We start from the raw sequence: 144,179 nt of genomic DNA on the forward strand, positions 1-144,179 counted from the left end.
ATTAAGGCCACCTGCTTATGCTTGTGCAGAAGGTTGACTTCTGAACATACTGCAGGTTATTACATAAAGAAAATGAGAAGTAAAAAGTGTGACCGTGATCTGGCAGAGTTACTCAAGAATTGCATTTGGCGAAAGGCTCGGCACACGCATACTCAGGCTGACTGGCTCTCATTCAGGCAAATGTGAAATGAGTACACTCAGGCTATCCGGAAGGCTAAAGTTAGTTACTTTAAGAAGCAGTTCTGTCTCTGTGGGTCTAATGCGACTAGACCTGATGCTCCTCCCTCTTTTTCCCCTACCCTGCTACAAAGTTTCTCCCTGCAGGCGGTCACTGAGTCCGAGGTGCTAAAGGATCTCCTTAAACTTGACCCTCAAAAAACATCTGCGTCAGATGGTTTAGACCCTTTCTTCTTTAAGGTTGCTGCCCCTGTAATCGCCAAGCCTATCTCTGACCTTTTTAACATGTCTCTCCTCTCTGGGGAGGTTCCCTTTGCTTGGAAGACAGCCGCAGTCCATCCTTTATTTAAAGGGGGAGATCAAGCTGATCCTATCTGTTACAGGTCTAATTCTATTTTGCCCTGTTTATCCAAAGTGTTGGAAAAACTTGTCAATAATCAACTGACTGGCTTTCTTGATGTCTATATTTTTTCTCTCTGGTATGCAATCTGGTTTCCGCTCAGGTTATGGATGTGTCACTGCAACCTTAAAGTTCCTCAATGATATCACCATTGCCCTTGATTCTAAGCAATGTTGTACTGCTATTTTTATTGACTTGGCCAAAGCTTTTGATACGGTCGACCATTCCATTCTAAGGAGTATTGGTGTCTGAGGGGTCTTTGGCCTGGTTTCTCAAAGAGTGTGGTGAATGAAGTCAAACCATCTGCTGTCTCAGCCACTGCCTGTCACCAAGGGTGTACACCAAGGCTCGATCCTAGGTACCACGCTCTTCTCAATTTACATCAACAACATAGCTCAGGCAGTAGGAAGCTATCTCATCCATTTATATGCAGATGATACAAGTCTTATACTCAGCTAGCCCCTTCCTGGATTTTGTGTTAAATGCTCTACAACAAAGCTTTCTTAGTGTCCAACAAGCTTTCTCTGCCCTTAACCTTGTTCTGAACACCTCCAAAACAAAGATCATGTGGTTTGGTAAGAAGAATGCCTCTCTCCCCACAGGAGTGATTACTACCTCTGAGGGTTTAGAGCTTGAGGTAGTAACATCAGAAGTACTTGGGAGTATCAATAGATGGTACACTATCCTTCTCTCAGCACATATCAAAGATGCAGGCTAAGGTTAAATCTAGACTTGGTTTCCTCTATCGTAATAGCTCCTCTTTCACCCAAGCTGTCAAACTAACCCTGATTCAGATGACCATCCTACCCATGCGAGATTATGGTGACGTAATTTATAGATCGGCAGGTGAGGGTGCTTTCAAGTAGCTAGATGTTCTCTGCCATTCGGCCATGAGATTTTTCAATGCTCCTTATATAACGTTTCAGGTAAAACCCTAGTGCAGACTGTGTTGATGTAACAATGTTTATTGCAGCAACAGGCAAACGACAGGCAGGGGTCGATAATCCAGAGTAGTGGGTCATAGGTACAGGACGGCAGGCAGGCTCAGGTCAGGCAGAGGTCGGTAATCCAGAGTAGGGGCAGCGGTACAGGACGGCAGGTAGGCTCAGGCATAGTGGTCAGGCAGGCGGGCTCAGAGTCTGGACAGGGAAGGATCAAAACCAGGAGGGCGATAAAAAGAGCGACTGGGGGGGGGAGCTGAGAAAACCGCTGGTTGACTTAACAAACAAGACAAACTGGCAACATACAAACAGAGAACACAGGTATAAATACACAGGGGATAATGGGGAAGATGGGCAACACCTGGAGGGGGGTGGAGACAATCACGAAACAGATCAGGGCGTGACACCTTATAGGACACACCACAGCACTCTATACTCTTCTGTAAACTGGTCATCTCTGTATACCAGTCGCAAGACCCACTGGTTGATGCTTATTTATAAAACCCTCTTAGGCTTCACTCCCACCTATCTGAGATATCTCCTGCAGCCCCCATCCTCCACATACAACACCCGTTCTGCCAGTCAAGGTCCCCAAAGCACACACATCCCTGGGTCGCTCGTCTTTTCAGTTCGCTGCATCTAGCGACTGGAACAAGCTGCAACAAACACTCAAACTGGACAGTTTGATCTCAATCTCTTCATTCAAAGACTCAATCATGGACACTCTTACTGACAGTTGTGGCTGCTTTGCGTGATATATTGTTGTCTCTACCTTCTTGCCCTTTGTGCAGTTGTCTGTGCCAATATTTTTGTACCATGTTCTGTTGCTACCATGTTGTTGTCATGTTGTGTTGCTACCATGCTGTGTTGTCATGCGTTGCTGCCAGCTATATTGTTGTCTTAGGTCTCTCTTTATTTGTATTTTTAATCCCAGCCCCCGTCCCCATCGGAAGCCTTTTGCATTTTGGTAGGTCGTCATTGTAAGTAAGAATTTGTTCTTAACTGACTTGCCTAGTTAAATAAAGGTTAAATAAACGAAATAAAATATTACACATCCCAGGCACACACTCAAGTGTATACACACTCAAACACACATACCCATAAACATTCCTAGTGTGTACACACACACACACACACACACACACACACACACACACACACACACACACACACACACACACACACACACACACACACACACACACACACACACACACACACACACACACACACACACACACACACACACACACACACACACACACACACATAAACACACACACAGCTTTGCATTATACATTTTAGTTCTGTATTGTGGTTTCTAGGCGGTTGACCTATATTCAAACTGCTACTTTTTTTAATTGATATTTATTTGGTATGTGGTATTGATTTAGTACATGTGTATGCGTATGTGTACCACTTGATAAAAGCCAGGACAGGCCCGTTATCATGAGGAAGCAAAGGGTGAAGATGTTACCTTGGATTTTGAACACAAGCTGGCAGCCTTTCAGTACACAGGACAAAGTTTGACTGGATAAGCAGCAAAACAAGGTATTCATTTCTCACGACCACTCTTTGAACTGGCCACACGGCAAACAGAAGCCCCATGAAAAACAATTTGCTAATTCTAAACATCCAATTCAAATCAATAGTAAATTCCTAGAATTTTGGGAGAATTGCAATGAACCGTAAAGCAAAGTGGTGATGATGTGACGGGAGCCAAATCACAACCTGTTCAATATCAGTTCAATGGTAGGATTGATATGAACAAAGCCTGTAATCTGACCTGGATGCATAGGGTTGCCATTTTCAACCCACCAGCCTCCCATGTTACCCTACCTCGCAGGCCTAATCAATGATTCAGTAGGCCAGGGAAAGTGCTGGTCTCCAGTCCCCCACTGAGTCTGGGACAGCAGTAGCAAGATCGTCCAGGACCGGGATGATGCTAAGGAAGGTAGGGCCAGGAGTATGCAGGCAGCCAACCCTGCTGTTTTGGTGCCTGTATGTCTTCGTGGAGGAGCACACTGTGTATGGCCACAACAGAACTGTGGAAACCAGGGAGATGGAGAGGCCATTTTGTGAACAAGGTAGACACACTGTATGTCTCTGCATGCTTAGATAGACCTGAGAATAATTATGATCCTATTGTGAGGCTATTGTGTTTTAGCTGTGTGTGGCATGAGAGACAAAACCTGACTATGCCACCTTGTGACAGTGCATGAAAACCCTTGGTGGTACACTACCACTACCATTTTCGGATAAAACTCTATTTATTCAAACAGGATACTATTGTCCAGTGGGAAGTCCCACACCAGTGCCATGTCCGAAGGGTACATTTGGGCCGACGGTTGGTGCTAGTTCCATGGACAACTGTCTCAGCTGCCCAACCAACCACTACTGTCCGCGACCCGCTCTGACCTCAGGCATACCCTGTGGAGCCTGGGCACAGCAGCCCCTACCTGGCCAGGACAGATGTGTGTGTCTTGGAGAAGGGCAAACCTTCCAGGTGTGTGTATGTGTGTTTGTGTGTCTGTGTGTTTGTGTGTGTGTGTTTACGTATGTTCTTGTGTGTGTGTGTGTGTGTGTGTGTGTGTGTGTGTGTGTGTGTGTGTGTGTGTGTGTGTGTGTGTGTGTGTGTGCGTGCGTGCAAAGCCCTTCTTTTATGTTTTGTATTGTGTATCAATGACTCTGTCCTGTCCGTCTTCGGTAGTATCAGGCACACAGGTTGCATGCAAGAACAGTTAACACAATATAGAGTATATCCACTTGGTTCATGGGTTCAATCTGTAGCCCGCGGCTCAGAATGTTTCATATCAAGTTTCAACATAGCCGGAGTCTAATTTCCATCCGCGTCAGTCACCCAGTGACTGTTGAGCCTTCCACTCAGCAGCTCATGTTCAAAGGGGAAATGACTCTAGGTACTCTGAATGACTTCCAGGTATTGGGTGTTGATCTAAGCGTTTTAATGTCAAATCAAATCAAAATCCAATTGTATTTGTCACATGCGTCGTAAACAAGTCAGTGGGGAGAGTCCAGTGTGTGTGCTTTGAGTCAAACGAGTTTTGCAAAAGGTCTAATGTCTATTTGTGTGCATGTGTGTGTTTGTGTGTATGTGTTTGTGTGTGATGTGTGTGTGTGTGTGTGTGTGGGTGGGTGGGTGTGGGTGTGTGTGCACGTGCCAATGTAGGCCAGTGATGGGCTGTGCCCCTGTGCCCTAGGGTACCGCCTCATGGGCCAAGGGGACACTTGTTTGCACAGTGTCTATGATATTTGTAGAGATGGGAGAGCGAGGACACAACATGGAACCTGTCTGGACAGGCAGCAGTGGGCACAGCACTGTACCCAGCAGGTTAGGAGAAGATAACTCACCCATGCATGCACACACACACCCTGCACACTCGCACACGCACACGCACACACACACACACACACACACACACACACACACACACACACACACACACACACACACACACACACACACACACACACACACACACACACACACACACACACACACACACACAGAAACTCTACGTACTGCAGTTCATTGAACAAAGTACTGTGTGCAGTACAGGTGTGTTGATAGTACTTTTTTGATAACACAATTTGCTTTACCAAGACATGCATACAAAAACCGTGGAAACGGTTTCCATTGATACATTCTATTCTGTGTACAATCATAGACAATGTACAGATGGAACTGTGGCAACATGGGTGTCTACTCTGTACTAGTCCAACCAATCATTTACATATACAATAGATCTGTGGATCCCAAACTGGGGGCTCGCGGCCGCGGGTAAAAATATATATTTTTTAAAGAAATCAGTCCTTTCAACTTACTCTTGAAAGTTGTGACAGTAGAATGCACAAGATGCAATTTCGAAAATGTTGTAGTCCATAATCTGCTTTCCTTGTCAGTCATTGGATACTGTATCTTAGAGAGCTATTTATAACTTGTCAGAAATGTCAAGATCAACTAGCCATTGTAGGCTAACAATTTTTAGCTAGGTTTTTTTTATCCCATTGATTGTGTTGTAATGCGTGAGACACTCAAATATCACATGAATACACATTAGACATGGAAGAATGTATAGAATTGCTAGAAAATAAGCGTTTAAACCTGCAAAATGTTCTCTTCACCAACATGAGGGTGTGAACAGTGCTTGTGACCATAGAAATAAATGTGGCACGTGTACACGTGCGCAGTGGGGGGCGCGGGATGTTCCCCAATGTTAGAAGAGGGGCCTGAGAAAAAAGGTTTGGGAACCCCTGCACTACATGACTGACAGCGGGCACTGTTTTGAAGCCACTGCGCCTCTATCTTCGCACTCCCCCACCATTGTAAAAAATATTTTGGAAACCATCGAAATGCATTTATTAATGTCTACATTCATTTTTGGCACGTTCTTTCTATTATTCTATCATTGGCCCATATATAGCATCAGCAATCCAGGGTTTATATACATAATGGAGTCCAACGTAATGTGTAACCTTTTTCCCTTGACTGGCTGCCGCTCAGTCCCAGCCTTTTCCTAGGTAAACAGATCCCAAGTGTTACTCTCTTCCTCTCCCAGGTGTGTCTCTCTCCAGGGGACTACCAGGGCTTTGATGGAGCTCTGGGCCTGTGTCTGTGTAGGGAACCCCCAGAGAGAGCTGTGTGTGGGGGCTGGTGTAGGAGCAGGCCAAAGCTGGCACTGCATTTAGTGTGTGCTGCCGTAGACTTGCAGCTGGTATATAGCAACTCTGAAGGCCAGGTAAGCCATGATGACTTAAGCATGTGTAGGTGAAGAGTTGTATTGCAAACACATTATGCGCACATACTCACACAAGGCACTACACACACACACACACACACACACACACACACACACACACACACACACACACACACACACACACACACACACACACACGCAAGGCAGCATGCATGTATGCGACCAATAAAAATGTGGATTTGATACACACACACACAGGTACAATTATTTGTCTCTCTGAAGTAAAACCATCAAGCGATGTCTGTCATTGAACAATCCCATACCATGATTAGATAGTGAAAAAACACACTAATCTATTTTATAATTTCTTTAAACAATAAAATAAAATGTACCAACATTTCTTAACATGGATATATAGCATTTTGGAATGAAACTCTTCAATTACAAACACTTGATCCTGTCCCCTTATCTCCAACCAACATCCATAGGACCATTTTATTGAAAAATGTATGGGTATACAATACACTAGCTTGAGTTAAAACTTAGCTTGTACAATCACAGACAATGTACGGAAGATGAACTTAATAAACTTGGAAATCACATACTTGGATATCATATGCTTGGACATCATAGACAGCCACATAGAGTAACAACCTGACATAGTTATGAGTAAACGGTCCAGTGTTTTCTCTAACAGGTGAGCGTCTCCGGGAGTGTGTTGCTGGAGACCGTGTTCAAACGCTGGGACTCTCAGGGGACCTTGCAGTGTGACGGTCGCCACAATGTCTCCCTTCCTGTGTACACAGTGCAAACAAATGGTGAGCTCCTCAGATACAGTGTGGGCCCAGTTACAATAGGCCCTTAATACATGGTAGGACCAATAATAACAATGACTGTCTTTGTGTGTGTTTGCTTTTTTAAAGATGCAGGGTTCCTTGGTCTCCTCAATGACATCCCAGCGGAGATTCTGAAGTTATTTCCAGAGAAAAGCATGGGAATGCACATCTCTACAGGTTACCTATCATCAGAGAAAGATTTTTTAAAACTACAGTGCTGTGAAAAAGTATTTTCCCTACTTTTGCATATTTTTTTATAATGAATGTTTTCAGATCTGCAACCAAAACCTAATATTAGATAAAGGGAACCTGAGTGAACAAATAACACGACAATAAATACTTCTTGAATTTATTTAATAAAAGTTATGCAACACCCAATGCCCCGGTTTGAAAAAGTAATTGCCCCTTTACACTCAATAATTGGTTGTGTCACCTATAGCTGCAGTGACTCCAACCAAACGCTTCCTGTAGTTGTTGATCAGTCTCTCACATCGCTGTGGAGGAATTTTGGCACACTCCTCCAGGCAGAACTGTGGTAACTCAGTGACATTTGTGGGTTTTCAAGCACGAACTGCTCGTTTCAAGTCACAACATCTCAATTGAGATTAAGTCTGGACTTGGACTAGGCCATTCCAAAACTTCAAATTTGCTTCATTTTAGCCATTTTCATGTAGACTTGATTTTGTGTTTTGGGATCATTGTCTTGCTGCATGATCCAGCTACATTTCAGCTTCAGCTCACAGATGGATGGCCTAACATTCTCCTGTAGATTTATCTGGTGCAGAATTCATGGTTACTTCTATGAAAAGAAGTTGTGCAGGTCCTGAGGCAGCAAAGCGTCCCCAACCCATCACACTACGACCACCATGCTTGACCGTTGATATAAGGTTCTTACTATGGAATGCAGTGTTTGGTTTTTGCCTGGCATAGTTTTTGTTATTTGTAAAGTCAGGTTCCCTTTATCTAATATTCGGTTTTGGTTGAAGATCTGATAACATTCAGTATAAAAAAACATGTAAAATAAGAGAAAATCAGAAATGGGGCAAATACCTTTTCATGACACTGTGACACATATTATCCTAATTTTACTGTCCCAATACACTTACTGATCAAATATTATCTCTGTGATTAATTCATTAATCCACCCATCCATCTATCCATTCCTCCGTTTGTTTCTTTGTTCGTTTGTCAATTTTTTCATTCATTATTTCAACCATCCATCCCTCCATGACTATTTTCTACCAGGTGACTCTGGTGTCAGAGAGGAAGGAGGGGCTGGGTCTGATTGGTCCAGCAGAGCAACCATCTGGGGAGGAACCATGAACTCCAGCTCTGTGGGGATTCTGAACCCTACTGCATGTCTACACCTACGGGACACACTGCTCTTCACTGTCACCAGACAACATTACCCTCAGTATGATGTGTAAGTCAATCAAACTGTGCTCCTGACAGTGGATTTTCTACACTTTGCTCTCAGAAATTAGCTTTGTATTTGTATAGGACTTTAAGATTTGTTTTATAAAATGTCAAACCTCTTCATCTGGGACAGGGTGCTGTTGCAGATCCAACGCACTTCTGAAAGCATTACGGAAAAGCCACTATCTGCAACAATTATTTGGTATCTTTCTATGAACCATATTTTCTTTATCCTTTTTTTTCTACTGAGCTTCAAGCTTCCTGTCTTGTTGTCCAGAGAGAACCTGTACAATACCAACCGTGACTTTGACTGGGGTCCTCTGAGACGGCTGGCTGAGGACATGACACTGGCCAGGACACCACCGACACTCTTCTCATTGGTCTTCACTCAGCCTGGGGTGTACGCCTTCAAACTCAGCGATCATCAATACAAACACATGGTATTACCCTGTTTGCTCAAACGTGGCCTTAAAGGTTCTTACCCAATGAACAAAATGGGTGAAAGATACAATCGTTGTATAGTAATGCCCTGCTCCTCTTCATTTTTCTTTTATTGTGTTATGGAGTAACTTTGAACTGATAAAAGTGAAATCCATAAGCCTTCCCAGTATCTAAAGCCAATATGCTCACATGCTCCTCTGCTCCTCACAGTATGTGAGGGTAATGCCAGCAGGTGGACAGTGCTATGAGGCTGGACCATTCTTCCCCACTGTCCCCCATCATGTGACAAGAATGGGCATCGCCAAGAGACGACACCTGCTTCTACGCCCTGACTGGTTGGTGACAGGAGGACTGCTGCTTGGCGCTATGGTCATCCTCAGCCTGTGTGTGACGCTGCTGGTGAGAGCACTTCTTGGCGTTGACAGGCACACACACATGCGTCCTCACAGGCATGCCTTGATTGCAAGCGCACACACACGTCCATAAACATTACTGGCAAGTGTAATTGGGAAATTTGAGTTTAGAATATGCATATGTGTAACAGTTAAGAACGTAGTTGAGAGTGGGGTCAGTTGAGCCAAAGGGTTAGTTGAGTCACCCCTTCTTTCTAGGAAACTATACATAGAATGAATCATGTGACCAAATATTTAGGAATAAAAGAGAGAAAGAAAAGTGGTAAGCAAGTTCGGTTCAAAAAACAGATTTTCACAAAGTCAGATTGTGTTGTGTTTAGCTTTCAAAGCGGATCATTTTAATGCTGTTCTATACATCAGTTAGAGTCTCTATAAGCTTATACAGTATATGCAGTGTACAGTGTAGCTGTGTGGGTAGTATAGTCAAAATGGTTGCCGTGGTGCAGTGGTGGAAAGTACATACTGTAAGTAATACTTTAAAGTATTTTTTACTTAAGTCGTTTTTTGGGGGGGTATCTGTGCTTTTATATTTTTGAAAACTTTTACTTCACTACATTCCTAATGAAAATAATGTACTTTTTCTCAATACATTTTCCCTGACACCCAAAAATACATTTTGACTCTTTCGTAGGACAGTAAAATGGCCAAATTCACGCACTTATCAAGAGAACATCCTTAGTCATCCCCACTGCCTCTGATCTGGTGAACTCACTAAACGCAAATGCTTTGTTTGTAAATGATGTCTGTGTGTTGTAGTGTGCCCCTGGCTATCCATAATATAAAATAAAAACAAGAAACTTGTGCCGTCTGGTTTGCTTAATATAAGCAATTTGAAGTATTCTTTTAATGGATGACTTTCACTTTAACTTGAGTCATTTTCTGTTAAGGTATCTTTACTTTTACTCAGTTATGACATTTGGGAACCTTTTCCACCACTGTATTTTTCCTTTCTGTATTGCACATGATGTTCAGTGTTCTATTTGTGACACTCAAGGTGCGGGTTGATGGTCACTAGACCTGGATACTGGATGTTATGGATTATTTTCATATCTGTTGATTGCAGCCAGAATGGAGGTACAAGGACACTGAGTATTCACTGTTCTATTGTATTGATGACATTCTGTGAACACTATGATTCTCTAGCAGGTGACAAATTCATTTCCTGTTTTGTGTTTTGACTTCCGACAAGCCTCTCGGGCTGCTGTTGACTACCTTTAAGATTCTAGTGGAGCAAAGGTCACGCACATTGTGCACACAATTCTGTTTTTACACACAAGTCAGACAGATTTGTATTCCCATGTGTAGATCTTGTTTCGGGAGTATGGCTGGCCAGAGAAAGTGGTCACCAGAGCCCAGTACCGTACACTCCAGCTCCAGTACCCTATGGAAGACTACGCCTCAAAAGGTTCCAGGGTGACGACATTAAAGAAGTTCCACCGAAACCTCCAGGCCAGGATGACGGAGGCCTCTATGCAGCCCGGTACAGTACAATATATCCTCCTCATTCCCACTCACTCTTCACCCACCATAGCCCATAGGCAAGCAATCTACCCAACCACCGTTCTATAAAACATTCCCAGGGACCGGACCGTAGTATAACAGCTTACACCTGTACCCTTTACTACCTTACACAACCCTGTTTACACAATGGGGAGACTGACCCTTAGACACCCAAAAGCCACAACCAATCACACTGGTGTGGTGCTTGCAAAATACCACCATTCACGTGCATGCTCATGCAATATCAACAGCCACACATACTACAACTGAAACCATCTTGATCAAGTTGGACAATCAGCCCAAATATGCTTAGATTTGTTATATTTTGGCAATTTATATTTTTTCAATTTACATTTGCAATGAAATCACTGCAGTGGTGTAAGAACAAGACCAGTATACAGAAAAATATACTCAGTAGCTGATTCAGCATAATATAGAATGGAAAACTTGTTTTATGTGAACGAATGATATTGTAGACAGGACTATCAGTGCAAGACAGTACAATAGGGGCACAATGTTACAGTAATATCAGTAGCGTGGGTAGAATCACTGGGGAAGACAAGCCAGAAAAAAGCCATATTACAACCTATGTGTTGTGATATTCGCATTGTTTGCTGTATAACCTGTTAGTTCAATCAACCAATCAATCAAATGTCTTTATAAGGCCCTTCTTACATCAGCTGATGTCACAAAGTACTGTACAGAAACCCAGCCTAAAACCCCAAACAGCAAGCAATGCAGGTGTAGAAGCACAGTGGCTAGGAAAAACTCCCTAGAAAAGCCCAGAACCTAGGAAGAAACCTAGAGAGGAACGAGGCTATGAGGGGTGGCCAGTCCTCTTCTGGCTGTGCCGGGTGGAGATAACAGAACATGGGCAAGATGTTCAAATGTTCATAGATGACGAGCAGGGTCAAATAATAATAATCACAGTGGTTGTGGAGGGTGCAACAGGTTAGCACCTCAGGAGTAAATGTCAGTTGGCTTTTCATAGCTGATCATTCAGAGTATCTCTACCGCTCCTGCTGTCTCTAGAGAGTTGAAAACAGCAGGTCTGGGACAGGTAGCACATCCGGTGAACAGGTCAGGGTTACATAGCCGCAGGCAGAACAGTTGAAACTGGAGCAGCAGCACAACCAGGTGGACTGGGGACAGCAAGGAGTCATCAGGCCAGGTAGTCCTGAGGCATGGTCCTAGGGCTCAGGTCCTCAGAGAGAACGAGAGAAAGAAAGAGAGAATTAGAGAGAATTAGAGAGCATATTTAAATTCACACAGGACACCGGATAAGACAGGAGAAATACTCCAGATATAACAGACTGACCCTAGCCCCCCGACACAAACTATAGCAGCATAAATACTGGAGGCTGAGGCAGGAGGGGTCGGGAGACACTGTGGCCCCGTCCGACGATACCCCAGGACAGGGCCACACAGGCAGGATATAACCCCACCCACTTTGCCAAAGCACAGCACCCACACCACTAGAGGGATATTTCCAACCACCAACTTACCATCCTAAGACAAGGCCTAGTATAGCCCACAAAGATATCCCCTACGGCACAACCCAAAGGGGTCGCCAACCCGGACAGGAAGATCACGTCAGTGACTCAACCCACTCAAGTGACGCACCCCTCCTAGGGACGGCACCAGTAAGCCAGTGACTCAGCCCCTGTAATAGGGTTATAGGCAGAGAATCCCAGTGGAAAGAGGGGAACTGGCCAGGCAGAGACAGCAAGGGCAGTTTGTTGCTCCAGTGCCTTTCCGTTCACCTTCACAATCCTGGGCCAGACCACACTCAATCATAGGACCTACTGAAGAGATGTGTCTTCAATAAAGACTTAAAGGTTGAGAACGAGTCTACGTCTCTCACATGGATAGGCAGACCATTCCATAAAAATGGAGCTCTATAGGAGAAAGCCCTGCCTCCAGCTGTTTGCTTAGAAATTCTAGGGACAACAAGGCCTGCGTCTTGTGACCGTAGCGTACGTGTAGGTATGCACGGCAGGACTAAATCGGAAAGATAGGCAGGTAGTTCTTATGCCTTGCTACCTTGATATATGTGCCTTGCTACCGTGATATATAGGCCGAGACAATAAGAAGACACAGTGGCAGAATAAATTCAACCACAACTTTGTTTCATCACAAAACCAGATAGCAACCTCTGTCCACAAAGCATATGACATGTAACAAACAGTTACATTACCTACAGCATAGTCAGGCAAGTTAATGTTTCCGACATTTTCGGACTACTAAACAACTATTCATTTAGAACCACAGAGAGTTACCGCAAGTTGCAAGGAAACAGGAGCTGCTTCCACTATTCCAGCACAATTTCAACTTCAATATTTCAACATAATCAAATGACCTACACTTAGTCTAATACAGTGATACCAAAAACAATTTAGTCCAATCAACATAAGCTAAATATGATGTGGCTGTCCATGGTTCTGATTTCTTTGTGTATGCCTGCTTGCGTGCAAGTAGAAAAACATGTTGACTCACCCAGTTTGTAGAGAAACGCCAATGCCATTCTCCTCTCTTCCATGAGACAAAACCGTCTATAACTCGGTCATACATTACGCTTTTAGTTTTTGATGTCATAGGCTACCTGGCTAAAAAGCTTGCTAGCCTAACTTCCTTTCATGGGCAACGTTAGCTAGTTAACATTAGCCTACTACAACTAGCGACATATTGAACTTCGATCCTCTCAGGCCAGGGGCACAAAGTATGACTTTATGGTTGGATCAGAATCACCATTAAAATCAATGGCCAGTACGGAGAATTAAGTAAAACCCACAAGTCCAAATCCCTAAGTTATGAAAGGGACAGTTTTAGCTAGTTAGCTAGCCTCCAGAGGACAACAACACAATGAGATGGGGCTGAGGAGTATTTCTGTCTGTAATAAAGCCCTTTTGTGGGGGAAAACTCATTCCAATTGGCTGGGTCTGGCTCCCTAGTGGGTGAGCCTGGTTCCCAAGTGGGTGGGCCTATGCTTCTGCCCATAGTAACTAATGTATATAGGCCTAGGCTACAATATGCCCATATAAAGGAATGTATATATAATATTTGTAGCCATACGTGATTTAATGAAAAGCAGCAAACATAGGCATTTAATGAAAGACTCATGAACACAATCTTGCAATAGTCTATAGCTGGCTTCACACTCACAGCTTCCCCAGCGCTTCACAGCTTCCCGGGTAAACTCGACATATTGTAGCCTCACGGGAATGAACGAGCTGTAGCGGTGCTTCAGGTGAGCTTCATTCATCCTCTTGCGAATTGAAGGAAAAGTATGATACCCTAAAGCCTGGCTTCCTTTGACACTCATGAACACATGCCTCTGAATACAGATATCAGTTAGTCACAGTGGGCCACATCCTAACTGGAGATCTGTGCACGTAACTCTGACTTTCATGTATATCATTCATGGGTATCAATTTGAGACTAAATTTGAGTTAAGAGCATGGATCTCAAGTTAGGATTCGGCTTACTAGTATTAATAAGCTAATAAAACAAAATACCTATTCAGGATGACCTGTGTCTGTCAGCGTAGTGTCCAGAGCATGGAGGCGCTACCAGGAGACAGGCCAGTACATCAGGAGACGTGGAGGAGGCCGTAGGAGAGCAACAACCCAGCAGCAGGACCGCTACCTCCGCCTTTGTACAAGGAGGAGCAGGAGGAGCACTGCAGCAGGTCACAAATGTGCATGTGTCTGCTCAAATGGTCAGAAACAGACTCCATGAGGGTGGTATGAGGGCCCGACGTCCACAGGTGGGGGTTGTGCTTACAGCCAAACATCGTGCAGGACATTTGGCATTTGCCAGAGAACACCAAGATTGGCAAATTCGCCACTGGCGCCCTGTGCTCTTCACAGATGAAGCAGGTTCACACTGAGCACATGTGACAGACGTGACGGAGTCTGGAGACGCCGTGGAGAACGTTCTGCTGCCTGCAACATCCTCCAGCATGACCGGTTTGGCGGTGGGTCAGTCATGGTGTGGGGTGGCATTTCTTTGGGGGGCTGCACAGCCCTCCATGTGCTCTCCAGAGGTAACCTGACTGCCATTAGGTACCGAGATGAGATCCTCAGACCCCTTGTGAGACCATATGCTGGTGCGGTTGGCCCTGGGTTCCTCCTAATGCAAGACAATGCTAGACCTCATGTGGCTGGAGTGTGTCAGCAGTTCCTGCAAGAGGAAGGCATTGATGCTATGGACTGGCCCGCCCGTTCCCCAGACCTGAATCCAAGTAAGCACATCTGGGACATCATGTCTCGCTCCATCCACCAACGCCACGTTGCACCACAGACTGTCCAGGAGTTGGCGGATGCTTTAGTCCAGATCTGGGAGGAGATCCCTCAGGAGACCATCCGCCACCTCATCAGGAGCATGTCCAGGCGTTGTAGGGAGGTCATACAGGCACGTGGAGGCCACACACACTACTGAGCCTCATTTTGACTTGTTTTAAGGACATTACATCAAAGTTGGATCAGCCTGTAGTGTGGTTTTCCACTTTAATTTTGAGTGTCACTCCAAATCCAGACTTCTGTGGGTTGATACATTTGATTTCCATTGATCATTTTTGTGTGATTTTGTTGTCAGCACATTCAACTATGTCAAGAAAAAAGTATTTAATACAAATATTTCATTCATTCAGATCTAGGATGTGTTATTTTAGTGTTCCCTTTATTTTTTTGAGCAGTGTATATATATATGCTTATTCAACAAGGGAGGTTATCCTGAATAGGTATCTTGTTTTATTAGCTTATTAATACTAAATGGGAACACACTGGTTGAATTAACATTGTTTCCACATGAAACCAACTTGGAATAGACGTTGACTTGACGTCTGTTCCCAGTGGGATTTAGCAAATGCTTTTGTCCAAAGTGACTTACATATGGGTGGCGCCAGCGGGAATCAAATCCACAGCCCTTGGTTTGCAAGTGCATACGTCATGCTATACATTCTGTGTTCTATTTCATTCTGTGGTAGCCCTGCACTTGGAGGCAGATGAGTTCTGGGACTATGAGCATCAGGTGGACCTGGAGGCTTTCAGCACTAACACCTTCTACAGCATCCTACTAAAACACAGTGTGTCTGTCACCGCTAGACTGAGCCAGCTCAGAGGAGAGGTATAACCTTGCAGAAATGGAATAACAATAGTATTATAGAATTATAATGTAACTCTATAGGATTATATATTTTTTTTTGAGATTGAGCAACAATCTCACAAACTCACAGCTATTTGACATTTATAGACTGTATGTACATGTATTTCTATAGGTAAGACAAACCTCGCACCAAACCTCTCACTCTCTCACCTTCCCAAGCCTCAAATATCCCGAACGCAAAGTCCAAGTAAATCGAGACAATGTCATATTGTATAGTCTTCTCATATTGTATGACATATTGGAATGCTTGTGTTTATTTGGGTTACACCCGTTTTTCACCATATTCAGGGCCGGTCCTAGCCTTTTTGGGGCCCAAAGCACCTCATGGGCAAAACATTTTAGTGGCTCCACTTTTAAAAGCGGAGAGAAGAAAATTACATTTTAAAATGAGTTTGCTGCAATTCTACAGATTTTTGTCATGGGGTGGAGAGAAGATTTAGGAATTTTATAAAATATTTTATGCAATTCTACTCATTTTGTTATGGGGCACAGAGAAAAATGTGCAGTTTTATTGCTCATTTCCATCAATTATACACATTTTGCTATAGAGTTGAGATACATTTTTGTAGTTTAAAATAATTTTCTGCAATTCTACAAATTTTCCCATGAGTTATGCCTTGTCCTTTATTCCTCGGAGAGAGGGGTTACAGTCATTGTTCACCTTGTTGTCTCGGGTATTTGAACTAGTAACATTTGGAGGTAAGGAGCCCTGGCGCAAGTGCCCTGCATGCCTGGTTGGTCATTTGACCATGATTAGTACAAGTTTAGATAGTTGGCTAAACTAATTTACCAATCTAGAAATGTTTTGCTGACATGGGTCAATTGAGTGACTGTCAATGACTGAGAAAAACAGATGTATGCTTATGCACAACCAAATTGCACCTTGTGTATTCTGCTTTTATAACTCAACAGTAAGTTGAACATGGATTTTTGGGTCTGGGGCCCCTCAGTGCCATGGTGCCCTAAGCGGTCACTTAACTTGCTTATGCCTGGGGCCGGCCCTGACCGTATTAGCCTTTCCTGTTTGTGGTTAGAGTATCTTAGAATGGTTAGGATTATTACACTGCTCCGGGGAGCTGGGCCGATAACGATGTACAGTAATATGAGCAGAGTGGACCCTGCACGTCTTTGTGAACCCTGTTTCGGAGACAGAAACTTGCTATGCTCTACAGTGTTTGTTTGTGTGTGTCTGCAGGTGAAGGACCTGTATCAGGGGGTGATGGACAAGCTGAAGGGGCTCCAGCTGCAGCCGGGCTGGTCTGCAGTTGGGAAGACTAGGGAGGGCTATGAGAGGCTGCGGAGGCAGGTGTGTGTTGCCCTGACCTGAATCAAATACATGATACGCCGTACAAACACCAAAGGAGCTGATGAAATAGTCCCCGAAGTGCAAACATCAAGCTAAATCAAGTGCACCTTGTATTTGTCCCAGGTCTCATTGTTTCACGTGCATTGCATTCTATACTAACATTGTGGTAAGTAAAGTACTGCAATACCAGATGCTATCCCCCTGTTGACATAAGAGGGCATTGTCATGTGCCACTGTGATCCACTGTTGCCTCCATCTCTCCCACTAAACACCACCAGGTGGAGCAGGAGGTGATCCGACGTAGGTCCCTGGCCCAGCAGCTCAGGCATCTCTTGGACAGTCAGCTCGGGGTCCTGAGGACAGAGCTGATGGCCCAGCAGACGGTGCACAGGACCTTCGGGGCCCATCTCAGGGAGTGTGTGAGGCTACTGGGCCAAGCAGTGGACAACACTGACCACCCTCTCTGGGATGAACACCCACAACAGTAATGTCTGAATCTGTGTCCCTTGTCTCTTCCTGTCATGCCTGTGTGTTCTGGAAAGAGCTTTGAACTACAGCTGTGTTTAATTGGCCAGGGGTTTTAATGAGAATATTACAGTTTCTCAATCCCGTACAAGCATGTCTTTGACCAATGTTGTCATTTTACAAAACAAAGTCCACAGAACTCGGTGGCCTTTTGCAAAACTCAAAACATAAATACATTCATCAAAACTATATTATACTGTCAATTTTTTTTTCCTTTAATCTTTTCGCAGGCAGTCGTGGTCTTTTGATAAATTCATCAAAAGACCACGACTGCCTGCGAAAAGATTAACGCAACCATACTTCGAGTCAAAGCGAACAAAAGAGAAAGTTAGTCTGTCTTTTTAAAAATTCCAGAAGATCAACACATTTTCTTTGTAGTCACTAAATCATGATGGTCAATATTGGAAGAACAACTATCCAAAGGTGCATAATTATGGGTCATTACTCTCCTTTTATGCATATTTCACCAAACAATTTTAAACACATAAAATAAAATAAAAAAACAAGCACATTGAGGGCCTCCCGGGTGGCGCACTGGTCTAAGGCACTGCATCGCAGTGTACGCTGACCAGGTCGCTAGGTCGCTAGGTGTATGGTGTTTCCTCCGACACATTGGTGCGGTTGGCTTCAGGGTTGGATGAGCGCTGTGTTAAGAAGCAGTTCGGCTTGGTTGGGTTGTGTTTCGGAGGACGCATGGCTTTCGACCTTCGTCTCTCCCGAGACTGTAGGGGAATTGTAGCGATGAGACAAGACAGTAACTACTAGCAATTTAGTACCACGGAATTGGGGAGAAAAAGGGGGTAAAAAAATAAATAGAGCTTTAAAATGGAAGGTCACAATGTTGGAGATGATGACTTAGAAGTAACCCAACTTCATTCTATACATGTCTGCAATATTGTAAAAAAAGTCAAAAAAATGTGCCCCTATTGTCTAGATATTTCCTTATATTGTACATGGTATGACACTGATAACGTGATTTAGAATTTAGTAGTATAATGCAGTAGTATTTACTTATTGACAGAAAGAGTGAACACATTTCTCTTCCGATGAAAATATGTGTTCCTATTCGGTCAACAAAACACTTAGATGACATTTGTATTTAAAGTTCAGCAAAAGTTGGTCTAAGATATGTAAGTCAGGTCCAAAAGGCAAGAAAATAATGAGTTCTGTAAATATATTTTAAGAATTTGATCATTGCTGTTCTGTTATTGATACGTTTCAATACAGACGCAAAAATTGCTTGTACATGATTAAAAAAAAAACCTCACCTCTCATTGGTCTGTTAAGATCAGGGGTGTCAAGCTTGACTCCTGGAGGGCAGCACAGCAAATCAAATCTGGTAAAAGACCAAGTCCATTTTATGGAAAGAACAGCTCAAATAAGCGAAGAGAAACGACAGTCCATCATTACTTTAAGACATGAATGTCAGTCAATGCGGAAAATTTCAAGAACTTTGAACTGGTTCAAAAACCATCAATCACTATGATGGAACTGGCTCTCATGAGGACCGCCACAGGAATGGAGGACCCCGAGTTACCTCTGCTGCAGAGGAGAAGTTCATTAGACTTTACCAGCCTCAGAAATTGCAGCCCAAATAAATGCTTCAGAGTTCAAGTAACAGACACATCTCAACATCAACTATTCAGAGGAGACTGCATGAATCAGGCCTTCATGGTCGAATTGCTGCAAAGAAACCCCTACTAAAGGACACCAATATGAAGAAGAGACTTGCTTGGGCCAAGAAACACAAGTAATGGACATTAGACTGGTGGAAATTTGTCCTTTGGTCTGATGAGTCCAAATTTGAGATTTTTGGTTCCAACCACTGTGTCTTGGAAGACTTTGTAAGGGCTATTTGACCAAGAAGGAGAGTGATGGAATGCTGCATCAGATGACCTGGCCTCCACAATCACCCGACCTCAACCCAATTGAAATGTTTGGGATGAGTTGAACCGCAGAGTGAAGGAAAAGCAACCAACAAGTGCTCGTCGTATGTAGGGACTCCTTCAACACTGTTGGAAAAGCATTCCAGGTGAAGATGGATGAGAGAATGCCAAGAGTGTGCAAAGCTGTCATCAAGGCAAGGGGTGACTACTGAATCTCAAATATGAAATATATTTTGATTTGTTTTTGATTCCTTCCATATGTGTTAATTTCTAGTTTTGATGTATTCACTATTCTACAATGTAGAAAATAGTAAAAATATAAAGAAAAACCCTTGAATGAGTAGGTGTGTCCAAACTTTTGACTGGCACTGTATGTACACGTAGTACCAGTACCAGATCAATGAGCACCAGTATGAGGTATTTGAGGTACATATGCACATGAAGGCAGGGTAAAGTGACTAGGCATCTGAATGGATAGTATTTGTAAAATAAAGAACAGAGTATCAACAGCAAATGATGATTGTGAAAGTGTGTGTGTGGGAGTATGCGTGTGTGTGCTGTGTCGGTATGCGTGTATGTGTTGTGTGCGGCTGGCTTCCGGATTGGATGCGCGCTGTGTAGTGTTTGTGAATGTGTCAGGGGTTGTGTGTGAGTGAGTGAGCTTGTTTGTGTATATCATGTCTAGTGAGTGTGAGTAGGGTCAGTGCAGATCGTTTGTGTACCATTAATTGATCATTTAGCAGTCTGGCTTTTTAGTAGTCTTATGGCTTGTTTGCTGGATGGTAGCAGAGAGAACAGTTTATGGCTTGGGTGGCATTTTTTCAGGCCTTCCTCTGAAACCGCCCAATATAGAGGTCCTGGATGGTGAGGAGATCAGCCCCAGTGATGTACTGGGCTGTCCGCACCACTCTTTGTAGCGCTTTGCTGTCAAGGCTGGTGAAATTGCCATACCAAGCGGTGATACAGCCAGTCAAGATGCTCTCGATGGTGCATCTGTAGACATTTGAGGATTTGAGGGCCCATGCCAAATCTTTTCAGCCTACTGGGGGAAAGAGGAGCTGCCGTGTCCACTTCACGACTGTGTGGGTGTGTGTGGTCCATGTTAAAGTCCTTAATGACGTGGACGCCAAGGAACTTGAAGCTCTTGACTTGCTCCACAACAACCCCGTCGATGTGGATGGGGGCATGCTCTCCCCTCTTTCTCCTGTAGTCCACAATCAGCTCCTTGGTCTTACTGACGTTGAGGGAGAGGTTGTTGTCCTGGCACCACACTGCTAAGTCTCTGACCTCCTCCCTGTAGGCTGACTCATCGCCATCGGTGATCAGGCCTACCACCTCTGTGTCGTCAGCAAACCTGATGATGGTGTTTGAGTCATGCGAAGCCATGCAGTTGTGGGAGAACAGGGAGGACAGGAGGGGACTAAGTACACACCCGAGAAGCCCTTGTGTTGAGAGTCAGCGTGGAGGAAAAGTTGTTGCCTACCCTTACCACCAGGGCCTGGCCTGCCAGGAAGCACAGGATCCAGTTGCAGAGGGAGGGGCTCAGTCCCAGGGTCCATAGCTCGGTGATGACCTTGTTGATCCTTGCCTTCAACAGCAGTTATATTCTGATCAATTAACAACAATGGAGAAATGAAAAACATCAGGAATACAGCAGCCCTTTAGAACAGGAGCTCTCCAGCCAAGTTAGATAGACCTTGTTATGCTTTGTGATGAGAGCTTTGTGGTACACAGTTAGAACCTTGAGTTTTCCCAATGCCTGACAATGTTACCTGACCAGAAATAAACTCTGTGCCCTATGATTGTTAATACAGTGTTGTTCAGAGGGTGGCGTCACTGGCATCCGAGATGGCAGAGCAGGTGTCGGGGGAGTGCCAACGACAGGGGGCTTGGGCGACCCTGGGAGAGGGCACAGGGGCGAAACTTCTGTGTCCCGACACTGGCTCTGTCCTTAGCAAGGAGGACATCATAGGTGAGACCTCTTACCATACTGCACCAGGCTTGAAACCCGAATGCTTTTAATCATTAAATAACAGATACAGTATCTTACAGTACAGGCACACAACTGCAATAAACAGTCATTCTAGAATCTATTATCTGTCCCTGCTAAATTTGAGAAGTTCAGAGAAATACATATTTTATATGAATGAAGATTAAAAAAAAAATAGTAGTTACACACAGGAGTCACCCTGATTTGTGTTGCGTTCACTCCAAAGCTGTAGCAAGTGAAATGACACCACCTTGTGGTAGAAAGATGTTGTCAATGGGACAATATACGTATAATGTAAATCAGCCTATGTTCCAGTCAGATGATTTTGCTTCATAGACACATTGGCTGGGGTAAGAGACTAAAGTCAGATTTACTGAAATATTGTTATAAAGTTTGACATATTGCTTCCTATGATGTGGATCAAATTATTTTCCAATTTCATTTCTTACAGCCCCCGACGGGTCAGTGCGTGCCTGTGGAGCGGTCCAAACAGACTCTGTCACAGGTCTCATACTACCGAAACCCCACACCCACATGCTCCTGGCCAGCGGGCACAGTATGCCAGTGCCCACTGACTTCTTCCTCCACCCTCAGACTGGCAGACTGCTGCCCATAGCTGGCAACGTGGGCTATGACCCAGCCAGCTCTATCCTAGTCTTCACAACAGACTCATGTACAGGTGAGTCAAGAGTGCTGTGTGGTAACCACAACTAGAGATCGATAGTACATGCATTACGACTTTGTAATGCACTCTAACTTTGTAAGTTTATGTACAAAACACATACAAACAATTCACTTTCACTTTTTAAAGGAATAGTAGTGATTTAGATTCACTCAAATCCAAATGTATGATTTAGACAAGGTTATAGATACTTAATGTCCTGCTCCTTGTTATCAGGGGATATGAGAAAGTGGGAGTTTCCCCTCCTGCCGTTTGTGCCATACCCCCTCTCCCGCCATTCAGCCCAGCCTGTGACCACCCAACTGAGAGGCCTCCGCCCTGGACAAAGACTGCTGCTAGGGAGACCCATGTGTGACCCTGACACAGGTGTCCTGGTGCCCATTTTAGCTGTGACCATCCACCCTCAGACTGGGCTGGTGTACCCCCTGGGAGGTGTGCATGTGTGCCCCCTCACCCGACTGCCCCAGCCCATCCAGGTGGGCTCTCCCATGTTGGACCCCATGACAGGAAATGTGGTGCTGATTGCCGGAGTCAGTCTAGATCCAATAACAGGTCAGTACTGCCTGAGTGAACAAATTACCCCCATAAAATACTGTAGTATTACTATATTTATATACTATTCACTGTAGTGTTTTACAGGCTTTACTAAAGTGTTTTTGCGGTCACCTTATAGGCCTACTGTCATTAGCGTATGGATTGGTTGCGCATTGGTGTCTAGTTGTAGGTTAATTTTCTAGTGAAATTGTTGACTGGAGCAAATCGAGTCAAGACCAAGAGACAAGAAGGGGAACAAGGGGTCTGAGATAGAGTCAAGACCGCGACCAGAAAAATACGAGTCCAATTCAAGACCATGATTGTAATTTTGTCAAATCACCACCATAATAAGAGTTCAAAATGCCCAGTATGGATTTATAAAATAATGATTATAATAATATAAAAATTATTATAGTTATTCTCAATGATTTTCTGATTTAATCTTTTCAGTTTTTGTTGAAATCAGGATTTTTCTTTGCTGGTCTCTGGGGATATGAATCTAGCTAGCGAAGTCAGCCATTGGCTAGGCCATCAGAAGCTAGATAAAGGCATCTACCATTCAACTTTACAAAAACTTATAGAAACTTCTGCCTTCTTGAAGGCCAACAAGTCACTGTGCAGTAGCGAGCAGTAGTTTTCCTATGGTCCGGCTAGCTAGCTTTTGTTGCCGGCTAGTTTGCAGAGGCTGCAGCAGGTGTTATCAAAGTGGATGTTGTTGCTCATTTGTTAGCTTCTCCTTTTTCAAGAATAACTTTCAAAAATAAGTTAATTTGAAAATCATCATCATCTGATGAGTGGGACTGTGTTTGTTTATTGCAGCGTGCTTGCTGTTAGCCATCTCTATGAAAATAACTTGTGTGTGTGAAACATTGTTGCATTTAACGTAGAACTGACAGCATTTTAGCAACATGAAATTGTATTAAAATCTGTTCATATACACCCCCAGGAAGAATATGATACTAAAAAAAAACAAATCTGACAAGCGACCAATTTGGTCATTTTCACGTTTTCATAAATTCTTAGAATGTTTGGGAATTACGTATACTAAGGCATTTGTGAAAATGTTATAGCAATCAATATAGAGTGGGAAAGCAGCCATGGGTTTGGACAATTTATAGACACTGCAGTGGATAGTGATTTACATTTGTGGATTGGGGATTTACATTTGTGGATTGGGGATTTACATTTGTGGATTGGGGATTTACATTTGTGGATTGGGGATTTACATTTGTGGTTTGGGGATTTACATTTGTGATTTACATTTGTGGATTGGGGATTTACATTTGCGAATACATTTGGTATGATGTTGATCCCATATACCTCACTCTGACCATTTTTACTCGCCGGAGCAGAGCTGGTTAGGCTGTTTACATTTTATCTACAGCGTACTTGACTAACTTTTTTTGCCCTAATGTTTACGGACACTGGTCATATTCAGCAGTTGTTGCATGTTTGTAAATTCATCAGTTGTTCTGCGCTCTGGCACAGTCAGAAGAGAGTGCGAACGCAAGACATATGCTAACTGTATAACAGTTGTTCAAGTTATGGCAAGCTAACCAGATGATACCTGCATCTCTAGCTGTGTATAGCCACCGAAAAACAATATGATATTAGGGGAAAAAGTCAGTCACTCACCCACTCCTCCAATGGCAGGATATGACATCCTTCTAGCACAGGCCTGGGCAATTATTTTCCATGGAGGGCCACATTAGAATATATTTTTTTGCCATTGCAGGCCAGAATCGTATTACAAAATCAAATACAATTTTATTGGTCAAATACACATGGTTAGCAGATGTTAATGCGAGTGCAGCGAAAAGCTTGTGCTTCTAGTTCCGATCATGCAGTAATATCTACTAATCTAACCATTTCACAACAACTACCTTTTGCACACAAGTGTAAAGGAATGAATAAGAATATGTACATATAAATATATGGATGAGCGATGGCCGAACGGCATAGGCAAGATGCAGTAGATGATGTAGAGTACAGTATTACCATATGAGATAATTAATGTAGGGTATCATTATATAAAGTGGCAATGTTTAAAGTGACGAGTGATACATTTATTACATCCAATTTGTAATTATTAAAGTGGCTAGAGATTTGAGTCAGCATGTTGGCAACAGCCACTCAATGTTAGTGATGGCTGTTTAACAGTCTGATGGCCTTGAGATAGAAGCCGTTTTTCAGTCTCTCGGTCCCAGCTTTGATGCACCTGTACTGACCTCTCCTTCTGGATGATAGCGGGGTGAACAGGCAGTGTCTCGGGTGGTCGTTGTCCTTGATCATCCTTGATGATCTTCCTGTGACATTGGGTGGTGTAGGTGTCCTGGAGGGCAGGTAGTTTGCCCTGGTGATGCGTTGTGCAGACCTCACTACCCTCTGGAGAGCCTTCCGGTTGTGGGCGGAGCAGTTGTCGTCCCAGGCGGTGATACAGCCCGACAGGATGCTCACAATTGTGCATCTGTAAAAGTTTGAGTGTTTTTGGTGACAAGCTGAATTTCTTTAGCCTCCTGAGGTTGAAGAGACGCTGTTGCGCCTTCTTCACCACTGTCTGTGTGGGTGGACCATTTCAGTTTGTCTGTGATGTGTATGCCGAGGTACTTACAACTCCTCTCAATCTGCAGACAGTTCTGTACAGTATGCACGAAGCAAGGATTTTAAAGTTTAAAAAACATTTCAAAGCTCCCTGGCTCTGGGCATGGAACGCAGTAGACTTGTTTAACTTTAACCCGTTTGAGAACCTGAGCAAATAAATGGGAGGTAAAGTTAGACCCCAGATCTGACTGGATGATTTTTGGAATCCCAAATGTTGAAATAAATTAAGTTAACTCTTTAAATACTGATTTTGAAGTTATGGTAAGGAAAAAGCTGCCGAATATCTGGTTTCTTGACACGACAGTTAATAAGTAGCTATGACCTGACTTGGACCTTGGTAAAGGCCCAACACAATCGATAATAAGATGCTCAAAAGGTTGCCCTGCGGCTGGTATTGGATACAAAGGTGCTGGCTTTACAACCTGGTTTGGCTTGCTTGTGCGCTGACACGTATCACAAGTTTTAATAAACTGAGATACATCCCGCTTTAAACGTGGCCAGAAAAAAATAACGAAGTATGAGATCATGACTTTTACGAACACCCATATGACCTGCCACATCACCATGTGATGTTTGCAACACTTTATTTGGCAAAGTAGTAGGAACAACTATTTAAAGACTGGTTCTCCTAGACCCTGATCATAGTGTGGAACCCATTTCCTGTCCAACAGCCCAACAAGAAGAAAATAACACTGAGCACTATTCCTCACCACTGAATCAGGAACAACTTTATCAAACAGATCAGTTAAGTTAGTATCGGCCTTTTGCTCAGCCATCAATTAATCTCTAGAATTAGTCAACTGTTCTGTCTGGAGTTTGACTGGCAACTCAAGACTTTCTGGCTTACTCTTACTCTGAAACATTTGGGTTGCCATCTACCAGGGACACAACACCATCTGAAATAAAGGCCGAAAAATCAGTGGGAAGACTGAGAGTCAAACTCAACGAGTGGCTGAAAAAGCCTACCCTGGTGGTCAGAGGCTGCAACAGGACTTGCCATCACAGCAGGTTTAACTTGACCTGACTTTTTGGATTTAAGCAGAGGACAAGCTTTCTTCCAATGTCCTTCAACTAAACAGTAGCGACAGTTATTAGCATTAACCAGTGCTTTAATCCTCCAGACCCAAACTTCTGCTGAGGTCTTTGGAAAGAAGCCCCGGAAAAAGGTGACCTACTATTCCTAGGAGTAAAGTTATTTTTATGGTACATGTCACTGTTTGACTCAAAATGGCTTTTATGTGTTAGCCTGTACTCATCTGTAAGGATTGCTGTATCACTTGGAGATTTAACTTTACGTTCATTCATGTATGTAGCAACCTGGTCAGACACAGAATGAACTGTTGAACTGTTCTAACATAATCAAATTAGACAGACCTTCAAAAATACTGTGAGCGGACCAACTAATTGGGCGTCACTCTAAAGTGGGAAGGTGGAATAAACGAGTCAGGAGTAGGTTTTCTTGATTGAACATAGTTCTCTATTGAGGGCATTTAGTCAACAAACACTCCAACATAATCAATGAAAATCTCCCAAGGAAAAACATACATCTTCTCCAGATCAAACAGGAACACAATAGGATTATCTTTAAACTACAACAAAGGTCACGGGATTGTCACCGTCTTAATGGTTCTTCATGGATCGCTCCTCTGTCTCGGTGGCCATCTTCCAGAGACAAGTTCCCCCACCACCCCTCTCTGCTGGTTCCATACTCTCTCTTATAGGGGAAGGAGAATATGTCATTAGTACCGTCATCTGTGCTTAATTGCCTCTGGTTACCTTGTCTCCCATGCCTTGTTGGGCTACTATCCGTGAGCCCAGCCTGCCCTCTGGTGGTCCTTCCACAGTGCTAACTTCAGAAGCTGTACACCAACGATTAAATGCAGAAGTCAAATCACGAACAAACTCAGAATAGGTTTGTGAATCTATTCTGTAAAAGTCTCACGTTCTTTATCTGTAAATACACATTGCAAGTACACATTGCAACAACATAGTCATGTCCAAATCTGACCAAGCTCTAGCTTCCGCAATACGCTCAAATAAAGCAAAGTATGTGTCTGGATCTGACTCACCAAATTTAGGCAACAAACAAAGATTCTGTGAAACATCAAACTGTGGTAGTCCTTCTGGTCTATTAGCATCTCTCAATCGCTCTAGCTCCCTTTGCTGCTCAAAAGTTAATGAAGGGCTAGACTGAAAACCTGCACCCTCACTACTAGCAGACTGACCCCAAAAAACACCCATTTCTCTAAGACCCTGCTTTAATCTAGTTTTAACAGTCTTTTTTTTTTAGCAACAATCTCAATCTGATAATGTTCAGCAATTTCAATGAACTGCTCCTTAGTACATAACTCTAAGGCTACTTCTGAAGGAGCTTGAACAAAACTACCCAGAATGGAAGACATTTTCCTCAACCAATACAACTATTACAAATGCTCAAACAAAAACACAACTCACCTGCTGTCAGTCTGGGTTCAAGGACAGGAGCCACACCCCACTATCCTCCAAAAACTACTAACTAACTGGCCCTGGTCTTCGTCACATGTGGTGGGGTTTTATGCACACAAAACCAGTGGGGTGGAAAAGACAACCAGAAACTGGCGGCCCCCCCCATAACCACGGAGGTGCTCCGGAGCTGATGTAAGGGAAAAGGGAAAGGGATGCTCTACCCACGTTCACTGCCACCGAAAACAAAAACACCACGAGCCTCCTATTGACACTCACTGATAAGCCTGAACATGAGGACTCCCACCTGAACAAAACCCAGAAAAACCCAGAGTGAATTGCTAACCAAATTTAGCTACCAAGCTAACTGAACCAAAAGAACACATGGCTCTCAATGTTCTCTCCAATATTGGCCCAACCAAAACATCCCCTCCAACAAAAGATTTGGCAATCTGAACTAAACTAACCCAAGTTAACTACAAAACAATAAATCAAATAAGCCAGATTACAAATAAACAAACATATCAATAAGACAAAGACAATCTAGACAAAACCTTAACCAACTATAACAAAATGTTAAAGTAAGACTAGAATACAATTAACTTTAACTTACAGATGAGCCCCCACTTGTCACAGGCCGGCTCATTTTGTCAAAAATGAGGGGACGCGAACAGGTATAGGCCAATTAAAAAATTTTCTTTATTGTAAACAAAACTATTAACTTTAAACTAAGAAAAAGGAATGAGGTGTGGAAGTATCATAATGTAAGGTGTATGTAAAGTGCATGGATGCGTGAATCTGTGTGTGTGAATGACTGAGTGAAAACTATGCAAACTACAAAAGAACAAACAAATACCTGGAGAGAGAGAAAGGTGATTAGTGACAGTTTAAATACTCTGATCCCAGGTGACTCCAATCACTAACGGAGGAACCGCCCCTGCAATGCAGAGGAGCCGTGACACTGCCGTCCAGTCGATGTGGATAGGGGGGTGCTCTGTCTGCTGTTTCAAGAAGTCCACGATCATCTCCTTTGTTTGTTTTATTGACGATGAATGGGAGGTTATTTTCCTGACACTACACTCTGAGGGCCCTGACCTCCTCCCTGTAGGCTTTCTCGTCGTTATTGGTAATCAAGCCTACCACTGTAGTGTCGTCTGCAAAATTGATGATTGAGTTGGAGGCGTGCATGGCCACGCAGTCATGGGTGAACAGGGAGTACAGAAGAGGGCTGAGAACGCACCCATGTGAGGCCACAGTGTTGAGGATCAGCGGGGTGTAGATGTTGTTTCCTACCCTCACCACATGGGGGCGTCCCATCAGAAAGTCCTGGACCCAGTCCCACATGGCGGGGTCGAGACCCAGGGTCTCGAGCTTAATGATGAGTTTGGAGGGTACTATGGTGTTAAATGCTGAGCTGTAGTCGATGAACAGCATTCTTACATAGGTATTTCTCTTGTCCAGATGGGTTAGGGCAGTGTGCAGTGTGATTACGATTGTGTCGTCTGTGGACCTATTGGGGTGGTAAGCAAATTGGAGTGGGTCTAGGGTGTCAGGTAGGGTGGAGGTGATATGGTCCTTGACTCGTCTCTCAAAGCACTTCATGATGACGGAAGTGAGTGCTACAGCGCGATAGTCGTTTAGCTCAGTCATCAGATGTACAGTCCTTGTCAAAGCCTTCAAGGGAAAATTACTCCTCCTGACCCATCAAGTAGAAGCCAACATTCTCACCCACCTTGCGACACTACTAGTCTGTTCCCTATCATTTGACCAGCGGGAGAAGTATACATCGCTGCTGCGTGCTTTGAACGGTGAGTTTTCTTGTCGTTTTGAGGATTTCAAAGTGTAGGAAAATGACATGCTGTTGGTTTCCTCTCCTTTCACCTTCAATGTGGATAATGCTTCCAATGACCTGCACCTTGAGCTTATCGATCTTCAGTCTGAAGCAGTGATTGGAGAACTATTTAAACAATGTCACTGACAAGGTTTTATGCATCTTAAAACTACCACAAATATGATAAAATCATGATTTTCAAGTGTTTGGTGCATGAGTTTCTACATATTATCTGCAAAAGTTCTGTGTCACCCTCACTCTACAGTTATAATACAAGCCTACTGCTAAAGGATGGCATAACCCTTTGAATTATGTTGCAAGTGCGCAAAGCATGACAATCTCACATTAGTTGTGACCAACATCACAAGTTATTTTTTCAATCAAATATTGGACATTGTTTATGAAAACATTGCAACAAAAATAACACATACCTTTTCCAACAAGTTGTCTGTATGGAAAATTGCAATATATTTATGCACTCGGCACAGCCAGAAGAGGACTGGCCACCCCTCATAGCCTGGTTCCTCTCTAGGTTTCTTCCTAGGTTTTGGCCGTTCTAGGGAGTTTTTCCTAGCCACTGTGATCCTCCACCTGCATTGCATGCTGTTTGTGGCTTTAGGCTGGGTTTCTGTACAGCACTTTGATATATCAGCTGATGTAAGAAGGGCTATATAAATATATTTGATTTGTAATTTGTACTATTAACAATATATTCCATGGATTTACTGACCACAATCCATTTAATTAATATTATTAAGACGTTTTGGTTATTTGGCGTTAGGAGACCACAGTGCATGGAATGAAGCAGTGAGATATGTGACATAGCGTTGTTTCTGCAAAATGTTCACTGCTAACGTGGGAGGCCAAGAGTACGGGGCGCTTCATTTCGGTCGCGCAGAGACCCCCACTCCGAGTCAGGTCTGAGCCCCGGATGTTCTGAATGTCAAGTGACGTTCCCTGTTACTGTCCTTTCAGAATCACGAAACTGCCACACACTGAAGGCCCATAGCTTCTCCACTGCGCAAACTTGTCTATAATAGATAAAAGGCTGTTAAGATACCGTATTAATGTTTCAAGAAAGGAGTGTATATATTTGGCCTGGTTTTATGCACTGACTGAATGGAAGCTGATGATTATGAGATTTTTTTACTCCGCTGATCTCGGGGAGAAATTAAGTCCTCACTGGGGTGACCGAGTCAAGACCGAGTCAAGACCGAGTACAAATGTTTACCACACCGAGACAAGACCAAGACACTCAAAATGTGGTCTTGAGACCTGATTCCAGACCGGTCTGGAGTACTACAACACTAGTAAGCACTACATGATCAAGGGATACTACAGTGTGTAGTATAGTATTCTCCAGTATACTACACAATTCTAAGTAAGCCTTACATAATCGAGGGATACTACAGTGTCTAGTATTCTACAGTATACTACAACATTCTAAAGTAAGTATTACACATGGCCAAGGGATAGTACCGTGTGTAGTATAGTATAGTATAGTATAGTATACTACAAATGTCTATAGTAAGCACTACATTATCTAGGGATACTACAGTTTACTTCATAATTCTATAGAATTCTATAGTAAGTATTATAGTATTCTATAGTAAGCTTTAGTATATTTTTATGTGGGTACTACCCAACTTCCATGGACGTTTGATGCAGTCCCAATACGGGCACCATACTGGTGTTTTGAAACACTAAACAATGTTATACCAATTATTTTGGGTTTTAAGATCTTTAAGATAAGCAAAGTTAAAAGTAGCTCTGCAAAAAAGACAATAGCCTATTAACTGGTGACTTAACCATAATTAAGACCAGGAGTTTTCCCTGACCACTTGACCTGAACCAGGAAAAACTGTAACTAGGACACTACTAAGTTTCTCTGGGTTAGGTCAAATGGTAAGGACAAACTCCTGGCCCTACACATAATGTCATATCCCCCTCTCTAGGAGCGGTGCTTCCAGTAGGCGGCCTCCTCCTGGGTGAGTCCTTCATCGAGCCCCTGAGCAGCATGGTGGTCCGGGTGGGCGGCGGTAGCATCCGGGCTGGGAAGCTGGTGCCTCATGCCGGGGGGTTCCAGGCTCTACTGAACAGCCAGACTCTGGTTGCCCGTATCCGCCTGGTGGAGCTTCTGCGTGGTCTCAGAGAGGACTGGGGCTCTGGGGAGATGGGTTTGCTGGGTCTGCAGGCCCAGAGGAAGGAGACTGAGCTGGGACGGATCCAGGCTGCAGCCAAGGAGTTGGAGCAGGCCTGGGGGAAAGGGCTACACTGTCACCTGCAGCTGCTGAGCCGGCTGGAGACCCTGCTGGACTGGGCCTGGGGCGTTGTCCAAGATGGTGGCGTCCAAGGTAGGTTGTTTTCACACCTGCTTGTGTACTTTGCCAGTTATTTTTGTCCAGGATTCAATCAGATCAGCCTTAACCCACGGTAACCAACAACTGGATAACTTATCATTGCTTTTGTTTAGGTGTGTCGGAGGTGTAAATGCATTGAAACGATCAAATCCATAAGCGGCACCCAGCATTATACCTGTTGTGGACATTGCCATCGCATTAGTAGAAATCCCATGCAGTTTGAACACTGGGATTTGTGATGTAATTTACACCTCATTTAGGCTGACATAAATACTTATTATTTTGTTTTAATGATTTTCAATTTAAGAGTCATAATTTTCTGTATAGCCTACACTTTCTTGTTCTGAACTTCTCACGCGGGTGGGATATAAGGAGTCGGGATGGTTATGGTTTTGTGACAATGACCGCAAGGTTAGCTGCTGATGGATGTGACAGCTCCAATACAGTCTTAACAAGAGCAATAAAAAGCTATGCATTTGTCAGTTACAGCGGGTTAACGATGATCTGATTGAATCCTTACTGCTAATCCAGATGTTTAGAAATAGAGAGAATGGAAGGCCAAGTTTAGGCCCATTAGTCCGTTTTGTCCGTTAAAAAGTTCCACTGTCTTCTTGGCCGCCCCTCCCTTATTCCCACTGCTTTCGGGGTAAAAAGGGTTAAGAGTTATGGGGACCTGACATCTGTATCCTACTACCTTAGGAGAAATCCATCTCCCTGGTGCTGATCTGTCCCTGCCGGCACTGCCTGGGATGGAGTATCCTGATCCACATGGTTCTGGCCTAACGGTCCCCATCCTGGGGGCTCAAATGGACCCTGTGTCAGGACTCGCTGTCCCCCTGGCTGGAACCATGGAGGACCCAGATGGCAAAGGTGATTGGATGATGGATGGATGGACTGACTGATTGCCTGGTACAGAAGTACATTTAATATATTTGCCATACATTTATAGTATATCATATCAGTATTTCTGTGCTACTGTATGTTATTCGACAGGACTAGTTGCGATTCGTTTTGGGGCCCTGACAGTGGACCCTGTAACAGGGGTGCTGGCTCCTGTTGTGGGGGTTCGCCTGGATGTGTCCAGACAGACTGTTGTGCCTGTTACTGCTTCATACTGCCTGGCTCTGGGAGATAATACTGACAGTGTGCTGGTAAGAAAGATACATTACACTGGTTGTGTTTCTTTTCAACACGTTCAACTTGGCCATTGTCAATATACATGTTCCCAAAATGGCAGGTAAAGCACATAAGGTGGCTCCAACACATTGCGTTTGAGTGCTTTTCAGTCCCTTGTTCAAACAACTAACATAATCAACACATAGTGGTTGAGTTCCATAGGATAAATCACACATATCTCTTTTTGACTTGTTGTGGTTGCCAGGTGGAGGCCCTGCGGAAGGAGTGGTGTCTGAGGAACAGGTACTGGAAAGAGGAGAAACAGAAGGAGGAGGAGCTGCTAGGGGATCTGGATGCAGCTCTGCAGCACTGTGTCCTTGTGGCCACTCAGGAGGACTCTGAGCAGGTAAGCTGAACTAGGCTGGGCAGGCAGATGGATGGGGCTGCTCAGTCCGCAACAAACAGGAAATGATTTGTCTTATGCTGAATTGTTTGAACGCATACATGTCCTTTTGATTTATGTTCATCTCCCTAGTGGCATTACTGTATAATGGAGATCTTTATCCATTCTTTGTGTGTGTGTGTGTGTGTGTGTGTGTGTGTGTGTGTGTGTGTGTGTGTGTGTGTGTGTGTGTGTGTGTGTGTGTGTGTGTGTGTGTGTGTGTGTGTGTGTGTGTGTGTGTGTGTGTGTGTGTGTGTGTGCACTGAAGGCCCACTGGGTGGACAACGAGAGGCAGCTGAGGGAGGCTGCAGCGGAGCTTCATGAGGCTGGCCAGTCAGAAGCCCAGAGGAGAGCATCCCAGCTCTCAGACCTGTCTCTGCTCCTGCCTCCTCACGTTCTGCTCATCCTCACTCAAGGTATTGCAAGTCTGGCGTGACTTCAGTTAATTGTTAGAGAGTGGATTTGGATAGGCTTATCCATAGCTCAAAGCTATATTGTAATATGCTTTTGATGGCATATTAGGCTACCTTGTGATGTGTGTGTACATTTTATGGATTTGAACTTCATTTAGAATAAGGAATTCAGAGGAGGAGAGTAACAGTGGAAAAAGTGGTGGCTGGGATTGAGCCCCGGTCTCCTGTGGGGAATCATAAATGTGGCTTATACGGTGTTACCACAACTCAGCATGTGTCTGTGTGTGTGTCTTACTGTGTTTAGGTGATGATAAGGAGTGGGAGCAGCAGTGCTGCTGGCAGACAGAGCTGGTGGCTGGGCTGGACAGGGTAAACGTGTGCGTGGAGAAACTGCAGCAAGACCAGGAAAGATGGACAGCACAGAGAGGAGAGCAGACGCCATCAATCCATGTCATGGTCAGATCTAGCATAGTTCAATCCGATTATGCAAACATATAGATTAAGTAAACACTAGGGGCCGGTTTCCCGGACATAGACTAAGCTTAGTCCTAGACTAAAAAGCTTGCTCACTAGAAAAATAAAATCCTTTTACGGTGAAGATAAATTGTATAATTTATTAAGGGGAGATGGAACGTAATCTGCAGATGAATGCATGTTAATGTACAAGAAATGAATGTGTCACATTGACTCACAAATATGGACATGTGTTGTTTTGAGTCTCTCTTGTATGTCTCCCAGGATGGGAAACTGAGACAGAGAGAAATATGGGAGCAGCTAAACTCCAGGCAGGCAGAACTAGATGCTGCTCTTATAGCGCTGCGTTGTGTCCGAGAACTCTGCCAACTCCGTGCAGATACAGCGCAGGTAAGCACAGGCGGAAAGCAATACAATCACGGTCAGTTATGATACAGCCTGGATTAAAACCAGGGTGTCTGTAGTGATGCCTCAAGTACTGAGATGCAGTTCCTTAGACCACTGCGCCACTCGGGAACCCAATTGGGAAGGTGACCAATGTTTTGTTGTTTTGGCTTTGTAATCCAGAACTTTGGATTTGATACAATGACTATGAGGTTAAAGTGCAGACTGTCAACTTTATTTTCATCCATATCGGGTAAACCGTTTAGAAATTACAGTACCCCCCCCCCACCACCCATTTTAGGGGACCAAATGTATTGGGCATTTTGTGCCCAATAGAAATGAATGGTAAATAATGTATTATGTCATTTTGGAGTCACTTTTATAGTAAATAAGAATATAATATGTTTCTAAACACATCTATGTTAATATGGATGCTAACATGATTACGCACAATAATGAGTGAGAAAGTTACAGAAGCACAAATATCACCCCCCCCCCCCCCCCAAAAAAAAAAATGTTTGGTTAGCATGTCTTGGGGGCCTGATATTTGTACCTCTAACTTTCTCACTCATTGTTACTCATGATTCATTCAGGATTATCCTTAGTCTTGGTAGCATCCACATTAATGTAGAAGTGTTTAGAAACAAATTAAAGTGACTCCAAAGTGACACAATGATGCATTATTTACCATTCATTTCTATTGGGTACAAAAGCAATTGAAACACAACCAAAACAAACAGCAAATCCATCCGAACAATTTGAAGTCACAACCTTGATGTCGTCATTGCGTGCTGTGCATATTGGACCAAATACATAATATATTTTGATTTAACACTTTTTTGGTTACTACATGATTCCATATGTGGTATTTCATAGTTTGGATGTCTTCACTATTATTCTACAATTTTGAAAATAGAAAAAATAAAGAACGCTTGAATCTGTAGGTTTTCTAAAACTTTTGACCAGTAGTGTATACTGTAAGTTAAGTTCTAGCAATTCCTTTGGTCCCCTAAAATGGAGGGACTATGTACAAAAAGTGTTGTAATATCTATACGGTTCACCTGACATGGATGAACTTTATCTTTGACCTAATAGTCATTGTATAATTTCACAAACAATTGTTCAGGCTCCCAATATTTTTGGAGCTCACTGTATATTTGTTATTGAATGAACTATTTCTTTAATATAGTCAACTCGTGTTGCCATTGAGCGTATATTTCTATCCAGTCTGTGTTATCAGGTTCCTTCTGGTACAAGGAGTTTGGGCTGGCCAGGCTGATGGTCCCCAGTAACCCTTTGAAGGTGGTGTCGTTGACCCAGCAGAAAGCTGTGCCTCTCCTGGAGCGACTCATTCAGCTTCTGGAGGAGAACAAAGAGCCAAGTCTCTCTCCGAGCACCTACCGCCAGCGCATCTCTGGTACCTCAGCAAGCATTATGTTGCATTTTTCAGTCTTGTTTTTTTATGATAAGGATGTTTCCATAGCTTTTTTTGTCAAATGTGTGTTTGTAGGTTTGTCAACAAAACAGACGTTTGGATTGGAGACATGTTCTCGTGCATGGACAGAGTCCGTGCCTGTGGTTAAAGGTAGGCACAATAGACAGTGGCCCTAGTGGGTCAGATGGCTCGGTTGGTTGGAGCATGGTACTGGCAACACTAGTGTTGTGGGTTGTTACAGACTTAGACTCTGCTAAATGATCACACTGTTCTATGTGATAGAACCATTCTACTGCGGTTGCTCGTTGTTCATAAACACTGCCTTATCTATGTAAAAAGGGATCTATTTTTTGATGAGTTACTGTTGTTTAACAGTGAGAGAGATCTATGAAGGAATCTCCACCCAGTCTCTGAGAGACCCAATGAAGGCTCAGACTCAGGACCAGGATTCGAAGGGCCCCAGTGTCCCCCAGCCCAGTCCTACTCACTCACAGACAGCTCACAGAAAAACTGCCATGTCTGACATACACTCACAAGGTAAGATTTAATTGATGAATGATTTAATAAATTAATTACCTTTACTTCATCATAGGCTCTGCTGATCATATTTATGAAGAGTCCTAACGATATCCCATTCCTTCACAGAAGGCGAGCCTATGAAAGAATCTGTTCAGCAGTCACATGTCTGTGTCCCCACACTGTCAGGTAAAGAACAACATTGAAGTGCTGTTTATTACACAAAAAGACTTAACATGACTATTATTTTGTCTTCACTGTAACTGTGTGCAGAGAAATTGTAATCTCATCTCGTTTCAATTCTACTCAAGTGCTTTGAATATGTCTCTACCTTGTGGGCAACATATTGACTACGTATAGTGTTTGGACGAATTACAGAGGTTCTCAAACAAGATCACAAGGATGTTGTTGTAAAAAGTACCCCTGAGATAAGTTATGAGTGTTTCATAATGGCATGTAAATGTTTGTGTGACCTGCTATATGTGTACAGTATGTGTGCATAGTATAAGTCTGTGATGATGTTTCCCATACAGAGGGGGAGTGGGATAAACTGCTGGAGCTCTCCCCACTCTTCCAGCTTCTAAAGCGTGTGGAGAGGAAGCTGAGGGGCCCAGCGCAAGATGCAGGACTTCTGAGGGGGGAGCTCGATGGTGGGTTACACAATAGCCTGTAGAGTAAAACGCAGATTACAAACGTCCTGTGATGTGTTTGGGCCAAGAATTGTAGAGATTAAAGAGGACCCTCACACACATGATTGCTCCGCCACGTACCACAATATATGATAACCGAAACAACACACAATAACAAACAAAACAATGTTTCTTTTTATGTGTACTTCTCTTGTTGCAAACCTTTAGTCACCAAATAGTTTGTACCAAAAACAATAACCAAACCCCCCAAAGAGGAAGTCAAGGATGACACTGGCATGGAGAAAGATCTGACTAAGAACATACTGTACCACCTCTTTGAACAAAAGGCTTGGTGAGGGACACTTTTCAGCCAGCCCTTGTTCAACACAAATGTAATTTGACACGGTAGTAGTTCATATTTGAGACCAACTCTGGCGTTCAATAAGGAATCAGTAAGAAGACTATTTCAGAAACAGTTCAAGTCTAAACAGAGAAACGGGACAGGAAGGAAGACAGTTGTGAAGCTTCATCATGGGACTGATGGCAGGATGGGCAAGATGCTTTATTAATCGAGGTGAGATTAGGTATCATTTTTGTGTGGAGCACTTTGAAACAAACTGTCATGGTATGCACTATACAAATGTTTATTTCAACTAGTAATTTAACTACATTTTGCAGTAACTTGGTGGTATTTGAACTCATTTCAACTTAGTTAATTACTTTTTTTGCCATGTAGCGGTGTAGCTAACTACTGGAACTATATAATAATTCTCTTTCTTTTTCACCATCAGGCCTGCTAATTCTCACTTGAATCATTGTTTTTGTGATTAATAAGCTAAATTACACATTACAGTATGTTACCATATGACCCCAAAGTGATCTGTTCTTGGAATTTGTAGTCTGATTTACATATGATCATTTTTCACTAAGTACTGTAGTTTAGATTAAGTGAACGACTTTTTCAAAGTAACTTTAGTTAAGTAAAGTATACTTGTGTTAAGGGTAGCTTTAGTGTAGTTTAACTTCTTCCAGTGTGAAGTGATCGGTATCTTGGTATACTATATTTACAGAGTATCTTCCCTAACACTGACCATCCATCATAATAAAATCACCCGACCACCATGGGGAAAAAGCAGCTAAGGTGTCTGACATAGCAACAAAACACCACAGCTGCTTCTTCTCCTTCGATGTTTCACAACACCGGGAGTCATTATTCCTCTCCGTTTGACGGTCGTTGAAAACATTTACATTTGAGTCATTTAGCAGACTCTCTTATCCAGAGCGACTTCCAGTTGGTGCATTCATCTTAAGGTAGCTAGGTGAGACAAGGTGAGAAAACCGTAGAAAATACATAGTAATATGATTTGTTTCAGTCTGACTGTGAAATTAATCACAAAATTACACAACAAAAATGCAACCAAAAGGCCAAAACGGACCACTTGTTCAGGGAAAATCTCAACCAGCTGTGTTTGTGAAGGAACTAGAAAAAGATCTGAATCAAAGTGAAAACAAGCCAAGACAAAATAGCCATTGACAAAAAGACAATCCCCTGTCAACGACTGCTTTGGTGCTTTCATAATTATTACCAAATGTCCCACCCACAACACTCAGTACAACTTTACTTGACCTAAAAATGTATGCTTTCAATTGTGATAATACACAGCCCTTTGAGAGTTCCTAGACTACTTGTGCTACGTGAAGTGTGAATTGATAACCCAGCAAGGAGAAATGGACAACTGGATTTATGGATTCTCTCTGAATTTCAGGCAGAGCGAGCTCTTTTATTGACTATCTGGATGCACAGTGGGAGTGTGAAGGAGAGCTGCTCCTTCTTGACCCAGGTCGTCTTAATCCCAGAGAGTTCCTGGTCTACCACCATGGACTATTCCTACTGCAAACACTACACACTCTCGAACTGGTTAGTCACTCACTTTCTCTCCCACATACTGAAAGAGGTTAGTGAAGGGTCATCATTCAAAGCATTGTTTAACTCATCTTTCCTATCAAAAGGAGATGAATTAATCATATGTGGTCTTTACGGTCTGTCTAAACCTATTTGTCTTTGTCAATGTGAATGTTCTTAGCACCAATTGTTAATACTATTACTCCCATAGACTCCAGCAGTGTCACTCCAGATAGCAACTAGTCTTCCATCCAATAACTACAAATACAACGCCTTCCGGAATTCCTTCTTTTATCAGGTGATGTCCCAATTTCCACTGTATGTGCATGAGAGAGATTACATTTCTATTTTGGAATCAAATATGCATTGGGGGAACAGTGTGCATGTTGTACACGATAATCAACATCAATAAAAATCTATTTCCCTTCCCTGACAGCTCTGAATCTTGCAGTTTAGCTTCTGACGTTTGTGATGTTAACATCTGTGCCACATCTGTTTGCTACTAACTGATGTCGTGTGTTGGTAGGAGGCTGAGAAGACAGTGTTTGTGCGTCGCCAGAGACTGCAGTCTGTGGGAGGATTCTCTCTGCTCCTCTTGCACTGTCTGTCACATGTCGCTGTTGGGGACATGAGCGTCGACTCCAGTCCTACCTTCCAACGGGCTTTCTTCAAGGTGCTGCCAAACTCTGTCTGCGTCCCAGAAAGCAACCTGTTTCCAACATAGTGCACTACATATGACCAGAGTCGCATGGTCCCTGGTCAAAAAAGGGCATTATATTAGGGAATAGGGTGTCATTTTCTCCCCTAAAAAAAGTAATCCCACCACATACTGAGAACTGAATCCTCGCAGAATTTATGTGAATCTTTGTGTCAAAAGGATCTCTAGTTTCAGTGGAAACACTACAAATGTATTGCCCAATAGTATGTGGACACCCCTTCAAAATAGTGGATTCGGCTATTTCAGCCACATCTGTTGCTGACAGGTGTATAAAATTGGGCACAACGCCATGCAAGCGCCATAGACAAATATTGGCAGTAGAATGGCCATACTGAAGAGCTCAGTGACTTTAAACGTGGCACTGTCATAGGATGCCACCTTTCCAGTTCGTCAAATGTATGCCATGTTTGGGCTGCCCTGGTCAACTATAAGTGCTGTTATTGTGACGTGGAAACGTCTAGGAACAGCAACGGCACAGCCGCAAAGTGGTAGGCCACACAAGCTCACAGAACACGAATGAAGAGTGTAAAAATCGTCTGTCCTCGGTTGCAACACTCACTACCAAGTTCTAATCTGCCTCTGGAAGCAACGTCAGCACAATAACTGTTTGTTGGGAGCTTAATGAAAGGGGATTCCATGGCCGAGCAGCCGCACACAAGCTTAAGATCACCATGAGCCATACCAAGTGTCGGATGGAGTGGTGTAAATCTCTCCGCTATTGGAGCAGTTGAAAAGTGTTCTCTGGAGTATGGAATCACACTTCACCATCTGGCAGTCTGACAGGAATCTGGGTTTGGCGGATGCCCCAATGCATAGTGCCAACTGTAAAGTTTTAGTGGAGGAGGAACAATGGTCGGGAGCTGTTTTTCATGGTTCGGGCTAGGTCCCTTAGTTCCAGTGAAGGGTAATCTTAATGCTACAGCGTACAATGACATTCTAGACGATTATGTGCTTCCAACATGGTGGAAACAGTTTGGGGAAGGTCCTTTCCTGTTTCATCATGTTAATTCCCCCGTGCACAAAACGAGGTACATACAGAAATGGTTTGTCGAAATCGGTGTGGAAGAACTTGACTGGCCTGCACAGAGCCTTGACCTCAACCCCACCTGTAGGATGAATTGGCAAGCCGAATGTAAGCCAGGCCTTATCGTCCAAAATCAATACCCGACCTCACTAATGCTCTTGTGGCTGAATGGAAGCAAGTCCCCGCAGTAATGTTCCAATATTTAGGGGAAAGCCTTCCCAGAAGAGTGGTGGCTGTTATAGTGGCAAAGGGGGATCAACTCTCTATTAATGCCCATGATTTGGGATTTTGGTCATATAGTCTACCTTTGTGCGATTGTAGTCTGTCACCGTCTTCTGGTCAATGCCAATTGCAACAGTGGGATGCATGGTGCTGAGGACCATGCACCTCCCCTCTCTGTTTGTTCACTGTTCCGAGCAGGTCTTCTTTACAATCAACTTGGCTGCCAGGGAAATTGATGTAAAGAAGTTGTCCATAGACACATTTCTGTCTTTGTCCATGTAAGGCTCCACGAGTCTCAAAATCACAGTCTCAGACCGTCGCTCACTCGTTGGCCTGGTTTAATCTTTCCCCAGATATGGACAGCCATTGAGCAAATACTTGGTTTCGGCATAACCATAACTTAAATACACATTTGTCTGGTTTGTGGACATGCATTGGGAACAGTTGCTCATCAACAGCTATGTTCTCTCCTGGCTTGTAACAAGTAATGCAATTCTTGACAGAACTCGTCCAGATGTCTGAGAGCGGCGAACCTGTCTGTCTGCACACATATTGGTCTTGTCTCCTTGTCATCAAAACGAGAATAATCTCTCTAGTCCTGTTTATACCTGGGGCTAGCATGCATCCTTTGTTCTGATTATGTCCATATTCTGATTGTGCCCACATATAAACCGTTGCATCTACACATGGTATTAAAATGTCTCTTACCCATCCACCGTGTCGACACTGTGACCACATTTCCCTGTATGCAAATCATTTGAGAGGTATTGTTTTTCAAAATAATATTCAAATAACATTTTATTGGTCACGTACACAGGGTTAGCGGATGTTAATGTGATTGTGGCGAAATGCTTGTGCTTCTAGTTCCGACTATGCAGTCAAATCTAACAAGTTCACAATAACTACCTTACACACACGAATACACACATGTAAAGGGATGAATATGAATATGTACATATAAATATATGGATGAGCGATGGTATGCTAGATGCAGTAGATCGTAGAGAATACAGTATATACAGTTGGGCAGAAAAGTATTTACTCAGCCACCAATTGTTCTCCCACTTAAAAAGATGAGAGAGGCCTGTAATTTTCATCATAGGAACACTTCAACTATGACAGACAAAATTAGAGAAAACAAATTCAGAAAATCACATTGTAGGATTTTTTATGAATTTATCTGCAAATTATGGTGGAAAATAAGTATTTGGTCACCTACAAACAGGCAAGATATCTGGCTCTCACAGACCTGTAACTTCTTCTTTAAGAGGCTCCTCTGTCCTACACTCGTTACCTGTATTAATGGCACCTGTTTGAACTTGTTATCAGTATAAAAGACACCTGTCCACAACCTCAAACAGTCACACTCCAAACTCCACTATGGCCAAGACCAAAGAGCTGTCAAAAGACACCAGAAACAAAATTGTAGACCTGCACCAGGCTGGGAAGACTGAATCTGCAATAGGTAAGCAGCTTGGTTTGAAGAAATCAACTGTGGGAGCAATTATTAGGAAATGGAAGACATACAAGACCACTGATAATCTCCCTCGATCTGGGGCTCCACGCAAGATCTCACCCCGTGGGGTCAAAATGATCACAAGAACTGTGAGCAAAAATCCCAGAACCACACGGGGGGACCTAGTGAATGACCTGCAGAGATGTGGGACCAAAGTAACAAAGCCTACCATCAGTAACACACTACGCCTCCAGGGACTAAAATACTGCAGTGCCAGACGTGTCCCCCTGCTTAAATAAATGGACTTAATAAAGGTATCACTAGTCACTTTAAATAACGCCCCTTCAATAATGTTCACATATCCTACATTACTCATCTCATATGTACAGTGGGGGAAAAAAGTATTTAGTCAGCCACCAATTGTGCAAGTTCTCCCACTTAAAAAGATGAGAAAGGCCTGTAATTGTTGTCATAGGTACACTTCAACTATGACAGACCAAATGAGAAGAAAAAAATCCAGAAAATCACATTGTAGGATTTTTAATGAATTTATTTGCAAATTATGGTGGAAAATAAGTATTTGGTCAATAACAAAAGTTTATCTCAATACTTTGTTATATACCCTTTGTTGGCAATGACAGAGGTCAAATGTTTTCTGTAAGTCTTCACAAGGTTTTCACACACTGTTGCTGGTATTTTGGCCCATTCCTCCATGCAGATCTCCTCTAGAGCAGTGATTTTTTTGGGGCTGTTGCTGGGCAACTCCCTCCAAAGATTTTCTATGGGGTTGAGATCTGTAGACTGGCTAGACCACTCCAGGACCTTGAAATGCTTCTTACGAAGCCACTCCTTTGTTGGGATCATTGTCATGCTGAAAGACCCAGCCACGTTTCATCTTCAATGCCCTTGCTGATGGAAGGAGGTTTTCACTCAAAATCTCACGATACATGGCCCCATTCATTCTTTCCTTTACACGGATCAGTCGTCCTGGTCCCTTTGCAGAAAAACAGCCCCAAAGCATGATGTTTCCACCCCCATGCTTCACAGTAGGTATGGTGTTCTTTGGATGCAACTCAGCATTCTTTGTCCTCCAAACATGACGAGTTGAGATTTTACCAAAAAGTTATATTTTGGTTTCATCTGACCATATGACATTCTCCCAATCTTCTTCTGGATCATCCAAATGCTCTCTAGCAAACTTCAGACGTGCCTGGACATGTACTGGCTTAAGTGGCTAGAGATTTGAGTCTGTATGTTGGCAGCATCCTCTCTATGTTTGTGATGGCTCTTTAATAGTCTGATGGCCTTGAGATAGAAGCTGTTTTTCAGTTTCTCGGTCCCAGCTTTGATGCACCTGGCAGTGGCTTGGGTGGTTGTTGTCCTTGATCTTTATGGCCTTCCTCTGACATCGAATAGTATAGGTGTCTTGGAGGGGAGGTAGTTTGCCCCGGTGATGCGTTGTGCAGACCGCACTACCCTCTGGAGAGCCTTGCTGTTGAGGGTGGTGCAATTGCTGTAGCAGGCGGTGATACAGCCTGACAGGATGCTCTCGATTGTGCATCTGTAAATGTTTTTGAGTGTTTTAGATGACAAGCCAAATTTCTTCAGCCTCCTGAGTTTGAAGAGGCACTGTTGTGCCTTCTTCACCACGCTGTCTGTGTGGGTGGACCATTTCAGTTTGTTCGTGATGTGTACGCTGAGGAACTGAAAACGTTCCACCTTCTCCACTACTGTCCCGTCGATGTCTTTGGGGAGAGGGGGGTGGGGTGGTGCTCCCTCTATGTTTCATGAAGTCCACTATCATCTCCTTTTGTTTTGTTGACGTTGAGTGAGAGGATCAGTGGGGTGGAGATGTTGTTTCCTACTTTCACCACCTGGGGGCGGACCCAGTTGCACAGGGCGGGGTCAAGGCCCAGGGTCTCGAGCTTAATGACGAGTCTGGAGGGTACTATGGTGTTAAATGCCGAGCCGTAGTCAATAAACATCATTCTTATATAGGTATTCCTCTTGTCCAAATGTGATGGGGCAGTCTGCAGTGTGATGGCAATTGCATCGTCAGTGGACCTATTGGAGCGGTAAGCTAGTGTGTCTAGGGTGTCAGGTAAGGTGGAGATGATATGGAGGTGATATGATCCTTGACTAGTCTCTCAAAGCACTCTCAAAGCACTTCATGATGACAGAAGTGAGTGCAATGGGGCGATAGTCATTTAGTTCAGTTACCTTAGCTTTCTTGGGGACAGGAATAATAGTGGCCATCTTGAAGCATGTGGGGACAACAGACTGGGATAGGGATTGGTTGAATATGTCCGTCAACACACCAGCCACCTGGTCTGCTCAAGCTCTGAGGACGCGGCTTGGGATGTCGTCTGGGGCGGCAGCCTTGCGAGGGATAACACTTTGGTAGCGGGCCGTGTCAGTGGCACTGTATTGTCCTCAAAGTGAGCAAAAGTTGTTTAATTTCTCTGGGAGCCAGACATCAATGTCTGCGACGGGGCTGGTTTTCTTTTTGTAATCCAGAATTGATTGTAGACTCTGCAACATACGTCTCGTGTTTGAGCCGTTGTATTGCGACTGTACTTTGTCTCTATATTGACACTTTGCTTGTTTGATTGCCTTGTGGAGGGAATAGCTGCACTGCTTGTATTCGGTCATGTTTCTTTTCACCTGCCATAATTAAAAACGGTGGTTCATAATTTCATTTTTGTGCAAATGCTGCTATCAATTGACGGTTTCTGGTTAGGGAAGGTTTTAATATTCACAGAGGGTACAAGATCATCGATGCACTTGCTAATAAACTCGCTCACCGAGTCAGCGTATTCCTCAATGTTGTCTGAGGCTATTTGGAACATATCCCAGTCCACGTGATCGAAGCCATCTTGAAGCGTGGAATCCGATAGGTCAGACCAGCGTTGTATTGACCTGAGCACGGGTGTTTCTTGTTTTAGTTTCTGTCTATAGGCTGGGAGCAACAAAAGGACTCATGGTCAGACTTGCCCGAAGGCAGGGCGGGGGTGGGCTTTGTATGCGTCGCGGAAGTTCGAGTGGCAATGATCGTGTGCGCATTTGATACGCTGACAGAATTTAAGATGTATTGGTTCTTAGGTTAGCTTTGCTAAAATACCCAGCTACAATATATGCAGCCTCAGGATGGGAGGGGGATATACACGGCTGTGACTACAATCAAAGAGAATTCTCTCGGAAGATATTGTGGTCGGAATTTGATTGTAAGGAATTCTAGGTCAGGTGAACAAAAGGACTTAAGTTCCTGTATGTTGTTATGATTAACGACTCATGGTGTAATCACAAGGCATACACCCTGCCCTCCTTCTTACCAGAGAGATGTTTGTTTCTGTCGGCGCGATGCGTGAAGACATCGGGTGGCTGTACCGACTCTAACAACATGTCCCAAGTGAGCCATGTATCCGTGAAACAGAGAATGTTACAATCTCTGATGTCTCCCTGAAGGCAGCTTGTGCCCAAATTTCGTCCACCTTGTTATCTCGAGAACAGGACATTGGCAAGTAATATGCTCGGAAGCGGTGGATGGTGTGCTCGCCTTCTGAGTCTGACCAGTAGGCCGCGCCGTCTGCCTCTCCTGCGGCGACTGCGTTGTTTTGGGTCGACCTCTGGGATAAGATTGCATGTCCAGGGTGGAGGTCCGAACAAAGGATCCGCTTCGGGAAAGACGTATTCCTGGTCGTAATTATAGTAAGTTGTCATCGCTTTTATATCCAATAGTTCTTCCCGGCTGTATGTAATAACCCTTGAGATTTCTGGGCTAACAATGTTGGAAATAATACATGAAAAACAAACAATTGCATAGTTTTCTAAGGACCTAAAGCGAGGCAACCATCTCTGTCGGCGCCATTTTCCATGGGATGCATATTCATAAATGTATTTTAAGACAAATATTGATGCCATAGGTCAATGGTGCCATCTGTGATTTCATTTGGAGGGCAGGATAATTATGATTTACATGGTTTCACTGTCCAGATCCATCTACACTTGTAAGATATCCAGACACAATGCATCCCTGACTACCTCTATAGGTGGTCTGTAAGATCTGATCACAATCAGATCACAATATGTCTTTTAATCATCAACACCTGCCAAAAATTCTGGACACAATCAGAATGTGGACAAGATCAGGACAAAGGAAGCCGGTTAGGACCAGGTATAAACAGTTCTTCTGAAGCGGTTGCACACCTATCAGACCAAAATTACTCCACATCCCTGCTCTTTCCGCCGTATTCCCAATAGATATACAAGAGTGCAATAAAGGCATGTCCCACCCACTTACTGTTTACTTTCCTGTGTGCATGAGTGACAGTGCAATCTCTGATGTGCTACAACATCTGAATGTCACATAAGCAAAGAAAACTGTGGAGTGCACTGGCAATTTGTCTCTTTGCGTGAGGTGTCGAACCTACTCTCTCTGTGAGAATATCCTGGAAAACCTGCCTTCCTGTTGCGTTCTCGTCACTCTTTCTACCCAAACCGTGCCATCCCTCCCAGACTTCTGTTTTACCTTGACAGTTGGGATCACAATCTCAGTTGGCAAAAGTCGGGTACCTGAGACTTGAAGTCAATATCAGAATCAGGTGAAGACTCTCCATCAGCAATGCTGCTTTCAAGCTCAATATCCCATCCTCCATCCGACTCCAGCTCATCTAAATTCTTTGTCCATTTGTTTGTTTGGGATTGCCATTGGGAACTACACACGCTGTATGTTTTATTCAGCGTTGGGGGCGAAGTGAGAGTTCAGCTACTCTTCAAAGAGGTATGGTTTCAGACATCTTTGAAAGATGGGCTGGGATTCCGCTGTCCTGACTTTAGAGGGAAGCTTGTTTCACCATTGGGGTGCCAGGACACAGAAAATTGTCATACACAAATTGGCCTGAAACTAATCCAAGGCCACAATGACAATGACAATTACTGAGAAAGCAGACAGTTCAAACAGCAATGATTAACTAGGCTACCAGGGAAAAGACATCACTTAATTTCAATGGCCCTAACAACACCAACTGCTACTTAATGAATCAAAAAATAGACTTGCTGCTCTTGTAAGAGTTCATCACCTTTCAAACAATAGATGACGCACTAAGACTGGGGCCAAGTAAGGCTCCTTAAATAGTCAGGGAAGACAAGCATGGCCACTCTCTCTTAAAGCAATTACACAAATAGGCCGCAATGACAGTTACATTTCGAACAAACTTAGTTCTCTGTCTGTCGTGAAAGTAGGCCATTGCAAACATAAGCACAACATAGTGCCTATGGTGGTTGTCTAGCAATTTTATGTTTGTTTATCAGGAGGGGAGTTACATGCAGGTATATACATGCACAGCATATCAAACAAGCAAGACACAGACAGGCAATCAAGAACGATGTAATGTTTTTTTTTTCTTCATCATTGCAAACATTGGCTAAACAGGTGGCTATATCGCACCATAATCATCACACAAAACACAAATTGTTTTGCCCCAATGCAATGTGTAGACTTGCTTGTGCCTACGGCATTATCCGTTACCACGGACATGGTCGTAGCCTTCATATATATTTTTGGAATGTTCATTCAAATCGCAGCTGTTCAGAAATACGAGGCACAGACATGGGCTACATCATCATATTGATCAAATTGGTTGAGGGTTCAGAAGAGGGTGAGTAAAGAGACATTTGAATGCGTGTGTAAAATAACATGCGCAGAACGCGATTTGGATCCTTAGATTTTAGAAAGAAGTTTTCAGGCTGGGCGGGTTCTAGTGTTAATGCTGTGGGACATGATGTGTGCCAACTAAGGTTTTTCGGCATAAAGTTGTACAGCCACCTAAGGTGTAACGACGTTCTTCGTTTGTCGAAAGAGAGTCGGACCGAAAGGCAGCGTGTTGGTTACTCATGTTTTTAATGGAACAAATGACGATACACAAAATAACTTATAAATACAAAAAACAACAAACGGAACGTGAAAAACCTATACAGCCTGTCTGGTGAACACTAACACAGAGACAGGAACAATCACCCACGAACTACAAAGTGAAACCCAGGCTACCTAAATACGGTTCCCAATCAGAGACAACGAGAATCACCTGACTCTGATTGAGAACCGCCTCAGGCAGCCAAACCTATGCAACACACACTCCTAATCAGCCACAATCCCAATAACTAAAAAACCCCACTAAGAAATACAACAAACATAAACCCATGTCACACCCTGGCCTGACCAACTAATTAACTAAAACACAAAATACTAAGACCAAGGCGTGACAGAACCCCCCCCTAAGGTGCGGACTCCCGAACGCACCTCAAAACCATAGGGAGGGTCCGGGTGGGCGTCTGTCCATGGTGGCGGTTCCGGCTCGGGACGTGGACCCCACTCCATAACTGTCATAGGTCCTCCCCTTCGCGTCCTGGGATGATCCACCCTCGCAGCCGACCATGGCCGAATAGTCCTCACCCAGAACCCCACTGAACTGAGGAGCAGCTCGTGGCTGAGGGGCAGCTCGGGACTGAGGGGCAGCTCGGGACTGAGGGGCAGCTCGGGACTGAGGGGCAGCCCGGGACTGAGGGGCAGCCCGGGACTCAGGGGCAGCCCAGTACTGAGAGGAAGCCCAGTACTGAGAGGAAGCCCAGTACTGAGAGGAAGCCCAGTACTGAGATGAAGCCCAGCCAGGCAGTTGAATCCGGCAAATCCTGGCTGACTGGCGGATCTGGAAGAGTCTGGTTGACTGGCAGATATGGAAAAGTCTGGCTGAATGGCAGATCTGGAAGAGTCTGGCTGAATGGCAGATCTGGAAGAGTCTGGCTGACTGGCAGATCTGGAAGAGTCTGGCTGACTGGCAGATCTGGAAGAGTCTGGCTGACTGGCAGATCTGGAAGAGTCTGGCTGACTGGCATATCTGGAAGAATCTGGCTGACTGGCAGATCTGGAAGAGTCTGGCTGACTGGCAGATCTGGAAGAGTCTGGCTGACTGGCAGATCTGGAAGAGTCTGGCTGAATGGCAGATCTGGAAGAGTCTGGCTGTCTGGCAGATCTGGAAGAGTCTGGCTGTCTGGCAGATCTGGAAGAGTCTGGCTGACTGGCAGATCTGGAAGAGTCTGGCTGTCTGGCAGATCTGGAAGAGTCTGGCTGTCTGGCAGATCTGGAAGAGTCTGGCTGACTGGCAGATCTGGAAGAGTCTGGCTGACTGGCATATCCTGGCAGACTGACGCACTGGCAGATCCTGGCAGACTGACGGCTCTGGCTGCTTCATGCTGACTGACGGCTCTGGCTGCTCCATGCTGACTAGCGGCTCTGGCTGCTCCATGCAGATTGACAGCTCTGGCGGCTTCTTGCAGACTGACAGCTCTGGCGGCTTCTTGCAGACTGACAGCTCTGACTGTTCCATGCAGACTGGCAACTCCATGCAGACTGGCAACTCCATGCAGACTGGCAGCTCCTTGCAGACTGGCAGCTCCTTGCAGACTGGCAGCTCCTTGCAGACTGGCAGCTCTAGCTGCTCCATGCAGACTGGCAGCTCCTTGCAGACTGGCAGCTCTAGCTGCTCCATGCAGACTGGCAGCTCTAGCTGCTCCATGCAGACTGGCAGCTCTGGCTGCTCCATGCAGACTGGCAGCTCCTTGCAGACTGGCAGCTCTAGCTGCTCCATGCAGACTAGCAGCTCAGGCTGCTCCGAACAGGCAGGAGGCTCCGGCAGCGCTGGAGAGGAGAAAGGCTCCGACAGGGCTGGAGAGGCGAGGCGCACTGTAGGCCTGATGCGTGGTGCTGGCACTGGTGGTATTGGGCCGAGGACACGCACAGGAAGCCTATTGCGGGGAGCTGCTACCGGAGGGCTGGGGTGTGGAGGTGGTACTGGATAGACCGAACCGTGCAGGCGCACTGGAGCTTTTGAGCACCGAGCCTGCCCAACCTTACCTGGTTGAATACTCTCGGTTGCCCTGCCAGTGCTGCGAGGTGGAATAGCCCGCACTGGGCTATGTAGGCGAACCGGAGACACCGAGCGCAAGGCTGGTGTCATGTAAGCCGGCCCAAGGAGACGCACTGGGGACCAGATGCGTAGAGCCGGCTTCATGGCATTTGGCTCAACGCTCAATCTAGCCCGGCCGATACGCGGAGCTGAAATATACCGCACCGGGCTATGCACACCGTGCGCACCACTGCATAACATGGTGCCTGCCCGGTCTCTCTAGCCCCCCGGTAAGCACAGGGAGTTTGCGCAGGTCTCCTACCTGGCGTAGCCATACTCCCTGATAGCCCCCGCCCAAGAAATTTTTGGGTCTGATTCCCGGGTTTCGCTCTGCGCCGCCATGTCTTTCTTTTCGACTCCATTCTCCTATAGCCCTCTTCGCACTGCTCCAGCGAATCCCAGGCGGGCTACGGCACTCTCTCTGGGTCGGCCGCCCACCTGTCTATTTCTTCCCACGTCGTATACTCCAATACTCTGCTGTCCATAACGTCCTCCCTTCGCTGCTCCAGCTGCCTGTTAACACGCTGCTCGGTCCGTGTGTGGTGGGTGATTCTGTAACGACGTTCTTCGTTTGTCGAAAGAGAGTCGGACCGAAATGCAGCGTGTTGGTTACTCATGTTTTTAATGGAACAAATGACGATACACGAAATAACTTATAAATACAAAAAACAACAAACGGAACGTGAAAAACCTATACAGCCTGTCTGGTGAGCACTAACACAGAGACAGGAACAATCACCCACGAAATACAAAGTGAAACCCAGGCTACCTAAATACGGTTCCCAATCAGAGACAACGAGAATCACCTGACTCTGATTGAGAACCGCCTCAGGCAGCCAAACCTATGCAACACACACCTCTAATCAGCCACAATCCCAATAACTAAAAAACCCCACTAAGAAATACAACAAACATAAACCCATGTCACACCCTGGCCTGACCAACTAATTAACTAAAACACAAAATACTAAGACCAAGGCGTGACATAAGGGAGGAGGTGATAGAGAGAAAATGGCTGTTGCAGAGAGCCATATATCCGTGCACTACAAACAGAGCCCTAGAGGCCAGAATGAAACATTTATGTTAGGTTACTTCCTGTGAGCAACAGGTGTGCATTTCATTTTTTGTAAAAACAACAACTAGTAAAACAATATATAAAACAGTATATAAATAAGGATTGTGAAAAAAGAAAGAATCAGTCCTACATTGTGACGTCATCTACGGTGCCTTTAGAAATTATTCATACCCCTTCACTTATTCCACATTTTATTGTGTTCCAGCCTGAATTCAAAATGGATTCAAGAAAAAAAATCTCTAACATCGACACACAATACCCCATTATGACAAAGCGAAAACATTGTGTTTAAACATTTTTGAAAATGTATCGAAAATGAAACACAAAAATATCTAATTGGCATAAGAATTCACATGTCATGACATGTTAGAAACCCCTTTGGCAGTGATTACAGCTGTGAATCTTTCTGGGTAACTCTCTAAGAGCTTTGCACACCTGTATTGTATACTATTTTTGTACATTATTATTTTTTTAATTCTTCAAGCTCTGTCAAGTTGGTTGTTGACCATTGCTAGATAGCCATTTTCAAGTCTTGTCAAGGTGGATTTAATTCAAAACTGTAACTAAGCCACTCAGGAACATTCAACGTCGTCTTGGTAAGCAGCTCCAATGTATATTTGGCCTCGTATTTTATGTTATTGTCCTGCTGAAAGGTGAATTTGTCTCCCAGTGTAAGTTGGAAAGTAAACTGAACCAAGTTGTTCTCTAAGAATTGACCTGTTCTTATCTCTATTACATTTCTTTTTATCCCCAAAAAACGCCATAGTCTTTGCCGATGACCAGCATACCCATAACATGATGCAGCCATCGCTATTCTTGATAGTACTCAGTGTTGTGTTGTTTTGGATTTGCCCCAAAGATAATGCTTTGTATTCAGGAATTATTTTTGCAGGTTTACTTTAGTGCGTTATTACAAACAGGATGCATGTTTTGGAATATTTTCATTCTGTACAGGCTTCCTTCCGAAATGAAGTGCCATTTAGGTTAGTATTGTGGAGTAACTACAATGTTGTTGATCCATTCTCAGTTTTCCCATATCACAGCCATTTTTTTAAAGTCACCATTGGCCTCATGGTGAAATCCCCTTCCTCTCCAGCAACTGAGTTACGAAGGACACCTGTATCGTTGTAGTGACTGGGTGTATTGATACACCATCCAAAGTGTAATTATTTTATCAATAGGTGTCCTTCTTTACAAGGCATTGGAAAACCTCCCTGTTCTTTGTGGTTGAAGCTGTGTTTCAAAATCACTGCTCGACTGAGGGACCTTACAGATAATTTTATTTGTGAGGTACAGAGATGAGGTAGTCATTCAAAAGGCACTATTATTGCACACAGTGTAAGTCCATGAAACGTATTATGGGACTTGTTAAGCAAACTTCTTCGGGCTAGGGGGCAGTATTTTCACGTCCGGGTGAAAAGTGTACCCAAAGTAAACTGCCTGTTGCTCAGGCCCAGAAGCTAGGATATGCATGGTAGTATTGGATAGAAAACACGCTAAAGTTTCTAAAACTGTTTAACTTCTTGAAACTCCCCAACCCGGATCCAGGTTTGTGACTAAAGCCTCAGGCTCATTAGCATAACGCAACGTTAACGATTTCTGAAAATCGCAAATAAAATGAAAATAATGCGTCTGCTCTCAAGCTTAGCCTTTTCTTAACAACACTGTCATCTCAGATTTTCAAAATATGCTTTTGAACCATAGAAATTGACTAATTTGTGTAAGAGTATGCAAAGCTAGCATAGCATTTTGAGTAGCATGTAGCACGCAACATTTTCACAAAAACCAGATAACCAAATAAATAAAATCATTTACCTTTGAAGAGCTTCTGATGTTTTCAATGAGGAGACTCTCAGTTACATACCAAATGCGCAGTGTTTCCTGAAAGCGTCTGTGTGTAGGAGAAATCGTTCCGTTTTCTACATTGCGTCTGGCTACCGAAACAAACCGAAAATTCAGTCACCTACAACGTAAAACTTTTTCCGGATTAACTACATAATATCGACCGAAACATGGCAAACGTTGTTTGGAATCAATCCTCAAGGTGTTTTTTCACATATCTCTTCATTGATATGCAGTTCGTGGAAGCTTGCTTTCCTCTCTGTATCGCATGGAAAAATACTGGCAGGTGACTTTTGCGCACCAATTTCGGCGCAGGACACCGGGCGGACACCTGGTAAATGTGGTCTCTTATGGTCAATCTTCCAATGATCTGCCCACAAATACGTCACAATGCTGCAGACACCTTGGGGAAACGACAGAAAGGGCAGACTCATTCCTCTCGCATTCACAGCCATATAAGGAGACAATGGAAAACAGAGCCTCAAAAATCCTTGTCATTTCCTGGATGCCATCTCATCTTGGTTTTGCCTGAAGCTCACGTTCTAGGGCACACACAGAAAATATCTTTGTATTTCTGGACACGTCAGAGTGTTTTCTTTCGAATGGTAGCAATTATATGCATAGTCGAGCATCTTTTTGTGACAAAATATCTTGTTTAAAACGGGAACGTTTTTCATCCAAAAATGAAATAGCGCCCCCAGAGATGTAAGAGGTTAAATAATGTCTGTGAGTATAACAGAACTGATTTGGCAGGCAAAACCCCTAGCACAATCCATCCAAGGAAATTTTTATTTTGAGGTCATTTTGTTTTCCAATGCATTTCTATGGGGATCCTGATTTATTAGGGCCCAGATTGCAGTTCCTATGGCTTCCACTAGATGTCAACAGTCTAGAAATTGTTCAATGTTTTTCAATTGAGAAATGAAGAAGTAGTCCCATTCTTTCCATTTGTCACTCAGATGGACTCAAGTCTTTTGGTGCTCGTGAACAGGAGCGCGCTCCTTGTTATTTTTCTCCGGTATTGGAAACAGTTTATTTTGTCTTAAATTTTATTGATTATTTGCATTTTAGGGTACCTGAGGTTGGATGAGAAACGTTGTTTGAAATGTTTGGACCAAGTTTACAGGTAACTTATTAGATACTTTGTAGTCATGTTGGGTGAGTTGGAACCGGTGTATTTCTGAATCAAATGCGCCAAATAAATGAACATTTTGGGGATATAAAGAAGGAATTTATCGAACAAAACGACCATTCATTGTGTCAATGAGACATTTGGGATTGTAAAAAGATGAAGATCTTCAAAGGTAAGGTATTTATTATATCGCTATTTCTGACTTTCGTGTTGCACCTGCCTGGTTTAAAAATGGTCTTCATGTTTTTGTATGTGGGGCGCTGTCCTCAGATAATTGCATGGTGTGCTTTCGCCGTAAAGCCTTTTTGAAATCTGACACAGCGGCTGGATTAACAAGAAGTTAAGCTTTATTTTGATGTATTACACTTGTATTTATATGAATGTTAAATATTTATATTTCTGTAGTTTTAATTTGGCGCTCAGCAATTTCACCGGATGTTGTCAAATCTATCCCGCTAACGGGATTTGAGCGCTAAGAGGTTTTAAGCAAATTGTTACTCCTGAACTTATTTAGGCTTGTGTCTTTACTATCATTAATGCAATGATGATTAATATATCAAATCAATTAACTATGTGTAATTATTACAATGATTAAATTAATCCTGTAACAATTAACTCATTAGCAATCTTGGGGCATCATGGAAAAAGTTTATTTAACTAGTTAACCGTTTTCAGAATTAACTCTTAAAGATATAAAGTTCTCTTATATTTCAGTCATCAAACAGTCATTAATGAATTGTTACCTTCTATCAGTCTCATTCTGAATGTCGCAAAACTCTTGGTTAAACTCTTAATTATTTATTTACTAACTAACAAAATAATCACACACAATTACATAAACACACAAACAGGATAGCTTACACATGGTTTGATAGACAATGGAAAAGGGTGTGGATAAAGAGCGGGAAAGACAGTGGGAGAGACAGAGAGTGGGCTTATTGTACATACATGTGAAAATACGCCCAGCGTAAATATGGATATTTAGCACCCAAACAACTGCTCATTCGGATTTTGAAATGCAACATATATTTACACTTGTATGTCTTTGTTTTCTTTCTGTTGAAATCGGCGGTCTGTCTGGGGAGTAATTTGACAGAAGTCTCAACGTCTTTCGTAGTTTGTTCAGCGGGCTCTGTTCTTTAGAATAGAGTGGTGAGAACAAATTGTTCTTTGTCTCTCTTTCGGTCGAGTTTACTAGACTAGTTTACATGCACAGCTGCAGACTGTTAATGTGCAGTCTTGTAGTGTTCTTAATCATTTCAAAGTGCACAGGTGGCCCTGCACATAACTGGTCTGTATTTAAATTGCCAACCATTTCAACATGTAGCCACAGCTCCATGCTTTCTGGTCTAATGTGAATTTGGTCGGGGGGGGGGTTATGCATCCTGGAAAAAGGGGCGTTCCCTGACATAATGTCCGTGCTCACGTGGGTGTGGTCACTGACTGACTGGTTAAGACTTCAAATGAAAAACAATTCTCTCATTTAGAAGGCTAACATCACAACCGTGATCTGTACTTCTCCACAACTTTGTCCCTGACCTGTTTGGAGAGCTGTTTGATTTTGAGAATGAAGGATTGTTCTACTCCAAAGCTATCTCTAGTAAAACACATTCTTGTCTATGTAATGCGGTCTTTAACTCATTTGTCAGCTCAAGCCATCTCCAGTGACCATAAGCCCTGATTAGCTGCAATGATCTAGAGTGGAGCCCATGAAAACACAGAATAAACAGAACAGATATGTCCTGTTTGTTAAGTATTCATTGCTAACTATTAACATAAACAAACCAGGTAAATAAGTATTTTCTATCACAACACATAGCCTACATATCAATTCATACACACAAACTATCTAGGTAAAATAGGGGCGAGGCGTTGTGCTGCGAGGTGTTGCTTTATCTGTTATTTGAAACCAGGTATGCTGTTTATTTGAGCAATATGAGATGATTATTAATTTTCACCCAACTTGGCCCACCGGTGTAACTGCTAATCTGCCGACTGTACACTGTACTGCATGATTGCAACAGGTTTACTTATGCAGTAGTTCTAGTAGCTAGCTATGCTGACAATGATGTTAATATGGTGTCAACGATGTGGGATGTGTGTAGCGGTTAGCGATTATGACATGAAGGTTTGGCTTCGAAAGGTTTTTTCACTTGGCCACAGAAAGCTGATGTGTTGTACACTGAAGTTCACAATCGAAGGGGAAAATGTGAAAAGAAGGGAGCATGTAGATGTAAGAAGGAATACGAACCACATGGTCCCTTTATTGTTGTATGTGGCTGCTATGAAAATGAACTGTGTTTGCATTTGATTAAGGGTGTATTCATTCATGCGGTATTCATGCGGTATTGAATGTGTCAATGTCTGTCACCTTGATTACTCAAATTTATCTCGGCCTGTGCACCTACGTTGTAAACTTAAATTTTTAGGCTAGGTTGTAAGCAACCTCATGATGGGTACAGGGAACATTTGAGTATCATGTAGTAGCTTAAACTTATTGAGCATTGAGCTGTGTGAATGGAATATGAATGACAGTCGTCCAATATGCTGTAATAAAAATAAGAACTTGCTCATAAAAAAATAAATAATCATCCTCCCTCATCTTAAACGACACCGACTGCCACAGGAGCACGCCAATTCCTCATTCAATTACAACAAGGCTTATGATATGTTATGATCATTATAAGGTTATCATAAGACATTATAAAGGGATCCTAAACACTCAAGACAATTAGATTCATCATAGTTTCATAATGCTCTATGACTGCATCTATAAGGTCCTACAGTATGAATATGTTTACAAGGATTTCTAAGTCTTCATAAGAAGGTCCGTCAAGAAAAGTGATACCATAAGTCATAATACTTTTTTAAAGACTAATTTGTGCGTATAAGAAGTTATAAACCATTATATGTAATATGTTACTGTTTTTCTTTCTTAGCTGCTGCAAGCATGTCTGGGTGAGCTATTCGAGGCCCGACTAGAGAGTTCCTCAATGGGTATGGAATGTGCTGCTCCACAGAGCTCCATGCCATGGGACTCCCACCCCACCTCCCTGCTGGAGGGGCTTCAGAGGCCCAGTCGGGGGCTCCTTTCACAGGAAGTACGTTCTTCCTCTCCGGGGAATCGACATTAGCATAATGTCTGGCATTTTACCTCAACGATTATGATAGCTAGAAACAATAAATAAACCATCTATTTTGGTCTTTCCAAATAAAGTGATACCGAGTTTTATTTCTAAAGCATTCCACACGATGTTGATGGAAAACAACTGTGTTAGCCACAGTCAGTGAATCTTTGGCAATTATCATGTTCCATTCCTGTCACGCCCTGGTCGAAGTATTTTGTGTTTTTCTTAATTTATTGGGTCAGGCCAGGGTGTGGCATGGGTTTTTGTATGTTGTGTGTTTTGTATTGGGATTGTAGCTTAGTGGGGTGTTCTAGATAAGTCTATGGCTGTCTGAAGTGGTTCTCAATCAGAGGCAGGTGTTTATCGTTATCTCTGATTGGGAACCATATTTTGGCAGCCACATTCTTTGAGTGTGTCGTGGGTGATTGTCCTGATGTCCCTGTTCTGTGTTTATTTACACCAGTATAGGCTGTTTCGGTTTTCGTTACGTTCCTTGTGTTTGTTGTTTTTGTAATTGATTCGTGTTCACGTTTGTTTATTAAACATGGATCGCAATCTACATGCCGCATTTTGGTCCGAGTCTCCTTCACACCTAGAAAGCCGTAACAATTCCTGTTTCGTGTCTGTTTCTTGAGCAGGAGGTGGAGGGACTCCTGCAGAAGCACAGGGAGGATTTGGTGTTCCTCCATGTTGAAAGGCTTTTGAGAAAGAAGAGCTTGGGGCTCCGAACCATGGAAGTGCGTCACAAAGCCCAGGAGGAAAATACTGATCAAGCTCAGTGATTCTCAACCAGGGGGGCATATGACATGATTTAGGGGTCCCTGGATTTTGGGAAAGCATTTTAGTAAGCGTCGGAACGGAAAATGTTGAGAGCCCCTCACATACAGTACTTTTTACAATTCATGATGGCTGATCTGCTTGGGAAATACACAGTTGTGTATGGACTCTCCTTGGGAGTGTGACGGAGAGGTTCATTATGCACACACACACACCTATCCTTTTACAATCTGTATACAACCTGACCATGATGTCACAAAATACCTCAGACTGACAACACTGCAACCAGGTTTGCCCACTGGGACGAGAATGCTGGGAGGGTGGCGCAGGAGGTGTCCCTCATACCTATGTGTGTTGAGATTATTTTTAGGATCATCAGTTGCTGTTGTCAGTTACAGGCACAATCTGTGATATTTCCTGCTGTTCAATGGTCATGTCAATGAATACCCATTGGTTCTTGATGAATATAACTTTAGAAATGCCTGATGGATTTAGTGCAACTGCATTACTCTATCATAATCCAAAATATAGGTTGCAATGCTCCATGTTTTAGCTTTTTTTTGTCATCTTACTTTTTGTTAACAATAATTGTATAATTTAAAGAAATGTGTATGTTTAAAACTATCATATCAATCTTTTTGATAACCCTTGTATCCATAGCTGAGTGTATGAATTTGACAGTGGTTGCATTTCTTCAGTTCCACCTCCCTGCTTAAATTGTGGCTGCTGCTGTTGGGATGAAACATTGTGGTGTTAAAATCTTGATTGTAGTAGAGGTTTTGAGTTTTAGAACATTGGTATACACAGTATTGACACAGGACACTGTTGGAGGACAGATAAGTCTTAAAACCTTTTCAAAAATCCAAGACTGATTTATACACTTTATTCAATGATCAGTCTGTACTTTTGATGTAAACTGTTATGCCTGTATTGCTTGTATCAACATTTCTATGTCTCAAATGTGCTTGGAAATAAATAAACAAAGACCATGAATTATGGCTGATTCGTGTGTTTATTATTACATTTGACAGTCAGGAAGCTTCATGTATTTTCTCAAACCAACAACTGCAACATGCAGTTGTCTCTGAGTATAGAGCGCAAGAGCTGGTCAGTTAATGGCTTTCAGGGCGTTTGTTTACACTGGGTCTCAGTTAGAGCACAGCTTGTCCTCATCAGGGTAGATCTGGGCTGGTGTGTTGTATGAAGGCATAAAAAGGAATGCAAAGGGCAAAAGATGGTACAAAAACATTTCCTCTTTTTTCACTCCTGACTAGTGAGTTTCAGTGCAACAATAATGATGAGCAACACAATTCCAACAACAAATCCAACGATGTTTAGGATCTTGGCCATCCTGGATGCCTCTGCAGCCACTCTTGCCTCTCCAACTGCGTTTGCATTATCCGCCTTCAAACACACAATGGGGGATAATCAATGCATTATCCCACTTTCACTTAGATAACCACAGAATCCACCTCAAAAAATCAGACAAGCTATTCAATAGTTAATCAGCAGATGCGTTTGTAAATACCTTTAGACTTTTTGAATAATTGATTGAGTCTGAAGTTTGGATATCTTACCCTGCATGAGCAAACTATTGCCGCAATTCCAATTGGGAGACAGCAGCATAAAGTGTTGAAAATGGACCATCCCAGGTAGGATGGCACTGTGGTGCGGGCTTGGGTTCCTTCCATTGTCTCCGTTTTATGTAGTTAGATGTACTATAGTGAACCAAGTTGGAGCTGGTCAGTGCCTGTCCCAAATAAGTGATGGGGGTTGGGGAGCAACAGACCTTTATTGAGGGGGTGTGGACTGTGGGATGTGGGATGTGGACTAAGAAAGAGGTGTGTCATCTTGGCGAATGTGAAAAACAAAGGGCAAAGTAATGATGCTCATTTCCTTTGCAATAGGGAAGGACCAAGGGACTAGTGCGGAGTTATGATTGGGAGGAGAGACTAGTAGGAAGTGACAGCCTCCCGTTACAAGATCCTAGCTAGTGAAAGTGGTTTCCAAGTAACTTTTGAGATACTTTTTATACTGGGCATAACACTTATTTTTTTAATGATTGGTACTATAATAAAATAGCAATCAATCCATAAAGAAAGGTTATTATTAAAAACATTCATTTAATTTGTAGTGTTGGTTTGATAGCAATGTTTTAGGTCTTCTTATAAACTGCTTATATCATTACTAAAAATAAACAAATTAATTTGATAACACTTCCTATGAATATTCTCTTCATAATGCATAACACATCCTGAGTAGTCCGTTCAAAATATTTCTCATCACAGGATTTCCAATAAAAATTACTTGATCTGAAATCAACCCTCTATAACAGGAGGTGTAAACCATCAATAGGAGCTACACTACATGACCAAAGGTATGTGGACACCTGCTCATCGAACACCACATTCTAAAATGTATGGGCATTAATATGGTGTTGGTCCCCCCTTTGCTGCTATAACAGCCTCCACTCTTCTGGGAAGACGTTCCACTAGATGTTGAAACAATGCTGCAGGGACTTGCTTCCAATCAGCCACAAGAACATTCGTGAGGTTTGGCACTGATATTGGCCGATTATGCCTGGCTTGCAGTCGGTGTTCCAATTCATCCCAAAGGTGTTCGATGGAGTTGAGGTCAGGGCTCTGTGCAGGCCAGTCAAGTTCTTCCACACCGATCTAGACAAACCATTTCTGTATGGACCTCGCTTTGTGCATGGGGACAATGTTATGGTGAAACAGAAAAGGTCCTTCCCTAAACGGTTGCCACAAAGTTAAAAGCACAGAATCATCCAGAATGTAATTATATGTTGTAGTGTTAACATTTCCCTTCACTGGAACTAAGGGGCCAAGCCCAAACCATGAAAAACAGCCCCAGACCATTATTCATCTTCCACCAAACCTTACAGTTGGATCTATGCATTCAGGCGGGTAGCGTTCTCCTGGCATCCGCCAAAACCAGATTCGGTCATGGAAACCCATTTCACGAAGCTCCCGACGAACAGTTATTGTGCTAATGTTGCTTCCAGAGGCAGTTTGGAACTCGGTAGTGAGTGTTGCAACCGTGGACAGAAGATTTTACACGTTACACGCTTTAGCACTCTGCAGTCCCATTCTGTGAGCTTGTGTGGCCTACCATTTCGCGGCTGAGCCATTGTTGCTCCTAGACGTTTCCACTTCATAATAACAGCACTTACATTTGACCGGGGCAGCTCTAGCAGGGCAGAACTTTGAGGAAATAACTTGTTGGAAAGGTAGCATCCTATGACGGTGTCACGTTGAAAGTCACTGAGCTCTTCGTTAAGGCTATTCTACTGTCAATGTTTGTCTATGGAGATTGCATGGCATTGTGCTTGATTTTATATACCTGTCAGCAACGGGTGCGGCTGAAATAGCCAAATCCAGTCATTTGGAGGGGTGTCCACATACGTTTGTGTATATAGTATAAGTGTTTACATTGTGTAGTATTTAGCAATCATAATAAGTGTATGGTAGCAGCAGCTGTGATGTGTGTATAACATGAACGGATATGTGTGTTTGTGGATGTGTGTGGATGTCTGTGTGTGTGTATGTGTGTGAGTGCATGTGGATCTTTCTATAAATAATGTGGCCAATGTGTGAAATTGGGATCAACATTTCAAAATGGATTGAAACAGCAAAAAAAAAATGTTCATTCAATTCCACATGTGTCCTTAGAGGAATATATGCAAATTGGCCCATAACCCACCTATACAACAACATAGTCCTAGGACTATATTCAAGTCAGCCTATTCCAGTAATTGAATTTATATTTTTGTATATATATTTTCTATCTATTTTATTTTTCTCCTTTTTCTCCACAATTTCGTGGTATCCAATTGGTAGTTACAGTCTTGTCTCATCGCTGCAACTCCCATATGGACTCGGGCGAGGCGAAGGTCGAGAGCCGTGCATCCTCCGAAACACAACCCAACCAAGCCGCACAGCTTCTTGACACAATGCCCACTTAACCGCACCAATGTTATGTAGGAAACACCGTACACCTGGCGACCGTGTCAGCGTGCATTGCGCCCGGCCAGCCACAGGAGTCACTAGTGCATGATGGGACAAGGACATCCCTGCTGGCCAAACCCTCCCCTAACCCAGACGACACTGGGCCAATTGTGCTCTGCCCCATGGGTCTCCCAGTGGCCGGCTGACAGAGCCTGGACTCGAACCCAGAATCTCTAGTGGCACAGCTAGACAACTGCGCCACTCGGGAGGCCTCAGGACCTCCAAATTTAAGTTCAGGTAGTCTAACCTCTCTGGGGTTTGCGTCCCACATCGACAACGTCCAGTGAAATTGCAGGGCACCAAATTCAAACAACAGAAATCTCATAATTAAAATTCCTCAAACATACAAGTATTATACACCATTTTGAAGATAGACCTCTTGTTAATGCAACCACAGTGTCCGATTTCAAAAAGGCTTTACGGCGAAAGCACACCATGCGATTATGTTAGGACAGTGCCTAGCCACAAAAAAACATACAGACATTTTCCAGTCAAGGAGAGGGCTCACAAAAGTCAGAAATAGCGATTAAATTGATCACTAACCTTTGATGATCTTCATCTGGTGGCACTCCCAGGACTCCATGTTACACAATAAATGTTTGTTTTGTTCAATAAAGTCCCTCTTTATGTCCAAAAACCTCAGTTTAAATTGGCGTGTTATGTTCAGTAACGCATTGTCTCAAATAACATTGGTGAAATTGCAGAGAGCCAAATCAAATTACAGAAATACATATCATAAACATTGATGAAAGATACAAGTGTTATACATAGGATTAAAGATAAACTTCTTGTTAACCTCTTACATCTATGGGGGCGCTATTTCATTTTTGGATGAAAAACGTTCCCGTTTTAAACAAGACATTTTGTCACAAAAAGATGCTCGACTATGCATATAATTGATACCATTCGAAAGAAAACACTCTGACGTGTCCAGAAATACCAAGATATTCTCTGTGCGTGCCCTAGAACGTGAGCTTCAGGCAAAACCAAGATGAGATGGCATCCAGGAAATGACAAGGATTTTTGAGGCTCTGTTTTCCATTGTCTCCTTATATGGCTGTGAATGCGAGAGGAGTGAGTCAACCCTTTCTGTCGTTTCCCCAAGGTGTCTGCAGCAGTGTGACGTATTTGTGGGCAGATCATTGGAAGATTGACCATAAGAGACCACATTTACCAGGTGTCCGCCCGGTGTCCTGCGCCGAAATTGGTGCGCAAAAGTCACCTGCCAGTATTTTTCCATGCAATACAGAGAGGAAAGCAAGCTTCCACGAACTGCATATCAATGAAGAGATATGTGAAAAAACACCTTGAGGATTGATTCCAAACAACGTTTGCCATGTTTCAGTCGATATTATGTAGTTAATCCGGAAAAAGTTTTACGTTGTAGGTGACTGAATTTTCGGTTCGTTTCGGTATCCAGACGCAATGTAGAAAACGGAACGATTTCTCCTACACACAGACGCTTTACAACTTCCTAATACAACTATAGGTATTTTTTTAACGTAAATAATCGATAAAATTAAAGACGGGATAAACTGCTTTCAATAGGGGATAAAAACGAAGTGTAGCGAGCTTTCAGGTCACGTGCCTCAACCACAATAGTACACTTCACTCGATCCTCATTCTGAACTGCCTTATTTCTTAATTTCACAAAGGAAAAACATCAACCAATTTCTAAAGACTGGTGACATCCAGTGGAAGCGATAGGAACTGCAAGCAAATGCCTTAGAAATCTAGATTCCCATTGAAAACCCATTGAAAAGAGTGACCAAAAAACAAATGTCCTGGTTGGTTTGTCCTCGGGGTTTCGCCTGCCAAATAAGTTCTGTTATACTCACAGAAATCATTCAAACAGTTTAAGAAACGTCAGAGTGTTTTCTATCCAAATATACGAATAATATGCATATCCAAGCTTCTGGGCCTGAGTAGCAGGCAGTTTACTTTGGACACACTTTTCATCCGGATGTGAAAATACCGCCCCTAGCCTGGAGAGGCAGGTCTACTTCAAGCCCAAGAACACTCAAGAACACGTTCTCCACATCCGACAAGTCCTCTAGTGTCACCTGGAGAACCAGCTGTTTGTCAAAGCCGAAAAATGATAGTTCCATCGCCTCACCGTCTCCTTCCTTGGACACATCATTGCTGCTGGGAATGTGTCCAAGGAAGGAGATGGTGGAGCGATGGAAGTTGCATTTTCCGGATGTAGATGAAGATCATCAAAGGTTAGTGAAAAGATGGATCCGGGAAATGTGAGAGCGGTGGTGGATTGGCCTCAACCCACATCCAGAATGAAGCTGCAACCCGTCTTAAGATTTGCCCATTTCTATCACCGTTTTATCCGAGTTACAGCACCCTGGCTTCCCCCCTGCCAGCACTCACCTCTCCCAAGGTCTCGTTCATATGGTCCCCAGCTGCTGACCGGGCGTTCTTGGACCTTAAGCATCGCTTCACCACAGCTTCAATTTTGAGCCATCCGGACCCGTCCCATCAGTTCATGGTGGAGGTAGACGCTTTGGATGTCGGAGTGGGGGCCGTCCTGTCCCAGCGTTCTGCCCTGGACCTTAAGCTGCATCTCTGCGCCTTCTTCTCCCATCGCCTTGACGCCACGGAAAGGCATTATGATGTGGGGAATCGAGAACTACTGGCGGTGAAGATGGTCTTGGAGGAGTTGAGACACTGGTTAGAGGGAGCAGAACTTCCATTCATTGTGTGGACGAATCACAAGAGCCTGGAATATCTCCGCACCTCCAATCATCTCAACTCCAGGCAAGCTTGATGGGCCCTGTTGTTCAACCGGTTCAACTTCACCATCTCCTACCGCCCGGGTCTAAGAATGTTAAGCCGGACACACTTTCACGCCCCTCTTCTACAACCTCAGACCCCGAAACCATTCTTCCTACCTTGTGCCTAGTGGCTACCCTCGTCTGGGGAATAGAGATCCAGATCCATGCAAATGCAAATATAATGCAAAAATAACTTGTCTGTGTATAGCCGTATATAAGATAACTGCTGGGTCTGCCCAAAGAGAGCTCCTGATTGACATGTGTACTATGGTGCATTGAGTTGATTGGAACCTCTCCAGCACGTTAACAATAAACAATGATTCATTTAAGATTGACTTTGAATGTCCCTGTGTAAGAATTGTGTAAGAATGTGGCTCCTCTTCCTGTTCAGGTGGCGCTCGGTGATCGTCGTCACCGGTCTACTAGCTGCCACCGATCCCATTTCCCTTTTCTGTTGGTTTTGTCTTATTGGTTACACCTGTTTCTTGTTTAGGTTTTAGTTGGGCTATTTAAGCCGGTAAATGCCCGCCTGCTCTTTGTGCGGGCTTATTTTTCCTCTGTTCATGTTTGTGGTTGTGCGATCTCCTTTGTTTTTCTCCGGACTGTTTGGGTCCTGGTTTTGGGCCGGTTTTGTATTAGCGTCTGGTGTTTTGGCGTGAACATTTTCCCTGCGCCGGAATAAAACATTGTTCTTTACCCTCTGCTTCCTGCGTCTGACTCCGCACCCACTACGCATAGAGTGCGTTACAAAGCGTGAGGGAAGTTCCTCTCTGACCAAAAGAGGACGAGGACCCACCCAGACCAGACCCTTACTGTGAGCTGCCCAGTAGGAGACTCATCATCCATGAGCAATTGAGGGACGGCAACTGATTTCAGTAAGTTTGAGTTTTTGAGTTTATTTTTATTTTTACAGGGACAGTGCACATTAATCAACGTTTCAGTAAAAGTGCCGGTTTTAGCCAGCCGGCTAAATTTCAACCGCAGTCCCTGGGCAGGTTATTAAAAACAATTACAATATAGACAATAGCAACATAGAACAAGCAAGACATAGCAACATAGGACAAGCAAGACGTAGCATACAGACAGATCAACATAGAGCAAAAAGCAGCAAGACAAAATTCATAAAAGCAACAAAGTGTTTCCACACCTCACAAGCTACAGACAACAGACAACATGGAAAGCGGCAACACACAGCTAGGGACCATGTTCACAAATCTGATTGACCTTTAGCCATGTCTTCAAGCATTTTGTGAAAGTGTGATATGTGGTGCAGTTATGTGTGTCTGATGGCAGTGTATTCCAGACATGGGAAGCTCTCACAGAGAATGCAGATTTACTAAAGGTGCTTTTCCTTAGGGGAACTATACAGTCACCTCTCATGGCAGACCTTGTGGATCTGCTGCCATATGTCTGGGTTTTCTGTTTAACAAAAATATTGAGTGGAGGGGGAGCCAGGCCATTAAGGATCTTGAATACAAGACATGCGTCGGTGTATTGCACAAGATTTTCCCAACTCAAGAGCTCATGCTTTCTAAGGATGTGACAATGATGATGGCTATTGGGCTTCCTATCAAGCACTTTGAGAGCCTGTTTGTAGACAGACTGAATAGGTTTTAATGTTGTACAGCAAGCTTGGGCCCAACTAGTCAAGCAGTATGTTAAGTGGGGGAGTATCATAGAGTTGAAATACAGTTTTGCTACCTCTGTAGTCAAACAATTTCGTATAAATCAGAAATTAGCTAGGTTGAATTTAGTTATTTGAATTACCTTTTTCACATGCTTTTTAAAAGAGAGGTTGGAATCAAGTATGATGCCAAGGTACTTAAAATCGGATACCACCTGGAGCTTCTCCCCTGACACATAGACATCTGGCTCAGTAGCATCTGTTGCCCTCTTTGTGAAGAACATGCAAACAGTTTTTTTCACATTGAGATGCAAACACGAGTCACTGAGCCACTTTGTAACCTGGACCATTACAGTAGTGTGTTTTTGTGCAGCTTGTTGTTTGCTCTTTGCATGCACATATATCACTGTATCATCTGCATACATTTGAACTTCAGACCCAGTACAGACAGAAGGCAGATCATTAATGTACAGGCTGAACAGGAGGGGCCCCAGTATTGACCCTTGGGGCACGCCCACATCATAGCTACGATAGGGCGACAGCTCATTGCTCACTCTAACACACTGAGTTCTGCCTTCTAGGTATGATTTCATCCATCTCAAGGCATCAGTTGAACTTTGACAATTTTGTGATGGGAATCTCATGGTTAACAGTATCAAAAGCCTTCCTTAGGTAAATTTAAATTAATGTATAAAAAGAAAAACAAATTATAAAAAATTTGATCAAGATGAGTAACAGATAAAAATGTATCCATAGTCTTATAGAGAGAAGGCAATTCACTAGTTTTATGAGAACTAGAGCGAGGCTGCCAGCGGGGCTTTGAAATATGGATAATAAGAGGATTGAAATTGAGCTATTAAGTATTAAGTGAATGAAAGCTGTCAGGGGACTAGCTTATGTGTGAAAGAGGTGAATGAAGGCCACAACCAGTTCTGTGTGAGCTTATTAGCAACGTTATCTAGGGGTCTGTCCAACAACCCCGTTGGATCTACAGGTAAGAGGATAAGATGTCTCAGAAAACAGATACGTAACATGTGTTAGAGGATAACATGTCTCGTTAGTGACGAGGATAACATGTCTTGTTAATGTCAAGGATAACATGTTTCATTGGTAACAAGGATAACATGTCTCTGAGGCTAACATGACTTTAGATTATATGAGGATACAATGTCTCATCAGTGGAGTTTGATGTATATGTCACACCCTGATCTGTTTCACCTGTTCTTGTGCTTGTCTCCACCCCTCTCCAGATATCGCCCATCTTCCCTATTATCACCTGTGTATATATACCTGTGTACGCTGTCTATTTCTTGCCAGTTCGTCTTGCGTGTTCAAGCTTACCAGCGTTTTTCCTGTCAGCTCCTATCATTTCCCAGCCTCGCTTAGCAGGTCCTCCCGATTTTGACCTTTGCTTGTTCTGCCCCTGTACCTGCCCGCCTGACATCTCTGCCTGATGCTGAGCCTGCCTGCCGCCCTGTACCTTTGCTCCACCTCTGGATTACTAAACTCTGCCTGTCCCTGACCCTGAGTCCGCCTGCCATCCTGTACCTTTGCCTTTCCCTGGATTTTTGACCCCTGCCTGCCTTGACCTGTCTTTGCCTGACCCCTGCCTGTCTTTCCTATAATAAACAGTGTTACTCCGACAGTCTGCATCTGGGTCTTACCTTGATTTCTGATAGTACGAACTGGCAGACTTGGACCAGCTCCGCTATGCCATCTTCTCCCAAGGAGCCACCATTGGTAGGCACAAGGAGTTGTTTTGCGGCATGATGGAGGGGTTCTAGACCACGGCCAATCGTCACAACCAAGTTTTGGATATTTTGCGGGAGCAAGTCCGTGGGTTGCTTACTAGGCAGCCGACCATGACGGTAACCTCCCAGCCCCTCTGTAACCCAGCTGGTAGCAGCGCCGTCACCCCGTTTTCACTGGAACCCCGTTACACTGATGTCTGGGAGGGAACTTGCCTGGGCCGCGGGGGTGTGGGAGCAACAATCTGCCATCTGCCTCAGTCTGGAGGTAATCGTGGTAGATGTGAGGAAGGTGTTCGGGAGAGAGGCTCCAGGGTCCAGAAGAGAGGCCGCCCGGAAGTTACTCCAGCTTCGGCAGGACACCCTCAGTGTGGCAAACTATGCGGTGGAGTTCACCACGCTAGCAGGGGAGGGTACCTGGTACCCGGAAGCGCTGTTTGACACGTTCCTGCATGGCTTATCAGAGAAGGTAAAGGATGAGCTGGCAGCACGAGAACTACCGACGGATCTCGACTCACTCATTGCTTTAACCTCTGTCAGGACCCGGTTTCGAACCTGGGTCTCCGGAGTGAGAAACAGTCACTTAACCAACTGAGCCACGAATAGACAGCAGAACCCAGAAGATGAGGCAGACACAGCAGTACTTAAGACGGTGTATTTAATAAAGAAAAACTCCTAAAATAAAAAATGGCAAATCCAAAAGGTGGTAGGTAAAACACAAAAAAAACCTAAAAAGAAACTCACTAAAACTAAACAAAAACAAAAAACAGAATACTACAAGAACTTCACCCGGAATCGCCAAGAGCACACAGAACACTAGGGCAGGGTGCCAACATACAAACACAGAGCACAGAACTGAGGGAAACAAAGGGTTTAAATACAATCAGGGGAAAACGAGACACAGGTGCAAACAATAATGGGGATCAAGGGAAAAACACAGGGACAAAAAGCACAATGGGGACATCTACTGACAAAAACACGGAACAACCCTGGCCAAATCCTGACAGAATCCCCCCCCTAGGAACGGCTCCTGACGTTCCTACCAGCTCTCTCAGGGTGGAGGACCCTGAACTGACGAATGAGGTCAGGGTCCAGGATGTCTTTGGCAGGAACCCAGGAGCGCTCCTCAGGACCGTAGCCTTCCCAGTCCACCAGATACTGCCAGGACCGCTGCACCCGGCGGGAATCCAGTATCCGGTGGACGGTATAAGCCGGCTGGCCTCCAATGACACGAGGCGGAGGGGGAGGTCTGTCTGCCGGGACAAGGGGAGAAAAAACAACAGGTTTTAACAAAGACACATGAAATGTGGGATTAATCTTAAGGGATTTGGGTAAGTGTAGGCGATAAGAAACTGGGTTAACTCTCCTGGCAACCTTGAAGGGACCGATGTATTTTTGGGACAGCTTGCGAGACTCCACCCGTAGAGGTAAGTCTCTTGTGGAGAGCCAGACTCTCTGGCCGGGGCGCAGGGTAGGCCCGGGACGGCGACGTCTGTTGGCTTGTTGTTGATACCTCTGTGAGGAACGCATCAGATTAAGACGGGTCTTCCTCCACATAAGCCGACAGCGTCTGACGAATCTCAAGGCTGAAGGCACTCTGACTTCTGCCTCCTGGTCCGGGAACAATGGAGGAGCATAGCCAAACTGACACTCGTGCGGGGACATACCAGTGGAGGAGGAGCGCAAGGTGTTGTGCGCGTATTCGGCCCAAACAATAAAGGATGACCATGTGGACGGGTTGTCACGAGTCATACATCGGAGGGTGGTTTCCAGCTCTTGATTCATCCTCTCTGTTTGGCCGTTGGACTCCGGATGGTACCCTGAAGATAGACTGGCAGAAGCCCCCATGAGTTGGCAGAAGGCCTTCCAAAACCTTGAGGCGAACTGGGGACCTCTGTCAGAAACCACATCTTGAGGAATGCCGAAGACTCGGAACACATGATTAATTACCAACTCAGCCGTTTCCTTGGCAGAAGGTAACTTAGTCAGAGGGACGAACCTGGCCGCCTTTGAAAACCTGTCGATTATGACTAGGATAGTAGTATTGCCATGGGATGGAGGAAGTCCAGTAATAAAGTCCAATGATATATGGGACCAGGGTCTGTGGGGAACAGGTAAAGGGTGAAGGAGTCCTTGAGGGTGGAGGTGAGAAGATTTGCCCTGGCAGCACACGGGGCAGGCATTGACGAAAGTGGCAACGTCTTCTCTTATGGTAGGCCACCAGAACTTACGCTGGATGAACTCCAAGGTGCGACCTACGCCCGGATGACAGGTGAGGCGAGAGGAGTGCCCCCACAGAAGGACCGGAGTCCTCACTGCCTTGGGGACAAACAACCGATTGGCAGGACCTCCTTTAGGGTCCGGTTCGCTAGCTTGAGCACGTCTCACGGTATCCTCAACTTGCCACGAGATCGGAGCCACAATCTTAGCAGCAGGAAGGACAGGCATGTCCGTGTCATCTCGAATGGCAGGAGCGTAGACTCGGGACAGGGCATCCGGTTTGAGATTCTTCGACCCGGGCCGATAGGTGAGGATAAACTGGAATCGATTGAAGAAAAGAGACCATCTAGCTTGTCTAGAGTTCAATCGCTTCGCCTGCTGGATATACTCCAGATTCTTGTGGTCCGTAAGCACTTGAAACGGGTGAGAAGCCCCCTCGAGCCAGTGTCTCCATTCCTTCAATGCCATCTTAACCGCTAGGAGTTCACGATCCCCCACATCGTAGTTCCTCTCAGTCGGGGTAAGCCGGTGTGAGAAGAAAGCGCACGGATGAAGCTTCTTGTCTTCACCCCTCTGAGACAGGACAGCTCCAACACCAACCTCTGATGCGTCTACCTCCACCACAAATGGTTCATCCGTAGTCGGTAGTATCAGGATGGGAGCAGAGAGGATGCGCTGCTTGAGTCCTTGGAAGGCCGTCTCAGCTTCTCTTCCCCAAGAAAACCTTGCATTGCCACCTTTGGTTAAAGCTGAGAGAGGAGCTGCCACCAAACTGAAGTTCTTGATGAACTTGCGGTAAAAGTTTGTGAAGCCCAGGAAACGCTGAACATCCTTAACGGATTTGGGGGTGGGCCAATCCGCTACAGCCCCTACCTTCCTAGGGTCCATTTGGATTCGACCGGGTTCCACTACAAATCCCAGGAATTGTACTCGGGATGAATGGAATTCACATTTTTCCGGCTTAACGTACAGATGGCTGTCCAGGAGGCGTTTGAGTACTTGTCTGACATGCTTAGTGTGTTCTTGAAGGGAGCTCGAAAAGATGAGGATGTCATCCAAGTAAACGAACACAAATATGTTAAGCATATCCCTAAGCACATCGTTTATGAGCGCTTGGAACACCGCTGGGGCGTTGGTCAGGCCGAAGGGCATCACCAAGTATTCATAGTGACCAGTAGGCGTGTTGAAAGCGGTCTTCCACTCGTCACCAGGTCTGATCCGCACAAGATGGTATGCGTTCCGCAGGTCAAGCTTAGTGAAAACAACTGCTTCCTGGAGCAGCTCGAAGGCTGTGGCCATAAGGGGTAGCGGGTAACGGTTACGGACGGTTATGTCATTGAGTCCCCGGTAGTCGATGCAAGGACGTAACCCACCGTCTTTCTTGGCCACAAAGAAGAACCCTGCTCCCGCCGGGGAGGTGGATGGACGCATGAGGCCTGCTTCCAGAGAGTCCTTGATATAGGTATCCATAGCAGCTCGTTCGGGTGGAGATAGGGAAAAGATCCGACCCCTGGGGGGCAAGTGCCCGGAAACAGGTCGATGGGGCAATCGTAAGATCTATGGGGTGGTAGCATGGTGGCCCTCTGTTTGCTAAACACCAGTTTGAGGTCATGGTAACACTCGGGAACTCGGGTCAGATCGATGGATTCTAAAGACTCGGGAGTAGAACTCGGGAATTCTGGAAAATACAAGTAGCTTGGCACGTAGGACCCCACTGCTTGATAGTGCCCACAGACCAGTCGATGTGAGGGTTATGGCTGTGAAGCCAGGGGTATCCAAGGACGAGAGGGAACTCGGAACAGGAGATCAAATGAAAGTTCATCAATTCCTGGTGTTGTGAAACTGAAAGTCTCAAGGAGGTAGTGACATGAGAGACAAGTCCAGATCCCAAAGGGCTTCCATCCAATGTAGTAACCCTCATGGGGTCACTTAGAGGTTCAGAGGGAACGCCATTCTCCTTCGCCCAGACACCATCCATGAAGTTACCTGCGGCTCCAGAGTCTACCAAGGCTTGAAGGTGAAGCTTGTGGTTGTCCCAGGAGAGGGTGACTGGAATGAGCAGACGGGAGTTGGACGGATGGGAGGAGGTTATGTTTCCCGTTACAGTTCCCCCGGTCTGTACGGGACAGAGCGTTTCCCTGGAGCCTGGGACACGTGGAACGGAAATGGCCCGGTTTGCCGCAATATAGACAGCGTCGCTCCCTCATCCGGCGGTCTCTCTCAGCCTGGGAGATGCGTCCAATCTGCATGGGTTCCGGTGGAGCCAGTGATGATAAAGGTGGAGACTCGGAGCTGGGACTGATAGGGGCTAGAGGTCTACGGTTGAGTTCTCTCTCTCTCAGACGCTGGTCAATGCGTGAGGCCAACTTGATCAGGGACTCGAGATTGTCCGGTGGTTCCCGAGTGGCCAGTTCATCTTGGATAGTGTCGGAAAGGCCTTTCAGAAAGCACACCGTGAGCGCCTCGTTGTTCCAGCCACTCGCTGCTGCCACCGTGCGGAACTGGATGGCATAGTCCGTCACGCTGCGCCAACCTTGATGGAGAGTCAGGAGCTGTTTGGCTGAGTCAGAACCACTGCTTGGGCCTTGAAACACTCGTTTGAATTCCTCAGCAAAGGCAGAGTAGCTGGCACAGCAGGAACTATGGGCATCCCACACAGCAGTAGCCCAGGCCAGGGCTTTTTCCGACAGCAGGGTGATGATATATGCGATCTTAGACCGGTCGGTGGGAAATGACGAGGGTTGCAGCTCAAAGGAGAGAGAACATTGAGTGAGAAACCCTTTACAAGCACTTGGATCACCTGAGAACCGTTGGGGAGGTGGAAGACGAGGTTCAGCCAGGGGGTTAACTGCCATGGGTACGTGAACTTGAGGTACTGGGACGGGAACTGTTGCCGGGGTAAGTCGATCAGATACTTGCTTAATGGAAGTCAGCATCTCCGACAGAAGATGAGAATGTCTAGCCATTAAGGCCTCTTGCTGAACCAGGGCGGCTTCGTGGCGTTGGACAGTCTCCTGGTGGTGGGACATCGTGGCAAAAAGGTCCTGGGAACTGGCTGCCTCTGGGTTCATTTTTGGCTCTGTGTTTCTGTCAGGACCCGGTTTCGAACCTGGGTCTCCGGAGTGAGAAACAGTCACTTAACCAACTGAGCCACGAATAGACAGCAGAACCCAGAAGATGAGGCAGACACAGCAGTACTTAAGACGGTGTATTTAATAAAGAAAAACTCCTAAAATAAAAAATGGCAAATCCAAAAGGTGGTAGGTAAAACACAAAAAAAACCTAAAAAGAAACTCACTAAAACTAAACAAAAACAAAAAACAGAATACTACAAGAACTTCACCCGGAATCGCCAAGAGCACACAGAACACTAGGGCAGGGTGCCAACATACAAACACAGAGCACAGAACTGAGGGAAACAAAGGGTTTAAATACAATCAGGGGAAAACGAGACACAGGTGCAAACAATAATGGGGGATCAAGGGAAAAACACAGGGACAAAAAGCACAATGGGGACATCTACTGACAAAAACACGGAACAACCCTGGCCAAATCCTGACAACCTCTTGAAACTCCCCATCCCGGATCCGGGATTGTGACTAAGCCTCAGGCTCATTAGCATAACGCAACGTTAACGATTTCTGAAAATCGCAAATAAAATTAAAATAATGCGTTTGCTCTCAAGCTTAGCCTTTTCTTAACAACACTGTCATCTCAGATTTTCAAAATATGCTTTTGAACCATAGAAATTGACTAATTTGTGTAAGAGTATGCAAAGCTAGCATAGCATTTTGTGTAGCATGTAGCACGCAACATTTTCACAAAAGCCAGATAACCAAATAAATAAAATCATTTACCTTTGAAGAGCTTCTGATGTTTTCAATGAGGAGACTCCCAGCCACATACCAAATGCGCAGTGTTTCCTGAAAGCGTCTGTGTGTAGGAGAAATCGTTCCGTTTTCTACATTGCGCCTGGCTACCGAAACGAACCGAAAATGCAGTCACCTACAACGTGAAACTTTTTCCGGATTAACTACATAATATCGACCGAAACATGGCAAACGTTGTTTGGAATCAATCCTCAAGGTGTTTTTTCACATATCTCTTCATTGACATGCAGTTCGTGGAAGCTTGCTTCTCTCTCTGTGCCCCATGGAAAAATACTGGCAGGTGACTTTTGCGCACCAATTTCGGCGCAGGACACCGGGCGGACACGTGGTAAATGTGGTCTCTTATGGTCAATCTTCCAACGATCTGCCTACAAATACGTCACAATGCTGCAGACACCTTGGGGAAACGACAGAAAGGGCAGACTCATTCCTCTTGCGTTCACAGCCATATAAGGAGATCATGAAAGACAGAGCCTCAAAAATCCTTGTCATTTCCTGGATGCCAAGTCATCTTGGTTTTGCCTGAAGCTCACGTTAAAGGGCACGCACAGAGAAGATATTTGTATTTCTGGACACGTCAGAGTGTTTTCTTTCGAACAGTAGCAATTATATGCATAGTCGAGCATCTTTTTGTGACAAAATATCTTGTTTAAAATGGGAACGTTTTTCTTCCAAAAATGAAATAGCGCCACCATAAGTGTAAGAGGTTAACCATCCGGATTGATGGTTTGACGGGTGAGTTGGATACTTCTGAGCATATGCAATTGGGAAGAGCGTGTTTATCTTTTGGGGAACGCTCACGTAGGCTGAGTTCAAACTATTGTCTGTACCGTTTAGTACAGTTTAGTTTATTTACGGTAGTGCACATTACCACAGGTTATTTTCGGACCTGCTCAGTGTATATCGGTTATACAAAACCCAGTGTATGTTGGTCATACAAAACCCTGTAGGAATAGCAAAGCTCCCATTATTGATGAATTCTGAAAATTTTAGAACATCAATCAAAGAACTCAAATCCCCCCAGAATCGAGAATATAGGCTACTCACCTGCTGCCGACTGGGAAAAGCACTGTTCGTTTGGATCTGTCACCTCCCTGTCATCTGGGTTGTATACCGGCCTGTTTTTAATAACGGGCCTAGGCCCGGTCGTGCACGATTTTTCCGGCGTACGACCTCCAGATGGCAGGGACGGATTTTTAGATCCCGGCTTCGAAGGACCAATTGTTGAAGGAATTTAATTCCTCTGTTTTAATTCCCAATTAAAATTAAACACTCTGTCAATTCATAAGAATATGTAGGACCCTTATTTTATAGGAATGGACAGAGCCCCGGTCTTAAAGTCAAGTAACAGCATTTATTCAAGAGAGTACTGCCACAATACAGGTTATCACAGGTTATAAACTGAAAATGACGTCATTAGTTCCAACACTACCCCGTGCCATCTCCGTTCCAGTACAAAGGCTGTGTCTCAAGCCTTCCCACATCCATCTCCCTACCAATTTAATATAATTTACGAGTCAAGGTTTTCTTGTGTAGATAAGCATTCTAGCCAGTCTGATTCATTTGTACCAAGGAACAGACCGTCATTGTTACTAAACTCTTGACCACATTCACGCACATTATTTTCAGTACTGGGATCAGATAAGAAAATTAGTACATATACAGTAACATAATAATATTCTGATTAGTACATCCTGATTGAAATGTATACATAATTAGTCATTATGGATAAAAATTCCCTTAACAGGTAACCACAGTGAGACCATACAGTTCCTCCTCATTGCATCTCCCCATGTTCCGGTTGTCTTGGGATTTTCATGGCTCCAAAAACCCAACCCTGTTATTGACTGGACCACAAGCTTCATCCTGGGTTGGAGCCCATTTTGCCATTCCCACTGTCTTCAAGCAGCACAGCCGTCCCTGAGACGTCTTCCTCAGGACGTTAGCAAGGCTTTGGGTGTTTCTGCCATTCCCACTGAATACCATGACCTACTTGAAGTTTAAACTAAGGCACGTGCTACTTCCCTTCCCCTGCACCATCCTTATGATTGTGCCATTGATCTTCTGCCAGGCACCACACCACCTCGTGGTCGGCTATATTCTCTATCCGGGCTGGACTGGGGCCGTCCGTCCATCTGCATCTTCGGCGCAGGGTTTTTCTATGTGGAGAAGAATGACAAGACCATGTGTCTGTGCATTGACAACCGGGGACCGAATGACATTACGGTTAAAAATCAGTACTCCCTACCACTCCTCTCCTCGGCTTTTGAACCTCCCCAGGTGGCCACCATTTTTTCCAAGCTGGACCTTCGGAATGCCTACCACCTGGTTCTGGTACGCGATGGGAATGAGTGGAAAACAGCCTTCAACACAGCCAGCGGACATTATGAGTACCAGGTCATGCCATTTGGTCTTCCAGGCTTTCGTAAACGATGTGCTCCGGGACATGCTAAACCATTTTGTGTTCATCTACCTTGACGACATCCTGTTTTTTTCCCGGTCCACCAACAACATGTTCTTCATTTCAGGCAGGTCCTTCAGTGCCTCGTGGAGAATCAATTGCTCGTGAAAGCCGAGAAGTGTGAGTTCCACCGCTCTACAATCACCTTTCTGGGATATGTCATTGAGGGTAATGTCCACATGGATCCTAGAAAAGTGAAAGCAGTGGTGGATGGGCCTCAACCTACGTTCAGTGTGCAGTTGCAACGATTCCTAGGCTTTGCTAACTTCTACCGCCGTTTCATCCAGGGTTAAAGCACCCTGTCGGCCCCCCTCTCAGCACTCACCTCCCCCAAAGTACTCCAGCTGTCAACAAAGCCTTTGTGGACCTGAAGCATCAGTTCCCAACAGCACCCATCCTCATCCATCCGGACCCATCTCATCAATTTGTGGTAGAGGTTGATGCTTCTGACGTTGCAGTGGGGGCCATCCTGCCCAGGATCAAACGCTTCATCCCTTTGTCTTCCTGTCCCATCGTCTCAATCCTGCAGAGAGGAACTACGACGTGGGCAACCGAGAACTCCTGGCGTTCAAGATGGCATTAGAAGAGTGGAAGCACTGGCTGGAAGGAGCAGAAAAAACATTCTTGATTTGGACCGACCATAAAAATGTGGAATATCTCCCTACAGCCAAGCGCCTTAACTCCAGGCAGGCTCGGTCGGCTCTCTTGTTTACGAGATTCAACTTCACCATTTCCTACCTCCCAGGGTCCAAAAATGTCTAGCCTGACGCTCTCTTCCACCAATACAGTTCCTGTGCCACACCCTTAGTCTCCTAAACCATTCTCCCTACCTTATGCCTTGCAGCCACAGTGGGTTGGGGTATTGAGACCCTGGTTCGCAAGGCACAATGCTCCCAGCCTGGACCTGAAGGGGGCCCGGCTAACCGGCTGTTTGTCCCTAACTCAGTCCGGTCCTGGAATGGGCTCATTCCTCCAGGCTAACCTGTCATCCAGGTTCCCGCCGTACCCTAGCATTCATCCAAGAACGTTTCTGGTGGCCCACAATGGTTCCTGACGTCTCTGCCTTCATCGCCACATACACAGTGTGCACCCAGAACAAGACTCCAAGGCAAGCTCCTTCTAGCCTTCTTCAGCCACTACTGGTTCCTCATCGTCCCTGGTCCCATATCTCTCTGGACTTCTTCACTGGGCTTCCTCAGTCTTTGATGGCAACACCGTCATTCTGACAGTGGTGGATCAGTTCCCTAAAGCCACTCATTTCATCCCTCTCCACAAACTTCCCTCTGCCAAGGAAATGGTGCAGCACTTCTTCCGGATTCATGGACTCCCGGTGGAAATGGTTTCCGACCAATGTTCTCAATATTCATCTCAGTTTTGGAAGGCGTTCTGCGCCCTAATTGGGTCGTCGGCCAGCCTATCCTCCGGATTCCACCCCCAGTCGAACGGCCAGTCAGAGCGAGCTGACCAGGACCTGGAGACCACCTCAAGATGCCTGGTCTCAACCAACCCCACTACCTGGAGCCGATAACTGTTCTGGGTGGAGTATGCCCAGAACAATCCCACTACCCTTCCAGCAACGGGACTCTCCCCTTTTGAGTGCTCCATGGGGTATCAACCTTTGCTCTTCCCAGAACAAGAACCAGAAGTCAATGTACCCTCGGCCCAGATGTTCGTCCTCCACTGTCGACGTACACGGAGAAGAGCTTGGATAGCACTTCTCAAGACCAACTCCAGGTATCGTCAATAAGCGGACCGCCGCCGGACTCCAGCTCCCTGCTACTGCATTGGGCAGAGGGTATGGCTGTCCACACGGGACCTGCCCCTTCAGATAGAGTCCCGCAAACTGTCCCCCCATTTCATTGGTCCGTTTCCCATCTCTAGAGTCCTTAGTTCCATTGCTGTCCGTCTCTTGTTACCTCATACCCTCCGTATTCACCCTATACTTCATGTGTCTAGGATTAAGCCCGTGTCTCATAGTCTTTTGTCTTCTGTCCCGAGGCCCACCCACCCCCTCCCCATGTCATTGATGGCCATCCAGAATACACAGTGAGACGTCTCCTGGGTGTTCAACCAAGGGGCAGGGGTTTCCAATACTTGGTTGACTGGGAGGGTTACGGCCCAGAGGAGAGCTGCTGGGTTCCCGCTAGAGACATCCTGGATCCAGCCCTCATCACTGACTTCCACCGCCTACACCCCGGTCAATCAGGTACAGTATGCACCCAGGTAGGACGCCAGGTGGTGTCCCTGAGGAGGGGGGTCAGTTTCACCTGTCCTTGTTATAGTCTCCACCCCCTTCAGGTGTTTCTTGTTATCCTTGTGTTTCCTGTCTCTCTGTGCCGGTTCGTCTTGTATGTTCCAAGTCAACTGGCGTGATTTCCCCATGCTCCTGCCTTTTCTATTCTCTTTGACTTGTGCTTTTTTTCTATTCTATTCTCTTTTCTGGACTCTGTACCCACCTGCCTGACAATCTTCCTGCCCTGACCTTGAGCCTGCCTGCCACACTGTACCTCCGGGACTGGTTTTGACCTTTTGCCTGTCCATGACCATTCTCTTGCCTACCCCTTTTGGATGTAATAAACCATCTACCTCCAGTGTATGCATCTGGGTCTCGCCTTGTGCCCTTATATTTCTTATCCTCCAGAGGATGGTGATGCCAACTTTGGATGAGCCCCCATCTTCCCCCTGTATATACAGACGATGAGTAATGATTGAAGGTTGTTTTCTTCATCCCCAATCCAACGGCCAGCCGGAGCGTGCCAATCAAGACCCGGGGACGACTCTTCAGGTGCCTCGTCTCGGCCAACCCCACCACTTGGAGTAACTTTTGTTACTTAGAACTGTCTGCCTCTGGGTCTTATCCTGAGGTCTGATACAGTCATACAAAATGAGTGGTCTCATTGTATACACATGAAGTCATGAGCGGCTATCAGTGGAGTATTCATTGAACTGACACCATGTCAGATTTTCCATCAAGGGCACCCTAGCATTCAGGGTTTGGATGCAACCAAGAGAATTTGTACTTCAAACATAGTCATCATCTTTTACCATTGGCTACCATTGTCCCACATCTACTATGGCTATAGTTCCACACAGACCCATTAGCAGTTATCAATTTGTCAGATATGCATCTGTTGGTCACAGACAGCTACCTTTGAAAAAAGTAGGGGTGTGGATCAGGAAAACAGTCAGTATCTGATGTGACCACAATTTGTCTCATGCAGGCCGACACATCTCCTTTGCATAGATTTGCTCAGGCTGTTGATTGTGGCCTGTGGATCATTGTCCCACTCCTCTTTAATGGCTGTGCGAAGTTGCTGGATATTGGCAGGAACTGGAACACGCTGTAGTACACATCGACCCAGATCATCCCAAACATGCTCAATGGGTGACATGACTGAGTATGCAGGCCATGGAAGAACTGGGACATTTTCAGCTTCCAGGAATTGTGTACTGATCCTTTCGACAGGGGGCCGTGCCAACTTTCAAAATAAACTATTTTGGTTTTGTGAAAAACATTACTGGTACATTGTGTTATTAAATTACGTGGAAACCCAATGAGAACTTTTGGGGAATGTTCTCTGGTTGTTACAGATGTTGTGCACAACATTTTAGTGAATGTTAGGATAACATTCCAAGGATATTTATTAAAAAAAAATAAAAAAGGATGTTATCATCCTCATGTTAGATAAAACCCTAACTAGAACTTAATGGGAATCTTAGATAATGTTCTGGGTATGTTCCCAGTTTGCTGGGATTGCAATCACTCTATCTCAAACACATCAATTCATGCATTTGGATGGAGATGTCGAATTCATTTCGCAACGATTACATTTTAATAATGCACTCCAGTCATACAAAATGAGTGGTCTCATTGCATACACATGAAGTCATGAGTGGCTATAATTGGGGTATTCATTGAACTGACACCATTTCAGATTTTCCATCAAGGGCACACTGGCATTTAGGGTTTGGATCCAACCAAGAGAATCTGTATTTCAAACATACTGTAAGTCATCCTCTTTTACCATTGGCTACCATTGTCCCACATCTACTGTGGCTATATTGCCATACAGACTCGTTAGCAGTTATCAATTTGTCACAGCGTGCAGTCACTTTTTAATAAACTGTCATATGAGTAATTGATTGTAGTCTACCTGTTCATACCAATAACTGCTGCCTTGCTTTGCTTTGGTGGCTACGCTGCTTTAGAGTCCTGGATGACATCCAACTTGCTTTTGAAGACATTCTATACATGTCAATGGCTGGAACCTGTCAGAGGATCTTGTCTGTATTTGACATGCGTCAAGTTTCAATTATATGTTAAGTCGTAATTGTCTAATGCTATTGCTACATGCTTAAGGCGTACGATAGTGAGGTGTAGGTTTTCTAACTTTCTAACACTGTAGGCTACCGAAGAACGATTCATTCACACTATTTCTTTGTCTTGTTTACTCAATGTCACATTCCATGGTCTCTATGGCTCTGTGTCTGTCTCTTTTATCTTTTTGGGGTTTCTGCTAGGGGGGGAACATTGACCTTCAGCTAATGGGTTCATGTTTTCCCATTTCCTTTTCAGACATTGTACTTGAAATGAAACTAAGTGAAAGTGTCTGGCAGCACATCCATTCTTGTACAGCTGCTGTTTCATATCAACTGAGATGTCATTTGGCAATCAAGGAAACTACACAAGCAGGAACGCACGCATGCGCACACACACGTGTGCGCATGCAGGCTAACACAAATGTACCACGCACGCCGCACACACACACACACACACACACAAAAGGAAACCACACAAATCTGATAAGGATCACTAACGCTCTGCCACAAAGGATTTTTACATTTTTTATTTAACCTTAATTTAATAACGGTACACGTTCCCCAAGGGGAACCACGCCCCCCCACTCAACTCAAACCGTGACGCACAGAATGCAAAAATATTCTTAGAAATATTTAACCTCCACACATTAACAAGTCCAATAGCACAAATGAAAGATAAACACCTTGTTCATCTACCCAGCGAGTCAGATTTCTAAAATGTTTTACGGCGAAAACATAGCACATATTTATGTCAAACCACCACAGACACACAGACGATATCCAGCCATTTTGTCAAGCAATAGACACAATCACAAACGCAGGATTAACAGAAAAATAATTCACTAACCTTTTGAAAATCTTCATCAGATGACAGTAATAGGACATGTCACACAGTACATTTGTTTTTTTTCAATAATATGCAATTTATATCCATAAATCTCTGTTTACATTGAGCCATGTTCAAAAAATGCTACAGAAATGTACGGAGAAATTATAGAAAGCTCCGCCAGATAACGCCAGATAACAGCAATACACATTGTCGTAAAACGCCAAATGGATCTACCTCCTGGTCCTCTTCCCCTGTCTCACCCACCAAGGGTAGAGACAGAGATGACCTCGCCTACTGAAATACCGGATTGGGCAAAGCCACCAGAAGACGACTCAAGCCAACCAACTATTGAACCTGACTGGTGTCAGGAAGAATCACCCTCTGCCTCAAGTGACACCTCTGAATGGGAACAGCTGATAGACTCATTGCTGATAGAGTAAGGGCACTGTCATAAACAGAGGCCCATATGCGCACTGTAAGAAAAGTATTTCCTCATTGTTGCTAGAGTAATAGGCTCTGTCATAAACAGAGGCCCATATATGCACTGTAAGAAAAGTATTTCCTGTTGTAAGATATGTAATCACCCTCTCTGCTCTGAGGGAATGGGAGGGGCAGCGGATCGGGTGCAGAGAATCAAAAGGTATATAAAGAGACATTTGCCATTACTTTGGCGCTGACTTCTTGAATTCTGAATTCATTTAGACAACCATTTGACTTCGGGTAAATTGACACCTGACTCAAATTACTTAAAGATTCTAATTTGTTGGATCTGAGAAGGGTCTCTCCGATATACCGTTTAACTATTGAACAGCTGTTCTCTCGCCTGTGGCCTTGGTGCTTGTATACTGATGCAAATTATATCCAGAGCCAGTCTTTGAAACTGCAACTCTCGGTTGAGCTCAGTACCTCGCCCTAGTTGTGTGGCACAGACTCTTCGATATTCCAGTGGGGCAAGGAATCACCAGCGGGTTCTCTCATCCAGTTCAAACTTGAATCTCTAAATTTAGTAAACCACCGACTTCAAGTCAACCTCTCAGCCAGTCGAGGGGAGTCGCTATTTAACTAAATTCTAAAAAGAACTCTGACCGATTGAAACTCTGCTCCTGATCTCGTGGGTCTCCTCGTCATCTCTCAAAGGTAATTAAATAACTATTATAAGCATTTAATGTAGAGATTAGTGTCATCATTGTACCAGGCATTTTATAGAGCATTAAGGCATTTGCATGTTTTTGATTAACGCTGTGTGTGACTGAGTAACAAATTGTGTATTTTGAAGTGTGTTTGATTGTAAAAGACAAAAAACAGAGTGTTTTCAAAAATAAACGGTAGTCTTATTTTGTCTCGAGTAAAAGGTTCTCTCAAAGACAGTTAACGGCACGGGAGATAACAACTCTGACACTCCCCGCTACCGGGACACTGGAAACGGGGATCAATGCTCTATGACAGAACGAGTTACCATTAAAAGACAAGGAGGAAGGTGTGTCCAGTAGTGATTCATTTAATTGTCTTATCGATCTATCTAAGTTTTATTTTCCAAGCGATACATAGCCGACGGGCAGAGTAGTGAGACTAAGTTGACTAAAGGTCTTCACACTTTAAACTAGATACATCACAGAGGGGAAACACTCAACCACAGGGAAATCATATAGAGACTGGTAGGACTAGTGCTTAATAACAATTCAAGGATCAATTAGTGGTGAAACAAAGAGTCTGGAGGAGAAACGTGGGATTCACACATCCCAGCTAGAGCAAGACCGTTGAGAGTGACAAGGCAAAAGACCTCTCTACGCGGACAACGTATCGATACAGAAAGAGAGGCAGGGCTACGCGAGCGGTCTTGGTTATACCGAGATAACCTGAAGTATCTATAGTGCCCTGTCCAATCCAGGGAACGGGACGCTAACCACCTCTAGCACCCCGCTGCCGGCCAAGGGGCGGGGCTGAAGGTTTCGTATCGCGACAACATCATAAACTTTGACTAAATATACATGTTCTACATATAGTTAGACAGATACACTGCTTCTTAATGCAACCGCTGTGTTACATTTATTTTTAACGTTACAGAATTCGTTCACTATGCAATAATTTGAGGCGGCGCTCAGACGTAAGCAATATTTCTGCGCTATGTTGGAGTCAACAGAAATACAAAATTACAACATAAATATTCCCTTACCTTTGATGGTCTTCGATCAGAATGTAGTGGAAGGAGTCATACTTACCTAATATAACGTTTGGTTTCAGTTCGTGTGTCTTTGTATTAGCATATGCTAACAGCTTCAGGTGAAATGCACCAAAAAGGACATCTGATCACGAACAGTTGCGCATCTGAAGCTAGCCAGCTAACTGGCTATATAGCTAGTAGTCAGTTAGCCACTGCTAGCGGTCTTCACCGTTAACTCGAACACCAGCCAGCTTCAGCTCGGTCAATACAGTCTGCACAGCGCGACCTAGAGCATATCGGACTGCTTTTTCTCTTCCACATCACCGGATTCCTACCGCAAGCTCTGGACCACTACATTGGATCATCGCAGCTAGCTATCTGCAACCTGAGTGGCTACTGCTGGCTAATGCCTATATCCTGAAGCAATCACCAGTTAGCCTTGAGCTAGCCTCGAGCTAGGCCCATCTCCCGGCTAGCCCGAAGAGGTCTACCAGCTAATTCTTGGGCTACAATGACTCTTTTGCCAATTAACCTGGACCCTTTATTGCCGACGTAGAGCCCCGCCGATCCATCACGACTGGTCTGACGACTTAATCGTCCGAGTAGGTTTCAACAGGCTTTTCCGTTGCGACGTCGCTGAAGACCCATCTGTTAGCCCCGGCCCGCTAGCATTATGAATCAACGTGTCTCCAGCTTGCCTAGCATAGTAGCAACTACCGATTGCCTCCCTGACTCACCTATTGCTGTTCATTGGACCCTATGATCACTCGGCTACACATGCCTCTCCCTAATGTCAATATGCCTTGTCCACTGCTGTGTAGGTTAGTTATTATTGCTTTATTTCACTGTAGAGCCCCAGCCCCACCCAACATGCCTTAGATAGCTCTTTTGCGCTCTCATCGTCACTCAATGCCTAGGTTTACCTCCATTGTACTCACATCCTACCATACCCTTGTCTGTACATTATGCCCTGAATCTATTCTACCACGCCCAGAAATCGTCTCATTTTATTCTGTTCCCAAAAAGCTAGACGACCAGTTCTTATAGCCTTTAGCCGTACCCTTATCCTACTCCTCCTCTGTTCCTCTGGTGATGTAGAGGTTAACCCAGGCCCTGTAGCCTCCAGCACCACACCTATTCCCCAGGCGCTGTCATTTGTTGACTTCTGTAACTGTAAAAGCCTTGGTTTCATGCATATTAACATCAGAAGCCTCCTCCCTAAGTCTGTTTTATTCACTGCTTTAGCACACTCCGTCAACCCTGATGTCCTAGCCATGTCTGAATCCTGGCTTAGGAAGGCCAACAAAAATTCTGAAATTTCCATTCCCAACTACAACATCTTCTGACAAGACAGAACTGCCAAAGGGGGCGGAGTTGCAATCTACTGCAGAGATGATCAGGCCTACCACTGTTGTGTTGTCAGCCAACTTAATTATGGTTTTGGAGTTGTGCTTGGCCACACAGTCGAGGGTGAACAGGGGGTACAGGAGGGAACTATGCAAGCACCCCTGAGGGGCCCCCAGGTTGAGGGTGAGCATGGAGGATGTGTTGTTGCCTACTCTCACCACCTGGGGGCAGACCGTCATGAAGTCCAGGATCCAGCTGAAGAGCGAGGTGTTTCAGTCCCAGGTTACTGAGCACAGTAATGAGCTTAGTGGGCACTATGTTGTGTTGAATGCTGAGCTTTAGTCAATGAACAGCATTCTCACATATGTGTTCCTCCTGTCCAGGTGGGAGAGGGCAGTGTGAAGTGCAATAGAGATCCAGGGTGTCTGGGCTGATTGTGTTGATGTGAGCCATGACCAGCCTTTCAAAGCATTTCTTGGCTACAGATGTGGCTACAGATGTGAGTGCTATGGGGCATTTTCCATCAAGATAGAACTGCTAAAGGGGGCAGAGTTGCAATCTACTGTAACGAGAGCTTGCAGAGTTGTCATACTATCCAGGTCTGTGCCCACACATTTTGAGCTTCTACTTTCAAAATTCCACCTTTCCAGAAATAAGTATCTCACCATTGCCACTTGTTATAGACCCCCCTCAGCCCCCAGCTGTGCCCTGGACACCATATGGGAATTGAATTCCCCTCATCTATCTTCAGAGTTCGTACTGTTAGGTGACCTAAACTGGGATATGCTTAACACCCCGGCCGTCCTACAAACTAAGCTTGATGCCCTCAATATCACACAAATCATGAAGGAACCTACCAGGTACAACCTTACATCTGTAACCATGGGCACCCTCATAGATATCATCCTGACCAACTTGCCCTCTAAATACACCTCTGCTGTCATCAACCAGGATCTCAGCGATCACCGCCTCATTGCCTGCGTCCGTAATGGGTCCGCGGTCTAACGGCCAACCCTCATCACTGTCGAACGCTCCCTAAAACAGCGAGCAGGACTTTCTAATCAACCTGGCCCGGGTATCCTGGAAGGATATTGACCTCATCCCTTCAGTATAGAGGATGCCTGGTTGCTCTTTAAAAGTGCTTTCCTCACCATCTTAAATAAGCATGCCCCGTTCAAAAAATGTAGAACTAAGAACAGATGTAGTCCTTGGTTCACCCCAGACTTGACTGCCCTTGACCAGCACAAAAACATCCTGTGGCATATTGCATTAGCATCAAATAGCCCCTGCGATAGGCAACTTTTCAGGCAAGTCAGGAACCAATATACACAGTCAGTTAAGAAAGCTAAGGCTTGCTTTTTCAAATAGGAATTTGCATCCTGTAGCATTCATTCCAAAAAGTTCTGGGACACTGTACAGTCCATGGAGAATAAGAGCACCTCCTCCCAGCTGCCCACTGCACTGAGGCTAGGAAACACAGTCACCACCAATAAATCTACGATAACTTTTTTACAACTGGCCATACTTTCCACCTGGCTACCCCTACCCTGGCCAACAGCTCAGCACCCCCCGCAGAAACTTGCCCAAGTCCCCACCACTTCTCCTTCACCCAAATACAGACAGCTGATGTTCTGAAAGAGCTGCAAAATCTGGATCCTTACAAATCAGCCGGGCTAGACAATCTGGACCCTCTCTTTCTAAAATGATCCACCTGAAATTGTTGCAACTTCTATTACTAGCCTGTTCAACATCTCCTTCGTATCGTCTGAGATCCCCAAAGATTGGAAATCTGCTGCGGTCATCCCCCTCTTCAAAGAGGAAGACACTCTAAACCCAAACTGTTATAGACCTATATCCATCCTGCCCTGCCTTTCTAAAGTCTTTAAAAGCCAAGTTAACAAAAATATCAACGACCATTTCGATTCCCATCGTACCTTCTCCACTATGCAATCTGGATTCCAAGCTGGTCATGGGTGCACCTCAGCTACGCTCAAGGTCCTAAACGATATCATAACCGCCATCGATAAAAGGCAGTACTGTGCAGCCATCTTCATCGACCTGGCCAAGGCTTTCGACTCTGTCAATCACCGCATTCTTATAGGCAGACTCAACAACCTTGGTTCCTCAAATAACTGCCTCGCCTGGTTCACCAACTGCTTCTCAGATAGAGTTCAGTCTGTTAAATCGAAGGCCCTGTTGTCCAGACCTCTGGCAGTCTCTATGGGGGTGCCACAGGGTTCAATTCTCAGGCCGACCCCTTTCTCTGTATATATCAATGATGTCGCTCTTGCTGCGGGTGATTCTCTGATACACCTCTATGCAGACGACACCATTCTGTATACATCTGGCCCTTCTTTTGATACTGTGTTAAGAAACCACTGTGTTAACAAACCACTTCAATGCCATACAACACTCCTTCCGGGGCCACCAACTGCTTTTAAATTCTAGTAAAACTAAATGCATGCTCTTCCACCGATTGCTGCCAGCACCCACCCGCCCGACTACCATCATTACTCCGGACGGTTCTGACTTAGAATATGTGGACAACTACAAATACCTAGGTGTCTGGTCAGACTGTAAACTATCCTTCCAGACTCACATTAAGCATCTCCAATCCCAGATTAAATCTAGAATCAGCTTCCTATTTCACATCAAAGCCTCCGTCACTCATGCTGCCAAACATACCCTCGTAAAACTGACTACCCTGCCTATCCTTGACTCCGGCGACATCATTTACAAAATAGCCTCCAACACTCTACTCAGCAAATTGGATGCAGTCTATCACAGTGCCATCCGTTTTGTCACCAAAGCCACATATACTACCCACCACTGCGACCTGTATGCTCTCGTTGGCTGGCCCTCGCTACATATTCGTCGCCAAACCCACTGGCTCCAGGTCATCTAAGTCTTTGCTAGGTAAAGCCCCGTATTTTCAGCTCACTTGTCACTATTGCAACACCCACTTGTAGCACGTGCTCCAGCAGGTATATTTCACTGGTCATCCCCAAAGCCAACACCTCTTTGGTCGCCTTTCCTTCCAGTTCTCTGCTGCCAATGACTGGAACGAATTGCAAATATCACTGAAGCTGGAGTCTTATATCTCCCTCTCTAACTTTAAGCATCAGCTGTCAGAGTTGTTTACCAATCACTGTACCTGTACACAGCCCATCTGTAAATAGCACACCCAACTATTTCATCCCCATATTGTTACTGTTATTGTTTTTTTTGCTCTTTTGCACCCCAGTATCTCTACTTGCACATCATCATCTGCACATCTATCCCCCCAGTGTTAATGCTAAATTGTAATTATTTCGCCTCTATGGCCTATTTTTTGCCTTATCTCCCTAATCTTACTACATTCGCACACACTGTACATAGATTTTTCTATTGTGTTATTGACTGTACGTTTGAACATGTTCTCATGCTGGAACATGAGGTGATAGATGAATGGCATGACAAAGGGCCTCAGGATATCGTCACGGTATCTCTGTGCATTCAAATTGCCATCGATAAAATGCAATTGTGTTTGTTGTCTATAGCTTATGCCTGCCCATACCATAACCACACCACCAACATGGGGCACCCTTCTCACAATGTTCACATCAGCAAACCGCTCGCCCACATTTCGTCATACACGCTGTACTTCTCAAGAACTTTGTCCCTAACCTGTTTGGAGAGCTCCTTGGTCTACATGGTGCCGCTTGCTTGGTGGGGCTCCTTGCTTAGTGGTATTGCAGACTCTGGGGCCTTTCAGAACATGTGTATATATACTGAGATCATGTGACACTTAGATTGCACACATGTGGACTTTATTTTACTAATTATGTGACTTCTGAAGGTAATTGGTTGCACCAGATCTTATTTAGGGGCTTCATAGCAAAGGGGGTGAATACATATGCACGCACCACTTTTCCGTATTTATTTATTTAAAAATAATAATAATTATCAAGTAATATTTTTTCATTTCCCTTCACCAATTTGGACTATTTTGTGTATGTCCATTACAAGAAATCCAAATAAAAATCTGTTTAAATTGCAGGTTGTAATGCAACAAGATAGGAAAAACACCAAGGGGATGACTACTTTTGCAAGGCACTGTATACTCCACAAATGAAACACTGCCATCTGCTCGGTACAGCTGAAACCGGGATTAATCGCTTAGGGCACACATCTCCAGCGTGCCAGTGGCCATCAAAAGTGAGCATTTGCCACTGAAATCGGTTACGATGCCGAACTGCAGTCATGTCAAGACCCTGGTGAGGATGACGAGCATGCAGATGAGCATCCCTGACATAGTTTCTGACAGTTTGTTCACAAATTCTTTGATTGTGGAAACCCACAGTTTCATCAGCTGTCCAGGTGGCTCGTCTGAGAAGATCACGCAGGTGAAAAAGCTGAATGTGGAGGTCCTGGCCTGGCATGGTTACACATGATCTGTGGTTGTGAGGCTAGTTGGATGTACTGTCACATTCTTTGAAATGACGTTGGAGGCTGCTTATGGTAGAGAAATGAACATTCAATACTCTGCCAACAGCTCTGGTGGACATTCCTCCAGTCAGCATGCCAACTGCATGCTCCCTCAAAACTTGAGACATCTGTTGGATTGTGTTGTGTGACAACAACTACATATTTTAGAGTAGCCTTTTATTGTCCCCAATTCAAGGTGCAGCTGTATAATGATCATGCTGTTTAATCGGATTTGCCACACCTGTCAGGTGGATGGATTATCATGGCAAAGGAGAAGTGTTCACTAACAGGGATATAAACAAATTTGTGCAACCAAATTGAGAGAAATTGTCCATATGTGTCACGCCCTGGTCAAAATATATTATGTTTATCTTCATTTATTGGGTCAGGCCAGGGTGTGACATGGGTTTATTGTGGTGTGTTTCGTCTTGGGGTTTTGTGGGGTGTTTAGCGTAGTCTATGGCTGCCTGAGGCGGTTCTCAATCAGAGTCAGGTGATTATCGTTGTCTCTGATTGGGAACCATATTTAGGCAGCGATATTCTTTGAGTGTTTGGTGGGTGATTGTTCCTGTCTCTGTGTTTATATTCACCAGATAGGCTGTATAGTTTTTTCATGTTTCCGTCTGTTGTTTTTGTACGTTTCAGTTATTTCATGTCTAGTCATTTTTCATCAATAGACATGAGTAACCACCACGCTGCATTTTGGTCCGCTCCTCCTTCAACAGAAGAACGCCGTTACAATATGGAGAAAAATAATTTATATTTTATTTCAGATCATAAAAAATGGGGCAAACATTTTACATGTAGCGTTTATATTTTCGTTCAGTATATAATAACGTACTCTTTTTTTTATTTTGGCTCTCAATAGACCTGGATTCAAATAGTACTTCAAATCTTTAAAATGTTTTGAACGTTTGTTTGAGATTGACTGAAGTGCCATAAGGGTGGCGTTGGCAGTTTTGTGACTATTCCGCTGGTCCCATTACACCAGGTAAGCTCAATAAAGCTAAAGAAACCAAATACTAGTTCAACCCAGGTCTGGCTCTCATCAGACGGAATAACTAATGAAGGCTGTTGTAGGCTACAGTTGCTCTTACAAACAAAAAGTGTTCCTTGGTGTTCAGTGTTCCTTGGTGAGTATATTCAGTACTGGAGTTGCGTGCTGACGAGGACTATGAACAACCCACACATGCATCCTTTTGGGCTTGTCTGGTTCTCATTAACATTCCAACTGTAATACAGGAACGCATTCAGGCTGTTTCAAGTCACTCTACTAACTCCAACCTAGCAAGAGATGCAGGAAGAAGACAAAATTCTAAAATAATGTGTCTTGTTTTTGTGATATATTAATCTATTAATTTAAAATAAATTATCCCCAGCGTGGATTAACAATTTAGGAAAGATGATATTACACTATCAAACAAAAAAGTTCAGTGGTTCCCAACCAGGAGTACAGGACCCCTGAGTGTACTTGGCCTACCCACAGAGTGTACTGCAAAAGACCCATGAGCTCATAGGGTTACTGGTAAAAGTGCATATGAGGGTGTGCTTCAGCTGTACTCCAAATTCAGCCAAATTCAGTTGGTGGTACAGTAACCGAAAAAGCTTGGGAACCACTGGTCTAATTAAATTAAAACCAAAAGATGGATTATATAACCGAGCAGATGTTTTTTTGTGTGTGTGCAGCAATGACACTGATTCACAATACAGTGCATAGTTAGATGATTGCCAACATGGTTTGGGACAATCAGTAAATGCCACCCTCTAGTGTTTGCTGAAGACACTGCTGAGGCCCAGCGGCTTTTTGAAGAGACTACAATGGTGTAGACAAGTACCTTTTATTATGGAGTAATAATGAGAACCGAAAATAATGAGTGTTTTACCATAAGGTAGCCTGAGTACTAATGATGCGCGGGTCAGCTTTTTGTTCTCCCGCACCCACCCACAATTGCTAATAAGCAGAAGTTAAAATCTCAGGCCCACACCCGACCCTAAACTGCAAATATAGAAGATGTGCTGTACAGTTCCCTTTTTTTCTCTTGAACATTTATAGAACAATGACATTGTTCTTCAACATTGATTCATTTATTTGGCGTGCACACAGTTAGGCCCTAAAGCTTAGGCTTACTCACTAATGCCAGATAAAAAATAATAAAATAAAAACCTCAATGTAGCCTAGAAATATGAATTGCACAAGAAATATACATGATTTATGGGTCTTTTAATAATGCATTGTTTTCTCTTTATTCAACCCGTCCTCCACCCATCCGCCCACACAATATTTCATGACCTTAACCTGCCCGCCCCGCGAGGCAGGGATGACAATTGGGTCTTGACAAAAGAAAATACAGTATCATGATAAGAACACACTCTGTGAGTATGGAGCACAAGCCCTGGTCTGTTAATTGCTTGCAGGGCATTTGTTTACACTGGGGCTCGGTTAGGGGCACAGCTGGTCCTCATCAGGGCTGGTCTGGGCTGATGTGTTGTATGAAGTTGTAAAAAGAAAACATTTGCAGCCCTAGGAATGGGCAAAAGATGATCAAAAAAACATATCCTCCTTTTTCATGCTGCGGTGAGTTTTAGTGCAATAATAATGATGCCCAACACAAGCACAACAATGTTGAGGATTTTGGCTATCCTGGACGGCTTTTTATTTTTATTTGATAGGGCCATAAGTAAACAAGAAAATGCACATTCAGAGGTGGTGCTTCTAGTGGCCGGTGATTTTTATGCAGGGAAACTGAAATCTGTTTTTACCTCATTTTTACCAGCCTGTCACCTGTGCAACTAGAAGCAACAAAACTCTAGATCACCTTTACCTCACACACAGAAACTCATACAACTCTCTCCATTGAGAGTGATGATCCATGGCAAGAAGCCTCCAGTGATGATCAGTGGCACGAAGCCTCCAGGGACGGTCTCCAGTCCGGAGTCTCCAGCGACGGCCTCCAGTCCTAAGCCTCCAGCGACGGCCTCCAGTCCGGAGCCTCCAGTCCGGAGCCTCCAGCCACGGTCCCCAGTCCAGGGCCCGCAACGAGATTCCCCAGTCCGGGGCCCGCAACGAGGTTCCCCAGTCCGGGGCCCGCAACGAGGGTCCCCAGTCCGGGGCCCGCAACGAGGTTCCCCAGTCCGGGGCCCGCAACGAGGGTCCCCAGGCCGGGGCCCGCAACGAGGGTCCTCGCACGGAGGCGCCACCAAAGTGGGGTGAGCCAGAGGTGGAGCGGGGTCTACGTCCCGCACCAGAGCCGCCACCGCGGATAGATGCCCACCCGGACCCTCCCCTATAGGTTCAGGTTTTGTGTCTTCACTGACATTTTCAATTTCTCCCTGACCCAGTCTGTAATAGTAAAGTCCCTTTTGCCCAATAATGCCTTTTTTAAAACATGGCTGATATGGCTGACTTGTTTAAACAAATGTGGTTTCTACTGACAATTGAGATGTACAAACTATGGAATAATGGGATGATGAGCATATAAGAAGCAATCCGTAATTTTGATGAAGATATTAATGAGCGAGCTAGGACGGATGTAGTCAATATAACTATTTGTTCAGCATTTTTTAATTGTACAGCGACAGAATTCAGAACATGGGACCTTCTGACAGTATTCTCCCAGTACACAAAGTCAGAACTGTAGGATAAATAAAGGGGACATATAAGCAAACAATTCTCTGGATTTATGGTGCTTCAAGAGAACGACGAACTCTGAAAAAAGGTTGAATCATGATGTCAGTGATCTTCAAGTCGGCACACTAGAAAGAAGCCTGAGTTCCTGACTTGGAATTTCGAGTTTGATGGCCGTATTTTCCCAGTCGGAGCTAGTTTTTTCTGACTTCCCAGTTGCTTTGAACTCACTGAAGACTGAGATTTCAGAGTTTCCAGTTGTTTTGAACATTGCAGAAGTCATGCTGGATTGACAACACGGCCAATGTATTCAACCTGTTATGGCTCATGGTGTTAAATGTGTATCCTTTTAAGCCTGGAAAAGAGACCGTGAAACCCAGACTTTGACCACACACCCACTCAACTGAATAGTAGGCTAGTGATTGCTTTACAATGCTTGCCACTGATTCCTTCCAAATCACTCATTGTTGAATTTGTGATTCCAACTTGTTGTGTAATGTTTATGTCTAATGGCCGAAAAGCACCGATAGGTTTTATCTATAATTTCTCTTCATAATTTCTCTTCATAAGACAAGGATTAAAAAGGATTTGCCAGTAGATTGTCGACTTGATTCATGATGATGACTGCTAACTTGCTAGCTAAGATTTTGTAAGTATGATGCTGACTTGATCAGTCCAATCAAAGCTACGGTAGATGTAACGGGATTTGACGCCATTTTATCTGTGGCCAATGACCTTGAGCCTTCTTGGATGGGTATTTCTAATGTAACTCTATAGCAGCACCCAAGGGGCTTGAATTTGTTTAGCTCTACCCATAGATTTTGCGGTGACGTAGTGTCCCCATGAGTAACAGAACACTGAGCCAATCATGGCGCAACTAGAGAATATTACCAACCCCTATGCTCCATATTTTCCACTGACTGCCCCACAACTACAGAAAGCACTGAGCAAGGCTGAAACACCTACATTTTGGAACTGCCTTACTCAAAAAAGCAAAAAAGAGACCGTGTTTGTATGCGGCTTTATTAACTCAATTATTATTATAATTACATTTGTTGCAAGCTGATATGTGACACGTATTAATGCCAAAATAACATGCAAAAATGAATGATGGGTTGCCACTGCAAATAAGTGGGGGTGATTGGGGATCAACAGGCCTTTATTCCGTGGTTGTTTTAATTTGCTGCTACTTTGGTTGCAACTCAGATTCAAAATAATCCTTCCCAGCAGAATCAGGTTTAATTACTCACCTGGGGGGTACTATTCAGTAAATTGATAATCTGTCTTTCTAAAATATTGATTACTTTGCTGTGATGCATAATCCAGTTCCAGTAGTTATTATTCATTTAAAATTATAGAATGACCTAGTACCATGGTGCAATTATTCTACATGATAAAAATGCATGCTTGTAATGGTACAATTTAGGGTACAATAGGTGGACATCACTCAATTTGAATAACTTTTAGTAAACTGTGCACATTTTCAATACCCCTGAAAATCTCATGGCGGCACTCTTGGTCTTTTTGTGTGTGTTCAGATACTGCTGTAAATGGTCCATTATGAACCGAAGAGTTGACTGAAATAAGGGTGAGCTTGTGCTCTCCAGCGGGGTGGCAGTGGCAAGTACTCTCTGCTATATGACTGGAGCTGTTGTCACAGGCCTAATATACTGTATCAAACCTTTATATATTTGTTTGTGGAAAATGTAGTTAAGGTGCTGCACGGGATATTGAACTCTTCGAAACCGCACACGCCCCTACTTAGAGCACATGACCTTTAGAAATCCAATCCCCACTTGGAATAAAAAAAGTTTACCGTTACCATGGTTACAGGTACACTACACACTCAAATCAAGAGGAATAGTAAAGATTGACTGCCACAACTATTGTAGCTACAGTAGCTAGCTAAACAAATAAAATACCTCGTTTCCTTGGTATTGCATAGTCTCCGTTTAGCAGATTACTTGTAAACAAATCAACATGACAAAAGAGTTCGAGGATTTTGAGAGTTTCTTGAAGAATGTTGATGAAATAAGTAAGTACTGTACCAGCACCACCACCATTAATCCACAGTAACGCTAGCTAGCTGACGTTAGGTACGTGTGCGTTCGGGTTTGAAGCTAGCTAGCTAGAGTACTAGCTAGTAGCAACTAGCTGTGTGTGAAATTTGCTAGGGACAGATACATTCAAGTCATTTTAGCTGACTGTTCTGGTGAAAGACATAAGACCAATGTAGTTGGCTAACGTTAGCTAGCTAGCATCTAGGCTTTCAGGACAGCCAGTAGCTTAATTTCTGGAAAGCAGTGGCGGCCAATGCCGTTTATGATGCGGGAGGACGATTTTATTTTCTATTACAGCATGTTGGATGACTGTCATTCACATTCCATACACCCAGTTCAATGAAACAGAGATTTATGCTACTACATGATACAATAATTTTCCCTATACCTATCATGAGGTTGATACAACCCAGTTTATGAATTAACGTTTACAACGTAGGTGCACACAGGTAGAGAGAAACATTTTAGATGATAGACAGTGACACATGCAATACCCCCTTACGCACTCGTGTCTACATCTAGCTTATCTAGGGTGTGTTGGTCAAATTCAGGGGTTTGTATCCCTGTTTCGTTTGCTTCCATTTAAGAAACGTTTTTCAACAGAATGAATACACCCCTGAGCATGCATAAACACAGTTCACTTTCATAGCAGCCACGTTGTAGTTCTTCTAGTCATTCTAGTTGTTGTCATTCATCAGCTGTATGTGACCATGCAAAAAAAACTTTCCAAGCCAAACCATGTCATAACTGCTACACACAGCCTACATCGTTGTCCCCATATTAGCTAACGTCCTAGTCAACATAGCTAATATAACTAATGCCTTATTAATGCTACAATCATGCAGTAATGTTACAGTACAGAGTTAGTAAGCAGTTACACCGGTGGGCCCTGGTCGTAAGATATTAATACAACCAAAAGTTTACTTTGACTTGGAAGAGTTCCAGTGTTGTGTTGGATAGTCATAGCCAGCTAGCAAACATAGCATCCCTCTGTTTGAGCTAGGTGTTTGAGTAACTAAACTAGCTAGCTGCATTTGCTAGCTAAGTAATTAAGTGAAACTGAAAGTTAAAAAATGACTCTCGCTCTCTTGCTTCTCCTTCATTTTTGAAGAAATACATTTATTGATAACTGTTGTCTTTCTATCTCTTTGATGCAACTACTCACCACATTTTATGAACTGCAGTGCTAGCTAGCAGTAGCTTATGCTTTTAGTGCTAGATTCATTGTACTCTGATCCTTTGATTGGGTGGACAACATGTCAGTTGATGCTGCAAGAGCTCTGGTAGGTTAGAGGACGTCCTCTGGAAATAGTCATAATTACTGTGTAAGTCTATGGAAGGGGGGAGAACCAAGAGCCTCCTAGGTTTTGTATTGTAGTCAATGTACCAAGACGAGGAGGCTACTGTAGCCCTTCATTGCAAAACAGTGTGTTTTAATAAATTATTTGGTAACGTGAATATATTTAGTATAGTTTTATCTAAAAAGGATAACCTTTTCAATGTTTTACAATTTTTATTTGTATGAAATTCACTGAGGAGGATGGTCCTCCCCTTCCACCTCTGAAGAGCCCCCACTGCTGGAAAGACAGCTCAACCACTTAGCCTATCTACTTTTTGGACTTGAATGCCAAAACATTCAGGAGATGGAGGTGCTCAAAGTTGACCCATTTTGCATAACCCACCAAAAGCACCATACCATGAGACATCCATGATGTCTTCATAACAGTATACTTTTTTTTTACATTAGTTAAAAGCTTACAAACTGGGTTGTCAAACAATTGAATCATTTCTAGAAAACGACGTAAACCCAGATTTTTTTCTCTCCATTTTCGCATATGTTGCAGTTTGGACACTAATTTACATTGCATGTGTTGTGCCCACCATCGTTTGAGACACAACATACTCTTGAATACAGATGATGTAAAATAGGATCTAAGCTACAACATACGCGAGAAAAAGATTATCAGAGTTTCTGCATTTTTAGAGAATTTGTTAAATGTAAAAAAAAACTAAAAATACAGTATATATAAAGAAAATTATAATAATTCAAGAAATTATCAAATAGTTTGTCAACCATTTTTGTAAGTGTTTAAATTAAATCAAACTCAACTGTTTATATTTTTCAGTGATGAAGACATGAATCTCTCATGGTATGCAAAATGGAGTAACTTTGGTCCATTCTGATTATTTTGGCATTCACGTCCAAAAAGTAACTTTCTGACCACTTCTACCATGAGCAAATACAGTGCCTTGCGAAAGTATTCGCCCCCTGTAACGGCGTTCTTCGTTTGTCGAAAGAGAGTCGGACCGAAATGCAGCGTGTTGGTTACTCATGTTTTTAATGAAACAAAAATGACGATACAAATACAAAACAACAAAACGGAACGTGAAACCCAATTACAGCTGGTGAAACTACACAGAGACAGGAACAATCACCCACGAAATACAAAGTGAAACCCAGGCTACCTAAATACGGTTCCCAATCAGAGACAACGAGAATCACCTGACTCTGATTGAGAACCGCCTCAGGCAGCCAAACCTATGCAACACCCCTACTCAGCCACAATCCCAATAACTAAAAAACCCCACTACGAAATACAACAACATAAACCCATGTCACACCCTGGCCTGACCAACTAATTAACGAAAACACAAAATACTAAGACCAAGGCGTGACAGAGCCCCCCCCCCTAAGGTGCGGACTCCCGGACGCACCTCAAAACCATAGGGAGGGTCCGGGTGGGCGTCTGTCCATGGTGGCGGTTCCGGCTCGGGACGTGGACCCCACTCAATAAATGTCATAGTTCCTCCCCTTCGCGTCCTGGGATGATCCACCCTCGCCGCCGACCATGGCCTAATAGTCCTCACCCAGAACCCCACTGAACTGAGGAGCAGCTCGTGACTGAGGGGCAGCTCGGGACTGAGGCAGCTCGGGACTGAGGGGAAGCTCGGGACTGAGGGGCAGCTCGGGACTGAGGGGCAGCTCGGGACTGAGGGGCAGCGCGGGACTGAGGGGCAGCTCGGGACTGAGGGGCAGCCCAGTACTGAGAGAAAGCCCAGCACTGAGAGGAAGCCCAGTACTGAGAGGAAGCCCAGTACTGAGATGAAACCCAGCCAGGCAGTTGAATCCGGCAGATCCTGGCTGACTGGCGGATCTGGAAGAGTCTGGTTGACTAGCAGATCTGGAAGAGTCTGGTTGACTGGCAGATCTGGAAGAGTCTGGCTGACTGGCAGATCTGGAAGAGTCTGGTTGACTGGCAGATCTGGAAGAGTCTGGCTGACTGGCGGATCCTGGCAGACTGACAGCTCTGGCTGCTTCATGCTGACTGACGGTTCTGGCTGCTCCATGCTGACTAACAGCTTTGGCAGCTCCTTGCCGACTGGCAGCTCCTTGCAGACTGGCATCTCCTTGCAGACTGGCAGTTCCTTGCAGACTGGCAGCTCTAGCTGCTCCATGCAGACTGGCAGCTCTAGCTGCTCCATGCAGACTGACAGCTCAGGCTGCTCCGAACAGACAGGAGGCTCCGGCAGCGCTGGAGAGGAGAAAGGCTCCGACAGCGCAGGAGAGGCGAGGCGCACTGTAGGCCTGATGCGTGGTGCTGGCACTGGTGGTATTGGGCCGAAGACATGCACAGGAAGCCTGGTGCGGGGAACTGCTACCGGAGGGCTGTGGTGTGGAGGTGGTACTGGATAGACCGGACTGTACAGGCGCACTGGAGCTCTTGAGCACAGAGCCTGCCCAACCTTACCCGGTTGAATACTCTCGGTCACCCTGCCAGTGCGGCGAGGTGGAATAGCCCGCACTGGGCTATGTCGGCGAGCCGGAGACACCGAGCGCAAGGCTGGTGCCATGTAAGCCGGCCCAAGGAGACGCACTGGGGACCAGATGCGTAGAGCCGGCTTCATGGCATTTGGCTCGACGCTCAATCTAGCCCGGCCGATACGCGGAGCTGAAATATTCAGCACCGGGCTATGCACCTGCACTGGGGACACCGTGTGCACCACTGCATAACACGGTGCCTACCCGGTCTCTCTAGCCCCCCGGTAAGCACAGGGAGTTTGCGCAGGTCACCTACCTGGCGTAGCCATACTCCCTGAAAGCCCCCCCCAAGAAATTTTTGGGGCTGATTCCCGGGCTTCCATCCACGTCGCAGTGCTGCCTCCTCATACCAGCGCCTCTCCGCTTTAGCCGCCTCTAGTTCCTCCTTGGGGCGGCGATATTCACCAGGCTGAGCCCAGGGTCCTTTTCCGTCCAGTTCTTCCTCCCATGTCCAATTCTCCAAGTGGTGCAGCCTCTCCCACTGAAGCTGCTTCTGTTGCCTCTCCTGTGGCTCCTGCCTGTTAACACGCTGCTCGGTCCGTGTGTGGTGGGTGATTCTGTAACGGCGTTCTTCGTTTGTCGAAAGAGAGTTGGACAGAAATGCAGCGTGTTGTTTACTCATGTTTTTAATGAAACAAAAATGACGATACAAATACAAAACAACAAAACGGAATGTGAAACCTAATTACAGCCTATCTGGTGAAACTACACAGAGACAGGAACAATCACCCACGAAATACAAAGTGAAACCCAGGCTACCTAAATACGGTTCCCAATCAGAGACAACGAGAATCACCTGACTCTGATTGAGAACCGCCTCAGGCAGCCAAACCTATGCAACACCCCTACTCAGCCACAATCCCAATAACTAAAAAACCCCACTACGAAATACAACAACATAAACCCATGTCACACCCTGGCCTGACCAACTAATTAACGAAAACACAAAATACTAAGACCAAGGCGTGACACCCTCCTTGAACTTTGCGACCTTTTGCTACATTTCAGGCTTCAAACATAAAGATATAAAACTGTATTTTTTTGTGAAGAATCAACAACAAGTGGGACACAATCATGAAGTGGAACAACATTTATTGGATATTTCAAACTTTTTTAACAAATCAAAAACTGAAAAATTGGGCGTGCAAAATTATTCAGCCCCTTTACTTTCAGTGCAGCAAACTCTCTCCAGAATTTCAGTGAGGATCTCTGAATGATCCAATGTTGACCTAAATGACCAATAATGATAAATACAATCCACCTGTGTGTAATCAAGTCTCCGTATAAATGCACCTGCACTGTGATAGTCTCAGAGGTCCGTTAAAAGCGCAGAGAGCATCATGAAGAACAAGGAACACACCAGGCAGGTCCGAGATACTGTTGTGAAGAAGTTTAAAGCCGGATTTGGATACAAAAAGATTTCCCAAGCTTTAAACATCCCAAGGAGCACTGTGCAAGTGATAGTATTGAAATGGAAGGAGTATCAGACCACTGCAAATCTACCAAGACCTGGCCGTCCCTCTAAACTTTCAGCTCGTACAAGGAGAAGACTGATCAGAGATGCAGCCAAGAGGCCCATGATCACTCTGGATGAACTGCAGAGATCTACAGCTGAGGTGGGAGACTCTGTCCATAGGACAACAATCAGTCGTATATTGCACAAATATGGCCTTTATGGAAGAGTGGCAAGAAGAAAGCCATTTCTTAAAGATATCCATAAAAAGTGTCATTTAAAGATTGCCACAAGCCACCTGGGAGACACACCAAACATGTGGAAGAAGGTGCTCTGGTCAGATGAAACCAAAATTGAACTTTTTGGCAACAATGCAAAACGTTATGTTTGGCGTAAAAGCAACACAGCTCATCACCGTGAACACACCATCCCCACTGTCAAACATGGTGGTGGCAGCATCATGGTTTGGGTCTGCTTTTCTTCAGAAGGGACAGGGAAGATGGTTAAAATTGATGGGAAGATGGATGGAGCCAAATACAGGACCATTCTGGAAGAAAACCTGATGTAGTCTGCAAAAGACTTGAGACTGGGACGGAGATTTGTCTTCCAACAAGACAATGATCCAAAACATAAAGCAAAATCTACAATGGAATGGTTCAAAAATAAACATATCCAGGTGTTAGAATGGCCAAGTCAAAGTCCAGACCTGAATCCAATCGAGAATCTGTGACAAAGAACTGAAAACTGCTGTTCACAAATGCTCTCCATCCAACCTCACTGAGCTCGAGCTGTTTTGCAAGGAAGAATGGGAAAACATTTCAGTCTCTCGATGTGCAAAACTGATAGAGACATACCCCAAGCGACTTACAGCTGTAATCACAGCAAAAGGTGGCGCTACAAAGTATTAACTTAAGGGGGCTGAATAATTTTGCACGCCTAATTTTTCAGTTTTTGATTTGTTAAAAAAGTTTGAAATATCCAATAAATGTCGTTCCACTTCATGATTGTGTCTCACTTGTTGTTGATTCTCCACAAAAAAATACAGTTTTATATCTTTATGTTTGAATCCTGAAATGTGGCAAAAGGTCACAAAGTTCATCGGGGCCGAATACTTTCGCAAGGCACTGTATGTATGGTAAGTTTTGTTCAATTCAATAAGGGTGCAGTAAAAAAGTGATTGAAATGAAATGGAAAGACCCTAATTTGTTTTCCCTTTCATTTGTTTATTCCTGATTGGGTATTGTCTACAATAGCTAGATAGCTACTTTAGATTAGTGAGGCGCACAGTCATTTCAGGGTAATGCAATGATAAAGAATAGTCTACTGCTGAAGGCAACCTAAAACTTTACCAATGAAGACCTAAGGTGTTCATGTATAAATTCAGACAATAACAGGGATTATGGGAGTGGTACCAAGTGAATAAAGCAGGTCACAACCATTTCCAGAGTGACAAAGTCAACACATCTAATGGAGTATTTCACCCAAATTACAAAATGTCACTGGTTTCCTTATTCTGTAAGCAGTATATACAGTGTATCTTACCTTGTCTGAGTGCTTACAGGGTAAGGAAACCAAAATGTAATTTTGGGCCCTTGGATCCTCAAAAAGTTCTACATCTGCTCCGTTGAGAGCATCTTGACTGACTGCATCACCGTTTGGTATGGCAAATGCATTGCGCTCGACCGCAAAGTGCTACAGAGGATGGTGCAGACAGCCCAGTACATCACTGGGTCTGAGCTCCCTGCCAGCCAGGACCTCTATATCAGCCTTGGTTTCTCAAATGACTGCCTCGCCTGGTTCACCAACTACTTCTCAGATAGAGTTCAGTGTGTCTAATCGGTGGGCCCGTTGTCCAGACCTCTGGCAGTCTCCATGGGGGTGCCACAAGGTTCAATTCTCGGGCTGACTCTTTTCTCTGTATACATCAATGGTGTCGCTCTTGATTCTCTGATCCACCTCTACGCAGACGACACCATTCTGTATAATTCTGGCCCGTCTTTGGACACTGTGTTAACAAACCTCCAGACGAGCTTCAATGACATACATTGACTTTCAATGCCTGCCTGTCTAGCATCACTACTCTGGACGGTTCTGACTTAGAATATGTGGACAACTACAAATACCTAGGTGTCTGGTTAGACTGTAAACTCTCCTTCCAGACTCACATTAAGCATCTCCAATCCAAAATTAAATCTTGAATCAGCTTCCTATTTTGCAACAAAGCATCCTTCTGCGCTTCAGCACTGGTCATCCCCAAAGCCAACTCCTCTTTTGGCCGCCTTTCCTTCCAGTTCTCTGCTGCCAATGACTGGAACGAATTGCAAATATCACTGAAGATGGAGTCTTATATCTCCCTCACTAACTTTAGGCATCAGCTGTCAGAGCAGTTTACCGATCATTGCACCTGTACACAGCCCATCTGTAAGTAGCCCACCCAACTACCTCATCCCCATATTGTTATTTATTTTTTGCTCCTTTGCACCCCAGTATCTCTACTTGCCCATTCATCTTCTGCACATCTATCACTCCAGTATTAATACTAAATTGTAATTATTTAGCCACTATGGCCTATTTATTGCCCTACCTCCCTAATCTTACTACATTTGCACACACTGTAAATAGATTTTTCTATTGTGTTATTGACTGTACGTTTGTTTATCAACTCTGTGTTGTTTGTGTCGCACTGCTTTGCTTTATCTTGGCCAGGTCGCAGTTGTAAATGAGAACATGCCCTACCTGGTTAAAAACATTTTTTTTTTAATAAAATCAGGCGGGGTCGGAGGAAGGCGTGAAAAATGACCAAAGAATCCAGCCACCCAAGCCATATACTGTTCACTCTACTACTGTCTGGCAAACAGTACCTCAGCATCAACTCTCGGACCAACATGCTCCGTGACAGCTTCTACCCCATATCCATAAGACTGCTATATAGTTAATTAAATGGTTACCCGTTCAATTTGCACTGACCCTATCTTGCAGTGACTCTATGCACACTCACAAGTCTATACAGTACATACACGTTACATACTCACACACTGACACTCATACAAAAGCTCCACACATTCACATACATTACATACATGCACACGCATACAGTACATGTAGATAACACACACACACACACATACACACACACACACACACACGTATAACGGCAACACAAATACACACATGCATACCGACACACACACACACACACACACACTTTTACAGTCATTACATGCTGCTGCTACTCTGTTCTTTATTTTTACTCTTATCTTGATGCCTAGTCACTTTACCCTGCCTTCATGTAAATACATACCTCAATTACCTCGTACCCTTGCACATTGATCTGGTACCGGTACTCTCTATATACTGTATATACTGTAGCTTCATTCTTGTGTATTTTATTCCTCTTGTGTTATTATTTCATTTTTGTTATTATTTTTTTTAACTCTGCATCATTGGGAAGGGCTCGTAAGCAAGCATTTCACGGTAAAGACCACACCCATTTTATTCGGGGGCGTGTGACAAATCAAATTATATTTGATGTAATCTCTTTAATTCACTCTATGTAATCTGTGATGTTCTTATACAGGCGACCTGGTCAAGGATCTGAGCTCCTCTGATGTAACGTCTCAGCAGAGAGCTGTGAAAAAGGCTGATTGCTACATAAGTACCTTGAAGGAGAAGGAGGAACCATGCAAAACCCTCCTCAACAGGACAGTGATAAACACCAATCCCTCACAACAGGCACCTGCACCGACGGTAACAGCTCAATACTCACTCTCACTCACTCTAATGACTTTTCAGATTGTATACCAATCGACTTGAGATCTTTCCTGTGGTCTGTAATAGGTTGGTTAGGTGTGCATTGTATAACAGCAGGTACATTTTTAGCATCCTTTCATTTGGTGTTTTTTGTCTTAGAAGTTACAGTTGAGTAATTTGATGTGACGCTGCAGAAAGGTGTGTTTTTGAATATTTTTCTTCTATTCTTTTATTTCAGGGTTCACAAAATGATCCCAGTTCAAGTGCAGGTGTGTGAAGCTAAAATGGGTCTCTCTTTTGCTGTATGATGAGATTCTAAGGTTTGGGACAACTATATAAGCAATCATTTAGGAACAACTCCTTCATTTGAGCATGATGTGTAGCAGATCGGGATCTGTGCAACTCACTTCTCCGCCTGAAGTGTCTCCACTTGCGTTGACAAATAGCTCGATGTTTGGTAGCGCTACTGGGTAAGATGCTGCTTCAGTAGGGCAGTGGTCTGTGTTTACGAGGCAGAGATCATGGGTTCAAGCCTCGGTATGAGCCGAGTCAGGAGGAAGCAGTACTCGCTAAGTAAGCAGAGTAACATCCTTCACATTTGCATAAATCAAACACGAAAAGTTTGGGTAGCGTCTGGCTCTGTATACAGTACATGTATCGCAAGTTAGGATTCGTCCCTTTAAAGATGTCAGAAGGTGAATTCACCAATTTGTAAGTCGCTCTGGATAAGAGCGTCTGCTAAATGACTTAAATGTAAATGTAAAGGGGCCATCTGCGATTTGTAAACAATGTTATTGTCAACAAACACTGGAAAACCTCAAAGCACAGTTAAAACTATCATTTTGATCTCATGGATGTTCAGTCAGTCCTTGAATCCATAGCTCTGTCTATGAATTTGAGAGTGTTTACATTTCTCCAGCCACGTCCCTCAGCTGTTTACCAAAACGCTGGCGGGATGACCGCTTTGTTGTTCTTTGAACTGCAGATTGCCCCTTCAAGTGCTTACATGGTACTACATCATACTGCCCAGAGCACTGGGTCTTTTTAATCTGCAACTCCACCTTTAATTGTACTATCCCTAAACATTTATTTAAACTAAATAAATAAATCCCTATACATCAATCGGCTTTGCTCAGAATAAATACGATTCAAACCTAGTAAATTGCACCACACAGTAAATTCCAATTCAATAGCATATGGATGTCAATACCCTTGACTGGATTACCAAGATCAGCCTATCAAGGTTCGGTAACAGTGTTTTATTAAATTGTATTTTCTTTTTTGTTAGGAGTTAGATGAGCTTTAATATTGCAGTTAGATTGGGGGGTTCTATCAATGTAATTGTTTGCATAATTTCCAATCTCCCATATGTTTAAAAAAATATATAATTATCTTCTTTATTCTTTTTATTTTTATTTATCCGTTATTTTACCAGGTAAGTTGACTGAGAACAGGTTCTCATTTGCAGCAACGACCTGGGGAATAGTTACTGGGGAGAGGAGGGGGATGAATGAGCCAATGGTAAACTGGGGATTATTTTCCCCTAACCCATAAACCCCTCCCCTAATTGGAGTAAATTAATGGACGACAATGCTTAGGCTTCTACTTCCAGCTTAATCATACTATATACATTTTACGGACACTGTATATTTTACAATAGTTCTCATTTTTTCTTTGTTTTTCTTTGTTTTTAGTCCCACCCTTCAGCTACTCTCAACCCCTCCCATCTATCTCTGTAAAACATCCAGTTTTGATTTCTAATTACCATATATTTTTCAACCCTGCTGTAATTTTACTAAGAGTATTATTATATTTGTGTTATTTGCAGGGTTAGCTCCAGGTAAATGTTGCAATTCTTCAGCTATTCCTGAACATATGACCAAAAGCAAACTACGTATGGGCAGTACCAAAACAATTGATTTAATGATTCTGTCTCTTCGCAGCAAAATCTACAGAGCTGGGATGGTTGTATTGATTGCAAGAGTTTTATATAATAATTTGAATCAGTTCACAAACCATGTGCCATGGAATCAGTAGATCAAACATCTCTTCCCAACTATTTTGTGAACTGTATGGTGCAGCTGTTAATTTTTGTTGGTACTTAAATTAAACTGGTATACTTTTTTATTTAGCACATTTTCTTTAACCAAATGTGGTCTTTAATGTAGGGTTGACTGACAGGTTCCTTATCTTCTCCCCCTTCCACTTGCCTCTTCCATTTTCACAGTAATGCTGCAATCAGTTGGTTATATATTTGGATAGAGCAGACATTTCTATATATTTTTGTTAGTTGCATGTGTGACATAACTCCACCAGTCCAATTTATGACATCATTAACAAAGATTATAGATTTTTAGAAATGTTTTATCAGTTACTATATATGAGTTGGACCATAATATTTGTTGCAATATTTGTTCTGTCTTTTCTGGTAGATTAACCTGAAATTGCAACCAACTTTCTATGGCTTAAAAAAAAATAGCTGGAGATATTCTAGAGATGATTTCATTTTCAAATAACCGAAAGTGAGGTTGTAATTTGCATAAAGGGAAAATTGATTTTTTTTAAACCGGGGTTAGCCATTCTTACTAATCTGCTGGAAAACCTGTTCGGATTTAAATACTACTTTTGTATGACTGAAGCCTTTAGTGAGAGGTTAAATTCTTGAATATTTAATCATTTCAGCTCTCCAAATTCATATTCATTATATATGTAGGCGGGTTTAAATTTTGTCTGGCTTGCCATTCCAAATAAAGAGGAATATCTTTTGCTCATATAATTATAAAAACAAGTCATTTGGTGTAGGCAGGGCCATATGTAAGTAGGTAAACTGGGATATGACTAAATCATTATACAGGGTAATTTGTCCACAAATACACAGATATTTACCTTTCCATAGTAGCAAGATCTTATCTATTTTTGCTAACTTTCTATAAAAATGTATTGTTGTGAGATTGTTTCTTTCTTTCTTTCGGGATATGAATACAGAGTATGTCCACTTCCCCGTCAGACCATTTTATTGGTAAAATACAGGGAAGTGATTTTTTTTAGTGATCCAATACGTAATATGGTAGGTACACTTATCATAGTTTGGTTGTAATCCAGAGAGGTTAGATAAATTATCTAGATCCTCTATAAGACTGTGCAGGGATACAAATTGCGGATTTAAAAGAAAACATGAGTCGTCAGCCTACAATGACGCCTTTGTTTTTAAGCCCTGGATTTGTAGCCCATTGATATTGTTGGATCCAATTTTCATAACTAACATTTCGATGGCCATAATAAATACTAATGCCAATAGTGGACAATCTTGTTTCACACCTCTTGACAGTTTAATACTGGGCTCCTGAGTGGCGCAGTAGTCTAGGCACTGCATCTCAGTGCAAGAGGCGTCACTACAGTCCCTGGTTTGCATCCAGGCTGTATCACATCCGGTCATGATTGGGAGTCCCATAGTGCGGTGCACAATTGGCCCTGCGTCGTCCGGGTTTGCCGGGGTAGGCCGTCATTGTAAATAAGAATTTGTTCTTAACTGACTTGCCTAGTTAAATAAAGTAAATAAATAAAAATGCTTTCTGAGAAGTAGCCATTATTTACTATTTTACACCTGGGGTTACTATACATAACTTTAACTCATTGTATAAGAGATGATCCAGAATTAAAATAGTCCATTTATATATAAATTCTAGTCTACTTTATCAAAGGCCTTTTCAAAATCAGCTATGGATACCAGTTCCGGTTTCTCCGATTTTTCATAGTTTTCTATTGTTTCCAGTACTTGTTTTATATTATCTCCCATGTATCGTCCTTGTAAAAAAATCTTTCTGATTAGGATGAATAATATCCGACAATACCTTTTCAATTCTATGCGCTATGCATTTTGCTAGAATTTTGGCATCACAACACTGAAGTGTAAGTGGCCTCCAGTTTTTTTTAGGTGGATTGGATCTTTATATTTGCCATCTGGGTCTTGTTTCAGTAATAGTGAAATCTGAGTATCTGATAGTCTATCATTTATATAGGAGTGGTTAAAACAGGTTAATAACGGACCTCTGAGTACGTCAAAAAAGTTTGATATGCCTCAACTGGTATGCCATCTAACCCTGGAGTTTTCACAGACTTAACCGCCTTAATTGCATCAAGTTCCTCCTCTGTAATTTTTCTGTACATCTTTCTGTACAGATATTAATTTTACACTATTAATAGAACAAAATCCTTACAATTAACTTCAGTTAGTGGAGATGAAGGAGACTGAAACAAAAATTCATGCAGGAAGTACTTTTGTTCCTTTTTCTAAATAATCTTTGGTGAATCATGGAAGACTCCGTCATTTGTAACATGTTTCTGTAAATTATTTTTGATAGCATTTCTATTTTGAGGATTAAAAATTAGCTTGGTGCATTTTTCCCCAAATTCCTTTATTTCACTTGATTTTTTATAATATATTACACTTGATCTTTTTTGAATAAGTTCCTGTAGGTCTTTTTGTTTGTCCTCAAATGTATTCTGTGCCTGTGCTTATGTTTCCAAATAATGTATCTTTCGTAATCCAGTTCCTGCTCTCTAAATCCCCCCTGTGAAAAGTATATACTGTAGTCCCCAATTCAATTGTAATTAATTTCAATTGGTTCTGCTTCTTACATGGTTCTCTTCTGTGCCTAGTGTAAAATTGAATATCTGTACACGTACTGTACTCAGGTACAAAGAGTGGAATAGAGTCAATCCCAAAGGTTTCCCATCGTATTTAACATAATTTAGTGCAAAGTTTAGTGCAACTCCAAGAATGTAATACTATGTTACCAGCTGACCACTAATGATCCACAAATGTTATTCTCATTAATGCATTATCTAATTTCACCGTTTAGAACTGTAGAGTTTTACATTCCATATAAAACACCTGTTTAAGAATATTGTTTTATATTCTCCTTAATTCTGTAGATCATTTCATGAAAATGATGGAAAGCGATGCAGAGGACAGACATAAAAGGAGACAAAGGAGACAGGAAAAGGCAAACGGTGTGTATGAAGTCATTTCTCTAGCATGGATTAGCTCTTGCAATTTCCTAATTAGGGTCGCTCTTAATTCAGCTGTTTTTAACCTGACACTGTATTTGTTTATGTCCTTACTCCCTCAGCCCTTAAAGAAAAGGGGAATGAAGCATACGCCCAGGGAGAATACGAGACTGCTGTGAAGCTTTATAGCGACGGTTTAGACGAGCGACGAGACATGCAGCCGCTGTATACCAACAGAGCACAAGTACTCTCAACTTCATTTCAGCTTTGCTTCACTTTTAGTTAACTTAAAAACAGTATGTTGAATACTATCGGTCCACTTTTCCCCCACTTTTTCCTCTGCAGTCCTATATCAAACTGGAGAAATATAAGGAGGCCATAAGTGACTGTGAGTGGGCTCTAAAGGTAAGGCTGACTAGGAACTTTGGGTCAATCACTAGCTCCCTCATTCTTCATAATGCCATTCCAGGCAGTGCCCTGGTGATCCTGTAGTGTCTTGGGAGCACAGAACATACCGTGCAGTATAGAGTACAGTACAGTGCTCAGTGACTTCAATGAACTGTAAGTGGTGTGGAGAGGGGAGGGAAGTGGGTTGGAGTACTGTATATACCCCTTAGAATCTGTCATAAAAGCAGTACAAAAAAATCAGTGCTCACCTTTCAGGACAATCTATTTCGAAAAACATACAAACTAACTAGACAATGGGTTTGGCCTAATTCAAGGGAGTACCATATTTGAAGCTTGAGTAAATGTGGTTTTGGTCCAGTTTTGTGTAATGATGTCCATATTGCAGATGATGTGTTCAGTTGACGTGTCACGTATGATTCTCTTGCTCATATTATTTCTTTACAGTGTAATGACAAGTGTGTTAAAGCATATCTTCACATGGGGAAAGCACACCTGGCGCTCAAGAATTATAACGAGGTGGGCATTCCATTTCATTTGAACCATATCTACCACTGTATTCAGTCATTCTGGATGCCTATCTGCTTCAAACCTTATGTTGATCTCCTGAAATGCAGATTTTGCAACTTTTTAAGCTTACCCTTCCTTCAGCAAGTAGAGTCCTGCAAGCGTTCTGCTTAATGCAATATTTAAAATACAAAGTGACTGCATTTCTTTCTTTAATGGTCTCAACATTTCTGCTTACTCTCTGCCTGTGTGTATTAGTGAGACCAGAGTCCCATATATTGATCTATGGCTCTGGTTGAGATTAGTAGAGTGCATCAGCCTACCTCATGGCCAAAGGTAGTTGTAGGAAACGTAATTGACATATTTCTCTTTTACAGTCACGAATGTGCTATCAAAAGATACTGGAAATTGAGCCAGGACGGGAAAAGATGCTCAAAGGTAAGGCAAAATAACACGCTGAAAAGTCTTGTTGCAAGTGAATTCTATTTGCTCATGGTCCCACTTAAACAAACTACAATTTATAAAGGCTTTTATAGAGCAATCATAACATCTCAATAAACACTACATAGATGCCTCACAAATCATTTATGAACAAACTCAGCAAAGTCATACTATGTAAGGGTTATATATGACCCATGTAATCATAGGGCGAGGATCATCAACTAGATTCAGCTGCAGGTGTAATCATTTTTTTGCTCAGAAAAGGGCCAAATCAAGGAGAGCCAAATCTCCACCAGTAGTAGCTGTCATAGTTGAAGTGTACCTATGATGAAAATTACAGGCCTCTCTCATCTTTTTAAGTGGGAGAACTTGCACAATTTGTGGCTGACTAAATACTTTTTTGCCCCACTGTATATCATAGAAACCAACCTATCACTTAGCCAAAATTCACATTTTGTCCTGACTCCTGATCACATCCCACCATCTTGTCACCAAATCATCCTCTCTCGGCAGAGAGGTCTGTTAGGCATCCTCATTTATTTACGCATGATAACAGCCCTGTAACAAGGACAAGCCTACAATGACAACCCAAAGCTGGATGGTACTGATTGTTACCTTGCAAATAAAGCATTCTTTTTTCTCTTTGTGCCATCATTGCCGTTGTCAACTGTGGTAAGCTTATTTTGCTTCATTAAAACAGATGGTCCCAATAGCGTTTTGTTCTGAGTCGCATGCTCATTTCATTGTTTTGTGTCAATTTAGACTAGGATGGATTCCCAATGAATAATGACACTATCATTTTCACACGTTTTGAAGCTGTTGTTTGTTGTCGATGTGTGATTATGGAGATGTTATGAATCATCGGAAAAGACGACAACAATGTTTCTGGAATACCCTCATTAACTTTCCCTCAATGTATTGAAAGTAAGATAATTACTGAATCCATGTATTTAATTGGTGATACCTTTAATTCGGTAGGGTTAGGAAACATTCGTATGGCCTCCTTGCAAAGTTGTTTCCATTTCTAATCTGTGGCCCTACTACCTGTTTGTAGCATATGATGCTATTTACAACATATGAATGCATATTATGAGGAACGCGGTGGTCATACTGTCCTACACTCCTTTGATCCACTGCCATTAGGTTACCTCATACTCGGCTCCTCAGAAGCCATCTGTCTCCGAGCCCATGTTTTCTCCTTTCTTCCTCAAGAGTATCTGACCCAAGTGGATTTGGAGGAAGAAAGAGAATGCCAGGAAAGCAACGCGTGGGAGGAGTTTGATAAGGGAGAAGAAAAGGCCACGACAGTGCTCCAACTGTTGAAAAAGCTGGAGAGACCTGATCAATTCCCGTTATACTACTGCGCAGGGCTCAAGCTTCTGTCGCACGCCATTACAGACTGTGAGTACGCTGTTGGGAGTTTCCCCATCTCTCCAAATCTTGTGTGAGTGGGTGTGAATGTTATTTTTTCCGCTTCACTTTCCCCAACCCTCCTCATCCTATCCTGTGGGCCAGAAGGATGTCAATGGATGCTCCTTCAGGTCAAGGAAGGACAGCGTTGACAGGTGGGTTTCTCTTATTCATGGTTCTAGTAGTCGACTCCGACAAAATGCAGTTCATCTACTGTTACTGAAGAAATGTGAAACTCCTAGGAGATCAAATCACTGCACAGACCTAATGTTTGTTGTGGTGGTTATGGTCAATTTGTAATCCTCTGAAAATAAAATCCGGAAGGGAAGACCTGACCTGACCCCTCTGCGGTATTGATTTATCTTCATGGTTCATTTTATCACAGTTCAGCAAAGTCCCCAATATTGCCCAGCCGAGGCGCGAGGTAGGCAGAGGAAAGGACACACGGAAATGCAATGATAAATATGTGTTTACAATCCAAGCATCCATGTGAGCTGTTCTATTACCAACACCTCAGATTGTGTAGAATGCAGAGGTACAGTACTGGATGATTTATGCAAATGTTGAGTGCACTGGGCCTAAGATGCACACGCGTTTGCACTATAATGTCACATTTACATAATATCTGTGAACTGCCGGTATCAACTATACCACCAGTGACAATAATCAATGATCAATGTGGTAGACTACTACCACACATTTCCAGTCTGCGTTTTCACTTCCCTCATATGGATGAATACAACCTGTCAGATGATCTACTGCTTGTAAGACTGACTGTCTTACAATGTCATTCAATGAAAGGGCAAATGTAACATAATTCCCAGTTGAACATCTCTAAGAAGAGTGTAGAAACGGCCTGCTTGACATTACCGGCTCTCTCGCCACCAAATCACCTCAGGGGAGCTTTTTCCCCCCGCTCTTCTAGATTTTCTCTGCACACACGCCCGGTCTCACCATCTTTATGAGGGAAATAGCGGAGGATCTTTGGCTCTGGATGAGTTTTATTTATTCCACTCTCTCCTGCCCTTGACCGCCAGGCATTGTGTTTCTGAAGCCTGGCCACGGGCGCACTGTGATGATGTATGTGGCTCACGGAGGTACGGAGAGGCCTCCCAGTCCTGACGTTATCTGCTCTTCCTAACAGGCACTGGCCAGACGCTGTTCCGATTAAACAATGGCTTCAGTATCATCCATACCAATGACACCGTAAGAAGGTAAGGGGACCCGAGAGACGCCCCTGACTGACACTGATAGGGAGTTAAGGACAGGCCGCCAACCGTGGTCCCAAAAAGTTTTTCAAACCAAAGAGATGCTGTCTTTAAAAGTTACTCTCTCTCTGTTAGTTGCTAGTTAAATATTGACAAAATAGAATGAGCTCCTTTAGAGATTTGGAGGAACCTGTAATATGCTGTGCCCCACGCAATGTACTACATGTATGCATAGTAGGTTTTATGTAGGTTGAGACACTAATCAAAACTCCCTCATGTGAAATTAGTGAGGGTATTATTAGCCTAAAGTCGTCCGCAATTGTTCTCGTGAAGCATTGTGGACTTGTGGTCATATTTCAGACCAGCACATATTGTCAGGAAAGTGGTTCAAGTTTTCAGCAGAAAATAATAAGAAAAATATGCCGTACTCATAAAGAACACAATTTGGTTTCCTTATTTTCAGTTGCCTGTTGCAGAAATCGACAGCGCCATGCGCAGAGGAGCTATGCGTGTCCGTACTGAAATTGTGGAGGGTGATTTGCGATGGAAATGGTTTGTAAGACAAGACATTAGTGTGATATTTCCTCCCCCTATTTTTTGCACATAGATTTTTTTTGTCAAGAGAAATTGTGTGAAGAAAATGCATGAAATGCCAAACATCTTCTATTATCCCATTGTTTTCTCATTATTCTGCCTGTCATGCATTTTTGCCAACTCCTTATTAAGTGCCTACTTGTTCTGTAGTCACACAGGCAATGTGTGCTTAAGTGGCAATCTGGGATTGGTACATCCATTATTTATGAATGACATAGCCATTGATTCTTGAAGAATATAATTTATACATGCCTCGTGTCTTGCAGAGCCCACAAAATATAAGCTTTTTTTACTCCATTATTTGTCAACATTGTAATTGTAAACACACTTTGCTTCATTGTGGTTTGAATCCCGGACTGCCCCTTTTACCACATCAAAATTAATGAACACTTGTAACCAAGAGAAAATAATTGCTCCTTCTCCCAAACGGTGACAAATCAATTATACAGCTATCCAAAACCTGTTGTGCCAATGTCAAAATAGGGGAAATGCATTTGATGTAAAAAAAATCTGCCAATTAAGGAGTCAAGTGCAATTATATTGTTGCTATTGCATTTAAAGTAGGCCTACAATCATCCCCTGACAAATAGCGTTCGAATCGATTGAAAGTGCATGCAATGTGTTATTAAATTCAATCTTTGCCACAACTGTCACTGGAACTGTCCCTGTTGCTGAAGACATGTTTTATCCTGGGCTGCTTGCTTTCAGATGAAAACCAAAAGATGCTGATGAGATGCCCAGCCTCCAAAGAGTACATTGTTGACTTATTTGTATCAGGAATGGCGGCGGTGCGGAAAGAATGCCTGGCGTTTCTGTCTTTGTACTCCCAAACTCCACATGGAAGATGCTTGGCCATTGAGAACCTGAATTTGCACATGTAAGAGATCAGATCCCTGTTGGTAATTGCGTGTTCTGGCTGACAAGAACCACACACTATTATCAAATCAAACCTACCTGCCTTCTCCTCTTTCAGCTCTTTCAGACAGCAGGTAGAGCCGTCCACTCAGAGTTCAGGGAAATTAAAATATGGGGGGAAAGTATGGTTGTAGGGTCGCAAAATATGTTGTGCTCTATTAACAATAAACATTTAATATAGGATTTTACCCCTTATGTACTGTGGGAATTGAAAACATGTTGATATTCTATTGCTATATTTAGTTTCACATCAGACCTGCATTTGCACTTGCTGGTCCCTGTTATTCTGAATATTGTGTCATCCATCTTATTTAATCAGTAAAACAATGATATAGTAAGTTGGATAATTGTCTTGGCTTAAAGAGGTGTTAATGACGTGTGAAAATGAAATATTTGACTTTCTCACACAACTCTGCAGGTTGGTGGGAAACTTGATGATGTGCATATCCACACAGAGCCAGCTGGAAACCACAGCTCTAACTATTTTGGAGAACTTTGCCACAGAAAACCAGTATGTACACTGTAGCTAATGCAATACATAGTTTTTCGTAACAAAATGGTGGATGCTCTTACTTGAAGGAGGGGAAAACTCAGTCACTGAAATATTCTTTTAAGTTTTTATGTATTTTCTTAGCAGCAGATGTCCGAACAAATGGACACTTTTCAGCGTCAGCCTTCGTCAGCGTTTGAAGGACAATGCTATCACAATGATATCACTTCACAGGAAAATATAAATACATATTCTGACTTTGGCCCACCAGGCTAGTCTATTGTATTGCCATATATCATCGGCGTAAATATTAAAGAACAGTTTTAATTCACTTGGCTGGACAGTTAGGAGGCTCCAAGCAAATGCAAAGTGAACAGCGGGGTTGACATCCCAATCCATCACCATGCTCTATCCCACCGTTAATCTCAGTTGAAAGCCGAATGGCCGCTCCATTCCTAAACTCACACTGTCACTTATGAAAATAGAGTCTGCGTCTCTGCATCTCAAGTGGCACCCTTTTCACAAATGTAGTGGTCAAAAGAAGTGCACTAAAAAGGGAATATGGTGTAATTTGGGACTAAGCCACAGAAGCAGAGTCAGAGCCACAGGAATATAGCCAGAGAGCGTATAGTGGTTGAAATGGGAAGATCACAGTCTATTTGGTTGGACTTGAATGGTGCTGGAAGGGATTACATTACTAATGTGAGTCTGGAGCCTTTGTCAAGGACTCGCTTTTTGTTAACGTTTGCGAAAACAATCACCTACTCTACGGTGCTGTTTGTGTGAGACGTCTCACTGGGCACTCACTGGTTTCCACGTCATTTAAACAAAACCAATGTGGAATAGACATTGAATTGACGTCTGTGTCAGGGTTTCCGTTATGAAGATTTGTGACTGGAAAGATTTTAATTTACGGACATTTGAGCAATTTACCAGACATCTATATGCATTCAAATCCGACAGTAGAAAGAGAGAGATAATGAAACCTCCGACCTGGTTTAGCCAACGCCATCAATTCATGAGGGATATTGGCCAAATTAGCAACATTTAGACTAGTTGACCTTAAAAACAGCCCCCCAAAAATTACAAAAACACTATTCCTTGTTTTTCGATGTGTAGCATATGCTAAACTTTATAGCCCTTGGCTTTATTGGTTTTTACTTTCCGAAAACAATAAGTGTCCACTTCACAGTTCAGTTTTTGGCAATTTGGGCGCTAAGTGCATCAGAGCATTGTATGCATTTGCGTCCACTGTATGATATTAATATTAGAAAAAATGACATGAAGGAAGAGAAGCCCCAGAGTGATATAGAGATGTGCCGGCAGCATGCTATGACACCGACATGCATTTGTCAGATGGCTACTGTGTCTGCTAGACAGATATAGGCATACAGAAGGAAGCTTATTGTCAAACCCCTGACCTTAGTCATCTTTGTTTTCTTTATTATTTTGGTTAGGTCAGGGTGTGATGAGGGTGGTATGTGTGTTTTTGTCTTGTCTAGGGTCCTCACCTCAAGTTCAACTGTTAGATTCAGTTGGAGCGCTGGTGCACACTGCCTTCATATCATACGCCGGCAGTAGTTAAGCTTAATAATAGCCACACCACACCAAACCTTCACAAAAGTTTCTAAACTTTATTAGGGTAATAACAAAAGTAAATCAGGCCATTATTTATAGGAAAAATACGAGAAGGCTATTATAATATGGCAAACACAACATTACAGTTGGAACTTAATTTGACCAAAGAAAATGGCTCAAAAGAATGAATCAAAATACTTGGTTTAAAAAGATGAACTGGTTTAAAACATCACAAGAGTTTTGAACACGCTATATTGCAGCAATTAACCTCTAATGATATTTATTTTACAACGGGCCTTCTTATAACTAACTTATCTTAAACTAAAGATGGAGCACACATTTGAAAAGACAATTCTAACTTAATTTAGCCAACGAAAATGTCTCAGCAGAATTAAACAAAACACGTTTAGGGTATTTAAAGAACTGGTTTAGATTAATAGACCTACAATAGTAACAATGATATACAATAATAATAGGCTAATGATAAAGCATATGATTATAAATACGAAAATAAATACATTTAAGTTCCAAAATTGCATTCTCTCTGAATAGCGATTTGCACAGTGGCTTGCATTTGGCCGTGCCAACGCTCTTCTCATCTTTGTCCACTACATTATTCAAACTTGTCCACACAAAGGACATCCCGCTTGTTGTTTTTTCACTGTAGGCATATTGTTTATCCTCTAACTTTCGTTTTACTTCAATGAAAAAAGCCTCAATCTTCGCAATCAACAACAGCCTAGGCCAAGGCTCCTCTCTCACTCTCCCTATCTATCCTCAGCACCACACACACATGCTCGCAGAGTGAGAGAATGGTGGAGTGTGAAATTGGGGTGTAAGCCTATGATAGACAGCCTCTCCAGGACAATTTGTTTGGCTTCAGTTCTACAATTTAATTTAACGTCTTTTCTTTTTTGGTGGGCCAAAAGCCGTCCATTACTTGCTAACGGTGGGGGGTGTGTGTTGACTTATTAAGTATGTGTGTGCTTGTGTGTGTTATAAAACATTTTGATAATGTCGTCACATACTGTGGTTTGGTACCGCACGTCATGACTCATGAATAATAATATAATATCGATTGTGTTTGTAACCTCCTGAGATTCATTGTCCTTGTCCCATACTGTATGCAGTGTGCAGCCAATTATTTTATTGTTCCTTGTCATGTGGGAACCTATTGTATAGAGTATGCTACATCACTATACAGCGTAGGCAAGTGATTTGTAGCATATCTACTGTATATTCTTGAACATTTCATGTTCATCATGGTTAACTCCCTGTTCATGTTACAGATTTTGCTTGCAGTTAAGGGACACGTTTACAACATTGATTGTGCCCCCTTTCGCAAGTCTGCTGGTAAGATATTTGTGTTGGAAGTTAGCTACATCTCATCAAATACTTAATTTGCTCCTGATACTGTAGTTGTTGTTGCCTGGTCCTAGATCTGTCATGCCAAACATGACTACAACCATATGAGTTGGCAATACAGCAAAAGCTAATCTGTGACCAGACATTGTCAAAATATTTTTGGGATAATCTGTCCTTGTGCTCCGCTTGCAGAGAAACATCACCAGATTCAACCAGCATAGTTTCCCATCGCTCATATCAACAATAGGCAATATGATTGGAGATGATGCCATCCATAACGAGGTTGCCAACTGTCAGGAGTTTTGGCAGGCCTTTCTAATCGCCATGGTGAATATTGCTCCATATTGTATTTATGACTAGCTTATTTTAAAGGAGCACGCAACTTTGTTATTTTCCTAAACTGAACTGGGATGTTTATTTTTTTATTTTATAATTTTTCAATTCTAATGATGGCATTCTTGCTTTTTATGACGAGCTTATTTTAAAGGAGCACACAACTTTTTTTATTTTCCTAAACTGAACTGGGATGTTTATTTTTCTATTTTATTATTTTTCAATTCTAATGATGGCACACTTGCTTTTTCTCTTTCCAATAAAATAAAGGTTTTGAAATGTCACAGACTGAAATGTATAAGCCAGAATAGATAACAATGTACAATGGTCATTTCTCATACCAAATCCAGTGAGTGTTGTAATGCACTGTGGTTCTCTATTACAGAAGTGGTGTACTCACTGTGAATACAGAGAGATCCTTTATCCCCTTCTGGGACTGATGATCAACCTCTCTGGTAATCCCTCCACAGCCATCCAGGTACGATAGAGGCTGTTAGGCTGAGAGTATCCCAAATGGCACCATATTCCCTATATAGTGCACTACTTTTGACGAGGGCACATGGCACACTAGGGTGCCATTTGGAGTTGGGCAGTGATTGACTAGTCCTTGGCCCACCTATCAGGGTAACACATCAATTTGATGGGAAGAGGGAGGGAAGGAGGTGAATGGAAAAACAAGAACAAAGAGAGCACTGAGAGCTTTTGTTTCAGACCCTTTGGTGTAATAATAATAAGCACCCCTATGAAAAAGTGATATGTACAGTGAACATTTGATTAACCTTTCTCTCTCTCGCTTTCTTTCTCTCCTTTATCTTGCAGGAGCATGCTGTTCCCATCAGTGGAGTATGCTTGGGCTTGCTGAGTGATCCCGACGGGGGCATCATCACAGTGAGTGGTTGCACCGCAGGGCCCCGACGCAGCTCTGTTGATGAGACCAAAACCACGGCATCTCTCACGGACACTTCTCTACGGCCCCTCTGGCCTATCATGCTCTAACTATCCATATCGCAAGCATTTTTCATATGCAAACAAAGATGGAAGAGATGGGTATTTGGAGAGAAACAATATGACACCATACTTGTTTTATGTATAGCAACTAGTTTTAGATATAAACACAACTCCTGCTTCGTCAGCATGTATTCCGAAGCATTGAAAAGTTAAGATTAGAACACGTATAAGAAAACATAGCACAGTCTGGTCTGAGCAGTCTCAAGGGGCTAAAAACTATTCAGAACGTATCTCGAACATACAGTGCATTCGGAAAGTATTCAGACCCCTTGACTTCTTCCACAGTTTGTTACATTACAGCCATATTCTAAAATGGATTGTAAACTCGGTGGGTCGAGCCCTGAATGCTTATTGGCTGACAGCCATGGTATATCAGACCGTATACCACGGGGATGACAAAACACTTATTTTTACTGCTCAATTTATTTTGGAACCAGTTTATAATAGCAGTATGGCACCTCGGGGGTTTGTGATAAATGGCCAATATTTATATATTTTTTTATTTTGACTGACTTTGGCAAGTCAGTTAAGAACAAATTCAGCCTACCCCAGATGACGCTGGGCTAATTGTGTGGATGTGATGCAGCCTGGATTCGAACCAGAGACTGCAGTGACGCTTCTTGCACTGAGATGGAGTGCCTTAGGCCTCTGCGCCACTCGAGCACCCAAATATACCACCGCTAAGGGCTGTGTCCAGGCATCTACCCTCGGGCCATATTGCTTAATTAAATCAAAAAATGTTCTTCATCAATCTACATACAATACCCCAAAATAGCAAAGCGAAAACAGGTGTTTAGAAATGTTTGTAAATGTATAAAAAATGTAAAACAGAAATACATATTTATATAGGTTTTCATTCCCTTTGCTATGAGACACGAAATTGAGCTCAGGTGCATCCTGTTTCCATTGATCATCCTTGAGATATTTCTACAACTTGATTGGAGTCCACCTGTGGTAAATTCAATTGATTGGACATGATTTGGAAAGGCACACACCTATCTATATAAAGTCCCACAGTTGACAGTGCATGTCAGAGCAAAAACCAAGCCATGAGGTCGAAGGAATTGTCCGTAGAGTTCCAAGACAGAATTATGTCGAGGCACAGATGTGGGGAATGGTACCAAAACATTTCTGCAGTATTGAAATTCCCGAAGAAGACAGTGGCCTGCATCATTCTTAAATGGAAGAAGGTTGGTACCACCAAGACTCTTCCTTGAGATGGCCGCCCGGCCAAACTGAGCAATCGGGGGAGGAGGGCCTTAGTCAAGGCCAAGAACCCGATGGTCACTCTGACAGAGCTCCTGAGTTCCTCTGTGAAGATGGGAGAACCTTCCAGAAGGACAACCATCTCTGCAGCACTCCACCAATCAGGCCTTTAAGGTAAAGTGGCCAGACGGAAGCCACTCCTCAGTAAAATGCACATGACAGCCCACTTGGAGTTTGTCAAAAGGCACCTAAAGGACTCTCAGACCATGAGAAACAAAATTCTCTGGTCTGATGAAACCAAGATTGAACTCTTTGGCCTGAATCTAATCGTCCGGTCAATATAGAAATGCTACCAAAAAACTGTATTGAAACTTGTTACAAATGATGGAGTCACGCATGATTCACCAAATTATATTTTGAAAGAGGAAGAAAAGTACTTTAAGAATATGTTTTCATTTCAGTCTCCTCCATCTCCACTAACTGAAACTAATGGATTTTTTCCCCTAATAATAATGTAAAATTAACATCTGTACAGAAAGACTCATGTGAAGGCCAAATTACACAGGAGGAACTTCTTGATGCAATTAAAGCCTTTAAGGCTGGGAAAGCTCCAGGGCTGGATGGCATACAAAACTTTTTTTGATGTACTCAGAGGACCGTTATTAGCATGTTTTAACCACTCCTATATAAATCAACAACAAGGTCTAATATCATTATTACTGAAACAGGACCCAAGTGGCATATATATAGATCCAGTCCTTTTAAATAATTGGAGACCTCTTACACTTCAGTGTTGTGATGCAAAAATCCTAGCAAAATGCTTGTCGCATAGAATTAAAAAAGTATTGTCAGATATTATTCATTCTAATCAGACAGGTTTTGTAGATGGACAATACATTGGAGATAATATAAGACAAGTACTGGAAACAATAGACCAGGCCTGGTTTTCACAGCTCATTTTGAAAAGGCTTTTAAATAAAGTACGACTGGAGTTTATATGTAAATGCCTAGAATTTCAATTTTGGGGTATCTCTTATAAAATGGGTTAAATTAATGTATAGGACCCTAGGTGTAAAATAGTAAATAATGGCTACATCTCAGAAAGTTTAAAACTATCTAGAGGATTCGAACAAGGTTGTCCACTATCGGCATATCTATTTTATTATTGCATCGAAATGTTAGCTGTTAAAATTATATCAAACAATAATATTAAGGGATTAGAAATCCGTGGCTTAAAAACAAAGGTGTCGTTGTACGCTGATTCATGTTTTCTTTTAAAATCACAATTAGAATCTCTCCACGGCCTCATGAAGGATCTAGATACTTTTGTTATCCTCTCTGGATTAAAATTAAATTATAATAAATGTTACAAATTATATTACGTATTGGATCACTAAAAAAATGCTAATTTTACATTACGTGTAGTTTACCAATTAAATGGTCTGACGGAGATGTGGACATACTCGGTATACAAATCCCAAAAGAAAGAAATTATCTCACTCCAATACATTTTTATCGAAAGTTAGCAAAAATAGATAAGATGTTGCTAACATGGAAAGGAAAATACCTGTCTATTTGTGGAAAAATCACCCTGATTAACTCTTTAGTCATTTAGTCACTTTACCTATTTGCTTATGGTTTTGCCTACACCGAGTGACCTGCTTTTTAAATTATATGATCACTGGTTCTCTAGTAAATTGGTAGGAACATCCTATGTTCAAGAATGGCCCTTTTCCCTTTATTCAGATTACACCTGCTCACTTTCGGGTTGTTTGAAAAGGAAATAATCTCCAAAATATCGTTATTTTTTAAACAAGCCTTAGAAAGTTGGTTGCAATTTCAGTTTAATCCACCCGAAAAGACAGACAAATAATACAACAAATATTGTGGTTAAACTCAAATATACTAATTGATAAAAAACAACAACATATTTTTCGAAGAAATGTTTTTAAAAAGTATAATTTTTGTGAATGATATCATAAATAGGACTGGTGGAGTTACAGTGGGGCAAAAAAGTATTTAGTCAGCCACCAATTGTGTGTCACGACTTCTACCGAAGTCGTTGCCTCTCCTTGTTCGGGCGGTGCTCGGCGTTTGACGTCACCGGTCTTCTAGCCATCATTGATCCTTTTTTCATTTTCCATTGGTTTTGTCTTGTCTTCCCACACCTGTTTTCAATCCCATTCACTACCTGTTGTGTATTTAACCCTCTGTTTCCCCTCATGTCTTTGTCAGAGATTGTTTTATTGTCAGTGTAGTGTGATGTTGTATAGGTGCGCGTCGGATCCTCGTACCCATGTTTGTTTGTTTACGTACATTTAGTGTTATGGAGCATACTCCGTGAACTTTATTAAAAGACTCCATTTTACACTCTATTTGACTCTCCTACGCCTGACTTCCCTGCCACCTATTACACCTATGCATGACATTGTGCAAGTTCTCCCACTTAAAAAGATGAGAGGCCTGTAATTTTCATCATAGGTACACTTCAACTATGATAGACGAAATCAGAAAAAAAATCCAGAAAATCATATTGTAGGATTTTTAATGAATTTATTTGCAAATTATGGTGGAAAATAAGTATTTGGTCAATAACAAAAGTTTATCTCAATACTTTGTTATATACCCTTTGTTGGCAATGACAGAGGTCAAATGTTTTCTGTAAGTCTTCACAAGGTTTTCACACAATGTTGCTGGTATTTAAGCCCATTCCTGAGAATAGAAAGGTTCAGTACTTTTGTGAAGCATCACAGCACAGTTGAAAAATATATGGCAAATCGAAATCCAAAATGGATGATGTTGAGAGATAGATGAGAGAGGTTGAATGGCGCTGATGGGTGGGACGAATAACAATATAACCAATGTAAAACAAACAGGGGTCTGTAAAATGTGTATAGGTTCAGAAATTTTGTGAAATAGCACAGTTACAAATAGAAATCAAACGGGATGGACATCAGAAATAGAGGAAGGACTAAAAACAAACAAAATATAACTATTGTAAAATAGATTGTGTCATTAGGAATTTAGGGCACCTCGGAATAAGTTGTTTAACCGAGTTGCCATCTCCCAAATTAAACTCTAGATGATCTAAGTTACTCATTAATCATTACCTCATATTAGTCGAATTCTGAACAGTCGTAACCTTCTTGGATCTGCGAGAACCCCAACCGTGAGCATTATTTACTAGCTAACTAAATAATTACACAGAATACACATACACAGTTACATGAGACAAAGGTCCCTAGTGGACTGACAAGATATGGCGGCTTATTACACAGAAATAGAGAATGGGGTGGGGAAAATAGAGAAAGAAAAAGGGGACATTTGTCGTTGATACATTCTAGGACTGTCCTCACATTAATCATATACCTTGCACATGAACCGCCGCCCATTTGGAAGAAGAAAAAAGATTGTATTTACACGTTGAATACCGTTCGTTCGTCATTTATCTCGGTCGGAACCAATCACTCTTGGAAAGTTGTTTCAGTGAGCTTTTCCTGTGGGCCACTTGTACATGCTCTGATTGTCCACCAGAGGTCACAATGTCCTTCTTAGTTGTCTCCAATGGGCTGTTTCCTAAGAACAGCTACTTAGCCGTACCAGTGATTGTCTGAGAGGGGAGTTTTCTTCTCCTCTTCCTCGGGTAGATAGTCAAAGTTCCAAAACAACTTTACACGCACAGCTGCAGACCGACGGTGTCCTGTTCTGGTAAGTTCATTTTCTTCACCTCATGTTGAGAGTTTCAGAGTTTCTAACCATTTCAATGTGTGGACCACTGTCTCACGTCTTTCTGGTCTGATATGTTAATTCCTAGCCAGTCCTTTTAAGCACTCTGGTCAAAAAGGGCGGTTCCATCACACTGACACGGTTTTCTGACATCACTCGGGCGTGGCTACTTAATGTGAAAAGGACATTTTTTTATCTCATTAGAAATCACATTCCTATCTTAACAAAAATTAGTTTTTTCACAACAGATTGGATGAAAACTTGATGGCTAAAGGGGGTTTCCTTCCTAAGTTACAGTATTTGGTTCATACAGTTTTTAATAACATCATAATATTACAAACAATATGACATACATTTTCTACATCTACCCACTGACCATTTCCCACATTCGGGTGTGAGAAATATTGTTCCAAAGTTCACTTTTTGGATGTTAAGAGTTTTGGGCTGGCAAAAGTCTTCTGGAGACAAAGGTATTCCTTTGGTTGATACAAAGGAGCCAAGAGAGTCCTTTGCTGCATACAATTTACGACCGGGCATGAGGTGTCACAAAACCCCCACATCAATCCCTCCTCCCCTCTGCGGGTGAGAGGCGTCTGGTAGAAGTTGATCCATTGAAAACCTGATCTTTGGATCCTCACAGGAGAGTCATGACAGCACACAGCCAAGACAATGCAGGAGTGGCTCTTCAGGACATGTCTTTTGAATGTCCTCGAGTGGCCCAGCCAGAGCCAGACTTGAATCTGATCGAACATCTCTGGAGAGACCTGAAAATAGCTCTCCAGCAACGCTCACCCATCCAACTTGACAGAGCTTGAGAGGATCTGCAGAGAAGAATGGGAGGAACTCCCCAAATACTGGTGTGCCAAGCTTGTAGCATCATACCCAAGAAGACTCATGGAAGTAATGGCTGCCAAAGGTGCTTCAACAAAGTACTGAGTAAAGAGTCTGAATAATTATGTAAATGTGATTGTTTTTTGCAAAAATGACTAAAAACCTGTTTTTGCTTTGTCATTATTGGGTATTGTGTGTATATTGATGAGAGAAAAAACAAACAATTTAATCCATTTTAGAATAAGGCTGTAACGTAGCAAGATGTGGAAAAATTCAACGGGTCTTAAAACTTTCCAAATGCACATTCCTAAGAGGATCTCTCTCTCTCTCTCTCTCTCTCTCTCTCTCTCTCTCTCTCTCTCTCTCCGTGTGACATTCAGTGTGACATTAAGGATCTCTCTCTCCGGGTCAGTAAATGTGACAGAATATCAGCAACAGGTGTTGATGACTGCTCTGTTTCTTTCCCCACTCACTCTCTTTCTTTTCCCACTGACTGCATATTGTTCTTTCTCTTGGCCTCAGAGAGCCACAGGTTTGCTGAGTAAAGTGCTCCCACAGTCCCCCGCTGCTACTGAAGACGCCGTGCAGAGAGGAGTCGTGGGGACAATGCGGAGGCTACTGAAAGTAATGCCAAGCATCATTTATTGCCTTTTTTATTATATTTCTTTTAGGTGATCACTGCCTGCCTGATTCAGCTTCTTGATAAAAAAAAAATATGTGTTATATGGACTGATATAATGTATTCTATATACTGTATATGGTGTGAGAGAAATCGTTTTATCTTGCCATGCAGGGATCAGGGAAGACCACCACTAAATATTTGATCAAGACCCTCACAGTGTGCACGGCTATCAGTCAAACGGCTCAGGAGGAGTGGGTGAAATGTGATAAACGTAAGATACATGTATGATGGATTGGTCTTGGTTTTTGAACTAGTGTGTTATGTGAAAGATGCTAAATAACAAAAATTGATATTGTATTATAAGATGTGTCCTCACACATGCGTGTGCGTGTTGGTTTGTGTGTACGAGCACGTCTGTTTTTTATTTTGTTTGTATGTGCCTGTGTGTGTGTGCTTTTGTCTGTGAGTGTACGGGATTACATTGGGCAACTTTTATTTTGTCCTACTCATCAGGACTTCACACCCTGAGGAGGCTCCTGGGTCCCAGCAGTGAGGAGGCAGTGGCAGGGAACGCTGCCCTGTGCCTGGGCCACTGCCTGGGGGTGCGGGGGGCAGCCAGTAGCCTCCTGGGAACCGACACTGTCCTGCTCTTGCTCCGCCTTGCTGCGGGCGACGCCAAGAGAAGTGCTGTGCAGCAAAATTCTGCCATCGCTCTGGGGAAGCTGTGTAAAGCAGAGCCCAGGTAATTTCTATGTTAATTAATCACACGTGCACGTATGCTTACACACACACGCACCCATACACACACACACATACACATGCAGGCACATGCACCCACACACACTCCTCAACATATCAGCTCTTACACTGGCATAACACAGTTATTTATATTTGAGAACTTTCCTACTTTCCTAAAAAAAAAAAAAAATGTATTTTTTTTACTCCAAACATTTAGGAGACACCCAAAAGTACTCATAACATTTTGAATGCTTAGCAGGACAGGAACGTGGTCCAATTCACGCACTTATGAAGAGAACATCACTGGTCATCCCTACTGCCTCTGACCTGGCTGACATACTAAACACAAATGCTTTGTTTGTAAATTATGTCTGCGTGTTGCACTGTGTCCCTGGCCATCAGTACATTTTTAAAATAAAATAATTGTGCTATCTGGTTTGCTTAATATAAGCCATTTGAAATTATTTATACTTTTACTTTTGACACTTAAGTATATTTAAAACCAAATACTTTTAGACTTTTACTCAAGTAGTATTTCACTGGGTGAGTTTCACTTTTATATTAAGGTACTTTTATATTAAGGTATCTTTTCTTTTACTTAAGTATGGCAATTGAGTACTTTTTCCGCCACTGAGATTATAGACTACCGATCGCTGTCCATCAAATCAACGTTTATAGCTCCAATAGTGCAGTATTACCCAGCAATACAAAATAATACACACATAATTCCAAAATTAAGAAATATCAGAACGAGCAATGTCAGTGTCCGGAATATACAGTACTAGTCACAAGGTTGGACACACCTACTCATTCAAGGGTTTTTCTTTATTTTCAATATTTTCAACATTGTAGAACAATTGTGAAGACATCACAACTATGAAATAACACATATGGAATCATGTAGTAACCAAAAACGTGTTCAACAAATCAAAATTTGAAATTCTTCAAAGTAGCCACCCTTTGCCTTCATGACATCTTTGCACACTCTTGGCATTCTCTCAACCAGCTTCACCTGGAATGATTTACAAAAGTATTGAAGGAGTTCCTACATATGCTCAGCACTTGTTGGCTGGTTTTCCTTCACTCTGCGGTCCAACTCATCCCAAACCATCTCAATTCGGCTAAGGTCGGGTGATTGTGGAAGCCAGGTCATCTGATGCAGCACTCCATCACTCTCATTATTGCTCAAATAGCCCTTACACAGCCTGGAGGTGTGTTGGGTCATTGTCCTGTTGAAAAACAAATAATAGTCCCAATAAGCGCAAACCAGATGGGATTGAGTATCGCTGCAGAATGCTGTGGTAGCCATGCTGGTGTGTGCCTTGAATTCTAAATAAATCACTGACAATGTCACCAGCAATGCACCCCCACACCATCACACCTCCGCCTCCATGTTTCATGGTGGGAACTACACGTAGATCATCTGTTCACCTACTCTACATCTCACAAAGACACAGCGGTTGGAACTAGAAATCTCTAATTTGGACTCATCAGACCAAAGGACATATTCCACCAGTCTAATGTCCATTGCTCGTGTTTCTTGGCCCAAGCAAGTTTCTTCTTCTTATTGGTGTCCTTTAGTAGTGGTTTCTTTGTAGCAATTCAGCCATGAAGGCCTGAATTGGGTCTTCCTTTCTTGTGGCGGTCCCCATGAGAGCCATTTTCATCATAGCGCTTGATGGTTCTTTACACTTTCTGCATTGACTGACCTTCATGTCTTAAAGTAATGATGGACTGTCGCTTCTCTTTCCTTATTTGAGCTGTTCTTGCCATAATATGGACTTGGTATTTTACCAAATATGGCTATCGTCTGTATACCACCCCTACCTTGTCACAACACAACTGATTGGCTCAAATGCATTAAGAAGGAAAGAAATTCCACAAATGTAATTTTAACAAGGCACACCTGTCAATTGTAATGCATTCCAGGTGACTATCTCATGAAGCTGGTTGAGAGAATGCCAAAGTGTGCAAAGCTGTCATCAAGGCAAAGGGTGACTACTTTGAAGAATCTAAAATATTTTTGTTTAACACTTTTTTGGTTACTACATAATTCCATGTGTTATTTCGTAGTTTTGATGTCTTCACTATTATTTTACAATGTAGAAAATAGTAAAAATAAAGAAAAACCCTTGAATGAGGAGGTGTGCTTCCAATCTTTTGAATGGTACTGCATGTATTATGGTTTTTATAGATGGTATGGACATATTCATAGAGAACGTGTTTACAGCAGTTATATAGGTGTTCCTAATGGTTTGGACACTTAGACTCAGTATACATATGAAGTGGGTATAACAGTATATAAATATTAAAGTGATCAGTGTTCAATGACTCAGGGTAGGGTACTGGGTGTAGGCTGGTTAGGGGTGACTGTTTAACAGTCTGATGGCCTGGAGAGAAGCTGTTGTCTTTGGTTCCCAGATTTGATGCACCTGTACTGTCTCTGTCTTCTAGATGGTAGCGGGGTGGACAAGCCATAGCTCGGGTGACTGAGGTCTTTGATGGTCTTCTTGGCCTATCTTTGCCCCCTTGGCCTATCTTTTGCTGTAGGTGTCCTGGAGAGTAGGCAGTGTGCCCCCAGTGATGTGTTGGGCTGACCTTAGCACCCTCTGGAGAGCACTGAGGATGCGGGTGGTGCAGCTGCCCTACCAGGTGGTGATACAGCCCAGAATGTTCTTGATGGTGTATCTGTAGAAGTCTTAGGGGCCAAGCTGTATTTCTTCAGCCTCCTGAGGTTGAAGAGGTGCTATTGTGCCTTCTTCACCATGCTGTCGGTGTGGAGGGATCATTTCAGGTCCTCGGTGATGTGCACGCCAAGGAACTTGAGAATCTTTTGACCCTCTCAACTGGGGGAATGCTCTCTCTGCTTTCTCCTGTAGTCCACGATCAGCTCCTTCATTTTGTTGACGTTGAGGGAGAGGTTATTTTCCTGGCACCACTCCACCAGGGCTCTCACCTTCTCGCTGTAGGCTGTTTAGTTGTTGGCAATCAGTCCTATCACTTTTGTGTTGTCAGCAAACTTGATGATTGAGTTGGCAATGTGAGTGGCCAATCAGTCATGAGTCAGGAAGTCTAGGACCCATTTGCACAGGGCGAGGTTCAGAACCAGGGCCCTGAGCTTAGTGATGCGCTTCGGAGGGCACTATGGTTTTGAATACTCAGCTGTAGTCAATGAACAGCATTCTTACATAGGTATTTATTTTGTCCAGGTGGGATAGGGCAATGTGCAGTGCAATGGCGATTGCGTCGTCCATGGGTCTGTTGGGGCGGTATGCAAATTGTAGTGGTTCTAGGGTGTCGGGTAAAGTGGAGTTGATATGATCCTTAACTGGCCTCTCAAAGCACTTCATGATGACAGAATTGGGATGCCGCCTGGGCCGACAGCCTTGCGAGGGTTAACGCCTAAATGACTTACTCACTTCGGCCATGGAGAATGAGAGCACACAGTCCTTGTGAGAAGCAGTTTGATGTTGTTTTCCTCAAAGCAGGCAAAGAAGGTGTTTCGCTTGTCTGGCTGGCTTTTCCTTTATAATCAGTGATTGTCTGGAGTCCCTGCCACATATGTCATGTCTGACGTTGAACTGCGACTCCACTTTGTACCTTGAATGTCGTTTTGCCTCTTTGCCTTACGGAGGTCATAGCTGGTCTGTTTGTACACGTCCATGTTCCCAGTCGCCTTGCTATGGTTAAATGCGGTGGTTTGTGCTTTCAGTTTTGCGCAAGTGTTGCCATCTATCCACGTTTTTTAGTTTGGATAAGTTATAATCAAACAAAGTCACTGAGGCCGTGTATACGTCGGTACTATTTCCGGAACATTTCCCAGTCCGCGTAATCAAAACAATCTTGAAGAATATATTCAGATTGGTCAGACCAACGTTGAATAATCCTTACCACAGGTGCTTCCTGCTTAAATTTTTGCCTATGGTTGGAGAAGAGCAGAATGGAGGTGTGATATGATTTGCCGAAGGGAGGGTAGGGGAGGGCCTTGTAGTCGTACCGGAAGGGAGAGTAGCAATGATCCAGAGTCCCCGATGTTCGTGTAGCACAATAGATGTGTTGATAGAATTTCTGTAGCATTTTCCTCAGATTTCCTTTATTAATCCATGGTGCTGAAATTGTGAAATGTCTACGTGGCTGCCTAACGAATTGATGATAGGCTTTCTGTGGTGCCATGGCACGTAGCCATTGCTTTGCTTTAGCTAATGTATAAATGTTTATTTGGGAGGGCAATTGGCCGTCATTTTGTCATGTTAAGTCTAACATTTCACAAAGTTATACACACAAAGCTATGCTGCCATTTAGACAGCTGGCTGGCAGGAATAATGTAATTACTTGTAATTAAAGTTGGACATTCAAACATTGACGATTGTAAAATACATTTTTGATGCAACAGCATACTAATCAGCTATACTACCAACATATTTTTGGGAATATACAGTCCTGTATATCTCCCAGCTGGGATAGAAAGTTGTTGTGCGTAAAACCAGTCTATTAATCCCAAATTATAGTCAGTCCACCCTCAAAACACTTGCTTACTAGGGATTGTTTCATTATGCAGTATTTCCTACTATCTACAGCTAGGCTATATACTGTATGTAGCTCCTAATTAACTACTGTTTATAAACCTTTCTTAAAATGACACATCAAATAGCCAAACAATGAGGAAAAAAGTAGTCGGCTTTAGGATAAATTCAGCCACTATTTATTGTTGAACTCAACAGGTTTCAAGGTAAGTTAAATCAAGTCAAACGAAATCTTCTCTGGTCTCCTGAAGTCCTCCTTCCTGCTTTTCTGTTTTTGAGCTTGTCTCTTTCTTTTTTCTATCTTGAGGCCTCTAGTAGCTACAGTATGCGTCAGCATCGCCTTGCGTTTTTCTGTGGGCAAATGTTTTCATCACGGCCTGTAGGTCCAGGTTGCCTGGACTGCCTATACTGAGTATTGCCAACCAAGACAGTCATTACTGAGACATTGTGCATTATATGTCCATTGCGCTGCACACATTTGAAACTTAGTCTTGAATGATGCATGCTAAGATACACAATTCAAATGCAAGTTCACCAGTACGAACAAAATCGCAATCTGCTTTTTTTTTGTTCAAGCCCTCAAGAAGTGTTGTCAGCTAAAGATGATCGTCTGTTTGCATCAGATGATTTATTGGCTGTTCACTATCCAGACGACTTGTACCCAGAGCTTCCTATACAGTTAGTCATTTCTTTCTGTAGCATGTTGAGGCCGGCAATTATGAGAGGCTCAATCAAAGATGTTGCAGAACTGCTGTATTTGAAGCAGCACTCTCTTCTGCCCAGTTTCCCTGATGTTGCTACGGTAATCAGGCTGTTTTTAATCATCCCTTTCACTGTCGCTTCTGTCGCTTCTGCAGAGAAGCCTTCATTAGAAATGTACATAAAAACCCCATGCCATTACACACAAGTATGTAACCTTCATTTCGACATATAGGCTACTGGCCTAACTGTTACTCTCTTAAGATACTATGCAAGATGTTGACATACGTATGGGATTAAGAACAACATTGTAGCGAATTCAAAAGGGCACCACGAAAGGGACTGGTGCATGCAACTCCATTTCTCTTCGCGGTCAGTAACGGTAACAAGAGAGTGAACTTCATTCGGTGTCCTGACAATGCACCATGGCCGTTAGAATGGTATTGCTTTGAGGATAGTGTGTGTGTGTGTGTGTGTGTGTGTGTGTGTGTGTGTGTGTGTGTGTGTGTGTGTGTAGTACAGTCACGCCTGTTAAATATGTATTTACTCATAACATGATGCAGCCATCACCATACTTGAAGAGTAGTACCCCCCCTCCATACACACACAGCTCACCCATCTCTACCTATGTATTTAACCATCCAAGTCAGTGTGGTTCCTCCCTCTGAAAAGACCCTATCTCTGGCGCAACCTCTTCCAGGTCCTAATACTTATAGTAATATGGGTAGTATGTGCTAAAAGAGCGAGGATTTTCTTGTTACTAAAGCCAATTCTAAGGTATAAGTTTCACCAGGTCATCTAATTAAGGTTTTAACGGTGGCGCACACAGCAACAGGGAGCCATTCTCAAAATAAAATGTTGGGTTTATTCTCAAAATATTGTCCCTTTATTCTCGAGATATTGCCACTTTAGTTTCGAAATATTGTCACTTTATTCACGCTATTTTATTTAGACTATATTTTAGGATATTTCAGGTTTTTAAAGTACTATCCGTGCCCCCCAAAAAATCCAAGTATTCTTTTTTTTAAATTCACTTTGCCCTAATACTCTTACGTACAGGTCGTGTGTCAACCTCTGGCTCATTCTTTATGCTGTTCTGTTCTCGTTTGCCTGGAAATACTGTGTGGAAATAAGGGAGTAAGTATCCCTTAAAAGTTATTTGTAATAAATATAATTTATTTAGGATAACATTTTATACAGAACTCTTATCTTGTTTAAAACACAATTTTAAAACATAACTTAATGCTGAATTTAAAATGGATTCAATTGAGATTTTGTGGCACTGGCCTACACACAATACCTCATTATGTTTTTAGAAATGTTTCCAAAGTGCATTAAAAAGGAAAAGCTGAAATGTGAATTGAGTCATGTATTCAACCCCTTTCTTATTTTTATTTTTTTTAAACCTTTATTTAACTCACCAAGTCAGTTAAGAGCAAATTCTTATTTACAATGACGGCCTACCCGGGGAACAGTGGGTTAACTGCCTTGTTCAGGGGCAGAGCAACAGATTTGTACCTTGTCCGCTCAGGGATTCGATCCAGCAACCTTTCGGTTACTGGCCATACGATCTAACCTTATGGCAAGCCTAATAAGTTCAGGAGTAAAAATGTGCTTAACAAGTCACATAATAAAGTGCATGTACTCACTTTGTATGCAATAATAGTGTTTAACATGACTTTTTAATTACTATCTCATCTCTGTACCCCACAATTATATGTAAGGTCCTTCATTCGAGCAGGGAATTTGAAACACAGATTCAACAACGAAGACCAGGGAGGTTTTCCAATGCCTCACAAAGAAGGGTACTTATTGGGGATAAAAAAGCAGACATTGAATATCCCTTTGAGCATTGTGTGTCACACCCTGATCTGTTTTTCACCTGTCCTTGTATTTTGTCTCCACCACCCTCCAGGTGTCACCCATCTTCCCCATTATCCACTGTGTATTTACAGTGGGGCAAAAAAAGTATTTAGTCAGCCACCAATTGTGCCAGTTCTCCCACTTAAAAAGATGAAAGAAGCCTGTAATTTTCATCATAGGTACACTTCAACTATGACAGAATTTTTTTTTTTTAAATCCAGAAAATCACATTGTAGGATTTTTTATGAATTTATTAGCAAAATATGGTGGAAAATAAGTATTTGGTCAATAACAAAAGTTTATCTCAATACTTTGTTACATATCCTTTGTTGGCAATGACAGAGGTCAAACGTTTTCTGTAAGTCTTCACAAGGTTTTCACACACTGTTGCTGGTATTTTGGCCCATTCCTCCATGCAGATCTACTCTAGAGCAGTGATGTTTTGGGGCTGTTGCTGGGCAACACGGACTTTCAACTCCCTCCAAAATTTTCTATGGGGTTGAGATCTGGAGATTGGCTAGGCCACTCCACGACCTTGAAATGCTTCTTACGAAGCCACTCCTTCGTTGCCCGGGCGGTGAGTTTGGGATCATTGTCATGTCATGTCATCAGTCGTCCTGGTCCCTTTGCAGAAAAACAGCCCCAAAGCATGATGTTTCTACCCCCATGCTTCACAGTAGGTATGGTGTTCTTTGGATGCAACTCAGCATTCTTTGTCCTCCAAACACGACGAGTTGAGTTTTTACCAAAAAGTTATATTTTGGTTTCATCTGACCATATGACATTCTCCGAATCTTCTTCTGGATCATCCAAATGCTCTCTAGCAAACTTCAGACAGGCCTGGACATGTACTGGCTTAAGCAGGGGGACACGTCTGGCACTGCCGGATTTGAGTCCCTGCCGGCATAGTGTGTTACTGATGGTAGGCTTTGTTACTTTGGTCCCAGCTCTCTGCAGGTCATTCACTAGGTCCCACCCGTGTGGTTCTGGGATTTTTGCTCACCGTTCTTGTGATCATTTTGACCCCGCGGGGTGAGATCTTGCGTGGAGCCCCAGATCGAGGGAGATTATCAGTGGTCTTGTATGTCTTCCATTTCCTAATAATTGCTCCCACAGTTGATTTCTTCAAACCAAGCTGCTTACCTATTGCAGATTCAGTCTTTCCAGCCTGGTGCAGGTCTACCATTTTGTTTTTGGTGTCCTTTGACAGCTTTTTGGTTTTGGCCATAGTGGAGTTTGGAGTGTGACTGTTTCAGGTTGTGGACAGGTGTCTTTTATACTGATAACAAGTTCAAACAGGTGCCATTAATACAGGTAACGAGTGGAGGACAGAGGAGCCTCTTAAAGAAGAAGTTACAGGTCTGTGGGAGCCAGAAATCTTGCTTGTTTGTAGGTGACCAAATACTTATTTTCCACCATAATTTGCAAATAAATTCATTAAAAATCCTACAATGTGATTTTCTGGATTTTGTTTCTCTAATTTTGTCTGTCATAGTTGAAGTGTACCTATGATGAAAATTACAGGCCTCTCTCATCTTTTTAAGTGGGAGAACTTCAGAACCAGTTCGTGTTGTTTGTTCAAGCTTACCAGCATTTTGTCTCAGCTCCTGTTTTTCCCTAGTCTCTCTCTTTCTCATCCTCCTGGTTTTTGACCTTTGCCTGTCCTGACCCTATACCCGCCAGGCTGACCACTGTCTGTCTCTGATCCTGAGTCTGCCTGCCGTCCTGTACCTTTGCTCCACCTCTGGATTACCGAGCTCTGCCTGACTTGACCCTGAGCCTGCTTGCGGTCCTGTACCTTGGCCACTGCTCTGGATTATTGACCCCTGCCTACCTTAACCTGTCGTTTGCCTGCCCCTGTGGTTACATAATCATTGTTACTTCACACAGTCTGCACTTGGGTCTTACCTTGATTCCTGATAGTATGAACTGGCCATGACTGACCCAGCAGACTTGGACCAGCTCCGCAACGCCATTTCCTCCCAAGGAGCCACCATTGTTAGACATGAGGAGATGCTTCGTGGTCTGATGGAAGGGTTCCAGGACGTGGCCGAACGTCATGACCTAGCATTGTTGGATCCCACCTTGCATCTGATGAACTCTGGAAGTCCCTGATAGGTTCTGAGCTTACCCGAGTTCCTCCAAGAGCCTCCGAAGACTGCCGATTCACCGCTTCCCGAGCCGATGCAGCTCGGTAGGGCTGGGCTGTCTCCAGCCGAACGCGTACACAGATTTGAGACCCAGAGTTGTCTGTATTGCGGTATTGCCGGTCATTTTGTGTCTACTTGTCCCTTCAAGAGACTCAGCTCATTTGTTGGAGTGAGTACTCTGGTGTGTACTAAAGATAATTGTTCTTCTCCCCTTACTCGCCCCCTTCTCCATGCCACCCTGCTGTGGGGCGACCAGCCCAAGTCTCTCCAGGTACTCATCAACTCGGGGGCTGATGTGAGTCTAATGGACGTGGTTACATAAACATTGACTTCACCGTCTGCACTTCAATACACCCAGTGACTACAAAGATACTGGTGTCCTTCCTAACTCAGTTGCCAGAGAGGAAGGAAACTGCTCAGGAATTTCACCATGAGGCCAATGGTGACTTTAAAACAGTTACAGAGTTTAATGGCTGTGATAGAAGAGAACTGAGGATGGATCAAAAACATTGTAGTTACTCCACCTAACTAACCTAAATGACATAGTGAAAAGAAGGAAGCCTGTACATAATAAAAATATTACAAAATATGCATCCTGTTTGCAGTAAGGCACTTAAGTAATACTACAAAAAATATGGCTAAGAAATTATATTTTTGTCCTGAATACAAAGAGTTATGTTTGGAGCAAATCCAAAACATCACTGAGTACAGCTCTTCATATTTTCAAGCATAGAGGTGGCTGCATCATGTTATGAGTATGCTTGTCATCGGTAAGGTCTAGGGAGTTTCATAGCAAAATCCTAGAGGAAAACCTGGTTTAGTCTGCTTTTCTACAGACACTGCCAAAACATTGTCAAAGAAGGAACTTTATGTCCTGAATAAAAAGAGTACAGTTTTGACTTCAATCGGCTTGAAAATCTATGGCAAGACATGAAAATGGCTATCTAGCAATGATCAACAACCAACTTGACAGAGCATGAAGAATTTATTTAAAGGATAATGTGCAAATATTGTACAATCCAGGTGTGCAAAGCTCTTAGAGACTGACCCAGAAAGACTCACCACTGTAATCACTGCCAAAGGTGATTATAACATTTCTATATTTCATTCTCAGTAAATTTGCTAAAATAAAATAAAACGTGTTCCCTTTGTCATTATTGGATATTGTTTGTAGATTGGTGATTTAAAAAAAGCAATTTAATCCATTTTGAATTCAGGCTGTAACACAATAATGTAGAATAAGTCAAGGGCGTGAATACTTTCCGAAGGCACTGTATATGCTCCTCCTACTAAACTCTGTGGTGCAGTAGACAGCAGCCTTCAGCAAGTTGTTTCTACCCTGCTGATGCGGATGTAACTGTTGTCCCAACTGATGTGCGATGGCAGAAACACGTTTAACCTCGAAGTGCTCTAAGTTTAATCTTGAAGAGGCAGAAAAGAGGCAGAATACCCTATACATTAAAGGAGTCTGCTCTGTGCCTCTACTCCTCTTTTGACTTCCCAAGACAACATCGAATTCAGGGGAGAAAAAAGAATAGAATAGGTTCACCCACAGGTCAACTTAGAGGGACATCATTATGTTTGCTTACATGATTCTTGTCTGTTTTTGTTTCTAGGCATATGGCAAAACTCAGAGAACTTCACGGATTGGAGATACTCCACTCCTGTATGAAGCTGATCACATGAGTCTCTCCAACCGACCACAAAAAAGGCTCCCAGTCTTTTTATATCCCTTTCTTGTGCGTGAAAACAAAGTTCACATATGCCATTTGGAAATGACACCTTTCATTCAGCATATCACGCTTAACATATCCTGAGGCAAGACATTTTTTTAAGTAGCTGTTTCTTAAGCCTTTTTTTTTTTCATTGTAGCACGGTTTTATATTCCCATGTACCCCCCTGTGTTCTGTTGTGTATTATGACAGGTTGCCCAAGGACAATGTAGCTAAGCCTCACACAGGGTTTTTAATTTTCTGTTATGAAACACTAACTAGTAAATGAAAAAGTTCCTCCCTACCAGCTGGCGTAATATTTAATATGTAAAGTTTAACTTCAAACAGCGTTTAAGATGTTCAGATAGCTAAGCAGAGTGCATGCTATTAAACAAAAGTCATTCTTTTGCATTTAGTTGTTCTTTGCATTTTGTACACAAACAAGGTCATAAACATTAGCAAAGTGTTCAGTTACGCCAAGTTGGCTCGTTCACCCTCTGAATGGCATACATACTGTACACAATCCATGTCTCAATTGTCTCCAGGCTTAAAAATCCTACTTTAACATGTCTCCTCCCCTTCATCTACACTGATTGAAGTGGATTGAACAGGTGACATCAATAAGGGATCATAGTTTTCACCTGGATTCACCTGTCTTGGAAATAGCAGGTGTTCCTAATGTTTTGTACACTCAGTGAACATCACTCAGCCATTTCCTAACATACAGTGGGGGTTCAAAATGATTGGCACCCTTGATAAAGAGGAGCAAAAAATACTTTATAAAATAAATAACACAAATACTGAGCTATTTTGTATTCTCAATTTAAACACATATTGAGAATATTATTTTATACAAATACCATTGCTCAGAGAAAGATTTTGTTTAACATGTAATATTTGTATTCTCAAACAGATAGGGGAGAACATTGTCACTGCTAAGTTTAGTATTTAGTCATTTTTATTATAAACTGAGAATAGAATATTCTTCTAAACATTATTGTGGATGCTACCATGATAACGGATAATATTGAATGAATTGTGAGTAATGGCGATTGAGAAAGTTACAGAGGCACAAACATCATACACCCAAGTCATGCTAACCTCTCCCCATTACCAATAATAGGGAGGTTAGTATGTCTTGGCCGTATTCATTTTGTGCCTCTGTAACTTTATCACTCATCAATGCCACAATACATTATTTACCATTCATTTCTATTGGACACAAACTAATCTGAAACACAACCAAAACAAACTGCAAATACATCCAACAAGTTTGTAGTCACAAGCTTGATGTAGTCATTGCGTGCTAGGAATACCCGACCGAGTACTAAACTTTGAACTACTTTGACAACGGGGTGCCAATTATTTTGACCCTTATGCTTTTGAGAGAAAAAAATATTACTTGTTAAACAAACTGTCTTTATCTGAGCAATTGTATTCGTGTAAAATAAAATAATTTCCCAAAGTGTTTTGCTCATCTTTGTCAAGGGTGCCTATCCTTTTGGAGGTGACTGTATATTAATCATGTGTGGAAATGGCTGAAATGCTCACATTTGACATTGATTTTAAAGAGCATTATCATACTGGATGTGTTTGGGGAAAATGGATTAGGATGATAGCGTATATTCCTGTGGTTTAGGGCTGTTCATGTGATTATAAATCCTGGCACTGGGTAAACAGCTTGAGGATATATATTCTATCTATGGCATGGAGGACCCCCTGCTCTAAATGCATCATTACACTGCATGCTTGTTAACAGCTTTGCATCACTGCCAATCATGTAAAGATTACAACCATGAGTTTAATTAAAAGGGCAATGTGTGTGTGTGTGTGTGTGTGTGTCTGGTTGTGTGTGTCTGCTTGTGTGTGTGTGTCTCGCTCTCTCTTTAATAATGCCATCTTAGAAATGGAGCAACAGTAGGGAAAGGGATCCCTATTAACATATCAGCCCCACGATGACTGAAGAGAGAGGCGACCTGGAGCTTGTTTACAGTACATGTCACCGAAATCTAATCCATGTATCAAAATGAAATGAGCCGAGGACAAAGCTCTCCGTATGTGATCACACTGGCTGTATATCTACAAAACTACAGCTCCCACCTGTGTTGGATTAATAGCAAGCAGGGTTTGCAAGCAACACTTTTATTTCGAAGAATATTCACCTGTTCTGGTATAAACAGGATGAGCAGATATTTCTATTTAATCCTATTTGTTTTCATTCTCACAGGTACGTATTTGCTTTTTGTGTGCCTTTATATGATATATGTATGATTGATTATATGTTGGTGGGCTGCTTGGCTGCTTGTGGTTTCCCCTGCAAGGCAATGATGTTAAGCAAAAGATATTGGTAATAGTTCATGGTAATGGCTAAAGAGTGATTTTCACTGCAGCTTTTGTTCTGAGGCTACTAATAGGTTAACAGTAGACTAGTGTCCTTATTGGCAGATTAATTATGATATTGTCTATGTTAAGGCTGGAATAATTGCTAGTTATTTGCTACAGTATACAACACATTCGGGAATTAGAGTGCATTCCAAATGAGTTTCTTATTAAAAACGTGACATAGTAATGAATATTGATCTGTTTGGGTCGACATAATGAATCCAAGCAGGATATTTCGCCATGCATGATTAAACATTTCTGCATTATGTTGATTGATATTAGCCATCTTCATAGGAAATGATTTCCAATTCGTGACATCCAAAAGACGATTGACTCAGATTTATCTCCTTGTAGTGCAAGCCGAAAATGGAGACCTGCAAGGTTATCCCTATCCGTCACCGCCAGCAGCAGCAGAAGTTCCAGTCTCAATAGAGTCTGTGTCTAAAGAGCACAACAACAAAGGTCATGGTGGAGCAGTAACAATGCCCACAGAGAATAGCCACCTCCAGACTGTGGCTGTAAGTGCATCCCCAGGGAAAGATTTGTTCCATACGCCACATGAAAGGCACAATTTCACGAACGCCACAACTGCTGAAGATGCAATTGCTGCTTCATCAACTGGAGGTTTTGTTTGGAAAGAGGGCTCTGATTTACCTATGCCAGCTGAGGCCACTGAAGCAAATCTCACATTGATCTCTAATTATGAAGCTGGATTTGAATCGATGAAGAATGGCACCGTGATGCCTGTGGCTCATTTGTCCAAAGGCGTGGAGAAGGAGAAAGAGAAAGCCTCAGAATTGCCGCTTCACTCTCTACTTGTGAACAGGAATCAAGGAATCGCTGAGTCTATCACTCTTATGTCCACACGACGGAGGCTGGGAGTACCTATGGTGACTGCCACTCGTCCTCATATAATTGATAACTGGGCCAAATCAAATGACAATGAGGAAAAACGAGGCCAAGACGCAGATGAAAATGGGATTTTGGAATTGCAAAGAAACAAGTATCCATTGAGTGAGTCAGAATCCATCTTGCGTGACAGAAAGGAAGTTTCTTTGACTACGGAGCGCGTGATGACAAACATGTGTTTGAATTGCCTGCAAGAAAAAAGGCCATCGTCAACAGAAGAAATGTCTGTTCTGTCTGCGTTGATCGACCGAGGCAGCTCACTCAGTCTTGGAGGAAATGGAAATATGCTTACTGTAAACTCCCGTCACCACAAGGCCTCAATGCCGAGCTCATTTGAAGCGACAACAAAGAAACAAGAGGACAGAACAGTAGTATTTGATGGTGCCAAAACATCCAAAAAGAGCACATTTGATTTCTCTGTAAATCTTTTGGATGGGCTAGATTATGAGTTCATACCACCCCTTTCCTCATTAAACTCTGAAATGAATCTCAGTAAAACCATGTTGAATGATTCATTTGCTAGTACATCTTTCTCAAACTCGGGAACGATTGAAGTCAAGGCAAACACAACCAGAACAGTGTTTCTTACTTCAAAGGTGGAAAATATGACAGTTTCCAGATTGAGTGATATTAGCAAATCTTTTGATAAAAGGTTGTTATCAACAACCAGCATGCCTTATCCTTTAACTTCAGAGATCTTTCACACTTTATTATTATCATTGAGAGATAAAGAAGAAAAGATATCTGGGAAGACTGTGAATCTCAGAAACCAGTCAAAATTGGTTTCTCAAATCCAAGATAATTCATCTGTAAAACTACAAAACATATCCTCCAGTTTACTTCATAGTTTTCTTGGCAATCACACATTGGCGGGTGTTGACATTACAAACAAGGACACAGAGTTTAGTTTGGAAGATGGGGGAGGGAAAGCGCGGGAACATGCTGTTGGGCAAGTTATGACAATTCCTCTCACCAATGCTCCATCTCCTTCTGTCCATGTTCTCTCTGACCAGAACATTGAAAACAGTGGGGTTAATGACCCCAACAGTGGGGTTAATGACCCCATCAGTGGGGCTAATGACCCCAACAATGGATCAATGATAAGTGGTATGCTAGACTCGTTTAATTCTCTCTTTAGCCAAGCTCGTGAAATAATCACATCAAAAAGCCACACCACTGACCACACTGACGAATCAGCCTGGCCTATGAGAATGCCATCAATCGAAAGCCAAAGTGCAACAACATCCTTCCGCTCTACGAGGCAGACCACGGCAGCTGTCAAAGTTCCTCCTGCGTCTCAGGCTCTGACAGGGAGTGCGAAATCTTTGATGTCTGTGTTGAGTACCACTGGCCACCTGCCAGCACAGCCCAGTGTTCTGTTCAAAGAGCTGCAGCCTATGAGCCTCCTGCCAGAAGTCCCTAACATGCAACGTGCATCTGTAACTATGATGAGAACATTGTCCAAAAAGCCATATTCTAAGAGTGCCGACAAAGCAAACGGTATCGATAAACGGACTGTGCCTCCAGTTGTTTTGTCACAGACAGTGAAGCCAAGTGCTAAAGTAAATGCTCAGTTGCCCAGAACAACAGAGAAAGGACTTACGTTTTCCGCAAAGCGTATTTCTGAAACCACAAGTAAGTTAGACATTTATGTGTCCGCCATGATGACGACAACAACACATGTCGATGTGAAAAGGTCAACCGAACAAAGACTTGCCGTAGGCCACGGTGACATCAAGTCGAGTGGTGGCACCTTTCAAATCTTTGCCGACAGTGCTGGGAACCTTGAAACACCTAAAGAATTGAAAAATGTGAACATACTAAAGCTGAAAAACAACAGAGGACAGGAGTCTGACTTCTCTCAGCCTCAAGTTTCTCTTGAGGAGGTGACAGAAATGACAATGGACAAGAGCAGTACTGTTCACCATGGGATAATGAAAACCACAGAAAGACTGGCTCGAGAGGAAAAACGCACTTCTCCAAACATGTCTCCCTCCCATCTTTTAATGAAACTGTCGGGAGCAACGGCAAGAGACATTCATCGGGCTGAAAATCTCTCTGAATCGCTGGAAGAAGAAAACAAGTCATTCTCCAGCCAAGCGCCAAGTCATAAAATGCCAGTGCAGACTGTGATAACCCCAAGCCAGACACTATCA

General features: G+C 43.2%; 2 protein-coding genes across 2 annotated transcripts; both read left to right on the plus strand.

Moving 5' to 3' along the window:
* Positions 1–3,281: 3,281 nt before the first annotated feature.
* On the plus strand, positions 3,282–59,799 carry si:dkey-103g5.4 (uncharacterized). Its single transcript, XM_064984196.1, has 33 exons — positions 3,282–3,605; positions 3,801–4,024; positions 4,706–4,867; positions 6,096–6,275; positions 6,934–7,054; positions 7,160–7,249; positions 8,318–8,495; positions 8,766–8,928; positions 9,140–9,328; positions 10,648–10,822; positions 15,830–15,969; positions 17,204–17,314; positions 17,593–17,798; positions 21,540–21,697; positions 22,167–22,394; positions 22,614–22,949; positions 31,761–32,159; positions 32,865–33,035; positions 33,159–33,316; positions 33,547–33,687; positions 33,992–34,139; positions 34,441–34,592; positions 34,875–35,000; positions 36,222–36,411; positions 36,505–36,579; positions 36,805–36,966; positions 37,075–37,134; positions 37,479–37,595; positions 39,341–39,492; positions 39,689–39,775; positions 40,004–40,150; positions 57,847–58,008; positions 58,674–59,799. Exons 1-33 carry the CDS (start codon positions 3,458–3,460, stop codon positions 58,815–58,817), a joined length of 5,400 nt encoding a protein of 1,799 aa, XP_064840268.1. The 5' UTR covers positions 3,282–3,457; the 3' UTR covers positions 58,818–59,799.
* A 36,351-nt stretch (positions 59,800–96,150) lies between these two features.
* ttc12 (tetratricopeptide repeat domain 12) lies at positions 96,151–139,143 on the plus strand. The gene is made up of 21 exons (XM_064984197.1): positions 96,151–96,350; positions 105,226–105,395; positions 105,637–105,667; positions 110,334–110,411; positions 110,531–110,652; positions 110,754–110,813; positions 111,261–111,332; positions 111,698–111,758; positions 112,974–113,162; positions 114,316–114,385; positions 114,843–114,931; positions 115,682–115,850; positions 116,307–116,399; positions 119,246–119,309; positions 119,514–119,648; positions 120,040–120,132; positions 120,474–120,542; positions 126,948–127,049; positions 127,219–127,318; positions 127,561–127,789; positions 138,637–139,143. The coding sequence occupies exons 1-21, from the start codon at positions 96,296–96,298 to the stop codon at positions 138,704–138,706; spliced, it is 2,121 nt and encodes a 706-aa protein (XP_064840269.1). The 5' UTR covers positions 96,151–96,295; the 3' UTR covers positions 138,707–139,143.
* The last annotated feature ends 5,036 nt before the right edge of the window (positions 139,144–144,179 follow it).

Source organism: Oncorhynchus masou, chromosome 13, assembly GCF_036934945.1.
Source record: "Oncorhynchus masou masou isolate Uvic2021 chromosome 13, UVic_Omas_1.1, whole genome shotgun sequence".
Classification (NCBI taxonomy): Eukaryota; Metazoa; Chordata; class Actinopteri; order Salmoniformes; family Salmonidae; genus Oncorhynchus; species Oncorhynchus masou.

Coding starts and splice junctions, on each gene's coding strand:
- si:dkey-103g5.4 (XM_064984196.1), top strand. CDS start 3,458: ATGATGCTAAGGAAGGTAGGGCCAGGAGTATGCAGGCAGCCAACCCTG. Junction 4,025..4,705: donor GAGAAGGGCAAACCTTCCAG/GTGTGTGTATGT, acceptor GTGCCAATGTAG/GCCAGTGATGGGCTGTGCCC. Junction 36,412..36,504: donor CTACCGCCAGCGCATCTCTG/GTACCTCAGCAA, acceptor GTGTGTTTGTAG/GTTTGTCAACAAAACAGACG.
- ttc12 (XM_064984197.1), top strand. CDS start 96,296: ATGACAAAAGAGTTCGAGGATTTTGAGAGTTTCTTGAAGAATGTTGAT. Junction 113,163..114,315: donor GTCGCACGCCATTACAGACT/GTGAGTACGCTG, acceptor TCTTCCTAACAG/GCACTGGCCAGACGCTGTTC. Junction 127,319..127,560: donor GTGGGTGAAATGTGATAAAC/GTAAGATACATG, acceptor CCTACTCATCAG/GACTTCACACCCTGAGGAGG.